We start from the raw sequence: 103294 nt of genomic DNA on the forward strand, positions 1-103294 counted from the left end.
GCCACTGCAATGAGAAGCCCTCTCGCTGCAACTAGAGAAAGCCCGCGCGCAGCAATGAACAGCCAATAAATAAATAAATTAATTAATCTTTTTTAATGGCTTCTGTTGGGAAGTCTGGACACCTCCCACCACTCCGTTAAAATAACGCCTCCTGCAGAAACATTGAAAAGGCGGACTGGCTGTGTGACCTTGGGCAACTCCCTCAACCTCTCTGGGCCTCAGCATCCTCATCTGTACTATGGGAATGATGATGGTACCTTGAGTTGTGACAATGAGTTAATGCAGAGATCAGCAAACTACATCCCAGGGCCTCGATTTTTCTGTTCAGTCATCAAGCTAAGAATGTTTAAAAGATTGAAAGGAATCAAAAGAATAATATTTTGTGACAGGTGAAAATGATGTGAAATTCACATTTTGGTGTTTGTTGATAAAGTTTTATTGGCACCTGGCCACGCCCATTCATTGACATGTTGTCCACAGCAACTTTTGAGCTACAAGGGCAGAGCTGAGTGGATGCAACAGAGACCATCTGGCCCGCAAGGCTGAAAATAGTCGCCCCCTGGCCCTTTGCTGAAAAAGTGTGCAAGCCCTGGGATCCCTTGAACTGCCGTGGGCACAAAATGAGCTTGGCACAGGTGCGTTTGCTGCTATTAAATGTGGGCTACATTTTCCCATGTCAACGTGGAATTGCCAGCATTTTCCCACCTCACAGATGAATCTTGAAAGCCTGCCTTACTCCCCCATTCTGTGCCATCTCCTCCACGATCCCCCGTGGCTGGGCACGTAGGTTATTCCCAGTTGCTACGGCACAGCTGCAGTGGACAGTCTCGTGTCTCAAGCTGGTTCGTTTTTTTTAATTTTTGTTGAGTATTTATTTTTAAAATTTATTTATTTATTGGCTGCATTGGGTGGGGAAGGGGCTACTCTTCATTGTTGCAGGCAGGCTTCTCATGGCAGTGGCTTCTCTTGTTGTGGAGCACGGGCTCTAGGTGCGTGGGCTTCAGTAGTTGCAGCACACAGGCTCAATAGTTGTGACTCACGGGCTTCGTTGCTCTGCGGCATGCGGTATCTTCCTGGAGCAGGGATTGAACCTGTGTCCCCTGTATTGCCAGGCAGATTTTTAACCACGTGCCACCTAGGAAGTCCCAAGCTGGTTTGTTTTTATGCAACAAACATGCTCCATCCTTCACTGGGTGCTAGGTCCTGTCCTAGGCACGTGGCAAATATCAACTTACTTAATCCTCAGTATGACTACTGTGTTCCCTTCCCCCATTTTACAGCTGGGCAAACGGAGGCTCAGCAAGTTGAGGTGACGTGCCCAGGGTCACACTGCCGGGATTTGAACCCAGCCTGGGTGACTCCTGTCTGTACCTTGGGGTGCTCTCCTCCATCCTTGAGGTAGGGACCCAGAAGCCCAGTCCTTGTAGCAGATGGGGCAAACTGGAGACCCCAGTGGAGACATCTGGAGACCGCTTAGGGCCAACGTGGCATTTGATGCCTTGAGCCCTACCTATGGCCTCTGGAAGGCAGGCCCTGGACTCTGAGAGTCGCCAGGAGAATTGGCCATCCCTGCCAAGACAGGGAAGTGACAACCCCTGGGGAGAATCCAGGTGTGGACTTAGGAGCCCCGCCCCAAACCAGTAGCTGCTGTTGGACTGGGTGTGGGGGGGGGGGAGGGGGCAGGGCCAGCAGGGCTCTGCGGAATCCAGCAAGCACTGGATTTATTCCTCACCTTGCCTGCTCCCCCGTCCCCCGCCGCTGCCATCTGTTTGGCACCCTGCCCATCGCTCACCAGGTCTGCAGTGATGCATCTGCTCCTCTGTTTGTTCAGTCGTGGCCACCGGATGTGGGGCAACTGAAATTCCCCATCCCTCCGGAGGGCGTGTCAAATGGTGCAACCACTTTGGAAAATAGTTTGGCAGGTTCTTGAAAAGTTAAACACACACCTACCACCATGGGATCCAGCTTTTACGCCTAGGTCTTTGCCCAAGAGAAATGAAAGCCTTTGGCCATGAAAGGCTTTGACATAAATGCACTTAGCATATGACCTATTCCTCTCTCAGACATTTACCACCACGAGGAATAAAAGCACACGTGCTCAGAGGTTCCTCCAGCTTTATTTGTAATACTCCAGAACTGGAAACAACTCAGATGTCCCTCAGCAGGTGAACAGATAGACACATAGTAACACATCCAGACAACGGAACACTAGTCGGTGATAAAAAGGCATGAGCTGTTGGTACCCACAGCAACGTGGATGAGCCTGAAAATAGTTATGCTGAGTGAAGGAAGCCAGACACAAAAGAATGCTATTGACACTTGGCCACGCCCATTCATTTACTTACTGCCTGTGTGTGCTCTTGTGCTAGAGGCAGAGCTGAGTAGAAAGTGACTGTGGGTAGTTAGTAAGTAACTCTCTGGGCCTCAGTTCCCACATCTCTACAATGGGGCTAAGCATGTCACCTACGCACAGGTGTGGATATCTGTGTGGCTTTCTTCCTGTTCTTGCGGAAATGTAGGATGCATGTTTTTATCATTCAGCGATTTGGGTTTTTTTTTTCCTCTACATAACAAAGCATCTTGGAGATTAGTTCATATCAGTGCTGTGGTTGAGGAACCCTGGTGTGTGTGTGTGTGTGTGTGACTCTTTTAAATATACATTAAATATACACATATTATATAAGGTACAAATATACATTATATAATGTATAATAATTGTGCATGTTTGTAACATATACTACATAATACGTGTTTAGTACACATAAATTATATACGATACATTTTTTTCTTTTTAAAAATCTTTCTTTCTTTCTTTATTGGCTGCGTTGGGTCTTCACTGCTGCGTAAGGGCTTTCTCTAGTTGTGGAGACTGGGAGCTACTCTTCATTGCGGTGCACAGGTTTCTCACTGAGGCGGCTTCTCTTGTTCCAGAGCACAGGCTCTAGGTGCGCAGCTTCAGTAGTTGTGACACAAGGGCTCAATAGTTGTGACTCTTGGGCTCTAGAGTGCAGTCTCAGTAGTTGTGGCCTGCGGGCTTAGTTGCTCTGTGTGTGGCATGTGGGATCTTCCAAGACCAGGGATCGAACCTGTGTCCCCTGCATTGGCAGGCAGATTCTTAACCACTGCGCCACCAGGGATGTCCTATATGATACATTGTTATATGTATATGTAAGCCTTAAGATACACACACATGATTCTTTTTAAAAATGGGATTTTAAACAGGCATTGTCCCTCTGAGACTCTCACTTATTCCACAAATATGTATTGAGCACCTACTGTGTACCAGGCACTGTTCTCAGTGTCAGGGACATAGCTGTGAACCAAACAGACACCCTCCCCTCCCCCAACATGGAGCTGACCGTCTATTCCCAGCACATCCTAACTTTGAGTTCGTGATTTAGCTGTTTATTTGGGCTTTAGATGCTGGCATGAGTTTAATCCCAGTCTGACTCATGACTTGCACTTATCATTGTTCCATTTATTAGTAAATTTATTTTTTTCCATTTATGAGTAAATTTAAATGTTTGCTAGTAGAATAAACACCCCGAATCCTCAAAATAAATACGACCAGGATAAACAGAACTTTCACAATAACTCACACCTCAGAGTGCTCCTCTCCTCAAGGTTAACCACACTCCTGCATCGGGAATGTATCCTTTCTTCTCTTGAAAATAACTGGATCTCAAATATATATATTTCCCCCCAAAATGTCTCATCTTAGTTACTTTAAATTCATAAAGAGGGACTTGTGCTGTGTCAAATATTTGGGAGTTTTTTGTTCCACTGTATGTAATGTGATGTTGCTAAGTCCATCCGTACCGTTTGCCTGTGGCTAAGAACACCACTGTGGCTGCTGATTAATATGCCATTGGGTGAATTTCCCACAATGCATTTCTCTATTCTCTCAGAGATGAGCATGTGGGTTGTTTCTGAGTGTCTGCCTTCTTCACAGTGCAGTAATGATCATCTGTGGCATGTGTCCTAGGGCAAAAAGCCAGGGTTTCTTGTGGATTCATATCTGAGTGAGGAAAGGCTATGTTACGTGGCACATGAATGTTCAGTGTTGTGATTAATTATCAGTCTGTTTTCCAAAGTGATTGCAGTGTGGAAGAGCCCTGTGTACCCATGGCCTCTCCATCATTTGGTACAGTTGGATATTTTAAATTTGGGACAATGATATAGGGATAAAATGGGGCCTTGATGTGGCTGGCATGAGTTGATCCCTAAAGAGGTTCAGCATCTCTGCATGCACTTGTTGGCCAGCCATGTTTCATCGTTCACATACTTTTTGCATATTTTCTTTTGGGGTAGCTGTCTTTTTCGTATTGAAACGTCTTTTTGAAGGACTGTATCATTCCATCAGAAGGCTAACCATTATTTATAGCATGCATTCTCAGCAAAGGCAAGAATCATTTCTTGGGGGGGGGGTGAGAAAAATCTTTTACTCTTTTAATGTACAACACGCAGATAGACATATCGTATATAAGCAAATATTCCGTATATCTGACACATTGAAATTTCATAAGGGTGATCAGGAAAAAATGTCTAAAACAATTATGGGGGGGGGGATAATGAAAGAAAGGCTGAGAAACACTGATTTATAGCAGTTTTCACAAGTCTATGGCAATGAACATCACTCGGGGCATACATACCTTTTCCCAAGTTCAGGATAGACTCCCGGAAGCTGGACCATAGGGTCTAAACTTGTCTTAGGCCCCTGCCATGCCTGCCAAACTGCTTTCCCAGTTCACACACACATTTACCTCCAGGCAATTTACGAAAGTGCCTGTTTTACCACATCCTCGCCAACACTGGGTTTTTATCAATTTAGAAATCTTTACTGATTTTGATGGGTGCCAAAGCATGGTAGTTTCTTATTGTTTGTTACCCTTCCTTTGGTCTCTGTAAGGCCGGACATTCTTTATATGTTTGCTAATCAGTGCGTCTTTTGGGAATGTTCTAGGGTGGAAGAAATGTAAGCCAACACATCTGGAAGAAAGGGGATCTTTTATACACAGTGGCAGTAACTCAGCAGAGTTGTGTCCTACAGTTATACAGAAAGCAGAACTTGTAAGTGATGAACTTGGATATTTCGCAGAGGGGACTTTCCAGTCAAGTGTCAAAGGTGCAGCCCGGTTTCTTCTTGCTGCTTATAGCAAAATGTGAGAGGAAAGAGATGGAGGGAAGAACGGTTATGCAAAAAGGAACCAGGACTTGATGATTTGGGAGATTCTTGCAAAAGAAGCCAAAATCAGGAGATTTGCTGTCAAGAAAGTGTCCTCCAGACCATCATCACTTACTGGGTGGGTGACACTGGGCAAGAGTCTAAAGGGATCTGAGCCTCAGTTTTCTCATCTGTGAAATGGGGATACAAAGGTAATAGCTTTCAACTATGCTCCAATTAAAAAAAAAAAAAAAAGGTAATAGTACCCACCTCCTAGGGCTGCTATGAGGGTAAATGAGTAGCAGCCTGCGTAAAGCACTTAACTCTATGCCCGCAGACCCAGGGGGGTGGCCTTGTGGGGAAGATGATGGGGGGGGGCAGCTTCTGTGCACGCTTTACTGACCCCTGGACCCGAATCCCTGCCTGGCTGACATCAACCCATCTTTCCCCTCCTCTCCTCCCAGGTACCTAATTCCCTGAGGCAGGGGAGGAGCCGCCGGTTCAAGCTGGGGATTAACATAGGCCGATTAGAGAGGAGCTGAGAGCAGGGGGTCTCTATTCTCTTGACCCTTTCCTCTCAGGAGCCAGAGCCGGTGGTGTAGCCACCCTGCTTCCTTTTGGCTTCAGGTGTGCGAGAGCGGAGGCCACCTCCAGAACCTCCCCCCTCCCACCTGCGATGCATCCTGGAAGAGCCGTTAGGATCAGGACCCTTGGGCTCCTGACATGCTAGCTGAGGAGTCCCCCTCTCTGGGCCTGCCTTTTCTCTTCTTAAAAATGGGGAGAGGAATGTGCAGATGAAACGAGAAAAGCTCAGCTTCCCAGAGCGAACGCTCCCTGGATGCCTGAGATATTGGCTACATACTGAGCACCTACTATGTAGGCAGGGCTGTTGTTACCACCGCTTGCCTGAGATTTTCCGGCCCCCGGGGTGCCCAGCAACGCAAAGAATTAACTTCCAGAAGCCCCCAGAGTCAGCCAAGGCTCCAGAGGGGCGGTCCATGGCCTGATTCTGCTCCCGGGGGGTTGCTTGCCCCCACCGGAAACCCTGGTGTCCTCCCTGGGGGAGCTGCGAACCCTTTCCCCAAAGGAGTCCCTGAATCCTGGAGCCCCAGTTGGGGGCAAGTGAGGTCGCAGGCCCGGGGGCGGGGGGGGGGCGGAAACCCAGACAGAAGGACGGCAACAGAATCTCCTCCACCCCATCACGTCGCGGCAAGCCCCCCTCCCTCCGTCCCCCAGTTGCGCCAGACGCAGAGCCTGGGAGGGGGCGGGGAGAAGGGGGCGGTGCCTACTCTGCGGCTGCCGGAGGAGGGGGGACTGCGGGAGAGCGCTCGGTGGGGTGGGGGGTGGGGGGGCGCTGCGGCACGGATTCCCAGCCCGCAGCGGCCCGCGCAGCAGGGGCGGGGGCGCTGACCCTCCACGGCCCGGCCCCTCCCCCGCTGCGGAGGCTTCGCCCTTAATCCCGACCCGGGGAGGGGGCGCCCGCTCTCCCCCCCACCACCTACCGAGCCGCCGCGCGCGCTCCCCGCCCCCCGCCCCGCCTGGAGCCCCTGCGGGACCCCCAGGGAACCCCTGACCCCCAGGTCTGTCACCCTCGGTGTCCGAGTCTCTGTCTGTGTCCCCATCTGTCCCGTCTCCCCGCTGTGCGTGTTTGTGTCTGTGTATCCGGGACACCTGCACTCAGGGGCAAGGGTGGCTGCCGCGATGGCCCGGGGGAGGGGTCCTGGGGGTCGGCGTGCGGCTGGGTCCGAGGTCTGAAGTGTCTTTCTGCGATTGCCCATCTGTGTGCGTGTCTGAGTGACTCACCCCCGCGGGCTGTGAGTCTGTGTATGTGACAGCGTGGAGGCTGTGGGTGTCTGGGTGACACCCGGCAGGCTGCGAGCCTGTGGGTCCCCGTGTGTCTGTCTGGGTGACACCCGCAGGTTGTGTGAGCCTGTGTTCGTGGCATCCTGCAGGAGGTGTGCGCCCGAGAACCGCATCGGCTGTGAGCGTGGGCCCGGGTGTATCTAGGTGACACCCGCAGGCTGTGTGTGTCTGTGACACGCTGCAGGCGCGTCGGTGTGCGTTCTGTGTCGGTGTCGGAGTCGGGGAGGCCCGGGCCGCGAGTGTCCCCAGCCGTCTGCGTCTGTGTGTGTGTGTGTGTACGTGTGTGTGAGCGCGCGCGCGCCGTGAAGGTGGATCCGCTCCCTCCGCAGCGAGCCCGACCCGGGCCCCACGACCCGCCGCCGCGGCCGCTCGCCTGGCCTCCCATCGCGCGGGCCGGGCCGGGGATGGAGCCGCAGCCCGAGCCGCCGTAGCCGGGGCCGGGGCGCGGAGCGGCCTGAGGCGCGGGCGGCGCGCGGGACCGGGGGGAGGGCGGGCCGAGGGGAGGGTCCTGGGCCGGGGGGGCGGGCACGGCGCGCCCCCTCCCTCGCGCGCTCGCTCCCTCCCCCGCGCGCCCTCCCTCGCCGCCTCCTCCCGCCGCCTCCGGCCCCCCCTCGCCGGGGACCGAGCGCGCTCGCTCCGGCGCCGGCCTCGCCTCCTCGCAGCAGCGCCATGGTACGTCGCCGCCCCCACTTTCGTTTTCGCCCGGGGAGTTTTTGGGGTGGTGCGTGGGCTCCGGGCGAAAGTTGCGAGGTCTGGGGGGGGGGCAGGGGGCGGGGGCCGCCCGGGGGAGGGACTCGATGCGGGGACACCCCCCCTCCCGCCCGCCGCCCCGGGACCCCCGCCCGCCGATGCACAACCCCCCGCGGCTGGGGGCGGAGCTGGCGCGCGGGGCGCAACGGGGGACCCCAAGTGGGGGGCCCCTCGCGGGCGCCGCGGAATTGGCGGGGAGGGCGGGGCTCCCAGGAGAGGGTCTCCCCCCGGGCCGGGCCTCCGCCCCCTCCCCGGCCCGGTGGGAGGCGGGAGGGCGCGGCTCGGGGCGCAAGACCCCCGAGCGCGCAGCCCGCGGGGGAGCCGGGGCCAGGGAGGGGGTGCCCGACGGGGCCGTACGGGGCGGGGGTCGCGGCGGCCCCCGCGGGCTGCCCCGGCCCGGGCGAGCGCGGCGCGCCAGCTAGCGGAAAATGGCCGCTGCGGAGAGGGGCGGAGAGCGCGCAGCGGCCGCCGCCGGGCGCCTTGAACTTGGAGCCGGGCGGGCGGCCGCGCTCGGCGTCGCGCTGGGGCAGCCACCCGGCCGGCCCTAGCGCCGCCTGAGCCCCGCCCCCAGGCCGACCCCGGCCCCGCCGCGGCGCACGCCGGGTCCCAGCCGGGAGGGGTCACCGGGTCTAGGCCGGGCGCGCCCCAGGCCTGCGAGCGCCGGTAGCCGCACTTGAGGGTTCCGGGGTCCGGTCCGCCAGGGTCCGTGGCACCCGCACCCGAGGGGTGTGCTTGGGGGCCCCTGTGCGCTCAAGCGGGTCAGCACGGGAATCCGGGGGTGCGTCCGCGGGTCTGGGCGGCTAGGTGGTCCCATCCCTGTCCTTGGGTCCCTGGGTCCGTGGGTCCCCAGGCGTGGGGTCCTCTCCTTTATTTATCTGTATGTCTGCGCATCCACGTGGCTGTGTGTGTTGTGTTGCGTGTTGTTAGAGCGTTGTGCAGTTATCGGACTGTGTGTGTGTGTGTGTGTGTGTGTGTGTGTGTGTGTCTTGGGGTAACTGGGCGACTGTGCCACGGGTCCCCGTGGGGCGGTGTTGTGAAGCTGTGTGGCTGGGTTGTGTGTGCCCGGGGGACGTGATGTCCCTGGATGACCGTGGGGGTGTCCCCGTGTGAGTGTGTAGAGGTTAGGAACTGTGGGGAACTGTGTTGCGTGGCTGCGTCTCCGAGGACAGTTGGGTGTCGCTGTGTGCGTGTGACTGGAGCAGAGTGACTATTCCTGGGGCTGGGTCTACACTCTCTCCCCCGCTCCCCGCCCCCCCCCCCAGTTCCTTTTTTCCTGTAACCCGGGCTGCCGGGTGGGGGACGGGTGCTTCCTCCACTTTGCCAAAGCTCTGTCCCCTCTTCTCACTCCCCACCTCGTCCCCTCCAATTCCCCCTGCCTCGGGGTCCCCCATCCGCGCGGCCCCAGGTGGTCCCAGCTTGAGGTTCGGGCGCGAGGTGGCGCCGGGACGCGATCACTCAGCGGCGACGTCTCCCGCCAGGGGCTGCGCGTGCGCGGGGACCTGGCCCAGAGAGGGGCGGGGCAGCGGGGGGGTTCCCCCCCCACCCCGGAGGAGGTCCCGAGGGTTGGGTGGTTACCGAAGCGCGTGGGTTAGGTCTGGACCAGGGGGGTGGCCAAGGAGACCCCCTCGCTCGGATAGGCAGGGAGCTGCACCCCCAGCCCTGCCTCCCAGCGCTTGCCCGGGACCTCGCCAGACCCAGGGTTAATTGCTCCTCTCCAGGGGAATCCCCGCCGCGCCCCCACCCCCGCCCCCACCCCAGGGCGCTTTATATAATTTTCTAAATATAAAAGCCCCAAGGCCAGGCGGGAGTCTCTGCTTTTCACTTTCAACGTCTCATCCCCTTTTGGGGGGCTGTTTGGGAAGAAGAGTAAAGGGGTTCCACGTTGACAGGCAACACTCAGCGACCCCAGCTCAGGTGAGGCCACCCACCCTCAGGCCCCTACACCCACGGCCCGCGGTCAGACGCAGTGCTTCCCCCAGCCCACGCCCTGGGCACTGCCCTCCATCACACTGGCCTCCATCGCCACCTGTCACCTGGTGCACAGGGGGACACCGTGTAAGCACAGTCAGTGGCACACACCCATGACACACTCTCACAGCGCTCTGTTCAGGCCACACGTGTACAGAATTCTGCCCCCACACAGGTGCACACAAAACCACACAGGGAGGCAGGCAGACGCACTCACAAACAGGCACCTGCGTTTGCGTGGGGCGGAGGAGCCAAGCCTATCCAGCCCTGCCCCCACCTCCACGTCCAAGCCAGGTCCCTCCCTGCGGGATGTGGAGAGCAGACCCCGGCTGTGCGGGCAGTTGGGGGGTGGGGACAGCCATGAAGTGGGGAGCAGGCATGCGGTGTGCTGTGTGGCACCGTGTGTTTTGTGTGTGTGTGTGTGTGTGTGTGTGTGTACATGTGCGCCGCTGTATAAATACAGAGGGGTTCTGCCTGTAGGTACGTGTGCTCGTAAGCGTGTATAGTTGTGTTCCGGTATGACTGTGTTATTGTGGCTGGTTGCACGTATGTTGTGCTCGGGGTTGTGCGTGCCCTCGTGTGGGTCTGTGTGTCTCTGTGTGAGTCTGCACGAGCCTGTGTGTGTCCCCTTGGGTCTGGTATCTGTATCCGTTGTTGGAGTCTGTGTGACGTGAGAATCTGTGTGTCTCTGTGTGGCATGTTTCAGCATGTCTGTGTGTCCTTCTGTCTCTTTGTGGCGTGTTGTGTGTGTGTGTGTGTCTCTGTGTTGTGCACTTGTGCCAGCCCCAGTGTCGTATCCACACTGTTAACTTCTCAAGGCTGAGGACCTTAACATCCCCTTCTGGAGGCTCAATTTCTCATCTGTAAAATGGGAACATACAGGATGCCCCGCAAGGTTGCAGGAGGCGTGGCAACGTCAGCCCTGCATTCACGGTCCTGGTCCCCTCGCTGTGTCCTCTATTCGCTGGGTGTGGCCGCCGTGGAGTGCCCAGGCGGGCTCGGGCTGTTATCATCCCTCCCTGGGCTGCTCTCACTTTTTAAGTTTGCTGTGAATCGCACTCACTTTGTTTTTTAAGTTTGCTTTTTAATAACACAAGCCACTCATGAACATCTAAAGAGGATGCAAATGTCCCCAGAGTAAAAAAGCAAACCCTCTGCATCAACCCCGCCCCGCTGGGACCTCCTACTCCAGAAAAGCCCTATTTTCATTCAGCTTTGTCTGAGCAATTGCACATGTAGCAGACACACATTCTTATAAAGGATACATGTATATTCTTATAAAGAATACATGTATATTCTTAAAAAAAAATCCCAAATGAGATCTTGAGTCTACTTGCTGAGTCTACAGCAGGGGTGGTTAACTGGAGTGGTTCTGTCCCAGGGGACACTGAGTGATGTCTGGGGACACCTGTGGTTGTCACATGGGGGAGGCAGGGATACTGCTTCACCTGCCACAGTCCCCAAGATGGCCCCACTGAGGATGGTCAAAGTGCCGACGGAGGAGGAGCCCTGGGCCGCAGTGTGCTTCCCTACCCTCCACCCCGTGCGCGTGCGCGTTTCTTGAGGAATCTCCAGGTGGGAGTTCCTTGTTCTTCTGTGAAGCTGCGTAGTATTCCTGTGCCCAGGTGGCATTGCTGAACTGGTCCCCACAGACAGACGTGGTGGCTGGCTCCAAATTGTTGGCGTTAGTATTACATGGTGACAGTCAACACCCTCGTGTGTCTGTATCTGGGACAGTCACAGAGGAGCCTAAGAGGGAGTGGTGGGGAGAGTGCATTTTTAAACAAAGGAGCTAAATTGTGCTCCAAGGTGCCAGGAGCTAAATCCCGTGGCCCCCTTCTGGGATGTTACACACACAGGTCCAGTCCAGCAGCTGCTTTGTTTAGAAAATGCTCTGTGCTCTCCCAGCACGGGCTGATTTACCCATAACAACCAAGAGGCGTGGAAACTGTTATCGCCCCATTTCACAGAGCGGGAAGCTGAGGCGTGGGAGTTTTAGCTCCTGCCTGGAGGAGACCGTAGACTCAGGCTGCACCCCTGAACTACGGCTGGCCTGCTGTGGACCTACTGTGTGCACTGCAGGGTCTCTTCCTGCCCCAACTGGATAATATATCACTGCCAGTCGTGAACTTGCACCTGCCGCCACTAATATATTAACACATTCTTCCCAAGAAGTCCCATCTGCCCAACCTTCCAAAAGGCAATATGTGCCTATTGTTGCCATTTTACAGATGTGGAAACTGAGGTTGAGAGAGAGAGTGTGTGTGTGTCTGTACTATCCAAACTGTGCCTTCCAGAGTAACCTGAACTGCCTTGTGAAGGCTGCATGCCCGGGGCGGGTGTGGGGGGCAGAGTGGGGGTTGCTGCCACCTGGGAGGATGTTCTGAAGCTAAATTGAACTTGGAAATGTCTGTGAATTGGGGATTCGGCCCTCTGTGTGTTCATGGCGTTTTTTTTTTTAAATAATAAAACATTGCTTTATGTTACGGTGGCATTTGGATTGCTAGACGCCTGCCTCTCTGTTTCATTCTGGGGTGTAAATACCCCCCGCGGCTGCACAGTTGGGGTTGTAAAAAACCGTTTCTGAAGTGGTGTTTGAAAGACTGTTGCCCGCGTTCGGGGGAGCCGCCTCACCGAGGGCATATGTGTCCTGTGTGAACCCTGCTCCCTTCTGGTCCAGCCCCAAAGCCCCGAGTCAGTAGCATCCGTTCCTGGGGCCTTGGCTTCCCCCCACCTCGTCCCCCTCGCAACACAGGAGAATAACAGGGTTGCTGGTGTCTTCTATGCCCCTGGGCTTGGGGCGGCTGCCCCAAGTTGGAGAGAGATTATCGTTTGTACTCGGGACACATGGAGGGCAAAATGGCCAAGCTTTCTAAGAATGTCTCCATGCGTATTTGACAGAAGGTCTAGGCGCTGCTAAGTGTCATTATTCTTATGCTGACCGACCCCATGGGGTGGGCACTGTTCGTCCACTTCACAGGGGAGGACACCAAGTTCAGAGCATCTTGGTCTCCCACTGGGCGGAGGCCTTTGAGGGAGGCTAGGAGAATGCTCCGAGAGCATCGGGGGAGGGGTGAGGCTAGGTCGTCAGGTTCTCTGGGGGCTCAGACTGGGGGAGGGCAGGTCTGTCCCCATTTATTCCAGAGGGAGAACAACAGAGTTTGCAGACTGTGGGCTCTGGGGCCAGGTAGCTGGGCTCCAAGCCACTCCCAGTGCCTCAGTTTCTGGATCCGTGAAATGGACACACTGTGGGGAGTTAGTAGGAATTACTGGACACTCGGGAAGAGGCTGCAAGTCTTTATCTGGCCAGCCTGAGGTTCTGTCTGGACACCTTCTTCCTGGGGTACTGGGACGACATATGGGGGAGGATGAAGCCGCCCCAACGCCCAGTTCCCCTTGGATGCTGGTGGATGCTGGCTGAGGAGGGGAGAGCAGATTTCTGAAGGTTTCCCTGTTGGTTGGGGCCCTTCTGGCCACGGAAGGTCAGTTGTAGCCAGGCCCCTCTGCCTGGGAACAGCAGCCCCTGTCTGGCTTTCTGGGGTCGGGGGAGCAGGGGGAGAGGATGCCGTGGGACCCGCCATGCACCCCGGGTTGTACATCTTTAAGGGGAAAGAGACGCGCTCGCGCCGGGCTTCTGCACACGTCACTTCTTCATTCTTTCCCTCCTCCCGCCCCCCCCCCCTTGGCTCCTTTCTCCCACTTCCCGGCCAGCTCGGGGCGGGGGGGGGGGGTCTTCAAAATCCACCTCCGGCCCCCATATGCCCCGCAACAGCCCACCCCCTCCCCACCCGACTCGCGCGGGCGGTCCAGGGGGACCCGCTGCGGTCCGGGTGTGCGCGGGCCGGTGGGTCCCCGACCGGTGGCCCGGCCCAGGGCGGCTGGAAATTCGTAATAATAAGTCATGATGGGGGTTCAGGAGGCATGGGGAGGGGGGAGCGGCTTTCCTTCCTCGCTCGCGCTCTTTTTTCCCTCGTTTCTTTGAAAGTTGGATGTTGAGAAGTGGGAGGTGGGAGGGGTGGGAGGGGAGGGAAATTGGGGGAGGGAGGGCGGAGGTTGCCAGAGGGAGGAGAGACAGAGACACCGAGAGAGACAGAGACGGAGGAGGAGTGGGGGGGGGGGGACAGGAAAGGAAGAGAGAGAGACGGGGAGAGGGAGAGAGCGAGGGAGTCGGGCGCAGGAGAGAGAGGGAGAGCGCGGGAGGGAGGAGGGAGGGAGACCGAGGGAGGAGGCGGCGAGGAGCGCGCCGGCCGCGGCCGCGGGGGGGGGGGGGGGGGGGTGTTGGAAAAATGACTCAGTAAGTTCAGCGCGCCCGCTCCGGCCGGCCCTGCGCCTCCCGCCGCGCCCGGGATGTATTCGTCCCCGCTCTGCCTGACCCAGGTACGGCCCCCCGGCCCGCGCCCCCCGCGCCCCGGGCCCGCGCCCCCCGCAGCCGGGCCCCGGAGTTGGGAAGCCCGAGGAGGCGGGACGAAAAAGGCGCGCGTCCCTCCCGCCGCCGGCCAGGGTCCCCCGGGGGGGGGGGGGGGGTGGGGGGGGATGGAGGGGGATGGGCTGGGCCGGGGACCCCACCCCCAACCCGGGACCCTCCCCGGGGGCTCCCGCCCCGGGACCTCTCCCCCTGGCTCGCCCTCCCCCCACGCAGGACGTGCTCCCCCACCCCACCCGGGAAGGTCGGGGGGCGCCCGGGAGAAGGCCAAAGGCGGGGCTCTGCGCGAACCCCCGGCCTGGACCCAGGCCTGCTCCTAGGAGGGGTCGAGGGGGTCCTGGTGGGACCCTGGACGTGCGGGGAGTCTTGGGGGAGGACCCCTCTCGTGCGTTCCCCGGACCACCCCCCCACCTCCAAGGTGGTGCCCCGCCACCCCGGCCCCGGGCCGCCGTTCCCCCCATTATTGGCCCACGTGTGCGCGGAGGGGGAGGGGCGCGCGAAGTTGGAGGCGCCAGCGGTGGGGGGAGGGGGTGCCCCGACGTCCCGGCTCGGTCTCCCTCTCCACCCCCCCCCCGCCCCCCCAACCCCCGTCCCGATATTTTCGCCGCATCGATTGTGGGTTATTGAGCCGCCGCCGCTGGGAGGAGCCGGGAGGCCGGGCGTTCCGGGGTCTGGCCCGGGCACTGCGGCGCTGCGGACGCCCGCGGACGCCCTCGCCAGCCCGGCACCTGCCCCTGCCCCCTCCCGCAGCCGCTCACCCCTGGCCGCGCTCCCGGGCTGCCCGGGGCTCGGCCCTTGTGCAATGACCCAGGGGGCGTGCGGGGAGGGGGGGGCGGCCCCTGCCCCCGCCCCCGGGTCGCCCTCGGGGGACCCCTTCCCTCCCCCAGTTCCGGGGGGAGGGGAGGGACCCTCCCGGATCTGCGGGTTCCACCCGCCAGCTCCACCCCCACCCCACGTCCTTGGGCGTCTTTAGGCCATTGGGGTGCCGGCCTCAGTTTCCCCTGAAGTGACAACGGGGCCGAGGCAGGTTCTGGAGAGGGGCAGCCAGGCCTCCCCGCTGTGAAGTGCGGGTTACTGGGAGGTGGGAGTCCACCGCGGGCTGAGTGCCGGGAGGACCCCTGTATGGGGAACATGTGGACGCTAGTCCCCGCCGGGGGTCGCCCCATTCAGGATCCTGGGGTGCCCCTCGCTCAAGGGCAGGCTCCCTCTCACCGGCCGCCTCCTGTTCCTCCAGTTTCTGGCTCTGCAGGGGGAGTGTAAGGGCCGGTGCTGAGGGGGTCTCAGGGCCTGTCCTACCCATCATCCCCTGGGCGACCTTGGGCACGTCCCCGCCCCTCTCCAGACCTGTCCCCCACTTCAGAGCAATTTGGGGGGTCCTCCGACACAGTCATCGCTGCCGGCCCCCTTCTGCCTCCCATTGCCCTGAAGCTCCCCAAGAGCCACGAGGGTCCTAGTCAGGGTTGCTGGGTGACCTTGGGCCTCCCAGTCTCTGGGCTCAGGGGGTGGCCTGGGTGGCCCTGGGGTGCCCCCTCCCCCTCCGCCCACCCGCTGGCCCTCAGAGCCGCGCAGAGGGGCTGAGCCCAGGGAGGCTATTCCAGGCGAGGAGGTTGGACTGCAGCCTGTTGTCACTGGGCCCTGGAATTCCCCCATCAGGACTCCTGCTCGGGAGACAGGCCTCCGTCCACGTTGGTTGCCCAGAGGGGGTGGCCGTGAGAACGAGACCTGGCTTTCCTCCCCGGGGTGCAGGGCAAGGATCAGCGGCCCGGCGGGCTCTCGGTGGAAACGTGACAATAAAAAATACCTGAGGTTGCAGTGTGCAAGGGACAGGGAGACCAGGAGACAGAGACAGGCGGAGAGAGGACCAGGGAGCTCCCAGGCTTGGGGGGGAGATGAGGTGGCGCAGACGCAAGGGGCTCCCCCTCCTCTGCTTAATCTCCCATGGGTGCCCCCCACCCTGAAGGGAAGCCCGGGACCCCCTCGCAGGCTGCCCTGCAGCCTCAGTGTCATCCCCAAAGCTGCTTTGCAGGCCCAGCCTAGTCTGGGGTCTCCAGCTAGGGGACCCGGAAGGGCCCAGACTGCCCATGCAGGACCCCCACTCCTGCCTGCCTCATCTCGCCCTCCCCATTTCTCTCTGACTGTCTGCGTCTCTCTCCCTCTCACTGTCTCTCTTCCTCCGTCTCTGTCTCTCCCTCTCCATCTCTGGGCCTCCCCCCTTGACTGACTAATTTTACAAACTGAGCCCATCCTAAAATAGCTCCCTTTTAGCTGATCTGACCCGGATAGTTCTCGGAGCCGAGACCTGCTCGGGGGGTGTGAAGGGGCGGGCGGGCTGCTCTGGTGCCAGCCCGCCCTGTAACCTACCCCCCCCCCCCCCCCCCGCCCCGGCCCATGGTCCTGCCCACCGAGGGGGGGGTGGCCCTGGAGGATTCTGGGAGCCCCGTCCCTGTTTCAATGGTGACTCAAGTGCTTTTCACTTTTACTCTGAAGAGGAACTGTGTGGAACAGCCGTTACTTCCATAAATCCTGCCGGCGGGAAGGCCGGCCTCCCCGCGCTTGCCCCGCTCTGGGCCTCCCTCCCTACCTCCCTCCCGCCCGCCTCCACCGCCACGTTAGTTATTCCGGGTTTGGGGCCAAATCCCTTTTGGCTCCAGTGCCCAGGATTCCCCGGGGCCGCAGGCTGGGCCTGGGCCGCGGCCACGGCCACAGGCAGCGCGGGCCGCCAGGGCCCCCTCCCTCATTCATTCATTCTTCCCTTCATTCCTTCACCTGGTCGCCTTGCTGGGTGCCACTCTTTTCACCCCATTTCTCCAGTGGGGAGACTGAGGCTGGGAGAGGGTCCCCGACTTTGTCTTGATTGAGTGTAACAGACCCTCGTGAAGTGCCTCCTGTGGGTCAGGTGTCTGCGTGTGGGGGTGGGGCAGAAGGCCCGAGGGCCCAGCCTGGTGTGGGTTCTGGGAGGCTCTGCTGAGGTTGGGGGTCCCCCAGCACCTCAGGGCTGGGAGAGGGGCCCAGACCAGAGAGGGCTAGGGTCTGCCCGGGGGTGGCACAGCGTGGCAGGAGAGGCTGGGGTTTCGGGGCCACTGCCCACCTGGCTGTTTGGCCAGGCCTGGGCAGGTGGGTGCTCCTTCTGGCCCCCCCATCCATGGCGAGAGGGCGTCTGATCGGCTCTTGTAGGAGGCACAAGCTCGCCCCATGTCTCTGTCCCCCTCTGCCTCTCTCCGTGTCTGTGTCTCTCCCCCTCCCTTCTCTGCGGCGGAGGTGCCTCCGCGTCAGGGTCGGGCACCTTGTAAATCACGACGCTGGGATTCTGGCCGAGTCAGCGTTCTCGCTCCCTCTCTCTCTCTCTCCCCCCCACCCCAGTCTCTCTCTTTTCTCTCTCCCTCTCTCTCTCTCTCTGCCTGAGCCACCTACCTCGCTGTCTCACACCAAATGGATGGGAGACACCGAATGTCCTGGGGCCTCCTGCCTCCACAAAAGCACGTGTTCACAGCGACCCACACACGCTGCCTCCTCACCTGGGCGTGTGGACCTTCGGTGTACCGTGCCCGAAGCCCACGCTCCCACACGTGTGAGCACACAGACGTGCACACACGTGTGCCCTGACCGGGGTCACCACGGCAGAGACCCAGGGTGGCCTCCCATCTCCCTGCAGATCTTGCCCAGGTGGCTGTGTGTCTCTGGGTGGGGGACCCAACCCTTCCTCGGATGCTTCACCCTTAGCACAGGGCCTGGTATACAGTAGGTGCCAAACAAGTACGGCTGTGATGGTGGTTGTTGCCAAACCAATAACTGGATTAAACATCTGATAGGCATTTTCCAACTTGCCCTCCTTTCCTTCTGTCACCATCTGCTCACCGTGGGCCAGGTGACTCCCCAAAACCTTGAGCCCTGATGCTCCCACCCAGGGTTTTTCTCTTGGTCTTTCCTCCCCGCCTGCCCAGCCCTGTCCAGGGTCTCCCTGAGTTTGGCCAGACCCAAATGGGTACCAGCATCCTCTGTCCATCGGGGCGTGTGCATAGGTAACGGGCAAAGGATGAGATTGCTCCTTTGCTGAAATGATGCTGGGGACACAGCAGTGAATGAAACAGATCAAAACTGCGCCCTCGAGGGGCCGCAGCCTAGGCGAGGGGATGGCAGGACTGGGCCCCTGCTTTGGCTCCCTGAGGAGGAGGTAGCATGTGACTCAGGGTTGAGTAGGGGAAGGGAGCCACACGGGATTCAGAGAGAGCAGGTGGGGTGCAGAACAGGCATTGCTGGGAAGTCTCGAGGATGGGGCCAGACCCTGTGCTCAGGGAGCTGGCAAGTGGGGCCCAGGAGTTAGGAAGTTCACGGTCACAGGCACCCAGGTTCAAGTGCCAACTCGGCTTCTTCCTGGCTGCGTGACTTTGGCTTCAGTGCTCAGTGCCTCAGTCTCTCCCTCTGGGCAGTGGGCACAACCATTGTTCCCATTTCATGGAGTTGATAGGTCAGTAAATGCTCAGCCTCGCTCCCCGTCTCTTCCCCCCACACCCTGGCCTTCTGGTTCAGCCCCCGGCATCCACCCAGGACACCAAGGCACAGAGAGGGAAGTTAGAAGATCCAGGGCTCAGACTCACTGGTCACTTTGGTAGGGACTTTCTACTCCCTGGACTTAGTTTACCCAAAGTCTTCCCACGGGTCCCCGAGGCCCTGCATGACCAGCTCCTGTCCCCTTCCTGCCCTCACCACCTCCAATTTCCCTGTTGTTCACTCTGCTCCAGCCTCATCGGCCTCCTCACTGTTCTCCCCAAACATCAGGCATGGTCCTGCCCCAGGACCTTTGCACATGCTGTGTTCTCAGCCTGCAAAGCTCCTACCGTGGAGTGTCATCTTTTAGGTCTTTGTTCAAGTGTCCTCTCCTATGAGAGACCCATGCTTAAAAAACAACCCTCAGGGGACTCCCTGGCCCCCTCCTCAAACTCCTTTAAATTTCCCCAGAACACTTTGTTCAACCTGGCATTTTATTACATGTTTCTTAGCTTGTTTAATATCCATCCCTGCCCACATCAGGATCCGGGTGAGGGCCGAGCCCAAGACACTGCTGTGTCCACAGCATCCTGCATGGAGCTGACACACAGTAGATACTCAGTAAATGTTTGTTGAACAACTGAATGAATCTCTCCCTCACTGGATAAGAGCTGCTCATAAGCTGTGATACCCTGAGCTTAGGGGGAGGAATCAGTCTAGGTTAGAAACACATACTCTGGCAACAAACCGACCTGCTTTCACATATGAGCTCTGCTGTTTGATACTTAACCTGGGCTTAACCTGGAGAAGGGGAAATTGGAACCAGGGCTTTGAAGGATGCATAGGAGTTTGGGATAAGAGCTTAGGAGGTGGATAAGAGATTCTCAGTAACATTTGTTGAATCACTGAGTGAATGAAGGAGAGAATCCTTAATGGAAAACTTTTGGTTCAGGAATTGGAGTTTCACGTCCTGGTTTGCTGCCCTGGACTCTCAGGGTGGGAGGGCTACAGGGAGGCCCAGAGAGGGGCATGACCAAGTGCACAGTTGACCAGTGCATAGTGCCCAGCAAGGGCTTGGACCTAGGTGTCTATCTCCCAGTTGCTGCTGCCCTCTTTGGCCGGAAGTCACAGTGGGGAGAGCAGGAAAGGCTGCCTGAAGGAAAGTACACTGAAGACAGGGTTTTGAGGGATGTGTAGGAGTTCAGGAGGATTCTTAGCATCTAGCTTGCTTTGGCCAAGTGGGGCTGGGTGGGGTTTCTGGAAAAGGCCTGGTCTTGTTGCCTCCCCTTACCTTGGCATTACCAGCGCAATGGATAAGCCCCCCACCAACCCCCAACTGGTGCAGTGTTCCTTTTCGCCCATTGTACAGAATGAGAAACTGAGGCTCAAGGTGGAGCAGTGATTTGTTCCTGGATCAAACAGAAGGTGGAAATGGAGGCCACTGTCACCCAAGCTCATTCCCTCAATAAGTCTGCCTGGCAGCAAGTGCCTCAGCCCTGGTCCTCAGGGTTGGGGGAGAGCGATTGAGCTGGACTCAGAGACCTCTAGTTGTGTGTTCCAGGCTGTGTCTGGGAGAACCCCAAGAAGAGCAGGAAAGACTGCCTGAAGGAAGGAACATTGGAGAGAGGGCTTTGAGGGATGTATAGGAGTTCGGGAGGATTCTTGGCATCTAGCTTACCTTGGTTGTCTCCCTTGCCCTGTCAGCCAGTGAGGGCATTGGGAGGTGCTTGGGGAAGAGGCCTTGGTTGTCACAGGTCTTATGGGACAAAGAGTGACAGGCCTGCCTCTCACCTATTTTGACCTCCCTGAGAGGACGTGGGAGGCTGGGGCAGCAGGTCCATGACCCAGTTACACGCTGTTTGTCTTCCTTCCTCCTGGACCAGCTGGGGTCACCAGTGACATGGGCTCCCACCTCCCCAGCATCTTTCCCCAGAGAGGGCCTGGGGAGGAAGGGATAGGGATACAGCAGGGGCACAGGGGCTTGGAGAGGGGAGGAGCCGGAAAAGGAGAGGAGCTCAGAAAAGGGGGAGGGGGCTCAGAGACAAAGGGGTTCAAGGAGAGGAAGAGTCTGGGCCCAAAATAATTGTAACAACAACAACATCAATAATAATAATAGCATAATGCAGGCTTTTGAGAGCCCGGCGGATAATAAGGTTCGTACGCTAGGAAGAGAGCACCCCGTTCAAGAAGGCCCGCCGGCTGACACCCCGGCTGCCCCGTCCCAGCCACCTCTTATCACCACCCCAGTAAGCTCCAGGCCTCAGGTGGCAGCCACAGCCATTGTCCGGGTCTCCTGCCACCCTGGCATCCCCTCCACGGGGGACAGAGCCCTGGGCCTCCTTGGATTCCCTGCCCCGGCTTCTCCGGCCAGAAGACCGGGGCTCTGATCCCGGCTCTGCTGACCAGCTGTGTGACCCTGGGCAAGCTGTTCCCTACCCCTGGGGCTGGCATGTCGAGGGACATGGTGACACAGGAAAAGCACCTCTGAGGTTGGACAGGACCTGGTGGGGGATGGGCCCCCTCTATCCTCCCTCTGCTCAGCAGGTCCGCCTGGGCGGGGCGAGGCGGGGGTGGGTGGTCAGTGGAAAAGGGCCCTGAGGTCCCGTCCCCGCCACAGCTGTGAACGGTGACTCACATGTCGGGGGACATTGGCGTGGGGGTGCTGGGCTGGCACAAACGGAGCCCTGTCCCGCCCCACCCCCACCCCACGAGGGCAGGAGGCTATTTTCAGAGCCTCAGTAATAGGGGAGATCTGAGGTCGTCCCCCAGCACCCCGTGGCCAGAGGTGGCCCCCAGGGGAGATGGGGCGCAGGGCAGGGAGGGCGTACCAGGCAGGGGATACCTTGTGCATCAAGGCCTGTAGGTGGGACCAAGCCTGACCACGTCCATCTAGAAACCAGGTCGTAGCAGAGCAGCTGTTTCAGTGTCTCCTTTAAAGACCCCGGCCTCACGGGGAGTGGAGCCTTGGTCCTTTTCCCGCCCCTGGAACGTCGCAAGCAACCAAAATAATCTTTACAGCAAAAACAGTGTCAATAATCATAATAATATAATAGCATAATGCAGGCTTTTGAGAGCTGGGCAGATAATGAGATTCACGTGCTAGGAAAAGACGCCCCCCTCCCCATTCCAGAAGCCTAGCACAGCCGCGGGGCAAGAGCCGGGGTGGGGGTGGGGGGGGACCGAAGTTTCTCTTTTCTGTCTTCCTTTCTCCTTGAATTTCACATCCCTTGAGGCTGAGAAACCAGGTCCCTGACGTTCCGCAGACTCAGTTTCCCTTGCTGAAAAGTGGCAAGAATGAGACAGCCCCCTCCCACCCCCATAAAAGGGGGTGGGGGCCTCGCACGGCCCCACGTTATTCTCCGAGGGGCCCCGATGGGGGCTGCCGTTGTTTTCGTGGGGAAGTGGGATGGGTGTGTGTTCCTCTCCCAGCGCTGCCTCTCATGACTGGGTCTCCTCTTGGGGCCTCAGTTTCCTCATCTGTAAAATGGGTGTTGTGGCCACCCAGCAGCACCACTCAGGCAGACGGAGGGGGATGTTGAAGTCACAGCTCTGGCCAGGTCTCTCAGCCTCCCAGGCCTCGGTTTTTTCCATCTGTGGAATGGGGCTGTGCGGGAAAGGCTAGGGTGAACTGGCCCCCCAGGGGTCCCTCTCTCCAGCTCTGAGCCTCCATGGCTGAGTTCCTCTTTCTCTGGTTCATTCTGATCTCTTGCGTCCTTGGGCCTCAGCTTTCCCTGCCCCTGCAATGGATCTGTCTCAACCCACCCTTCCATCAGCCCCTAACATGTAGATGGCCCCAGCCTTGGCCTGTGGACCTCAGCCAGGCCTGTCTGTACATCTCGGCTATAGGAATGACATCTTGTTCTCATTTTTGTTTCACTGCCAAGAGCCAGTAGAGGCAGCCCTTGGACCCCTGGCTGGTGTCGGCTTCCTCTGCGGAGCAGTGCCTCTGACAGACAAGCCCAAGCCACCCTCTGAGCCTGGCTGCTCCTGGAATTCTGAGCATCCAGCGTGTGCCCAGCCCCGCTCTGGACATTCAAGCTCAAACGCTAGTTCGAGGGTTTGCAAACTACAGTCCCAGGGCCTAATGCCCACCCTCTGTGTTTATAAATAAAGTTTTATTGAAACACTGCCGTGCCCATCTCTTACATCTATTCTGTGGCCAGGCTTGCACTACAGTGCAGAGTGGAGCAGTTGCAACAGGGAGGAAAGTACTCACTCTCCGGTTCTTTACAGCACTTTTAAAGTTTGCTGACCCCAGTTCTAGAAGGTAGAAGGCATGTCACCACCATTCCACCTTCCTCAGTTTTCCCCATCTGTACAACGAGTCCCCATCAGCCTCCACCTGGGACTCCCCAGCTTGTCCTGCCTGTACCTTGGGGTTCAAGACAGTCCTCCATGAATGGCTGCCTTGGCCTGTGCCGTCCACGTGGCCCAAGCCTCAGTTTCCCCATCTGGGCAATGGGTTCTCAAACGACCCAGTGAACTTATTCTGGGACCCCTCTGGCCTCCAGTTTTTTCCCCAGCAGGTGGAGGGATCTGCAGCGGCCCCCTGCACACCTCTCCCCCACCTTCCCTCTGGCGGGTGTGCCTGGGGCCCCCTAGGCCTCCGTCTTCCGGGCGGGGCAGTGGGTCCTGACCTTTGATCTCTCCCGCCCCGCAGGATGAGTTCCACCCATTCATCGAGGCGCTGTTGCCTCACGTCCGCGCCTTCGCCTACACCTGGTTCAACCTGCAGGCGCGGAAGCGCAAGTACTTCAAGAAGCACGAGAAGCGGATGTCGAAGGACGAGGAGCGCGCGGTGAAGGACGAGCTGCTGGGCGAGAAGGCCGAGGTCAAGCAGAAGTGGGCGTCGCGGCTGCTGGCCAAGCTGCGCAAGGACATCCGGCCCGAGTGCCGCGAGGACTTCGTGCTGGCCATCACCGGCAAGAAGGCGCCGGGCTGCGTGCTCTCCAACCCCGACCAGAAGGGCAAGATGCGTCGCATCGACTGCCTGCGCCAGGCCGACAAGGTGTGGCGGCTGGACCTGGTCATGGTCATCCTCTTCAAGGGCATCCCGCTGGAGAGCACCGACGGCGAGCGCCTGGTCAAGGCGGCGCAGTGCGGCCACCCGGTGCTCTGCGTGCAGCCGCATCACATCGGCGTGGCGGTCAAGGAGCTCGACCTCTACCTGGCCTACTTCGTGCGCGAGCGAGGTGAGGCGGGGCGCGCGCGTGCACGCGGCTCTGGAGGCGGAGAGGGGATGCGCGGGGCCGGCGTCGAGGCGGGAGGCGGGCCCGCAGGTCCGAGGGAAGAGGCGGGCGCGAGCGGCCCGCGGGGAGCTGGGGAGGTGGGGGGGGGGGGGGGTTGGGAGGCTGACCTATGAGAGGTCCGAGGTGGGAGGCGTGCCCGCGCGGGGCGGTCTACCTGAGGGGGGTAGGTGGGCGCACGGAAGGTACGAGCGAGGGGGAGGGCCTTAAGGTCCGAGGGAGGAGGCAGGTGCAGTGGGTGGGTCTGAGGTCTAAGAGAAAGAGATGTGGTTCAAGGAGAGTCTGGGGTGGGGGGCAGGTGCGTCCTGGAGGTCTGAAGGTAGAGGCAGGCCCTGACCTTGGGGGATCAGGGATCCAAGGAGGCGTGGCAGGTCTCAGGAGATGACACCCTGTCGCAGAAGGTCTGTTGGCAACAGAGGTGAGGCTAGGCCAGTGACGGATGCGAGAGGGACAGTCTTACCCCTCCTGGGAAAGCTGGAGGAGTAGGGGGGGTTGCACGCTGTGATTGATGGTGGACTGACCCGCAGACCTCCCCCAGAGACACGACAGGTCCCATGATTGTGCCGAGTGGGATGCTGGGGCGCTGTGTGACTTTGGCTAGGTCACCAGTCTCTGGTCGTCGGTGCCCCCCACTCTGGCCCTTCTAGCTGGGTGCTTACTGGCTCTATGGTCAGATGGCCCACACGGAGACGGGCAGAGTTTGTGAGGTTGGGGAAATCCACGGCAGCTTCCTAGAGGAGGCGGCTCCACTGAGCTGGGCTCTGCAGAATGGCTGGGCAGTGATGAGTGTGGGGATGTCCCAGGTGGTCAGCAGCCTGGATAGAGATGTGGAGGCTGAGTGTCAGCAGGTCCTGGTGGTCAAGGGCCAGGCCTGGGTGGGGGGAGCGGTGGGGTCTGTTGCCCCACTGTTCCCTGGTTGTGCGCCCAGTGGAGCTGTCACACGGAGGTTATCAGTGTCCTTACCTGGACTGGGCCTGGGGCGACTCGCGGAGATCCTGTGCATGGCAGGTTGGACTCTGGCCTGCCATGTGGCGGGTGGCAGCTGTGACTGTCTTCGTGCACATGTGATGGAATCAGGTGTGCCCAGAGAACCTAATGGGCACACGTCCCATGCCCCGCCATTCCCACCCAGGCCAAGTCTGGTGCACACGTGGGTGTGCACCCGCACACACCTGGGGTTTCCTGAGCATGTCAGGTGGGTGCCCTTGAGTTGCAAACCCAGCCCCAAGCCCCCGTAGACCTCACAGGCGCCCACATGATCACACAACCAGAAATGATGGAGGAAGGCTGGGGGAGGGGTAGTGAGAAGGGGTGGGGACTCCGGGGAGGACCGCCCAGGTTCCGACCTTGCTGTGTGGTGCGCTGGCTGTGTGACTTTGGACACATGCGTGTCCTGTGCCTCAGTTTCCTCCTCTGTACAGTGGGGTAGCAACCATGTCAGGCCCTAGTGATGCTGTGAGGATTCCATGAGGTCTCCTGGTCTCCACGATGTGTAGGAGGGAGAGCCGGAGCAGTTTCCCAGTCTTGACCTTGATTCCTTGACCTTGACCCCATCTGCCCCCTCCCCCACCCCCACCAATAGCACCGAAGGCAGGGAGGCCAGAGGCAGAGGGGTAGACAAGGTGACTGTTTGCTGCTGGCAGGGTTGGGTTGGGGGCAGGGGCGGCTTGGGGGCTGCAGCGCCCATTACCATGCAGGTCCAGGTCTCTCCCACCACATCCATCCTCCGCGCCCGGCCCCACCCCCACCTCCTCCGCGCTGAGCTGATAAAATTTTGAAGCCAGTTTTCTGCCGGCGTCAGCACAATCTCCGGACGCCTCCCCTCCCCCATGGGCCCCCTCCCCCCTCAGCTCAGCAGGCAGGCTGGGCCTCTGGGCCTCCCCAGACACCTTCGCGTCCAACTGCCGTGCCACTGCTGGCCGGTCTGGTCAGCCTCCTCAAGTGAGGGCTGGGGAAGGTCAAGGCTGCACCCTCCCCTGCTTCCAGCCAGCTCCATCATCCCAGGGGACCACTGCTGCTAAAACCAGCCCCAGCTGACCCAGCTTCAGCTGGCTGGGAGTGAGGGTCGGGTGTGAGGGCTGGGCCAGGAACCCAACCCCAGCTTAGCTGCCTGCATGCCAGCTGGGTGACCCAAAACAAGTCACTTAATCTCTCTGTGCCTGCTTTCCTTGTCTTTAAAATGGGACGCCCCAAAACAGCTGTCCAGTAGGAATGCTGGGTTCTCATGGTAAGTGTTCAACAAATAACCCCTATGCGGTCACGAAGACAGGTACCAGGCACAGGGCTAGGGCTTTGTGGGCTGTTATTGTTAATGTTATCATCCTCATCAGGGTTATGATTTCCCACCTCCGTGCCTTTGCCCATGCTGTTCCCTCTGCCTGGAATGCCTTTCCCACCTGGAAAACTCCTACTTATGCTTCAAAACCCCAACTCCCAGCTCCAGTTTCTCTCCGACAGACATTTTTTTCTGAGGACTTAGCAATTCTTTTCCATTCGCACGGCAACCCTGCGAGGCAGGAATCCTGGTACCCATTTTACAGTTGAGGAAACCGAAACCCAAAGAAGGTAACTGCCCTGCCCAAGGTCACACAGCTAGGAAAGGGCAGAGGTTGGGTTTGGGCATGGGCAGCTTCTGTTGCTGACATCCCTGCTAGCCTTCCACACTTGGTGGCGGAAGGGGATGCAGGTAGATCGCAGCGTATGACGTGGGTGCTTGGCCACCTCTGGGCTGGGTCTCTGTTCTAGGCTCCCACCAGCCAGGGCCTTATCCGGGGTTCCCAGGCCGAGGCTACCCCCCCATAACCCCCCTACTGAGCCCCAGCTCCCCGACTTCCACCTCAGGACCCCCGTCCTCACCTGGGCCAGAGTTACATCTCTGTTCTCAGCCAGATAGTCGTCTGACCACAGAGAGAACTGGTTACCTCCCTCCTCACACCTTGGGGGTCCCAGGGCTGCAGGGGGTGCGGGCCGAGGTCAGAGCGCAGTGCCCCCTCAAACCAGCCCGGCTGGGAGGCCATGGGATTGATGGGGAGTCGGGGAAGCAGGCCTCCGTTGGCCTCTCGGGAGGGGGGGTCACAGGCACCTGCCACTCGGCTGAAAGGAGGTACCACCTCGGTGTCAGAAGCGGGGCCTCAGAGCCGGCAGAACGACAGCCAGAGAGACAGAGAGAGAAAAACACGTGGAGAGACACAGAGAGACCCGCAGAGGCATCGCACACTTGGCCCTTCCCTGTTCCCAGACATGGGGACGAGGCCCAGCTGCCCCACCCCCACAGCCTCCGTGTGTCCCCCGGGGAGGGGGGGTCAGGTGGACTGAAGGGGCCACACCCCAAAGGGGAATGAATCCCAGGCCTCCACCCTCAGGTTTATTTTGGAGGACCGAAGGGTGGGGGACAGCCATGAGGAGGTCCCTTTAGCGCTGGGGCTGCCAGGCTGGTCAGAGCCCAGGCACCGCCTGGGGCTGAGTTTGGCTGTGCCAGGATCTATGCGGTGGTGGACGCAGGGGCCTGATTCCAGGGTGGACTCCGTGCGTGCCCTGGGGGTGGCCTAGGGGACAGCTGGGGAGCTGTGAGGAGGGGGTGCCATGAACTCCGCCTTGGGACGTGACATGGGGCCGCCCCCTCAATGTGTGTACTTTTGAGGGGGAGGGATGTGTGCAACTGAGTAGGGGCTGGGGGGAAGCTGACAATTCTCAGGTAAATTAATAAAAACCTAAGGACAGGGCAGGGTGTGGAGAGGGGCGGGGCGGGCACTCCGGCCAGGGAGGGCCCGAAGGAAGTGAGGGAGCCACGGAGGGATTTGAGTGAGAGCATGCCAGGTGGTGGTGGCTGGGGGGCACCGCCCGTGCAAGGGCCCTGGGGCTGGAATGGCCCCATCGCAAGGGCTGCTGGAGGGGGAGGGGAGGCCAGGAGCCGGGGAGTCCAGCCCTCCTCTCCTGCCTCCTATTTGGGAAGGAGCCTGGAGGAAGCAGGGCCCAGAGAGGGAAGCCGCCTGCCCAGCCCCAAAGCCCAGCCAGGCCTCCCCGCCCCCTCTGGCGGCCTGAGAAACCTGAGGCGGGCGGGCACCATGCCAGGGCAGGCGGGGGAGGGGCTGCCAGGCCCGCCCGCTCCGGCAGCTGCCAGCCCGCCCCGAGCCACCAGCCCAGATGGTGCCCATCTGCTGACGGTGCCGTGGGCTGGCCTCCCGTTCCCGCCTTGTTTGGTGCCAGCCTCCCAGAACGGCGCTTTGGGCAGGGGCTGGCTTGGGAAGCTTGCAGCTGCTGGAAGGGCTGCCCAGGGTGCCCAGGGAGGGGACAGAAGGAACTGGGGGGGGGAGGGGTCCCCATCCTCTCCTGGATGGACCTGGGAAACAAGAATAACGACAGAAATGATAGTAACAGCACATATCGCCGGCCCAGTGCTGAGCCCCTCCCACACCTGGTTTCATTCTCTCCACCACCCTGGGAGGGAGGGACTATTCCCTTCTCCCATGTTTCAAGGTAAGGAAACAGGCCCAGAGATGGTCGGGCACGTGCCCAAGGTCACACAGCTCCTAAGAGGTAGGGCGGAGTTAGAACCCACAGATCCTGAGCCCTCAAAACCACTAAAGGAAAAAAATGAAACACTGCTTTTGAGGTTATCAGATGGAACCCACACCCTCCCAGTTGTACAGATCATGAAAAGAGCCAGCCCGGAATACACAGTGAACAAATGAATGGATATCGGTGAGCCTTCCCAAAGTGCCTGCCCTGCCCCAGCCTGGGGGCTGGGGTCTCCATAAAGCACACCCTGGGCTCGGATGGCAGGAGAAAGGGTCTGGAGCGAGGGAGCCTGGGTCAGCCTTAGCTCTGTCCCGGGCTTGCTGTGTGGCTTAGGGCAGAGCCCTGCCCTCTCTGGTCTGGGGTTGGAGGAGAGCTGAGGCCAGGAACATAGGGCCTTGTGGGGACACAGAGAGCGGCAAGCCGGACCCTGACTGAGGATCCCGCCATCTCCTCCAGTCCCCTTTCACCTTCATCGCAGCCCTGGGGACTGTGTGGGGAGACAGAGGGTGTGTGTGGATAGGAGGGCATGTGAGAGCACCCGCTCACTTGTGGAATGGACACAATTGGTGTCCACACTTGCTCCAGGCTGTGTGAGGTGCATTCCCCTCTCTGAGCCTTAGTTTTCCCATCTGGAAAGTGGAGAAAATAAGAACTATGACCACTGCATTGACGATTGGAATGATCCCTGAACAGCATACAGGAGGCGCTTGATAAATGCTCCGTCCCTTCCCGGATCCTCTCCCCAGCCCCAGCGGCAAAGGGGGAAGAACCTCAGTGCAACCAGCAGGGGCGCCTGTGACACAGGGTGTGCCCCCGACTTGGAAGCCACCTCTCCAGGTGTCCGGGTGGTGGAGGGGTGAGGGGCTCCTGGCAGCTTGAACTCCCCCAGGGCTGGGCAGCCAGGTGGACCCGCTGTGTGTCCGTGCAGGGGAGGTGGCTGCCCCCGGGGGTGAGGTCCAGACAGCAGGTGATGATGTGTTTATAGCGGTAGGTGAGAGGCCTCTGGGCTCCTGGTTAGTGGTACCGAGGGCGCTGCCTAACCCAGCAGGTGGGAGCCCGGTGTCCGGAAGAGGTAGGGGCACAGAGTGTAGCCACCGCTCGTGAGCCATGTGACCTTGGGCAGGTGACGTCACTCTGCTCCGGGCCTCCGTTTCCTTCCCTCTGAAATGGGCGTGATACAGATGGCGCCTCCTTCGCCAGGCTGGGTGGGCTTAAGTGCGTTAATGCAGGAAGAGCGCTAGGACAGGGCCGGGCACACAGTAAGTGCTCAAAATGATTGGGCCTTAAAAAGGAAAGAGATTCTGACACCTGCTACACCGTGGATGGACCTTGAGGACGTGATGCCCAGGGAGAGAAGCCAGACACAGAAGGACAGACACTGTCTGACTCCACTCCCGGGAGGTCCCTAGAGGAGTCAGATCCAGAGAGACAGGAAGTAGATGGTGGGGGCCGGGGGCAGGGGGAGGGGGTGGGGAGCCCGTGTTTCAGGGGGACAGAGGTTCCGTTTGGGGAGATGAGAAAGTCCTGGAGACGGACGGTGGGGATCGTTGCACGACAGGGTGAGAGTACTTAGTACCACTGAGCCGTGCACTTAAAAATGGTGAAGATGGTACATTTTATGCTACTGATGCTTCACCACAATTTGAAAAATTATTTTTTGTTGGTAATAATTTGTAGATCAACTAGACTTCAATTTAAAAATGCAAAAGTAATAATAATCATAATGAATGGCGATAGTATGTTGTCTGTTACAACGCGATGGTAAATCATAAAAATAAAATGAGTGGAGGTAAAATAATCAGAGTTACTCTTATCACCGCCTATATTATTGTCACCTTTCCTGTGTTTCTAGCCCCAGCTCTGCCCTCTGGCCAGCTGGGCAACCTTGGGCAAGTTAGCGCCCATCTCTGTGCTTCTGTTTCTTCATCTGCAAAACGAACGTAGGGAGTGTCCAACGATTGGAGTTAAGATAGTATCTATGAGAAAGGAACCTCTTAGCACGGCGAGTGCTCAGAAATATCTGGCCGTTCTTTCGTGACTAGGTCCCCCTCCCCCTCGGACACCCCTGCACGGGCGCCCAGCTTGCACGTCCACACCTGCCAAGGCAGGACCCACGAGGTGCGGAGCCCGCAGAACACAGGCGGCATCTCGATGCACCTGTGGCGGCCACCCCGGCGTGGCGGGGCTGCAGTTGCCACCCTGGCTCTGTGCCCGGCGAGCCAAGGGGAGGCCGAGGGCAGCTAGGGACATCTCCGGTCCCCCCCCCCCCCGCCCCACAGACAGCTGCCAGGCCAGCCCCTCTCCCTCCAGCTGGGTGTGGGCAGGAAGTCACAGATGGTCAGAGTTGGTGAGGGACGAGGGAGGAGGGCACGTGGGAACACTGAGTGTCTTGTCCAGATCAGGAAACTGAGGCCCAGAGAGGGGCAGGGCATTGCCCAGGGCGGCCCAGTAACGGCCCTGCCTCTGGTCTGTTCTGTCCCATCTTCTGTCCCCCGCTGACTTGGATGGGTGTGAGGATGGGGGAAAAGGGCGGACAGCGGCGAGGTAGGGGGGAGGTACTCTGGTACTTCAGGGTAAATGGCTTGCAAGCCGGAAAGGGGTTTCAAGGCTGGGGGCGGGGGAAGGGGCGGAGGTGTGCTGTAGATTGCCAGAGCTGAGGTCTGCTCTGAGATCCTCCAAGGGACAAGTTCAGGAATTCCCAAGGCCTGAGTTCTAGATGCTTCAGAGCTGCTATCTTCACCATCTGACAATTCTAGAATTCTCTTGTGTGGGTTCAGAGAAGGAATATCCAGTGGAAATACAACGTGAGCCACACAGATCATTTTTCTGGTATCCACACTTAAAAGTGTAAACCTACCGGGGAAATTAATTTTAACAGCCTTTTCTCGTTAACCCAGGACATCCAAAATATTGTCATTTTGACACAGAATCAATATGAAACAATTATTGAGATGTTTCACCTTCTTTTTGGTCCTAAGTCTTTGAGATTTATCAGGTGCTCCACCCCACAACCGGCCAATGGCTGCCGTGTCAGCGCTAGAGCATCTGCGTTCTAGAGAATTCCAAGGCAGATCTCAGATCTCCCAAGTTGGGTTCTCGAGCCTGTGAGGACAGATTCTAAAACTCTCACATCAATCATCGATTATCCAATCAAGCATTGGTTTCGTCAGTATCTAGGAAGCCCTTGAGTGTGTTCGTGACCGTAGATGGCAGTTTCCAGAATTCCACATGTTGGGTTTTCACACGGCCGAGGACAGGCTCTGGAATGTTCTCGAGCTGGGTTCTGGAACATCCGGGGCAGGTTCTAGAATTTTCTGAGGCAGGGATCTAAAAATCCAGGAATTTCAGGTCAGAGTCAGGGAAGCCTGTCCTCAGACCCCGGGCGACTGAGCAGAACATTTCAGAAAAGATGCCTGCAGAGGGAGAAGGAGGTCGACTTTTGGGGGTTTTTTGAGGCTTTTTCCAGACTGTCTGAGGCAGGGGCTGCCTGCTTGGGGGCGGCCAGTGGGTGGGGGCCCCGTTGTGGGGAAAGGTGTTTGGGAGCAGTTTGTGGGGGTACATGACTGTGAGAACCTGGGACTAGGGGGCCCAGGAAGAAGAATCAGATTTTGTTTAATCCCAAGTAAATGTCTGTTGTTTATTGGATATGGGGGCATGGAATCCCACATGTATTTCCAGAGGCTCCTGTGGGGCTGTTGTGGGGACAGGGCGCTTAGTAGGTCCTTGGTAGAAGGCAGCAGCCGTAGTTGGTGATTGTGACATCTGGCAGGAGACAGGGGTTGTCTCTCTGTGTTCGGGGTGTTGGGGTGCGTTTATGGGGGAACTACAGGCATATTGAGGGCTTACTGAGTTAAATTCTCAGTAAACGTTAGGAATTATTAGTACCGTTTTGCTGCACCTTAATCCCACAAAGGTAAAGTTTATCATGAACTGCATTTGTCACATGGGAAAATTGAGGCCCAGAGACACTAACACACCAACCTGAGGTCACACAGCTGAAAGGTAGAGTCTGGATTCAAACTCAGGTCTGGCAGATCCGAGGGCCTACAACAGTCGCCTGGGAAGGGACTATATGGGGTGTGTCCAGGACCTCCCCCAGGATCCCTCCTTTGGGCCTAGAGGATTTTGGTGCTGGTGAGTGGACGCCAGGTTCAGCTGGATCAAGGAGCACCTTTGGGAGCCGCAGCCTGGCCAGGGCCCCGGTGGGAAGGGAGTTGGTTGGTTGGCCTCAAGCCCTCGATGGGGGGGAACCAGGAAGCCAAGAGATGCCGCTAAGGCCACGTGTCTCCCTCTTGGTTTCTGTCTCTGGGTCTCTGTTTCAGTCTCTTTGTCTCTCTCAGCCCCTGTCTCTGCCCAGCCCCAGTCTCTCCCAGTCTTGGCCAGTCTCCTCCCCTCACCACCCTAGGCCAGCCAGTGGGCTGCCCGGAGGCGGCAACAGCAGCTGAATGGGCCCCTTGTTCCTGACCACACCCGCCCCTTGGGGTCACCCCAGGACAAGCTCTGGCAGCCTGCTGTCTTAAAGGGCCAGCGCCCAGAGAGAGGGGAAAAGAGGGGGCCTCTTCACTCCCAAGCCCCACCCTCCAGCCTCCCAAGGACTGGTGGTGGGGGGTAGTGCTGCACCCGGACACCCCAGCCCATGTGGTCAGATGGTGGCCCCGGGGCTGTGTGTGCAGGGTGGGGCTTGGGTTTCATCTGGGACAAATTCCTTTTCTCTCGGCCGTCCTTTCCCCATCTGTATCTGCAGCTCCTTGTGCCCATCCGGGGGGCCGTTGGGCAGATGGAAGAGTATCTGGGCCAGGATTTGGTACACAGTCGGCACTGCTCTGTGCCCATGTGCACTTATGTAGCACCTGCTGCCTCGGCATCTCTTGAGCCACGTGGCATTCACCCGCTGTGTGGATGGGGCGGTTCCCCCTTCACCTTCCTCTGGGCCTGTTTATCAAATATAGAACAAGGCAAGGGTTAAGCCAGTTAATAGACTTTAAAAGGTTTTAGAGCAAGGCCCAGTGCCGAGTTTCACGCTGCACTTATTGAGCGCCAGCTGCACGCCAGGCCCTGTTGAGAAAGGTCCTGTGTGCAGCCCTGTCTTATGGAGGAGCTGAGCGGTAAGGCTCTGGCTGAGGCTACGCAGCCCAGGCTTCACGGAGCTCTGCCACCTCCGCCCTCTGCTCGAGGTGGTGAAGCTGTAGACTGCTCGCTTGCCCTCTCTGGGCCTCAGTTTCCCCTTCAGAGCAACGGGAATGTCTAGAAGCCTTTTACTCCTCCCGCCTAGACGATGCTGTGGCTGGGAGTTCGGGACATCCCCCGGACAGGAGCTGGCCCAGAAGCCTCGAACCGGGCTGCACCTGGTGGCTTCTCTGGGTGGCCTCGGCGCTCCTGTGCCCCGGGCCGGCCCCACAGACAGCCCGGGACAGGTTGCCGCCGGATGGACAAGCCTGTTCCCTGCTTCCTTATGTAACCAGGTTATGCAAGGGCAGCTGGCCTGCTTACATAAGGGGAGGCCGGGCCAGCCCCGGCTGGGGAGGGGGAAGCTCTTAAAGGGGCTGGTGTCCCCCGAGTCTCCCCTCCAGGGCCCTGTGCCGACCCCGGGAGGGGAGCCTTATACGCTCTGGCCGATGCTGTCCTCATCAGTGCCGTCCGAGCCGTCGTTATTATTATTGCCATTGATGTTGTTTGCCGTCAGTCTTCTTTCCCAGGAGGCACAGAGCCTCCTCTGCTGCTGACCCTCGGCCAGGCCCGTCTCTCCCTGAGCCTCAGCTTCCCCATCCGGGCCGGGGAGGCAGGCAGTGGGGCATCACGGGGCATAACGGGGGTGCGGGTCCCGCCGCCTGCTCGCTGTGTGACCTCAGGCAAATGGCAACCCTCTCTGGGCCTCCGTGTCCCCATCCGTAAAATATGCTTGCCTCTCGGGATTGCTGAGGGGGGAGTGGGTTCAGATAAGCGGAGGGTGAAGGCGGCATCGAGCGTGCACACACTCAGCCAGTACAACTTCTTGGTAGTCAATAAATATTTATTAAGCGCTTACTGGGTGCCAAGCCCTGTACCGCGAACAGGACAGACAAAAGTCCAGCCCCTGTGGGACTCACAGTCTGGTGGGGGAGATGGACAAAGAACACGTTCGTGATGAGGGCTGCTGGGAAAAATAAAGAAAGGCGAGGAATGGAGTGATGGGCTCTCTGGGGAGGGACTGGCTGAGGACTTGACATCTGCACTGAGACCTGAGGGGTGGAGAGGAACCAGTTGTGCAAAGAACTGGGGGAAGGGCACCGTAGGCAGAGGGCACAGCCTGTGCAAAGGCCCTGGGGCAGGACCATGCCTGGAGTGTTGGAGGAACAGCCAGGTGGCCTTTGGGGCTGGAGCAGAGTGAGGGAGGGGGAGAGAGGGAGGAGGGGAGGGCGGGGAGGGGACGGGGCAGGTAATGCAGGGCCTTGTGAGCTGTGGGGAGGACTCCGGCTTTTACCCCAGGGAGGCGGGAGCCTGGAGGGCTGTGGGCAGAGCCGGGGCGGGGCCTGACTTGGGTGCTCACGGGCGCCCTCTGGCCACTGTGGGGAGGACAGACAGTGGGGAGTGAGGGTGGGACTTGAGAGACCAGGGCTGAGGCCACCACACTGGTTCAGGCTCAGGAGGGTGACCGTGGGGGCCAGCCAAGCAGAGGCAGGTTCCAGGCTGATTCCAGAAGCGTGAGAATTCAGGGGCAGCGGCCAGCCTGGGCGGAGCAGGACAGTGCACGTTGGTCACCTGGATCACGCGGCCCCTTCGGAGGCTGGTGCTGGCCCTCCTGCCCACTGCCCACTGCCTGGACCTGGGCAGGGAAAGGAAGGGCCGGCAAGGGCAGGGCCCCCGGACATGCCCAGGGCCTCTCCTGGAGTCAGGACGTTGTTTGCGGGCAAGCTGGGGTAGGGCTCTGGTTCTGTGCGTGGCCCGCGGGGCTCTGGGCGAGCTGGGTGGGTAACTGCCGGGTGCCCAGCCCCAACCTGGGTGTTCCACCTGCAAGGCTGCGTTGTTCCCGTTTTTATTCCCGATCTTGCCAGCGAGCTTGGGCCGGCATCTGCCCTGCCCTGTGCCTCAGTTTCCTCGTCTGTGAAACGGGAATAATTGTCTGTAACTGCTCAGCAGGTTCTAGGAGCACCGGCACACAGTAGGCGCCAATTCAGTGATCTGCAGCAGTAGTGCAGGAGGTTTGGGAGGAGGGGAGCCCCCTGGCACGCGAGGCGGGCACCATACTCACTGAGATGGGCCACTGGGCCAACTAATGGCCTCCCCCGTCTGAGCCCCTGTTTTGTCCCTGTAAAATGGGACCACAGCCAAAGAACCCCCGTGACACCTGGTCAAAGGCCAGCACAGAAAGGCATCTAGGCTGTTACATGCTGTCCCAGCCCAGTGTAACACCTGGGGAAACGGAGGCCCAGAGAGAACCGGCGGCTTAGCCTGGAGTCACGCAGCCAGTTGAGCAAGGAGATGGCCCTGGAACAGGTGGCCTGGCTCCAAGCCATTCTGAGGGCCTCAGTTTCCGAATCCATGAAGTGGACACACTGCTGGGGTCAGTAGGAATTACTGGACACCCGGGAAGAGGCTTCAAGGGTTTACCTGGCCAGCCTGAGATTCTGCCTGGACACCTTCCTCCTGGGGTACTGGGGTGACATATGGGGGGTCTTTGGTCTCCACCCTCACCTCCCCACCCAGTTCCCCTTAGGTGCTGGCTGAGGAGGAGATTCCTGGAGGCTCCTGGGTTAGCGGAGGCCCTCTGGCCAAGGAGGAATGGTAGGAGCCAAGGCCCTCTGCCCGGAAACTGTAGCCCTGTCTGTCTGGTTGGAGCAAGCCTGTCCTCCTCTGCCCTGTAAAAGGGCTGGAGCTGGACTGTCTGGCCCACCGCAGACAGGCAGGGCTGTCTGTCTGTCTTTGCTGCACACCCACCGTGCACCCGCCCAGCCTCTGCCAGATTCAGACACATTCAGTGAGGCAGCAGGTGGTGCGGCCAAGTCTCTCTGCATGGGTTGAGTCCTGGCTTTGTGCACTTGGCCCAACTGCCTAAACTCTCTGAGGCCTCCTCTGCCCCTCTGTAAATCTGTATGTAGCCGCTAGGATTATAGGTAGCTCCTAGCATATAAGTACTCAATAAATGGAAGTTATGATGATGATTATTATTTTCATACACTGTTCTCTCTTCCTACAAGCCCCTTGTATGCCTGGCAAACTCCTACTCAGTCATCAAGGCCCCAGCTCCAATGTCCCCTGCTCCAGGAAGCCCTCCTGGGCCCCCAGGCCAGGTTTCTGTTATTTTCTTGGGTTCCTCCTGCCCAGAGGTCCTGCCCTCTGATATCCCGGACCTGGAACAGTTAAGTGGGCTTCCCAAAAGAGGATCTTTGCTTATCCTCAAAGGACCAAGGGGGCCTGAGATGGACAATGCTTGGGTGACATTCCACGCCCTGCCCTGGGCCTGTTGTAGAAATCCCTTGTATCACCACTGGTTGGAGTCTACACCCTTAAACCTGGTTTTGCCTTCTCAATATCCCCCAGTTTTCCCAATATTCCTCAGATTCGTTTGCCTGACGAGCATTTATTTTGCACCTGCTGTGTGCCAGGCCCTATCAGGATCATCCCAGTTATTCATGCAACAGGCATGTATTGGGCACCGACTGTGTCTCCGGCACCACTGGAATAATCGCATTCACTTGTCTGCAAGCATCTGTTGACTGCCAGCTGTGTGTAAGCATTGCTTAAGCACCAACTGCATGCCAGGCTCCGGGAAGAGAGGCCACAGGAAGGCCAGGGGAGGAGAAGAGTCTCCCTTTAACCCTCCCTCCAGGCTTGTGCCCTCTAGTTTCCAACCTCCTCCTGAGTTCCAGGCAGTGGGTTAAGAATGCGGGCACTGGAACCAGAGTAGCCAAGTTCCCATCCGCTGGTCCACTCACTGTCAGTGAGACCTGGGGTAAGCCCTTTCCCGTCTCTGACCCCCGCTGTAAAATGGAGCGCCCGCCAAGCTAAGGTGTTTGCAGCTCAAAACCTACCTTCTGCAGAGAAGGAAACTGAGGTACTAAGCAGGCTCCCCAGACCCCCCGCTGGACAACACTGGGAGGGAACCCGTCTTAGCCCAGAGAGGGGCAGGGCTGACCAGAGGGCGCACAGCTCGGGGCGGAAGCCTGCCCTGCTCTGGAGCCCTGCCCTGGGCGCCCGCCTCCCTGGCCGGGCTGCCCGCCTCCGGCCTCCCCCACGACTCCCCCGGGGCTGCCGAGGCGGTGACGCAGCCCAAGAAACTTCAGAAGGAAAGGACGCTGGGAGGGGCCGGGCGCCCCCACCCCGTCCTTGGCCGGGGGGATGCTCCGGGCTTCCGCCGCCTGCCTCCCCCGCGTGGCCGCAGACGGCTTCCGGGGCCGCGGCCCCTCCTGCGGCCACACGTGCGCGCTCGGCCCGTGGGCACATGGGGCCGCCCGGCTCCCCCCCCCCCACGGCAGGGCTGCCAGGGAGGCAGGCCGAGGCCTTGGCTTGGCTGCTGGCGAAGCCAAGAATTTGCTCCCAGTGTAAACAGCGAGTTATTTTAAGGCGGCCCCCCTCTCCGGGTGGCGCTGACACATTTGACATTGGAGGGGACCGGGAGGGGGGAGGGGGCGAGGCTGCGCGGGTGGGTATTTTTAACCTTGTTTTTCACATCCTTGGTGCCACCCGGAGTCTGGCTTGTGCCGAGAGGCGGTGGCGGGGGGCGCGGGCCCGGGGGGGGGGCCAAGAGCGGGCACCCTCCCCACCCCACCCCCACGCCTGGCACGAGGGCTGTTAACCCCGTGGAGGCCGCAGAGGCGGCCCAGCCACCCCCCCGGCCCCTCCCCGGGCCGCCCCCCCCGCCGAGGGGAGCCCGGGCTCCAGGGCCCGCCAGCCCGCTCCTCCCGCGCCTACAAAATGGCCGCCAAGGCCAGAGAAGCATCTGGAAGCCGGGCGGGAGCGCTGAGAAAATGGCCGCCAGAGCGCTGATGTCATCGGTGGCGTGGCCGCCAGCCGCAGCCGGGGTGGGACGAGTCCCGGCCTGCAGGCCTCGGAGTGGGCCCCGCGGCCTACGGGGGCCTCCGCGCCGGCTTCTCGGGCCGGGTGCCCCCCAAACCACCGGGCCCGAGCCCCCCCGGAGCCCGCCGGACGCCCCAAGTTCAGCCCAAGGCCGCGCGTGGGCAGCGCCTGGGGCCTGCGCCGGGGGTTGGTGGACGGCCGCCGCCCTGACCCGCCGGCCCGAGGCGTCCACCCGTGCCCGGCGGGGCCCGCGGCCAGGCCGCGGAGCAGGCGGGGGCGAGAGCTGGGCCGGGTGGGAAGAAAAAAGAAACTTTTCTTTGAAAGTGATTCCCAAGCAGGTTGGCCGGGGCCCAGGCGGCCGGCGGCAGGGCAGAGGGAGATGGAAAGTGTGGTCCAGACTCGAGGAACGCGGCGGGTCAGGAAGGACAAGGCGGGGGAGGCCCGGGCGGGGGCCGGAGTCCGAGAGCGGTCACCCCGGCCGCGGCCTCCTGCCTCTCGGCCCCGACGCGGCGTCCACATTTCCCCTGGGGGCCAGTGAGGGCCGTGAACGTCTAGCATCTTGCTTTTTCCCTTTGATTTGTCCAAACAGCCCCCAGAGGAGTGCCTCCCTTGGGGGTGGGGGGGGTTAGATCCTCTGTACCAGGATGTGAAGGCTCAGAGGGGGAAAGTACTTTTGCTGAGGTCACACAGCGTTGGTGAGACGGACATCCAGTTCTGGCGATTGCTGGCCTTGGGGGCCTGTGGTCTTGAGCCTTCAGGGGCACGACGGCCTGTCTCCAGTGAGAGTCAGGGTTTGTACTGGAATTCCTTGAAGCCCAGGGCAATTTCGGTTCTGGTCCTCCTGCTACACTATGGGGTAGTCCAAGTTCAGTGTAGCCTGAAGCCTTCGTGCTGTGACACAATCCCTGGCTCTCCTCAAGATGACCGGGAGGAAACCTTGACTGTGAACTTCATGGGGCAGAACTTTGTGTCTGTTTTGTTCGTTGCTGTGTCCCAAGAACCTAGGACAGGGCCTGGTACACAGTAGGTGCTCAATACATGTGCTGAGTGAAAGAATCACTGTTTCCCCTTATACTTGGGTTTGCACAGATACTCGTATGGGATGGGGGTGGAGACTTGGGACACAAAGTAGGTTCCAGCATAGCTGGACACACATGGAAATCCCATGTCACACTTCTTAGAAGGGATATGAGCACATGAAACCCGAACTTCCGGAGCGTCAGGCCCACGTCCTGTGGACATATAATCCCCCCTTAAGCAGAGACCTGAATAAAGGTCTTTTGAGCAAAAGAGGGAGCCAGCCAGGCAGGCATTTACAGGAAAGGCATTCCAGACAGAGAACAGCCTGTGCAAAGGCCCTGGGGCAGGATGGTGCCTGGTGTGTTGGAGGAACAGCCAGGAGGCCTGTGTGGCTGGAGCAGAGTGAGCGAGGGGGAGAGAGGGAGGAAGGGAGGGCAGGAAGGGGACGGGGCAGGTCTTGCAGGGCCTTGTGGGCCTCGGGGAGCACTTGCGAATTTCATACGTTTAAAGACCCAGACTCAGTCCAGCGTGATGGGAACAAGGACAAGGGGCCAGGGGAGGGCGTTCCAGAGGAGACGTTAGAACCGAGCTTGGAGAGATGGTTGGCGTTTGCCTGAGAGTGAGAAGGGCAGGGAAGGTTCATGGCGAGAGTGAGGAGGGCGAAGGCCAGGGTCGCGTGTGCGGCGTGGCCTTCCAGGACAGAGAAAGTTGAACCTCAGCCGGCGATCTTGAAAAATGGCCGGTGACACCGGGGAGCTGGGAATTCCAGGGCCTGGCTTTGATTCTCTCTCTAGCTGGCTGGTGCTGGCAGGCGGACGTGGCAGCCCGGCAGAGCTGGCTGCATTTGGAAGCCCGCTAAGGTTGGAAGAGAAGTCCTGCGGGCGAGCTCACCGTGGCAGCGGAGGTGGCCCCAGCAGATACACCGCTGGGCCGCAGTGGGAACCCTAGGCTCTGCCGTATCCCGCCAGGTTTAAAGAACTGCAATTACGGTTTCAGCGAGTCTTGTCTTTTCTACATCCCAAAGGTGAATTAAGTGTGACCCCTCTGTCCACCCCAGGCCATCACCCTGGGCCAGGCTGTCATGCCTACCAGCACACTTGCCCACCCCGCCCCCCTGGACTTCCAGCCTCTGAGAGTCCAGAATTTACTCAGCAGCCAGACATTTTAAATGTGTGTGTCTGTGTGTGTGTTTTATTGTGGTAAAATATATATAATACAAAATTCACCGTCTTCATTTTTAAGTGCACAGTTTGGTGGCATTAAGTACATTCACCCTGTCATGCAACCATCCCCACCCTCCATCTCCAGAACTTTCTCATCTCCCCGAACTGAAACTCCGTCCCCGTGAAACACGGGCTCCCCATCCCCTCCCCCAGCCCCTGGCCCCACCGTCTACTTTCCGCCTCTGTGGATCTGACTCCTCTAGGGACCTCCTGGGAGTGGAGTCAGACAGTATCTGTCCTGTGTCTGGCGTCTCTCACTGAGCATCACGTCCCCAAGGTCCATCCCTGTTGTAACAGGTGTCAGAATCTCCTTGCTTTTAAAGGCAGAATCATATTCCACTACAGAGATGGACCACCATGTGCTGAAGGACGCTTGGGTTGTTTCCACCTTTTGGCTGGTGTGAATCAGGCTGCTGTGAACATGGCGGGGAAGTATGTGTTTGAGCCCTGTTTTCAATTCTTTTGGGCGTAGACACAGGCGTGGGTCACACGGCGATTCTGTGTTTAACTTTCGGAGGGACCGCCAAGCTGTTTTCCGCCAGGGCCGCACCATTTTACAATCCCGCCAGCCGTGCTCGAGGGTTCCAATGTCTCCACATCCTCATGGCCAGAGACGTTTTAAAATGTAACATAGATTCAAGTCATCGCCCTTGAGACTAAAACCTAAGCTTCCCCCACAGCCCATGGGTGGTCTCACATCTCGCTGCTTGGTATACCGCGTCTGGGCCCCGTGCTCTGTCTGTTCCTGAAACATGCCGTGTTTGCTCCTGCCCCAGGGCCTTTGCACTTGCTGTGCCATCTGCCCTCAGCTCTCCCCATGGCTGGCTCCATCCCATCCCTAGGTCCTTAGAGAGATTTTGCCTGACTTTTGCGTCGAAAGTCACCTCCCCCCACCGCCAGCCACTCTCTGTCCTCTCACCCAGTTTTATTGCCTTGGTGGAACTTAGAACCACCGAAATTATCTCGGGCTCCTTCTGTCGGCTCGTTTCCTGTCTGTCTCCCCCGCCTTGGCTCCCTGCCATTTCCCCAGTGCCCGGCAAGAGGTAGGTGGTCGGTAAACATCTGGGACATGAAGGCTGGAGCAGTGCCTGGGTCTCCCAGTTAGGAACCTCAGCCACCAGGATGGAGGGAGTTGTCTGGTGCAAAGGGGGCGGGTGCTCCAGTGCGGGAAGGGCTGGACCGGAGGCCACGGCGGCGCCTTTGTCATGGGCTGGGACAGACCAAATTTGGGCTCGTGGCCACGGACAGGAAAGAACAGTTTGTACACTCCGTCAATGGGCTCCAGTTTACATTTCTATTGTCGGTATGATCATGTGTTTGTTTGAGCGAAAGGCCACAGGAGGTGGTGACGTTCCGGCTGCCTGTGTACACCCCGCGGCCCTGAGAAGTCGAGAGAACTGGTCCTGGGCCAAACCAGGGTGTCGCTGGAAATACGGCTGCTGTCTGGGGCCAGGCTCACTTATACTAGCATGAGAGTGGTTAGCTGTGCTTCACGCGTGGTGCTGGAGAGGCGTGTGTGTGTCGCGGAAAACGACCTTTCAGGAAGGTCCCAGAGTGAGGGGAGAATGGGAGCCACATAGATACAGAGGGAACGGTGTTCTAGACAGACGGAACAGCATGTGCAAGGGCCCTGGGGCAGGACCGTGCCTGGAGTGTTAGAGGAACAGCCAGGAGGCCCATGTGGCTGGAGCAGAGTGAACAAGGGGGAGAGAGGGAGGAGGGGAGGGCAGGGAGGGGACGGGGCAGGCCGTGCAGGGCCTTGTGGGCCACGGGCAGGACTTGAACTTTTACCCCAAGGGAGGTGGGAGCCCTGGAGGGCTGTGGGCAGAGGAGGGACGAAGTTCGATTAACTTCTGAGTTTGGAAAAATGCTGTCACCCAAACAGTATTTATCCCTTTGACTGTGATTGACCCTTCCCCTCCTGGGGCTCCTCTGATTTCAGCCTCACACCCGAGTAAAGTCAGACAGCGATGGAGAAAGCCCTCTTAACAGACAGGGAAAACCCAGGCTCAGAGGGGAGAGAGGCCTGACTAGTCCCAGGTCACAAACCGGGTTGTGCCAGGGCTGGGGCGTCAACCCAGGTTTCAGAGCGTGACTTCAGTTTCTGAAAGATGCCCCTAAATCCGACGAGTTTGGGACCTGCAGCCTCTTCTTCACGACCCCAGCGCGTCTGAAAGACTCTGAAGAGTCCCACAGCCGCCCTGAGAAACCCGCAGCGATGCTCACGCTATTTGGCCACAAACCCCACGTGCAGGTGGAGTCTGCGGACACCCCGCAGGCACAGCCATAGGAAACTGCCCAAGTCCCCTACTCGGCGGCTGAGAGTGTGCCTTTTGGTTCCACAGTCCTGCTCTGGCCTGTCCACGTTTCCCTCGTGCGGTTGGGAATGTATTTTGAGCAACGCCAACTGCCACATCGAACGCCTGATGTGAGCAGGACTGCAGAAAGCCACGTATTCAGGGACGGGCAGTGGGGGATCCGGAGGACGATGACCAGGTCAGGAGAAAACTCGTCCACAGGCGAACGTTTTAAAGCCGGTGATCGACGTGATATAAAATTCACTAAGACATTCAAGGATGTCTCCTCCGCCTCCCTCTTTTTTTTTTTTTAATAAATTTTATTGGAGTGTAGTTGATTTACAATGTTGTGTTACTTTCAGGTGTACACCAGAGTGATTCAGTTCTACGTATACATATATCTATTCTTTTTCAGATTATTTACCTGTATAGGTTATTGCAGAATATGGAGTAGAGTTCCCTGTGCTAATACAGTCGGTCCTTGTTGGTGATCTGTTTTATATATAGGAGTGTGTGTGTGTTCATCCCAAGCTCCTAATTTATCCATCCCCACCACGCTTCCCCTTTGGTAACCATAAGTTTGTTTTCAAAATCTATGAATCTGTTTCTGTTTTGTAAATATAAGTTCATTTATATCATTTTAAAATTAGATTCCACATTTAAGTGATAGCATATGATATTTGTCTCTCTCTGTCTGACTTACTTCCCTTAGTATGACAATCTCTAGGTCCATCCATGTTGCTGCAAATGGCATTGTTTTTGTTCTTTTTTATGGCTGAGTAATATTCCATTGAATGTATGCACCACATCTTGCTTATCCACTCCTCTGTTGATGGACATTTAGGTGGCTTTCCACGTCTTGGCTGTTGTGACTGGTGCTGCTGTGAACATTGGGTGCATGGGTCTTTTTGAATTATGGTTTTCATGGATGGGTTTTTAGGAGAGGAGCAGATAAAACCAGGTCGGCCCATCAGCTTTCCTTGCTGTGTGGCCTTGGGTAACTTACTTACCCTCTCTGGATAACCTGTGGTGGTCAGCCTCAGTCAAGGATTGCTGGGGGGCGTTAGGCAGAGCTGTTAAGTGCATGGCCTGCCGTCTGGCGTTTGGTGAGCTGTCTGTCTGCCTAGCAGTTGCCGTTGTGTTATTCGTCTTCTTTCCATCTTCACTATGTTCACCCCGCATCTCCTCACTCCACAGCTCAGGTCCCACCTCAGTGAGGTAGGGATGCTCTGAAATCCCCCTGGCCTGTGCAGCAGGGTCCGGGGCCCCTGCTGCCATGGGATGCTTTTCGGCCCAAGTGGAATGGGGATGTGCAAACAATGTTTCTGCCCCCAGCTGTCCCCAGCACTGCAGTTAGTGACAGAAGGGGCCTTTGGCAAAAGCAGAGCAGCAGGGGACCCCCGGCTGGGGGCTTTATCTGACCAGTCAGACGACAGAGTCCGAACACGGCGGGGGGGTCACCCCAAACCACTGACAAGAAGGGGGTCCTGGAGTCGGGGGGGAGGTACTGAGCCCCCCCTCCAAGGGCCCGCTGGACCCGTCCTAGTCAAAAGCATAGAACAAATGTGAGGCCTCGGGGTGTCTGGGCATTGACCCCAGGCCCATCGCTGCCACCTGGTGCTGTGTGAGTTTGAATATGTCACCCGCCTCTCTTTGTGCCTCAGTCTCCCCATCTTGTAAATGGGGTTGATAATCACATGTCCCTCCTGGAGGAGTTTCAAAAATTAGATGAGTCAACGTAGGTGAAACTCGCGGCCCAACATAGTCAAAGGAATGACTCACTAACTCTTAACTACTGGAATGGACCATTTCACACAGTGTGGCCTTGACGACTGTCCCGGGAGCTCCAGTTGCAGCCCCTCACCCGCCAGGGGCTGCCACTCGCATCTCTGGGTTGGAGGGCCTCCCTGGCACCTGGCATGGCCTGGAATTATACTCCTGGTTTATTTGCCTCCTTGTCATTGCCTGGCGCTCCACCATTAGGACGTCGGTGCCACGAGGGCAGGGAATCGTGTCCATCTTGGTTGCTGCTGTGTGTTAGGCATGTGGCACCCTGGAGGTGCTCAGCGATCAGTTTGTCTAGTGATCAAAGGAGAGAAGTAAACGGTCGTGCAGTTCAGCTCTAATTTATTGATGAGGAAATGGAGGCTCAGAGATGTCAAGTACTTGCACGAGGACACACAGCAGAAGTTGGCAGGCTTTCAGTAAACTAAATACTTTAGACCTGGTAGGTCACCTACGGTTTCTGTCGCATACTCTTCTTTCTCTTTTGACAACGCTTTAAAATTGTACGAGACCCTTTTTCATTATTGTCTCTTCCTAAAGAGCCCTTTTAGACAGTTTTTTCCCCTAATCAGTGAACCGCATGAAATTTTAATAGCTCAGATATCTTTATATACTGTATCTATGTCTATCTATCTGTGTTTTTTTTTAAGTTAATTTATTTATTTGATTGCACCAGGTCTTAGTTGCGGCAGGCGGGCTCCTCTTAGTTGTGGCATGAGGGCTTCTTAGTTGTGGCACATGGGCTTCTTAGTTGCAGCGGCTGGGCTCCTTGGTTGTGGCATGTGAACTCTTAGTTTTGGCATGCATATGGGATCTAGTTCCCAGACCAGGGCTCGAACGCAGGCCCACCCCGCATTGGGAGTGCAGAGTCTTTACCACTGCGCCACCAGGGAAGTCCCCATCTATATTTTATAAATAAAAAGAGCAAAAAATTTTATTCCCCTCCATCCCCCCAAGAACCAATTTTTGCCCCTACTGAGAATGGATGGGTCTGGACCAGAGTGCCTCCCCCTCAGCACTGCTGGCATTGGGGGCTGGATGCCTCTCTGTGGGGCTACCCCAGACCAGCATCCCTGGCCCCACCCCCTCGATGCCAGGAGCCCCCAAGTCGTGACAACCACAGTTGTCCCCAGACATCGTCTCGAGGGGCAGGATCGCCCCAGTTAAGAACCTCTGCGCTAGGCAGACAGTTGCTTTGAATAGACATCAGCTTTGGGATCTAGACTCTCTGAGCTAGGCCTCAGTTTACCAACCCCATCAATTGGGTAGATTTAATCCGATGGCGCCATGGAGCTCCTAGCACAGTAAAAACTCAGCAAATGAAAGCTACCTGCTTGGGGGTGGGGGCACATTGGGACATTGGACATTAGCTGGCTTTTAGCATTATGCGCTCTAGGTCCATCTGTTCAGACCAAAGCAAGGTCCATTTCAGGGCTGGGTCTCTAAGTAGATGGGAGGAGGAAGAATTATGTGTCCTTTCTTTTGTTTTTCTGATTTTTCATGGAAACATCCAGAGCAGCTCAGCCCGATAGAACTTTGTGTGGTGATGGTGTATTCAGTGCGGTCCAATTCAGTCACCACTAGCCACGTGTGCCTGTCAAGTATTGCAAGGTGGCTGGTACGGCCAAAGTCCTGAAATTTTCATTTCTTTTTGCTTTAGCCAATTTAAATTTCAAGTCGCATGTGGCTAGGGGCTTCCATCATGGATGACTCCAGAAGACGGGGTTTCCAGTAGCCAAATGACAGGCAAGTGGTCAGCAGGTGGGTGAGAAGTAGTTTGAGGTTTTGGAGGTGATTTAAAATAATATGGCACAATAAAAAGGAAGGAGGTTCTGACCCCTGCTACCACGTGGAAGAACCTTGAGGACGCGATGCTCAGTGAGAGAAGCCAGACGCAGGACAGATACTGTCTGATTCCACTCCCAGGAGGTCCCTAGAGGAGTAGATCCAAAGAGACAGGAAGTAGATGGTGGGGCCAGGGGCTGGAGGAGGGGGTGGGGAGCCCGTGTTTCATGGGGAGAGAGTTTCGGTTTGGGAAAATGAGAACGTTCTGGAGATGGACGGTGGGGATGGTCACACAACACTGTGAATGTACTTAATGCCACTAAACTGTACATTTAGAAATAGTTAAATGGTATAGTTTATGTTATGTATATTTCAACACAATCTAAAAATCAAATAAAAAATGTTTAATGAGATGGTATATCATTACATCATATTATTTAGAAACTACACTTATTTAAATTTAAAAAGAACTCCCAGGAGTATAGGAAATAAAAAAGAGGGAGAGCGAGAGCTTCTTCAGCCCAATGAAGGGATCTGCAGAAACCCACAGCTAGCATCATTCTTTTTTTTTTTTTTTTTCTTTATTTTTGGCTGTGTTGGGTCTTTGTTGCTGCGCTCAGGCTTTCTCCAGTTACGGCAAGCAGGGCTACTATTCGTTGCGGTGCACGGGCTTCTCCTCGCAGTGGCTTCTTGTTGCGGAGTGCAGCCTCTAGGCACACGGGCTTCCATAATTGCAGCACATGGGCTCAGGGACCTAGAGCCCACGCGAGGGCTGTAGTAGTTGTGGCTTGTGGGCTCTAGAGCACAGGCTCAGTAGTTGTAGCACATGGGCGTAGTTGCTCCACAACATGTGGAATCTTCCTGGACCAGGGATCGAACCTGTGTCCCCTGCACTGGCAGGTGGATTCTTAACCACTGTGCCACCAGGGAAGTCCCTAATATCATTTTTAGTGGTGAGAAACTGAATGGGTTCCCCCTAAGATCAGAAGCAAGACAAGGACACCTGCTCTCACTACTTCAGTCAGCAGATTTCTGGAAGTCCAAGCCAGTGCAGTAAGGCAAGAAAAAGAAATCAAAGGCATACAGATTAGGAAGGAATAAAATTAGCTGTATTTGCAAGTGATATGATGGTCTACATAGATAATCCCAAGCAACCTGCCCCCCCCCCCAAAAAAAGGCTCTTAGAACTAATATGTGGGACTCCTCGGCAGTCCAGTGGTTAGGACGCTGTGCTTCCACCGCAAGGGGTGCAGGTTCGCTCCCTGGTCGGTAAAGAGACCCCGCATGCCACATGGCCAAAAAAGAAAAAGAAAAAAAAAAAACTAGTATGTGAGTTCAGCAAGGTTGCAGGATAGAAGATTAACACCCCCAAACCAATTGCATTTCTAAATGCCAGCAACGATCGATTAGAAACCAGAATTTCAAACACTCATTGACAATTGCTCCTGAAACCTGCCATGTCTTGAATGTCAGTTTGATGCTGACCCTTTTACACATGTCATTAGCTGACTTGGAGACCCGACCGACCCTGGGAGGTGGGTTTTTTGTATTCCCATTTTACAGATGAGAAAACTGAGGCTCAGACAGGTGATATGGCTGGCCTGAGGTCACAGAGCAATGGATGAGGGCTCTAGATTAGAGCCAGCCGTAGCCTAGGGCCATGGCTTTCAATCCATAGAGAGTAATAGCACCCAAGACGGAAACACCAAGGAGATAGTAATAATAGTTATAAACCCTCCCTCCCGTTGGTGAAGGGCTCACTGCACACCAGCCACTGTTTGGGGCCCCTGATTGCATTCATATCACTGTTTTCCTCCCGAACAGCCTCTGAGGGAGATGCTGTAATTGCGCCCATTTCACAGATGAGGGGAGTGAGGCACAGAGAGAGATGAGGGGTGGCACCTGAGGCCCACAGCCCCTACTGCCCCGTTCCAAAGCGCAAGCACACAGGCGGTGCTCAAGAAACATCCTCCTTCTTGGGTAGCCGCCTGAGTGCCAGCCGGGCACTGCTACCTGCTGAGCCCGTGTGGGCGCTGGTTCTGGAAGAGGGTCTGTGCCCGAGGCCTGGAGCCCAACGGCTGGCTGCCCGGGCTGGGCCCTTCCCAACCGAGTGGCCACCCGTGCCCAGCTGTGCGGCCGTCCAAGCGGGACGGGCCGGCTCCAAGGGGCCGCCGGCTGCCCAGCCCGGGAGCAACCACAGGGCGCGGGGCCGAGCCGGGCACAGCCCTCTCACCGCTGCTCAGCCCTGCCCGGCCCAGTTGGCCACGCGGGGGCTGCTCAGCCGAGCCAAGGAGGGCTGCCTGCGTCCGCTCCTGCCATGGATGTGGAAACTGAGGCAGGCGGGGCTGCTCCTGTGCTGTTTACAGCATCCCCGGTCCCGGCTGCCAGTAGGTGCTCAGCGCGCAGCGTGTGCAAAGGCACAGGCGCGATGCCAGGCAGGCCCCGAGGGCTCAGTGAGTGTTGTGGAAGGCGTCAGCATTATTATCACATCCAGCAACCCTGGGTGCACGGGGGCCCCAGGAGGGGAAGGGACCTCCCCCCACCACCTGGCCTCCTCCAAGGCTCCCAGAGCCGGGAGAGGAACCCCGGCAGCTGAATGCAGAATCCGCGCGGCTCACGCATGCGCCGTGCTGGGTGCCCGCCTGAAGTACCGAATTAAAGTAACAGGAGGGGGGGACCTCCCTGGTAGTCCAATGGTTAGGTCGCTGCGCTTCCGCTGCAGGGGCACAGGTCCCGTCAGCTCCCTGCTCCAGGAGCTAAGATCCCCCACGCGGCACGGCCAATAAATAAGTAAATGAATAAATAAATAAAGTGATACACGACTGTAGAAAAAAATAACAGCAGGGGGTGTGGAGGAGCACTTTTTCATCATTCTCACCGTCCGTTTTCCTTGCCTGCAGAACGGGTACGCTAACAAGACCAGATTTGTGGCCCTCTTCGTGATTTAAGGGAGCCTGTGAAACGAGACCGAGAAGGCACCACATCTGCCGTCATGTTAGGGATTTAAAAATAATAGTAATACTAATAAGGGGAGGTTACCAGGGATCTAGAGCTCCGTGTGCCCTAAGCGCTTCATATGTATCCTCTCCTTGCCAACTCCTGGCAACCCGGTCAGGCCTGTGAGATGCTTTACCACATTTGGAAGAGAGAACTCTGAGGCTCAGGGAGGTTAAGCGACTTGCCTGAGGTCACACAGCGATGATTAGATCTGGGCCTTGGAGTGTGGCAGGTGGGTGGGGACGGATTCTCTTTCTCTGGCATTTGATGCCCATTCTGGCCACCTTTGTCCTTGACCTGCAAGACAAATGGGGAGGGCTAGGGGTCTTGTCCCACGGGGCTTGTCCATGTGCTCTCCCTCCCTCCCCCCACCCCCACCACTTCGGGGTGGAGGGTGTGGGAGCTGCAGAAGGGGGCTGGCTCCACGCGCCCTCCATTTAGGCCTCCAGAGCCAATAACGCTGAGCTCAGCGTCTGTCTGCTTCACCCGGCTGCCAAGGAGCCTGATTATTTTTAGATAAGGTGGAGGGGTGGGGGCCGGGGTGGGAGGGAGCCCCCAAGCCAGGCTGGGGGTGGGGAGGGGAACATCACAGCTGCAGAAATATGCCCCTTGGCCCCCTCTCTGGGGACCCTGAGTGGCAACCCAAGACCGCGGGCCGGGCCCCCAGGACTCCGAATGCAGAGGCAGGGGGCGGGGCCCGAGGGGTCAAGGACTCACCTCTCTGGCCTCAGTGTTCCCATCTGTGAAATGAACATGAGAGTTCCCACGTCCTACGGCAGAGGCAGGATTAAATGTTATCCTCACTTGACAGGTGAGGAAACCGAGGCTCGGAGAGCCCTTCCCCATGCCTGAGCCAGCCTCTACACTCGGGCGTCACCATGTTTCAGGACGCAGGCAGGCTGGCGCCCAGTGACCTCAGACGTCCATGACCCCTGGGGCAGCAGTCAGGGAGGGGGCCACGCCGTGTTCTAGACCACCGTCTCCACGGCGCTGGCCAGCCTAGCACTGGGCTGACATCTCCTCCTCCCCCCCAGGGTGGCGGTCCCTGGGATGTCACTAATTCCCTCTCCCTCTCTTTGCAGACGCGGAGCAGAGCAGCAGTCCCCGGGCAGGGATGGGCTCCGACCAGGAGGACAGCAAGCCCATCACACTGGGTGAGTCTGGAGGCAGCGGGGGTGGAGGGCACGGCCCCGTCCCTATGTTTTATTTAGGAGTTGTTTTAGGAGCACCCCCTCTGGGTTCTGTGTGGTCCTGTGTGAGACCTGAGTCACTCCTCACAGCCGTGCTCTGGAGTAGGTGTTGCTGTTGTGCCATTTTGCAGAGGAGGAGACTGAGGCCTGGAGAGGAATGTGGGCCTTCGCAAGGGCATCATCCAGGGAATCGGGGTTAGAACCCATGACCCTGAGCCCCAGCATCTGAGGTGCTCCCCACCCAGGAGAGGCCCTGGCGGGCCCTACAGTCTCATGGGACATGGAGCGGATGAGTAGGACAAGTCAGTTCTATGTTGGGGGGGTGGGAAGTGGGAGAATCTGCCTGTGGCAGGGCTGGGCGCAGAGCCCTAAAGGACGGAAAGGAATTGGAAGCTGCAGAGGCCCTGTTTCTACTCTGGTCCCCTGGCTCCTGCCCCCCACAGTCTGTCCTCCCTGAAGTGGTCAGAGGGCGCCCGTGAGCACCTGAGTCAGGCTCCGCCCCTCCTCTGCCCACAGCCCTCCAGGGCTCCCACCCTCACTTCCTCTAGGGTTAAAAGCCCAAGTCCCCTCCCTGCCCTCACTTCTTCCCCCGCTCCCTCTGGCTTACTCTGCTCCAGCCACATTGGCCTCTCACTGTTCCTCCAACACACCAAGCACCATCCTGTCCCAGGGCCTTTGTACATGCTGTGCCTTCTGTCTGGACAGCTAACTGCTCTCTCTCTCCAGATCACCCAGGTCTCAGCTCAAATGCTTCCCTCTCAGCGAGGTCTTCCCCAAACCCCTCAGCTCAAGCAGCCTCAGCCACTCTCAGTCTCAGCCCTCTGTTTTATTTCCTTTAGAGGAAGTTAGTGATTGCGTATGTATTTGCTTAGTTGCTTGGTAATCGCATGCGTGTTTGCTTATCTCACCTAGTGGAACATCACCTCCTCAGGGGCAGAGGTGTTTGTTTTGATCACTACTGTGTCCTCAGTACCTAGAACAGGACCTGGTACGCACTAGGTGCTCAAAAAACATTTGTAGAAAGCAAACAAGGAGAGAAGGAGGGGTGAAGCAGAGGGAAAAACAGAAACTAGAGGGAGAGTACATCAGGGGCGAGGAAGGAAGGGAGATGAAAAGGGAGAAAGGAAGAAACAGCCAGTGGGTGAGGGCATCCCCGTTGGACGGGCCATCACAGCCAGGCACAGGGAGGCTGGATGATTCCAGGAGGTTCACAGGCCCCCAGGGCACACCTCACTGGCCATCTGTGAACCGAGCCCTCCTTGGCCTCCTGTGATCCCCAGGCGCCTCCCTCCAAGCCAGATGTTCAAGGCAGACGGCGGGGGCCATGCGCTTGGCTTGGTCCCGTGGGGAGCTCCAGCGTCTGGTGGAGGAAATCACTTCCTCCCCGCCCGCCAGGGAGTCCCCTGGAGATGGAGCTGGGCGAGCACTGCACAAACAGGAAACCCCGGTGGGGGTGGGGCGGAGGGGTGTGCTGACAGCAGCTGGCCAGCTGGGTCAGCAGGAAATGGCCATGGCCACTTCCCCTGGACACTGGGAGCCACCGCCCTGTCCTCCTCGGGATGTTGTGGTCCTGAGCCTCCCATCGTGGGCCTGGGCAGGTAGTAACTGCTCAATAAATGGTGGCCACACAGCTCATAGGCAGGGGGCTAGGGTGGTGGACAGCTGGGGAGCTGGGCACTGCTGGGAGCTCCCTGTGCACCGTGCTGCCCTCTGGGGGCCTGGACAAGAACTGCTCCCACCACCCCACAAAGCCAAGAGCTGCCAGTCAGTGGGTCCCGCCTCCACTTTCTCTCCAGCTCCTTCAACTCCAGCCCTGTTGGCCTGCAATTTGCCAAGTGTGTCCCAACCCCGGGGCCTTTGCACAAGCCATTCCCACTGCCAGGAACATCGTGGCCCACAGGGAGGTGGCCAAATGCCAAGTTTAAGATCATCCTAACTGGGGCAGCTGATCCTCACAAGGCAGTTTCCCTGTGCCAGGGGCTATCTGGGCACTTCCCAAATTTTAACTCACGTGTTCCCCTTACCTACCTCCACCTTGAGATCCTGGTTGAATGTCACCCTCCCGGGGACGCCTTCTCTGAGCCCTTTGTGTAAAATAGGTCCCCTCGCCAGCAGGCTCCCCCAACCTTGCCTGCCTTACCACTGCCTGACACGTCTCACATTTAACTTACTGATCTTTAAAAACTTTTTTTAATTGTGATACAACACACATAAAGTGTAGAATTTTAACCCTATTAAAATGTACCATTCAGTGGCATTAAGTTCATTCACAGAGCTGCACGCCTATCACCTCTGTCTAGTTGCAGAACATTCTCATCACCCCAAATAGCAACCCCATCTCCGTCAGTCACTCCCCCTCCTCGGATGACCACGAACCCACTCTCTGTGTTTGTGGAGCTGCCTGTTCTGGACATTTCCCATCAATGGAGTCATACCCTGTGTGTCCTTCTGTGTCTGCTTCTCTCCCTGAGCCTCGTGTCCTCAGGGTCCCTCCACGTGGTAGCGCGTGTCAGGGCTTCTCTCCTTTTCGTGGCTGAGTGATGCTCCCGGGTATGGAGGGACCACATTTTGTGTATCCATCATCCCTGATGGACATTTGGGTTGTCTCCAATTTCAGCTACTGTAAATCATGCTGCTGTGAATATTCATGTACAGGTGTTTTTGACTTCCTGCTCTTGTGGGGCGTCTGTCACCCACCCTGGGCTGTGAGTCCAGGAGGGCAGCTGCTCCAATTGTCTTGTTCCCCACTGTGTCCCCAGTACCCAGCTTGGGGGGCAGATACTGAAGGTGCCTGGTAACGGGTCCTGCCTGTGAGGGTCTCTGGGCAGGACCGGCCTGCTCCCAGCAGTCTCAGGTTGGCCAGGGCTCCTGCCATCTTGGGGAGGTGCCTCAGTTTCCAGATCCATGAAATGGGTCTAAACCACGGCCGCCCAGAGTGGAGGGTCCCTTTTCCTTTGACATCAGGCAGGAGTGGGTCCATGCACACTGGGAATTTTAACTGCTGCTTGTGGACCCTCCCTTCAGCCCGTGGTTCTGAGCCCCTGCCATGTGCCAGGCTCTGGTCCAGACACTGGGGACACCACAGGGCTCCCAGCCTGGAGGCAGAAGGCTAAGAGACTGTATGGGTTGAGGCAAAGGAAGCAAGCTGGTCCCTCCTAGATAGTAGGATTCATAGCTCACAACTTCTGAGATCAGGGAGCATTGAAGTTCAGGAAGTAAAGGGACTTGTCCAAGGTCACACGCCGAGCTGACAGCCAAGCTGAGGTGTGAACCCAGGTCTGGCCTCCACTCGCATGTGCAGCCTGCCACAGCATGGGGGCTGCAGAGGAAGGCTGGGAGGCTGTGTGAAGGTCCAGACTGGAGAAGGGGAGGCTGGCTGAGGCTGCAGTGAGAAGGACTGAGCAGAGACTCAGGAAAGGAGATCTGCTTCAGCTGCATCAGGGCAGAGGACTCCCCGTCGGCTTGGAGGGGCTGAGCTGGCCATCTTCCCGCCGCAGGGCTGCGGCGGTGGGGGAGGGAGTAGACAGGGTGACCGCCCAGGCTGGGTCCAGCCCCTGGAGTCTGGGCAGCCCGGAGGTGTCAAGGGCGGGGAACAGACCCAGCTCAGCTGGCTGCCTGCTGACCCTCATCCTTCCTCTCTTTTCCAGACACCACCGACTTCCAGGAGAGCTTCGTCACCTCCGGTGTGTTCAGTGTCACTGAGCTCATCCAAGTGTCCCGGAGTAAGTGTCCCTGCCCACCCTGTGCTGGGACCCGCAGCGGGGAGGGGCCCACACGGGGGAGGGCTGTCAGAAAGGAGAAGTGGCCTCGGGATGGGCGCTCCAAGAGGGAAAGGGACTCGGGGAGGGAGGAGGAAGGAGCCCATCACCCTGCCCCACTCCGCCACATCCTCTCCAGCCACCCTTGTCCCCATGCCAAGGTTCCTAGGAAGGGAGGTATCCAGGCCCTTCCCAGAGTCCAAGGTCAGGGTGATATGCTCTTCCCAGGAAAGACTCCAGATGCTGGGGTGGAAAGGCTAAAGAACCTTCCACCCCAGCATCCCTGCTTCCTGAGGCCTCCCTCACCCCACCCCAAGAGACCCCAGAGGGCCCCCCACCTGCTTTGCTTCCTGTCCTCTTGCCTTACCTATGGACCTGCTGGGGACCCACCCCCATCCCCACACACCCCCCATTTGAATCCCACCCCAGGGAACTCTGGGCACTATCCTGCCTTAACCCTAACCATCATCCTCCCTGTGCAGATCAGCAGAGCCTGCCTCTGGGAGTTCTGGGAAGCTTGGCCTCCAGCTCTGGCTATGCCTCTGCCTCACAGTGTGACCTTGGCCTCTCTCAATGGCCTTGTTCTTCTGATCCATAGTATACAGCCAGTTTCAGCCAAATTAGGAATCAGGCCACTTTGGGAAGGGGTTCCCTTTTGACTTCCAGCCGGAAGACGGCTCTCCCCACCCCTCCAGGGCAAACTGCAGCTTGTTCCCTCCTTCACCTTCCTCTCTGTCGCCCTCCACAGCACCTGTGGTGACTGGAACAGGACCCAACTTCTCCCTGGGGGAGCTGCAGGGACACTTGGCATATGACCTAAATCCAGCCAGTACCGGCATGAGAAGAACGCTACCCAGCACATCCTCCAGCGGGTATGTCCCCGGCCCCCCACCCACCTCCGTCTGGTCCCAGAGGGTTCATTCCTCTCCCTGTTTTCACGTTCCACCTGGGAAACTCTTACTTATCCTTCAAAACCCAGCCCCCAAGTGGCTCTTTCCCCAGCTTGACACCCCAGGCTGGGCTCCCACAGCCTACAGGCCTAGCCCTTCAGACTCCATGAGAACACACACCGGTTCTTGCTGAGATACGCTGTGTGATGGTGAGCGGGTCACATTCTGTTTGCCTCGGTTTCCTTATCTGTAAAGTGGGCTTATAATCCTACCAGGTTGTACTGAGGCAATCAGCCAGGCCTTCAGGGCTTTAATCTGCACTCTGCTAGCTTGCCAGCTTGGACCTCGGCTGAGTCCCTCCCTGCCTCTGGCCCCAGGTGTCCCATCCAAGTGATGGGCAGGTTCAAGCAGGTGTTATCTGAGAACCAGCTGCAAGTCCGCGGCTCGCGTGACGTCTCGCGATAGCACCCTCCTCGCCCCGCCCCCTAAGAGCCGGAAATAGCAAAGCCCACCGGGCCCCCGCGTCTCCGTGGTAACCGGCCCACTGGCTTCCTCCCTCGCCCCTCAGGAGCAAGCGGCACAAATCGGGCTCGATGGAGGAAGACGTGGACACGAGCCCCGGCGGCGATTACTACACCTCGCCCAGCTCTCCTACGAGTAGCAGCCGCAACTGGACGGAGGACATGGAAGGAGGTGGGGTTGGCGGCGGGGGCTGACCGACCTTCCGGTCGGGGTTACCGAGGCGGGGACTACGTATTCCGGCAGGCGCTGCGCGGGCGCCAGGGAGCGGGGTGTTGGCCTGGAGCCGCGGGGCCTCCTGGGAGTTGTAGTCGCGCGGGCTGCGCGCGGCTGGAAGTAAAGTCCGGGTTCTCGTTCCCGGAGCTCTTTGGTTCCGCTCTGGCCGGGGAGGGCGGAGATCATCCCTTGCCGCACTTTCCTGCTCTCTGCTTGGTAGCGGCCCATCGCTCTGGGGTTCCTGCTACACAGAATTGACTCAGTAGCGATTCTCATCAACAGGGTGCTTCTTCCTGGGGTCTGCCGTAGACCCTCAACTAGAGGTTCCCTTTCCACTGGGGTCCTCCCTGGGGTTTGTTTTTGTTTTTTGCGTGATTCCCATCTGCACGGGATCTTGCTCCCTGTGGTTGCAGTTCCTAGGAGCCCCGCCTCTTTCCTCATAGCATCTTTTTCCCCCGTACATTTCCTTGTGCTCCTCTGTCCTCATAGGGTCCTCTCCAGAGTGTCTCTTTGATGGGGTTCCTGTTTTGCAGGGTCAGCAGTTCCGGAGAGGCTTTTTTCTGTTGAGCGGTGGCCCCTCCGGATCCTTTGTTTACTTACCGTCTCCTTAAGGGCATTCTCCAAAGATTTCCCTTCTTCGGAGTTTCCATCTCCACCACGGTTCTCATCTAAAGAATCCTTCTCTGGGACCTCCCTGGCGGTCCAGTGGTTAAGACACCGCGCTTCCACTGCAGGGGGCCCGGGTTCGATCCCTGATGGGGGAACTAAGATCCCACAAGCTCCACCACGCCGCCAAAACAAAGAATCCCTTTCAGCTTAAGATTCTGCTCTCCAGCGAGCCAGCGCTAGATTTAAAGGAAATGGTTTGCCTGTGGGGAGGACCTCCCTGGCGTTCCTCAGATTCTCAGCGGGGTCAGTGCCCCCAAGTTTTAGAAGCATGGCGCTACGGGATCAAGGGTTCATCCTACCGTATAGCCTAGTGGTTATGAACGTGGACACTCGAGTCCCCTGGCCGGTACAGCTTCCTGGTGACCCCACCCCTATGGGCCTTGGTTTCTTCGTCTGTAAAATGGGAGTGTTAATACCTGCAGTACCCACCCCATAGGGTTGCTGTGGGGATTAAGTGAATTAATGCATTTGATGTCCCTAAAACAGGTCTGGCACATAATAAGTACCCAATATATCTTAGGATTTGTTTCTATCTCTCTTCCTCCTCCTCCTCTTTCCTTCTTCCCTATCCCTGTAGAGTCTGATTTCTTATAAAAAAAAAAATCTGTCTATACAAAGTGCCATACCTACAGGATTCTTGAGAAGCAATATAACATTACAATTAAGAGGGCAGGTTCACTATAATGGAAAAGAATATGATATATATATATAGAGAGAGAGAGAACTGACTCATTTTGCTGCACACCTGAATCATTGTAAATCAACTATTCTGAAAGAAACAAAGAAAAAGAAAGTAAGGGCAGGTTCAGGCATCAGAGAGACCAGGGTTCAAATCCCAGCTCTGCCTTTGACCCACTGTGTGGGCTGTGTAACCTTGGGCAGGTGACTTAACTTCTCTGAGCCTTGGTTGCCTCATCTCCAAAGTGGGAGAGATGAAAACGGTCATTCTTTTGGAGAGTTGGAAGGAAGATGTGGTAGAATGTGAATAAAGCGACCGTCTGGCACATGATAAGTGACCAGGAAACAGGAGTGTTTCTTGGTGTTCATGTCTTTATAAAATTCCCATCTCTTGGAATCGGTCTCTAACACAGCTGGTTGTGACATCTGAGGTCCCAGGGGTCCCCCCTCTTCCTCATTGTGGGCTCCCGGGACAGGTACCTAATGCTGGGAGGACCTCTCTATTTATTAGGCTCTAATTTATGGGCCAAAGTGTCTCTGTGGGTTCCCTGTCTCTCTCAAGTTTGCCTCTATAAAGACCTGTATTTAATAAGCTTTAAGTCTGATTGTGGATAACAGAAAACCCAAAAGGAAGTGCATTTCTCTTGCAAGTAAATGTCCAGCCATCAGCAGCCCTGGGCAAGTGTGATGTGAGGGACTTAGTCTCCTGCCTTATGCACCACTGAATGTGGTTTTCATTCCTACCTCATGGTTCAAGATAACTGCTGGAGCTCCAGCCATCATGTCTGCTTTCCAGCCAGCAGGAAAGAAGGGTCAAGTCTGGGCATGTCCACTCCCTTTGAGAATAATTTTTAGGAGATGCACTTACCTCTTCTGCTTATCACCGGGCCTCTGAGTTAGTCCTAAGGCCATACTCTGCTGCGAAGGCTGCTAGTAAATGTAGTCTTATTTGGGGCAGTTATGTGCCCATCTCAAATTCAAGGGTTCTATTACTAAGGAAGAAGGGTAAAGCAGATATTAGGAGACAGTTCACTTCTGCCCTGTTGTTTACTGATTGGGAACTCAAAAGCACCTCTCATTAACTTTGTGATTGAAAAGGTTGTGTACATATAAAGTGTACACTATATAGAGCTGAAAGACAGCCTGTGCTGATGTAGCCACAGCAGCCTTGAGAGGAAAAATTATAGCCTTAATTGGAAAAAAGAGAAAGGCTGGAAATAAAGAACCCAGCTTTCAATTCAGGACACTTAAAAAAAAAAAAAAAAAAACCCACCCAAAATTTAAGAGGAAGGAAATGCTAGAGAAAGTCACTGGGGCTTGGTCCAACCTTCCTGCCCTGAGCATGAAGTGGCCATGATGGGGGAGGTCAAGGAGGAAGCCCGTAACAGCTTCTGGTGTGTGATGAGGAAATCACAGAGCTGGAAAGGAATGCCAGAGGGGGGTCAGTCCTCCTATGGCTCCCATTGGTTGCCTCAGGTGATGGTAGACTCACTCCCTCCTATGGGAGTCTCAGTACAAACTGCCTGTCCCTGCGATCTGGGTGCTCACGCCTCTGTGGGGAGATGGATTCTATCATTTCCTCCCCCTCCTCGTCTCCCTCCCTCTTCTTCCCCTTCCTGCCCCTCCTCCTGTTTCTCCTCCTCCCGGCTTCCTCCAGCTTCCTGTCTAGACAGCCCCCAATTAGCTGTTCATTAAGGGGGTTAAGCTGATTAGAGCACTCTCTCGCTTCCTCTGCTGTGGCCACCTCAGGCAGCGCTCAGCTAACCACCCCCCCTCTCCCCGCCAGCCTCCACACTCTGGTGCCAGGGAGGGACAGAGGCCTGAGGGGATCATGCCAGCCCCACCCAGGCAAGACCCCTGCAGCCTCATCGCTCAGGCCCCATACACCAGCTTCCAGGCCTTTGCCCTCTCTGTGCCCGGGCCAGGAGGGCAAGAGCACCCTTTCTCCTCCTGGCCACCTCCTCCCGAGGCCCTCCCTGATTACCCACCCAAGTGAGGCAGAAGGGGGGGTCCCAGAGTGCTTTGCTCTTGAGGCTTCTGTGGCTCCCCACCAGGAGACATGGGCCTCCCACAGGCAGTTATTATATGAAGTGAAATGGGTAACTCTCATCTCGCTCCTCTGTTACCCAGGGGGGCTTACCCCATCTCTTTTTGTTTTTGTTTTATTAATTTATTAATTAATTTATTTTTATTGGCTCTGTTGGGTCTTCGTTGCTGCACATGGGCTTTCTCTAGTTGTGGCGAGAGGGGGCTACTCTTCATTGTGGTGCACAGGCTCCTCATTTTGGTGGCTTCTCTTGTTGCGGAGCACGGGCTCTAGGCACGTGGGCTTCAGTAGTTGTGGTGCACAGGCTTAGTTGCTCCGTGGCATGTGGTATCTTCCTGGGGCAGGGATTGAACCTCTGTCCCCTGCACTGGCAGGCAGATTCTTAACCACTGCGCCACCTAGGAGGTCTCTTACCCGATCTCTTTTTGAACTGGAGGGCGGAAGGGGTGGGAGAGCGTGGCCTGTTGAGTTGCAGAATTGCATTTGAATCCCAGCCCCAAGACCTCAGAGAGTCAGTTCTGCCCGCCCCTGGGTGGTGGTGTCTGGGACATCTCTGGTCATCATGACTTGGGGAGGTGGGCTCCTGGCATCGCGTGGGTGGGACGAGGGGTGCTGCACTTCGCCCCACAGCGCCCAGGACGGGCCCACCAAGGATGACGGCCTGGTGTCAGCAGTGCTGGGCAAGGCGTGGCGAGGCTCCTGCACAGCAAAGCGGCCACTGAGTGGTGGCCGATCCCAGCAGAACTGCGCTCCATCCACGGCCCCGTCCACTCTGCACGCTCTCGGCCCACGCTGGGTCTGGGCCCTGGAGCCCCCGCGGTGGCTGCAGTGGGCCCCCCCACCCCCGGAACTGGCATTGCAAGGGGGGTGGATGGGCTAGTTTGTCAGACTAGCAGCCAGGCGGGTGCTCAGGTGGGGGATGTAGAGGCCCCCGTTAGATGAAGCGTATGTGCTTAAACGGGGGACAGACAGGCACGTGTGACAAGCAAGTGGACAGACGCTCGGGGGCGGGGCACCTACGGGCACGTGTGTCCGCTAAGGTTTGTTATCTTCGACGGGGGCACATAGCGATGCTGAGGGGACCTGTAGGTACGTCTGTGGAGCAGGAAGATGGCCGCTCAGATCCGGGGAGGTCAAGGGCACGCCTGTTAAATGGAGAGACGCCTGCTTTGATGGGGACACGCGGGCCCTGTGTTAACCGCGGAGGTGGCTCACGTGGGGCGTGTTTGTCGAAGGAATGGGGACCATTCAGATGCAGGAACGCAGGCGCGTGCAGGGGTACTAGGGCGACACCACTCTCAGGCAGTGTCGGGTGGGCCCCCTGCCCTCCCCCTGCCCTCCCCTCCCCCTCCTCTCCCCCCTGCCCTCCCCCTCCTCTCCCCCCTGCCCTCCCCCTCCTCTCCCCCCTGCCCTCCCCCTCCCCCTCCTCTCCCCCTCCTCTCCCCCCGCCCTCCCCCTCCCCCTCCCCCTGCTCTCCCCCTGCCCCGCCCCCTCCGCCCCTGCCCCGCCCCGCCCCGCCCCGGCTCCCGCAGACCCGGCCTCCGAGGCTGTAGGAGGGCCTGCGGAGGTGCGGCTGGGGGCGGGGTCCGCGCCCAGGGCTATTTCCATCGAGGACAGGCTGTTCTAGGAAATCCTCCTAAGTGAGCGTCTGACAGCCCTAACCTCATTCCTGCCGCAGCACCGCGCCAGCCGGGAGCCCGCCACCCTCCTAGACACACCCACACGCACGCACACAGACACCCAGTCTGCAGGGCCCACCTCCTCCGCGCCGGCCGCCCTGCGTCCCGCCAGCTCCTCCGGTCCCTGGGAAAGCCCGGGCCTGCTCCCAAGGCCCCGCCTGGCCTCCAGGTCCCTCTGCGCTGCCCGCCGCATCCCAGGACACGATCCCCCCCGCACCCCCAACACACACACACACACACACACACACACACACACACACACACACACACACACACACACACACACACACACACACACACACACACACACACACACACACACACACACACACACACACACACACACACACACACACACACACACACACACACACACACACACACACACACACACACAGCCAATGCACGCCCGGAGCCGTCCGGGGCAGGGGCGTTTGTAACAGCAAACGCAGTTGGTGGCCCGGGTGCCCGCCCGTCAGGGGCTGGTTCCCGGATCGAGGACAGAAGCACCCCCACATGGGGACGCCACGGTGGGGGGGGTGTGGGATGCAGTAGCCTCCCGGATGGGCCGCTGCTAGGAACGCAGGCAGACGCCCAAACACAGAACCGCCGGCCCAAGACCCCAGAAACTGTGGTGGTGGGCCTTGGAGGAGAGTCGGGGTCCTAACTGGGGAAATGCTGCCCCAGGGGACCCTGGGCCATGTCTGGGGACATCTGTGGTTGTCATGACTGGGGGTGCTCCTGGCATCGAGGGGGTGGGGCCCAGGACGGCCCCACAGAGAGTGACCCAGCCCCGATGTCTGCAGCCTGAGAGGCCCCGTCGTGCTGGGTGGGAGGTAGTATGACCCTAGAGGGTGTCGTACTGGGTGAAGTGAGTCAGACAGAGAAAGCCAAGTACCGTATGGTATCGCTCATATATGGAATCTTAAAAAAAAAAATGGTACAAATGAACTTATTTAGAAAATAAAAATAGAGTCACAAACTTAGAAGACAAACTTATGGTTCCCAGCGGGGAAAGGAGAGGGGGCCAGATACATTGGGAGATTGGGATTAACATGTACATACTACTGTGTACCGAATAGAGAACGAATAAGGACCTGCCGTAGAGCTCCTACAACGAACCCTGCTCAGTACTGTGGTGACCTGTGTGGAAAAGAACCTAAGAGAGAGGGAATACACGTGCATGTATAACTGATTCACTTAGCTGTGCTCCTGAAGCTAACAGCATTGTAAATCAACTATACGCCAGTAAAAACTATGTAAGGAATTTTTTAAACAATTATTTAAAAAAAAAAAAACACCTCTCACCGTATGTGAATCCACTGTGGATCTCACCGGGTGTGTTTCACCCTAAAATGAATTTTATTTTTATTTACTTATTTTAAATTTATTTATTTATTTATTTATTGGCTGTGTTGGGTCTTCCTTGTGGTGCACGGGTTCCTCATTGCGGTGGCTTCTCTTGTTGCAGAGCACGGACTCTAGGCACACGTGGGCTTCAGTAGTTGCAGCACGTGGGCTCAATAGTTGTGGCTCGTGGGCTCTAGAGCACAGGCTCAATAGTTGTGGCGCACGGGCTTAGTTGCTCCGCGGCATGTGGGGTCTTGCTGGAGCAGGGATTGAACCCGTGTCCCCTGTGTTGGCAGGCGGATTCTTAACCACTGAGCCACCTAGCAAGCCCTGAAATGAATTTTAAAATAATTTCTGAGTATGTCTGTTTCCAGGCCCCTCATCCCCCAGAGCCCAATTCCAGAGAAGGGGCCAGGCCGAGAACTCTGCCTTTTTTCAGGCACGTCGCCATCCTTTGCTGTCACTAGAAAAAGCCTCTGCAGAGTCTGTTTGTGTCCATTTTACACCACTTATTCATTGAGGCCAAGCTGGAGACCGTGTAGGTTCCCCAGGGCCACGGGGGTAGGTAGTGAGACCCCCGTCTGCAGAGGAATGGCAGCAAGTAACTCCAGCCTGTGGGTGTGTGCCGGGTCCTGGTCTAATGGCTTTACCTATTGTATCTCATTTAATACTCATGATCACTCCCTCCACCACGTAAGGGTCAGGGGTGGGGGCACAAGCACGGAGCCACTCGGGCTTTGGACCACACCCTCCCCTCTTCCCACCCTGCCGCTTTCTCCAGGGCTCTGGCTTCCCCAGGGGACAGGGCAGCCCTGAGCGGATCCATGTCTGGAAGGAGAGAGGTGGGGGCCAGGCTGTGTCATCCAGGGGCCCCTGTGGCATCAGGCTCCTCCTCCTGTGGGCCATGTGACCCTGGATGGCCCCCTTCCCAGCTCTGAGCCTCGGTTTGCCTCTCCTTACAATGGGCTCCCGGCCCCTCGCTCACGGGTCGCTGGGAGAAGGAGGGGCAGGGGCACTGTGGGGAGGTCCAGGGGTCCTGGGGGTGGCGCGACTCTGCCTGCCGGCCCTTGACCCTCTGGCCCTCCCTGCAGGCATCTCATCCCCGGTGAAGAAAACAGAGATGGACAAGTCCCCTTTCAACAGTCCGTCTCCCCAGGACTCGCCTCGCCTCTCCAGCTTCACCCAGCACCACCGGCCCGTCATCGCCGTGCACAGTGGTGAGCATTCTGGGCCCCGGGGCGGGGAGAGGTGGCTGGGCCCTCTGACCAGGCCCCTTGTGGCCAGGGAAGTCCTGCCGGTCATCTGACCACGAGTCCTATTGCTGTAGCCTCCCAACCAGGCAAGAAAGCCTGCGGTGCCGTGGAGAGAGTGCCCAGTCCTGATTCTTTGGGGGGCCTCCGTTTCCCCTTCTGTACATGGAGGTGCAGCCCGGGGCTCACCCCTCAACCTGCTCCCCATATGTCATACTCGAGTGACCCACAGACAGACCCTGGGGTTGGATGGCCGCAGGAGGCGGCAGACGCCGAGAAGGACACAAGCAGGCCACGCAGGGATACGGGCACTCGCGGCCACACAGACAGGAAGCATCACACTCCCAGCAGAGGAGACGGGCTCCAGCAACCGCAGGCACGAGCGGAGCTCATCACCTGTCCATGAGGGCTCATAAACATCCCCCTCCCAGGGCTGCCCGTAGGACCGAATGAGTTAAATCAGGATGAGTTAAATAAGAGCTTGAATGCCACCTGTAGCCCCTTGGCTGTGATGATAGGTCGATAGTAACGATTTGGTTCCACGCTGGGGCAGACACACACACACACCCCTGCCACAGCACGGCAGCCCCTCCCCCACCACCACCATTCTTGTAAATAAAGTTTTATTGTCACAGGGCCACACCCATCCGCTTACACGCCTGTGGCGGCTTTCAGGCCATAAGGGCAGAGTTGAGTAGCCGCGTCAGTGACCCTATGGCCTGAAAAGCCGAAAACATTGACTCTCTGGCCAGAGAGAGAGGAAGGGGGAGTGACCGCTAGTGGACACGGGGCTTCTTTTGGGGGGAATGAAATGGTTCTGGAACTACAAAGTAAATATACTGCACGTCACTGAATTGTTTAGAAAAAGGAAAAATAAATAAATAAAAGCTGATACCACACTGGAATACTCAGCCATGAAAAGGGGGGAAGCCCTGACACGCGCCACCACGTGGACGGACCCTGCGGACACGAGGCTCAGGGAGAGACGCAGACACAGGAGGACACACAGGGGGTGACTCCACTGACGGGAAACGTCCAGAACAGACAGATCCACAGACACGGAGAGTGGGTTCCTGGTTGTCAGGGGGTGGGGGGGGGTCTCCTTTGGCGAGGTGAGAATGTTCTAAGAGAGATTATAGGGATGGTTGCCCAGATCCGTGAATGCGCTAAAGAAAAAAAAAAAAAAAACGGTGAATTGTAGACTTTAGAAGGGTGGATTTTATAGTGTGTAAATGATATCTCAATTGCAAAAGAAATATTGACCTGCCGGCCATATATGGAAAGAGCTGGCTGAGCCCCGGGTCAGGTTGCGGGCTGTGGGGCCAGTCGGCCTGGGCTCGAAGCCCGGGTCTGCCACCTCCTTGCTGTGGGGCTGTGGGTGTTCCCTCTGTGAGCCACCGGTCAACACTCTGTTTTAAAAAAAAGGTGATGGGAGTTCCCTGGCAGTGCAGTGGTTAGGACTCCACGCTTTCACTGCCGAGGGCTCGGGTTCAGTCCCTGGTCAGGGGACTAAGATCCCGCCAGCCAAAAATAAATGTTTTAAAATAAAAGTAAATAAAAACTTTAAAAGGGATGACACCAGAACCCCATGGGGTCACAGTGGAGTCAGTGCACCTGGACATGCACGTATTATTAGAGGTGCCATGATGCGGGAGTGACCCACACGCACAAACGCGGTCACTCGGGGACAGGGCGGCCTGGCGGGAGCCCCCGGTGACCACTGCCTGCTCCCCTCTCCGCAGGGATCGCCCGGAGCCCTCACCCGTCCTCGGCCCTGCACTTCCCCACCACCTCCATCCTGCCCCAGACGGCCTCCACCTACTTCCCGCACACGGCCATCCGCTACCCGCCACACCTCAACCCCCAGGACCCCCTCAAAGATCTCGTCTCGCTGGCCTGCGACCCGGCCAGTCAGCAACCTGGACCGGTGAGTTGGGCAGGGGGTGGCGTGACCTCCCCGGGGCCCTGGCGCGAGTGTCAGGCAGCCCCCCTCCTCCGGGGCAGCTTCTGTGTCGCCGGCGGCCGGGTCCGCAGCCTCCGGAGCTGGACCGGGTGGGAACGCGGGCTTTTGCGGATGTCCGAGTGGACAGCACGTATTCTAGGAAGCCCCGAAATCAGATGCGGTGACGGCGGAGCTCGGGCCGGCTTTGGCCAGGCTTCCACCAAAGCCTTTCGGTGTTCGGAGCCTTTTCGGTGCGGATGTGGGCATCGCGGGCGAGGTGACGGATGAACGAATGTATACTTGCGGCGAAGGCGGGGAGATGGGCCGGGGCCGCCCGTGAGGTCCAGCGATGCTGCCTAGGAGGCGTGGAAGGAGAGCAGGGGGGCACACAGTGGCCTGAGGAGGCAGGGAAGGGACCTCAGGATGCCGGAGGCCTGCGGGGTCAGGCAAGCACTGGCACCCACCAAACTCGTCCCGGCCACGCCCACCAGGCCGGTCCACGGCCCCGGGCTGGACGGCAGCCCGCGGCGGAGGGGGCGTCCGCCGCCTTAACCACCTGTCTCTCTGTTCCCCCCAGTTAAATGGAAGTGGCCAGCTCAAAATGTCCAGTCCCTGCCTTTCTGCTCAGATGCTGGCACCCCCGCCCCCCGGGCTGCCGCGGCTGGCGCTCCCCCCCGCCACCAAACCCACCTCCGAGGGAGGAAGCTCGTCGCCGACCTCGCCCTGTAAGCACCCGGGAAGGTGTCCCCGAGGGGCCCCTCCCCTCCCTGGCCCCCCGCTGCTGGGGTCAGGGGCTCAGGCCCGGCCCGGTGGGTACCGGCGAGTTTGGTGGGTCCTCAGATGAAGGCCTGGTCCACGCAGGGCCGAGGCATCCTGAGGGGACGGCCAGGGGCGCGTCTGGGGTCCGCCCCCGCGGGCCGAGTGGCCTGGGGCCCCCGTGTACCCCCTCTGGGCCTCCGAACCCTCCTCCGTGCGACAAGCAGCTGACAGTAGGTGAAGACCTCAAACGGGAGGCCGGAGGGGGCCAGACCCGGCCCCCAGATGCCTTTTGTCTGCGGAAAATGAGAACCTGCTGCGGTGGTGGTGGTGGTTTTAAAATCAGGGCATCGCACATAGAAACTCCAGAGTCCCAGATTCTCGGGGGCAGCTGGCCACAGGGGGGCCGTGTTCCTGCTGGTGACCCGGGCTGGGCCACACCTGCAGACAGGACAGACCCCACCTGCCCACCTGACCCCAGGAGGCCCTGGGTTGGCGGCCTCACCTTCTAGAACTTTCTGCTCTCTGGACGTGGGTCCAGGTGGTAGCCTGGTGGGAGGCCCTGGCTTGCTCTCCTAACCTTCTAGAGCTTTCCACTTTCTGGATGTGGCTCCAGATTACAGCTTGCCAGCCCCCAGTGCACCCATCTCCCCCGTCCAGGTTTGCTCCAGGCTGGGAAGAAGCTCGGAATCCCGTCCTGGGGTCTACCCCATCAGCGGTGGCTCTGCCCCCAGCCTCTCCCTAAACCCCCTTCCTTTGTGGGTGTCTCTCTCTCCCTCGCTCCCCAGATGAGATTCCTCACCCCACCTGGGCAGGAGGAGCCAGCACTTCCACCTGGGCCCCATCGCCCTCCCCCCCCCCCCCCCCACCGCATGGAGCACCCCTGCCCCTGGCATTTCTTCCCCTGCATCCCCCGCCTGCGAAGACCCGGGGCAGCCTCACATGCAGACGGGCTTTCTCCAAACACCAAGATGCGGCGGTGGGGCACTGGGTTCTAATTCTGTCCCTGCAGCTCGCTCGCTGTGTGACCTTGGGCAAACGTCCTCCCCTCTCTGAGCCTCAGTTTTTCTCAGCCGCAAAATGGGACCGTCACCAGAGGGCAGTGGGGAGCGAGTCGGTGCAGTAGATCAGGGAGGACATTTAGCAGGAGGCCGGGTGCAGAGGACAGAGTCGGCATGCAGTGCTGGTCATCACCTACTCTCCCTACTTTCTCATCTGTGAAATGGGCACAATGATCACATCTGCCGCGTGGAGGCCGCTGAGGGTTAAAATGGGATGGTGCCCGGTGCCTGGCATACGGTAGACACTTCACAGGCGAGGAAGAAACGTGGGTTTCTTCTCCTTTCCCCTGCACCGCCTTCTGAACTGCAGGTCCAGCCTGCTTCCCGCATCCCAGCAAGCCTCAGCGCCTCCCACTTAGCTGTGCTCCGGCGGAGACCACGTGGGGACCCTCCCGCCACCCCCGTCCCCTCCCCGGCCTGGGTTGCACATCGTTCACTTGCCGGCAAACCGTCGTCAGTGAGATTAAAATATAATCAGATATATATGTATGTGCACGCACACGCAGCCTTCCCCGTGCTCTCTCCAGGAGGGAAATTAATAAATAAAACGCCCTCAATAATTCACGGCGCCCCACGCGGCGGGATGCAGGCGGCGGGAGCAGGATGGACCAGGCAGCGGAGCGCTCTGAATAATTTACAGGCGGCTTCTGGATCATGAATCTTTCCTCCTGCGCCTTCCCTCTCGGCAGCCGCCCGCCCGCGTGACCCTGGGGCCCGGACCATGCGGGGGAGGGCGGCACGCTCAGAGGCGCCGACGCGAAGGCCCGGCTGTGTGACCCTGGGCCGCGGCCACCCTCTCTGGTGCTCCCGCGCCCCCACCCTGCGCGCTAACGGGCTTTCGGTCTCTCTCCTCCCCGCAGCCTACTCTACGCCCGGCACGTCCCCTGCAAACCGTTCCTTTGTGGGATTAGGACCAAGGGATCGAACGGGCATTTATCAGGCACAGGTAGGGGCCAAGAGGCCGGCTGGCGGGGGGGTGGGAGGGGCAGGGCAGAGGGGCCGGCCTGGGCACGCTGGGTCCCGTGCCGCCCCCCCCAGCCGCACCCCTGGCACGGCGGCCGTTGAGTGTGGAAGGGGGGCCCAGCCTCCCCGGTCCTCCCAGGGCCTCGAGCCCATACCCGGGGATGTGGTACGGCCCCAAATCCTGCCAGGGGCCGCTCCTGGCAGGGCTGCTGTGGGGCTGGGGTTATCACCACCCTGGCCCCATTTGTACCGACGGGAAGACTGAGGCTCACAGAGGCGAGGGGTTTGCCCGGGATCACACACTGCGTCAGCCCACGCTTTCAACCCCCCAGCCTTCATCCCCTCCCACGCTGGGCGGAGGGAGGGACCACAGGAGAGGGAGGCGCGGGGCGGGGTGGCAGGGGACCCCAGGACCCCAGGGGCAGGTGGGGAAACGGAGGCAGCCCTTGCAGGGGCGGGGCCTCCCCGTAGAGCCTGCGAGGTGGGAGGGGGCGCCGGAGGCAGGATTGGCACCCTGCAGCCTAGAGTGCACCAGGGCCGGGGGCGCGAGGCTGGCGGAGGACGCGACAGGGAGGCTCAGAGAGGAGGAGCGCGTTGCTGCGGCTGCACAGCAGTGCGGGGCAGAGTCTCCGTGGGTCTGGAACTGAGGCTCGTGGCTCCCAGCGTCCCTCGGGGTGGGAGGTGACCTCGGCCCCTGCGCACGCGTCGCCAACACCCGCCTCCGGGCTGGGGTCCGCATCTGTGTTGCGTGCAGGCGGGAATGTGTCGGCAGGCGGTGTTCAAGGGTGGTGGCTGGACCCCAGAGCCATGCTCCCTGATGCGTGTTGGGGAGGGGGGAGTCGCGGGATATAAAACAGCCAGAGAGCAGCACCTCCAAGGCCCAGATGCACAGAGAAACCTCCTCAGGGCGCCCCAGCATCTCCAAATCCCCAGAACCATAGCGCGTGGGGATGTGTGGGGTCCCCAGGGGTCACATTCGAATCTTCAAGCCACTGTGAGAGGGTCCCCTGCCGCAGAGTCCATGGGGAGGGGCCGTGGAGGAGCTGGAGAGGTCGTCGCATCCCCATCCTGCACACTGACCAAGCCCAAGGAGCCTCCCGCCACAGCCTGGCCCCTGTCCGGGGCGTGCCAGGTTGCTACTGGCAGCTCAGGGGGCCCTCCCTCCCTGCCCAGACTTCCGCTGCAGGTGCTGGGATCAGGAGACCAGGGCCCGTGCCCAGCTCTGCTTCACCCACTCTGAACCTCAGTCTCTTCTTCTGGCCTTGGGCACCTCCTGGGGAGTCTCTGAAGGGTCTGCAGCATCAGGGCAGCGGTGTTCTCCAGAAAGGGCGCTGAGAGGCCAAGACCGCCTGGCACACCCAAATTATTAAGGGTCCTGCTTTACAGAGCCCCGGCCAGGATCCAGAGGGATCACTTGGTCAGGGTCTCGCACCGAGCTGGCGTGGCCCCAGGACCCCCCCCTCCCCCCCGCTTTGGGTTCTGTCCCGGCCTGGACACCCCTGCCCCCACAGTGCTCAGGGAGCCAGGCGTTTCCTCTCCCGCCCCCACCCGACAGCCCTCCCCACGGGAGGCTGGGAATGTCCTAATTGCTTCAGAAACCAAAGCTAATAAAAGTGACAGGGAGGGGGCCCTGCCCTCTCAACCCTTCCCCAGCCTCCCCCACCCCTGCCTCCCCTCCCCCGTTGTCGGCCTCTGCATGGGGGAGGGGGCGTCACCCCACGTGGATGGCCTGGAAGGGGAGGGACACCAAGGCAGGCAGGGGGGTGGGGGTGGGAATGGGTGGTGGGGGGGGACCTTCGGTTCTCTGGGCCCCACTGGGGACCCAGAGAGGGTGGCACGGGGACTGTGGAGGAACCTTGGGTGGGGGGAGGCATCAGGGCCCTGCCTGGGTGGGGAGGGGTTGGAGCCTGGGGTCCGGCACAGCAGTGCTGCCAAGGGCTAGAAATGATGGGGAGCCAGCCTGAACCTGGAAGACCTCACATGTGGGCTTTGGCTTGGGGGCCCAGGGGCGCCGTGGAGGGGACTAGAGGGAGGGAGGGGCACAGCCAGGGCTGGGAGTTGGAAGGAATTTTGTGGGGCTGGTGGGGGGGGGGGGTCGGGCACGGAAGGTGAAAGATGGATGAGAGAGCCCCGAGGGTTATGGGGAAGGCGAAGCCCCCTATCTGGGTCTGGGGAGGACCCCACCAGCACCGCGCGGGCAGGACCCCTGGTCCCCGGACTAAATGAGGGCGCCCAAGTGCCCCAGTGGGTTCAGGCGCCCCCCCCCCCCCCCGGCAGACCCCACAGGGAGGAGGGACGCAGGGAGGAAGGAGCCGTGAGACCCGCTCCCCCCTCTCGGAGCCCCTGTGTGAAGGGCTCGGAGCCGAGAGGCCTCTCCTTTCTGGCCCAGTCAGCACGTCTCCTGGCGGGTTGGCGCTCCTCTGCCAGCCCCCCCGCCCCCCAGCCTGCAGCGGCTTCTCTCCCTCCCCACACGCCCTTCCATCTTCTGCCCTCCCCCCCCCAGTCAGCGCCCCTCCCCCGATCAATATCCTCTCCCGCCATCCGCGCCCCTCCCCTGATCAATGTCCATCGACCCCTTCCCTGATCAATTGCGCACCTTCTTTATTCTCCCCGCCCACCATCTCTCCCCATCGGTTCCCCCCAGTCCTGAGCCGTCCATCACTTCAGCCCCCAGAGCAGGGCCCTGTGGGCTCTGACACCCCCTCCCCCTCCCAGGTGAAGGGGTCCACCCAGCCGAGCATTTTACACCAGGAGCTCTTTGCCCATCGTGCCCATTCAGCAGATTAGCAAACTGAGGGCCAGAGGGGTTAAGCCACATGCTCAAAGCCATGCTGGTGGCTCCAGCCGGGCCAGGGGGGTGCCAGAGCCCAGACCTCACCGCTGGCACTGCGTGGCCTCAGTCTCCCCCTCAGTGGATGGGGGAGGATGTTGAGTTGAGGAGGCAGAGAGCCTAGAAGGGGAGGAGGCAGAGAGGAAGGGCCTAGGGGAGGCCGGCCACCACCGGGGAGGGTCACGCCCAGAATCTGTCTGGTTGCCAACGGAAACCAGACATGAGGTAATGGCCAAGATGAACTTGAACTTGGCTGGAGGTGGGGGGCTGGGCGCCACGGCGCCAGTTCAATGGGATGGCCCAGAGGCTGCAGGGCAGCCTGGTTGGAGGGGGTGCGATTGATTTACAGCAGGGGTAGGGGGGCAGCACTGCTGCGACCTGGGCAGGGGTCGGGGGGGGGGTTACCTACCCCCAGGCCCACCCCACACAGCCGAATCGGATGCATTTCCAGGGGAAGGGTCTGCACAGAGGCTTCCCTGTGGAGTCCCAGGCCAGAGCTGTCCATGCAGACCTGGCCGCCTGACCCGGAGCCTCAGTCTCCCCCTCTGTAAAGCAGAAGTCGTGACCCCCTCAAAGGCCAGGCTGAGGGGTCAGCCCCAGGCAGGGGGACAAGCCAGGACTCGGGCCTCTCAGGCCTGAGGTCGGATTCCAGCTTCTCGCCTCCCATGCTGGCGGACTTGAGCAAATTACTTTACCTCTCTGAGCCCGTTTTCTTCACTGCGAAACGGGGTCAGGGGACAGTCGTCCCTCTTTCATGGGCGTTCTGGGGGAACCATTAAGTGGGAAAATGTTTGTTAAAACAAAAAAAGGAAACAACCCCCGTGGCAGTGCCTGCACGTGGGGGCGCTCTGTAAAAATTCACCTGGCGCCCTCCCCCATTTTATACTCAATGAGGTGCCGAGGTGGGGTTGCCAGGTTCAGCAAACAGCGCCACGGGACCACGGGATGCGCAGATAGATTTCAATTCCAGATAAAGACCTTTAAAAATATATATATATATTAGCATACGTATATCCCCAAAGTTGCATGGGTTATACTTATATTAACAGGTTTGTCCATCGTTTATCCAGGATTCAGATTTCACTCTGCATCCTGAGTTTTAACTGGCAGCGCCGCTTAGGGGCAAAGTCACTTGCCTAGGGTCACCCAGCAGGTGATGCCAGGGGTAGGGGAGGCAGAGGTCCCAGGTCCCAGGGGGCGGGGGGGCTTTGGTGGGTATGGGCAGTGGCTGGCAGAACCTGACCCCGATCTCTCTCTCTCTCTCTCTCTGTGTCCCCCTCGGGCCGCCCAGTCCTGGTATCTGGGATAAGAAAGAGTTCTTCCCACGCCCTGTTCCTCCATCCCGGGAACCCCGGGGGGCCGCGCCGCCGGCCCCCGGCCCACGTTTTCGGTGGAAAGCTAGCGCAAGCGAGACCACCCCGCCAACTCCCAGCCCGGCCGAGAGACAAAACACACAGACGCGTAACACACAGGAGGAAAACAAGAAAAAAAAAAAAAGGAGAAAAAAAAAAAAAAAGACAAACGGGAAAAAAAAACAACAAAAAACCACACATTACAAATAAACCCACCCAACCAAGACGATAAGAGGTAAAGATGGCAACGCTTCGGGCTCTCGGGACACCACGGCCGGACGGACCGGACCGGAGGGCCAGGCCCCGCCACCCCTGGGAGCCGGCGCTCGGGGCCCATCCTAAGTTATTCATCTCCTCTCACCGCTGCTCTGGGAGGGCTGGCCGCCCCCGCCTCCGCCCTGGACCAGGTGAGCGCAGCCTGGTGCCCGTGCCCGGCCGACGGGGCGGGACACCCAGGGAGGCCACCTCTCCCCGCGCCCCCAGCGCCACCGCCACCGCCACCGCCGGGACAGTGTTTGCCAAGCGGGGAGGCCGCCCCCGGGGGGGCCGGCGAGGACCCCAGCAGCGGGCATCAGAGGCCACCGCGGAGGCCAGGGTGGGCCAGGGAGCGATGGGGGCAGAAGAGGGTCGCAGGGAGACCCCAGGCGTCGCCGGGGGACGAGGACGCGCGCCCGATACTCTCGCAGGAGTGTCCCGCGATCGTGGACCTCTCCACCCGACCCGGAGCGCGCCGGGGACTTGGTCTTGCGTGAAGCTCACCCACCCCAGCGCCGGCCCTGTTTGGGAGCCGTCTCTATGCAAATGACCCCCAGCCCCCCCCCCCAGGCGTAGGAGGCCACCCCAGCGCGCCCCAGCCCCAGCCCCGGCGGCTCCACACCCCCCTGGGGGAGGGCCCCGCGTTGCACACACTGTAAGAAATGCACTTTCCGGGGAAGGGGCCGGGGGCGGTGGCGTGGGGGGCCCGGGGCTGCTCTGGACTCTCCATCCGCCCCCGCCCTGAACGGGGAGGGCCCCCCCCCCATGTGGCCTGTGGAGGTGGGGGGGGTGAGAGCAAGTGGTTTAAGTGCCTGATTCCCGCCGCCCGCCCCTCCCCTTTGTCCAGCGGGGACGCGCGTGGCCGTGGGCATCCTCCGGCCCCTCCCCCCGCAGCCCGGCCCCTCCCGCCGCAGACCGCTCATTGCTGTGCCCCCCCCCCAGAGCTAGAGAGATGGGACCCCCCCCCCCCCGCAGTGGGCCCGAGGGGCAGAGCTGGGCATCCATCCCCCAGCGTCCTGCCGTGTCGGGGCCCAGGGGCGGGGTTTGGGGAAGCTGGTGGGCCCCACCCCGCGCCCCCTCTGCCAGTGCCTTACATCGAGGAGCGACACCCCCTCCCTGGTGCCTCCCGGCCCAAAGGGGGACCACAGTTTGCACTTTCATCCCCCTCCACCCCCCCGCCGAAGTGGGGCACAGCCGGGAGGTGCATCGCAGCTGGGCCGCCAGAAGGAGAGAAGGCCAGGCCGGGTGGGGTCCACGCGCGCCTGGACAGGATGGGGGGGCGGTCTGGCTGGGGGCGGGGAGGGTCAGCGCCTCAGGGCTCCCTGCGGCCGTGGGGGGGGGGCCTCCCACCTGCTAAACATTTTCCGTTGAGCCGCTCCGAGAACACTAAGCCTGGGGCCACCGAGGGCCCCCTCACCCCAGCTACCCGGCCCCCTCCATGCCTCCACCCCGGGATGGCCATTTGGGTGGGGGGCCTGGGAGGGGGTGTGTGGTGTTTTAGGGTCACCAGGCCCAAACGCAGGGACCCCTCCCGGCCCATCCCAGAGCCCCAACTGGCCTCCTGCTCTGCCTGGCGCTGGGGAGTCCTGACCCCCGCCCCCGGGCCCGGGTCAAAGCCATGGCCCTGGGCAGGGCCTCCGCCTCACCTGCTCCCAGCCTGGCCCTCCCCTCCCTCTCCCGGTGAAACCCCGGTGCCCCCGGGGCCTGGCCAGCCTCCCCCCACCCTCCCAGACACCAGACTTTCCTCCCAAACCAGCCCAAGGGGCTTGGCAGACCCACTTGATCATAAAGAGAAAGGACCCCCCCCCCACCACCAAGACCCTTTCCCACCAGCCCCCACTCTCGCTGTCCGGAGGGGTTCAAGAACTCTTGGTCCGTCCGTCTGTCCCCAGGGCCCCTCCACCGGGTGGCCGCTGGGGACCAGAGCGTGGGCCGCTCTCCGGGAGGGCAGGAGGGGTGGGTCGTGCAGTTGGGGTATCCGGAAGCTTCTCAGCCGGGAACCTTAGGGTGCGGGTAGGCGGGGGAGAGGAGGGGGCACCTGGCAGCCCCCAGCTACCTAACTTTGCATGGTGCTTAGTTGAGGATTCCTGTGACCTGGCTCGTAACGTCAGCTCGCGGCGGCTGAAACTGCATGGCAAATAATACTGGCTCTATCTCCCTCCCCCAGCCCTCCCCAGCCCTCCCCACGCCCACCCCCTCCTCTTTAAAAGAAAAAAAAAAAAAAAAAAGATACAAAAAAAAAAAACTTAAAAAAATTCCATGTTTCCTAATTTGCACGAAATTTTCTACCACATGATGTGCCTTGCCTTCCGAAAATAAGTATTACCTTTAAACAATATCAGCGCACAGATAGCTGCATGCACTGCTCGTGTAGTTCAAAAAAAAAAAAAGACAAGACAATGACATGAAATAAACAGTAAAAATTGAAAAGGGATGTATTTCTATTTGTAAAAAAAAAAAAAAAAATTTAAGATTTAAAAAAAAAAAGAAAAATCACACGCTTAAAAATCACATTGCTGAGGACAGCAGTCCTCGGAACAATCGCCTCCTGGTTTGCCCCACCCCAGCCCACCCTCGGCTCTGCCCCCACGTCCCCTGCTGCATCGGGGGTGCCCCCTGGTGCTGTGCAAACCCCCCCCCCCGGCCCCACCCTCGGGCTCCAGAGGGGTCATTTCCGAATCCCCTGCCCACCGCGGCGGACAGACCTCAGGGGTGTGCGCTGGCCCCGGGCAAGGGCCTCTCCCCTCACTGGGCCACAGGCCAGCCCCCCAGACGCCACGCATGCACCCACCATCCGTGCGGCCCCCCCCATGGGGCAGCCACCCTGCCGACAGCCAGACCCCCCACCCCGTCCCACCTCTCCCGCAGGCTGGCGTCCCCCTGGCTCAGGGTCAGATCACGGTCCCACCCCCACCCCCCGTCCCCCTGTGCAGCCCCCTCCTTTTTGCCAAAGGACCCACCCCCCCAGACTGGCCTTGGGTGGCAGGAAGGACCCTCCTGTCCGCCCACCCCGTTCTACGACGTCTTCCAGCTGTGACTGTGGAGGTGGTCTGGTGTGAAACAAACAAAAAGACGAAAACCAAACCCGATATATGCAATATTTGTCTGTCTGTACCTGTAGGTCTAGCCCATTGGAGGCCCGGCCAGGGGCGCCAGGGGGCTGCGGCGGCCGGGGGCACCGCATCACAGGCCCTGTCCCAGGGGGCTGGCCATGCTGTTGTCTTTTCCTTAGTTTTCTCTTCTTTTCCTTCCTTCCTTCCTTATTTTCTTTCTTTCTTTTTTTTTTTTTTTTTTTTCTTCCAGTTTCCTTTGCCTTTAACTCAACCAAAGCTGAGACAGTAGCAGTTAGTGGAGTGTCCAGGCAGAAGGACCAAAGGGCCGGTTTCTCCAGCCCCCTTTGGCCCTCCCTATCCCCTCCCCCCCCGGGCCCCTCAAACATCTCCTGTGGGGATCCACCAGGCAGACGTCCCCGGCCGCCACCTTGGACTTTAGACTTGTCTCCAGAGCCGGGTGGGGCCTTGCAGACAGGCCCTGGCTCTCGCCCACAACCGATCGGCCCTGCCATGTTTTCTTCCATAAAGACACCCCAGGGGCCAGAGGGAGAGTCCAGACCGTGGCCTCCGCTGGGCCTTGACACTGCCCTTGAGAACTGCCCTTTGGCCTGAGAGCCCAAGGCCATACTTGTCAGTTTCTGGGAGGGGTGATTTCGCCCACCGCCCGGGGAAGTGGGAGCGGCCAGTGGCGCAGGGAGTGGGTGGTACCTCCCTGCAGGACCCCTCCCCCAAGGGCTTCACTGGGAGCACCGTTAGCGTCCCCCACGGCCTGCACGCCACGCCACCCCGGGCCCCAGAGCCGTGCCCTCCCTCGCCCGCAGCTGTGTGTCAAAATAAGGCAGAAACACTAGGAACCAGACACCTCACCTGCTTCTGCCGTTTGGGTCGGTGCCCTGGGAGGGGGGCAGGGGTTGGGTGTTTTGGGGTTGGTTTTTTTTTTGACATGTACGACACTGACACCTCATACCCCATCCCTTCCCAAGCCCGCTGTCACCCACTCACCCATTGTCCATCCCATGCAAAGCCCCCCAGCCTGACCTCGGGGTCCAGCCCCCGCTGTGGAAAAGACTAGTGAGACCTTCCCAATAGATGCAAATTTCCCCATCCCTCTGTTTGAATGAGGGAGGGCACCAGACCCCAACCGGGGTGGACAGGGAGGTGTGGAGATGCAGGCTGACCCAGTCCTATGTGACTGGGGGTGGGGGCGGGCAGGGACGGCGATCCGGGGTCCTCCGTGCCCAGGTCTGGAACCCAGGCTCTGGCTGAGTTCTGAGCCCAGATTCCCACCCTGCGCTAGACAATCAGACTGGAAAGGAACCCCAAAGGAGGCGGGGGGCGCTGCAGCTCCCTACGCAGGCTTTTCAGTCTCAGCATCCCCCTCCCTGCTCCGGAACTTTCTCTCTGCCCCCAGAGACAGCAGTGTTTCAGGAGCAAGCAGATCTGGCTGGACAGCGGCCAGTGAGGCTGGATCCCGGGGCCGGGAGCAACCGTCCAGCCCTCTGGAAGAGACAGCACACAGGACCCCCCCATTCCCCGCCCCGACCCCGGCTTCTCTGACGGTACTTCGACCTCCAGTGTAGGGCTATACTATACATTATATATATATGTATAATTTTGGAATTTTTTCTCATAATACAGATTATACAGTGGCTACTTTTTATTTTGGCCTGGATTCTCTCTCTGAGACCCTGGTTTTTAATTTTTTGTGTGTGTTTGGGCGGGGGGGAGGTTCCAGAGACCCATCCCCAAGTCCAGCCTCCTCTCCATCCTTCCATCTTTCCGTTTCTGCCGCTTTGGACACTTCCTGAGCGTCTCATCTCCAGACTGACACCGCCTCCCCCCGCCATCCATCTGCCCCTAAGTATTTCAGAGTGCGTGGGGTCCGAGCTGGCCCCGGAGGCCCACCCCCCCACCCCCCTCCCCGGGGCAAGGCAGGGAGACGGACCCAGAGCAATCCCAGCAGGACTTGTTGCCAGCGATACCAAAACAGACTTTTCCCAAGCAGTGCCTCACATGTCTGCTGGTGTGGCTTTGGGGTTCTCCTCCCCCACTCCCTGGGGGTCCCCCAGGCCTCAGGAAAGAGGAGGCGGGGTCCAACAGGAATACAGGGCTCCAGGAGAGGAAGGAAGTCCCTATAACCCCCAAGCTCCCACCCCCCCACAGCCCTTCCTTCACGCCACCTGGCTAGAAGGGGACCCACTGGAAAAGGGACAGAGCTACCCAGCCCCCCTCCAGTGGCGAGCCCCCAAAGCCCATTCCCCAAAATGCATAGACACCCCATCCTCCCATCTTGGGTCCCAGCCGGGCCCCCTGAAACCAAAGCCCCCCCAGATCCAGGGGTCCTGGCCCCTACCCCCAACTTGTCATCCTCCCACCCCCCCTAGGGCCACACATGGGGGCGGGACAAGCAGAGCGTCTGCCGGACAGAGCACGTGTGGTGGGGGGCGACCGAGAGAAGGGAGAGAAACCCGTTTTCCTCTCTGAATTTTCTTTCTGTCTTTTTTTTTTCTTTCTAACATTTTTGGTGGTGTTGCTGTTCATTTCCTTTTCCCTCTGAGATGTTTTTTGAGGGTTTTCCCCCCATTTTGTATTTTACCAATATTACCAGGATAGTTTACTCTGTTTCTCGCTTTCTGCTTGCCACACACCAGGTAAAACACACACACACACACACACACACACACCCATGCTCATGAACTCATGTGGGGAGAAGGTTCGGGCCGGGCCCACTGCCCACCTCCTCCACCCCCCTCCTCCTCCTCCTCCTCCCAAAGGCGGGGACGAGATGGGGGACAAGGGGACACCTGGACAGACCCAGGCCCATCTCCCTCACCCTTCGCCCTCACATCATACTCCAATCATAACCTTGTATATTACGCTGTCATTTCGGTTTCCGCGGACGCGCCTACCTAAGTACCATTTACAGAAAGTGACTCTGGCTGTTATTATTTTGTTTGTTTGTTTCCCTATGCAAAAAAAATGAAAAAATGAAAAAAAATGAAAAAAGGGGGGGTTCCATAAAAGATTCAATAAAAGGCAAAAAAAAAAAAAAAGAAAAAAAAAAGAAAAAAAATGTATAAAAATTAAACAAGCTATGCTTCAACTCTTCCTAGCTGTCTTGGGTCCTCCTTTCTGTGTTCTGTTTGGGCTGTTCTGCGTTCTGTTCCAAAGTGAAGGGAAAAGGCTGGAGGGGCAGGTGGCCTCAGGAAACCAGTCCCAGAATTCTCCCAGACTCTGATCAATAAATTCCACAGACATCTTCGGAGCAGCTGCTCCGCACCAGGCACAGGGAATTCCACCTCCTACCTGACTCCAAGGACTTAGCCTGGCATACAGTTGGTGCTCCATTATTGCACAGGATGCCTTCCCTCTTTTTTTTTTTTCCACCTAGCAAACTCCCATTCATTCAGCAAAGATTTCCTGAGTATCTGGGTACCAAGTACTGGGGACACAGTGGCGAACAAAACGCCCCCAGTGATCTGTCTTCGTGGCACTTACAGTTCCAAGTTGGGAAAACAAACAATAAAAATTAGTAAATGTCAGAGGAGGTTAAGTGCCAGGGAGACAAGTAAAGCAGAGTAAAGGATAGGAGATTCCACCTCCCATGAGGAAGTAACATTTAAGCAGAGATTTGAATAGAGGGAGGGAAACAGACCCCTAAAAATCTGGCAGAAGAGTTTTCCAGGCAGAGGGCACAGCCTGTGCAAAGGCCCTGGGGCAGGACTGTGCCCGGCTGTTGGAGGAACAGTGAGGAGGCTCGTGTGGCTGGAGCAGAGTGGGGGGGGTTAGGGTTGGGGAGAGAGAAGGAGGAGGGGAGGGCAGGTCTGCAGGACCTTGTGGGCCATGGGGAGGACTTGGGCTTTTACCCCACCAAGGAGGTGGGAGCCCGGGAGGGCTGTGCGCGCAAGAGGGACGGGACTTAAGTTGGTGCCAATACCTTCCCCTCCAGGAAGCCCTCCCCATCTGCCTGGGCAGAGCCCCAGCTAGCTCTTCCAGCACCCCAATCTCTCCCACCCCACCCGTAACCACTCAAAGCTGGCAGCATCCATGTCCAGCTCCCTCCCCGAAGCCACAGGGGCTCCTCAAAGCCTGGGGTCAGGGAAGCATCAAGGATGTGAGGGGCAGCGCGTCCCCTTCTTAGGCGGGGTGGGTCTCCAGTCCTGCCCCCCCATTCCAAGTCCCCCAGAGACCCCAAGATGTGCAGTCTCAGCTCTCCGCTGCACAGGCTCCTTCCATCCTACCCACGAGCCTCCCCGGGGGGGGCGTTTATACCCCCTTTCACTGACGGGGAAACTGAGGCACGAAGAGAGGGCAAAACGCACGGAGAGGGACCCCGGTGCCGAGCGCCGACGCTGACGCGCAGGAGCGCAGCCCCACGCCGCCGCCCAGTAACAGGCGCAGAAGACACACTGGTTGAGGGGCGGGAGGGGGGGTGGGCGCGATCCGAGGCCCCTCCAGGATGGACCCGTCCCGTGCCCCACCCCCAACCAGGGTGGGCTTCCTCTGCGCTCAGCGGCGAGGTTCTGGCAGCCCCTCGTGGGCGCACCTGGGACCTGGGCCCCGAAACCAGGCCCCGGGTGGAGGGGTGCGCGGACTGTCATCCCCACGGTCCGGCTCTCCCGGCGGGAGGAAAGGGGGGCTCTAGCAGGAGCTTCTTGGGTAAGGGGCTCATCTTGGTGGAGGGAGGGGGGGTTTCGGCTGGGATGGAGAGTCCAGCCGGGGGCTGGAGGTGCACCCCGGGGTCGGAGGGCAGCCGGGGTGGGGGCTCAGTCTGGCCTTTAATCTCAAGGAAAGCCTAGTGTTTTTCATCCCTTGGTCCCTGGGGTGAAGCAATTGTTGGCTTTGCAGGGCTGTCCCGGCACTGGCTCCCCACCAAATGCCATAAAAGGGGCAGACCTGCAGCAACCAGAAAACTCACCCCCGCCGCCACCCCCCCAAAAAGCCCCGCCCCCCCGCGGAAGGGGCGGAGCCCCGACAGACCCCACCTTCTCCTGCCCCCCCCCCCCCAACAGCGCCACCCGGCGGAAGCCCCAGACCACGCACAGAGGAGACGGCGGGGCAGAAAACTCCCGCCCTCCCCGAGCTGCCGTCGGAAAACACAGCCTCTTAACCTTCAGGAGCCCCCGAGTGTGAGGAGGGAGGCTCCTTTGCCCCGCCCCATCTTCACCATTTCAGCATAAAAAAGAGCTGACACTTATTAGGCGCCTTCGGGGTGCTGGGTTCCACGCTCAGGAGTGCTGTAGGCAGTATTTCGTTCAGTCGTCGCAACAACTTGTGAAGAATCTATTATCCTCCTCTTTTACAAGACAGGACACTTAAGCACAGAGAGGTTAAGTGACTTGCCCCGGCGTTACACAGCGAAGAACTGGGGACTCCAAGTGCTTCTCCTTCTCCATGACACCTCCCCACAAAGGAGTGCAGGACAGGAAGCGGGGGTGACGACGCGTCCCCCACCCCCCATTCCCTCCCTTGCACCCTCCTCCCAGCCCCTGGGAGTCCCAGCTTCCAGGACAGTGCCCTGAAACTCAGCCCATGGTGGGAGGAGCCCTCATCTCCCAGAAGACCGCCCTGCTCTGAGCCGGTTCAAAGTTCAGGAGCAGCAAACCCAGGCCAGGAGAGGGGCTGGGAGCCAAGTGCTTCCTACGGAGTCACTGAAGCAGGGCCTGGAAAGCTCTTGGAAGAGCTTGCACCTGAGCAAGAGGAGGGCCTGGCTTCTCTGATAGAATCCAAAGGGCAATAGAAACTGGAGGTGGGAGAAGGAGTCAGGCTCTGTGTCAGATGCCTGCGATGCAGACTGGGTAGAGATACGAGATAATGGGGGGTTTCGGGCAGGCGGGCGGCGCCTTGTCCGGGGTGCCCTCCAAGCTGGAGAAGAATCATCACACGGAGGCCAAGCTTGGGAAGGGGTATGGGATGACCAGGTAACACACAGAGAGCCCTCCAAGAGGGACCTGGGGCAGGTCCTGAGTCCTCTGCACTCAAGGGTGCTTTACACTGAATCCCAGATGCAGTCATCTCACTGGCCCCAGGACCAGTGACATGGGTTTGAGAAAAGCATTGAGGCATCCCTGGGGGCTGCCTGGAGGAGGTGACTGGGAAGCCTTCACGTGGAAGAGCTCGCCATTGCTTCGTGATTCGGAGGCCCCTCTTTCTCCTCCAATTCCAGCCCCCAGTCGTCCTCTCCCTCCTTCTCCTCCTTTCTCACAGTCTTTTCTTCCTTCTCTTTATCGCTGTGAAGATAAGAAGGGCCCAGATAACCCAAGTTAATAAGGACTGACAGTGTTCCGGGCCTCTCACAATTCTCACGTAACCTCTGAGTCCTGCAGGCACCCTTAGTCCCATGGTACGGAAGGGGACCACGAAGCTCAGGCAGCTTAGGGCACCGGCCCCATTTGAACACGAAAGAAATGCAGGAGCCCGTGCTCGAGCTGCACGAGCCCAAGCCATGCTCTTAACCTCTGGTCTCGCTGGCTTTCTGGGTTTCAAAACCATGGGTGAGTGGGTGGGCAGAGAGATGGGGGGATCGACCGACAGATGGGTGGATGGGTTCATGAGTGGATGGACGGACAGACGAATGGATGGACGTGTGGATGGGTGGTGGGAAGGTGGGTGGATGGATGGACGGACAGATAGAGGGATGAATGATGGAGGGAGGGGAGGAGAGAGAAAAGGAGGGAGACAGGGAGAGAGATGATGGATGGATGGATGATGGACGGTTGGAGGGAGGGAGCGATAGACGGGTGGATGGATAGCTAGATGGAGGGATAAATGGATGGGGTTGGCATCGGGGTGACAGACTTTACAGAACCCCCTCAAAAAAAGACTTTATAGACACCAATTGAAACACATATTAGGGATGGGGCTCTCTGTGAGGAAACCACCCTCGTTTTGCAGGTAGGTAGCCAGAAGAGAAGCCAGTGAGGTTATGTGAGGCCCCCATGCATTCTGAATCAAAGAATTACCCCCTGGTCCTGCCCGGCCTCCTTGGAGGATGCTCGGAGAGGGGAAGGGCTTAGAGAGGGGAGGGGCTCAGCATGGGGAGGAGCTTAGAGGGGTGGGACTCAGATGGGAGGGGCTTAGAGGGGCGGGACTCAGGGGAGGGACTCAGAGAGAGAAGGGGCTCGGAGGGGAGAGGCTTGGCACGGGGAGGGTCTTAGAGGGGCTGAACTCAAGAAGGGGAGGGGCTCAGAGGGGAGAGATTTAGAGATTTCAGGAGGGAGGGGCTCAGAAGGATGAGGACCCACCTGTCCCGGGACTCGCTGCACCAGATGGCATAGACCAAGGTGAGGACGAAGAGGAGGAAGAGGAAGGCCAGCGCAGCCCCCAGCCCCACCAGCCACGGCTTCCGCTGGGCCACTGCGGGCGGGAGCAAGGCGGGGTCAGTGGCCTGGCCGCCAGGTTGGGGCTCTCTTCCCCATCCCACTCCCACTGCCTCCCAAGGCCTTACAAGTTTGGGCCTGAACCAGCTGAGGGACCAGAGCTGTGAGAAGGGAGATGTGGCCGGCGGTCGTCCAGAATCTATCCATCCTGCTCTGTCTGTCCTCGCCCGTGTCCAGCAGGTTCTGGGGTTGCAGCCCCAGCCAAAGGAGGAAGTGGCCTGCCCAGGGCACCCCAGGGCAGGGTGTGGCCGGTGCCGCAGGAAGTCGGAGGTGGGGCCCCCTCACTGGGTGCCGGGCACCATGGGGAGGGGCTCAGGGTCCCAAGCATCCCAACCCCGGTCTCCCTGAGACCCATCCTGACCCTGTCACCCCCCACGGCCAGGGCCATGGGAGGGGAGGCTCAGGAAACGTGGGGAGCTCATTTCCTGAGCACCTACTATGTGCAATGGCTCTTGAGCCCTGGCACCTCCTTCAAGGCTCACACTCTGGTGGTCAGAACTCTTGTCCTCACGTTGCAGAAGAGGAGCCAACTCGAGGCTCAGAGAGGTCAGGCCACTTCCCGTTGGCCACACAGCATCCCAGAAGAACACAGTTCTCCCAGCTAGGAACACCCCCTACCCCAACCCTCTCCCTTCCGGGGACATGAACCTCCAAATGTGACCTTAGCCAGAGCCTGCAAACGCCCCACCCTTTGGGCAGCCTGGGCTTCCATCCCGGCTCTGCTAGCAACAGCCAGGGAGACCTGGGCCAGTGGCGTCCCTCTTTCTAAGTCTCAGTATTTTCAGCTGGGAAATGAGACTAATTGCAAACTGCCAGAGACAGACCGTAAGGATGCTAGGCGTTCAGGGCGCGCCTCTGTTAGGGAGATGCGTACATTTTTTTAATTTTATGGTTTTTCTGCCCCCTGGTGGACGATCCGGGGATATTCTCAGATGGAAACTCCCCGCCTACCGGGCTGGATCCTGCCAACCCCGGCTACCGGCTCCACAAGGGAGCCCTAAATGCCAGCCTTTGTCAAGGTTCTCGTTAGGAAACGGTTAACATCCAGGGCAAGGTCCAGAGCCCAGAAAGAGTGGGGAAGCAGGAAGGAGAGCGTCCTTGTCCCCTTCCAAGATCGTGCACGCAGGGGCCCTCCAAGACCCAGTTCCCAGAAACGGAGTCACCCGACCCAAAAACCTGGCGTGGGGGGAGCAAGGCTTTCCTAGGAGACGGCCCTCGGGGCTCAAAGTTCAGGGCTCAGGACAGCAGAATCAAGACTGCAGGGCATCTGGGCACCGTGGAGTTTGGTCTCCCACACCTGCCCCGGCCTTGCTCCAACCCCAAACGCTGTCTCCTCCGGGGAAACTGAGTCCCACGGGATGACAGGAGCCCTTCTGAAGGGCTCTTCTCCGAGAGGCAGCCCCTGCCCGATACTGGTCCTGAGGCTGAGTGGGAGGGAGGAGGTTCTGGCCGAGGGGAAAGAAATCAGGCCCTGGGTAGAAGTAGGTGGAGCCATGCAGCCGCGGGGGTTGGGGTTTTCTCAGTAACCAGGAATGCTCTTCAAATGCGAGAAGCATCACCAGGCAGAACAAATCATAACACATCTAGACCACGTAAGGCACAAAGAACCCTCCTTGAGGGGGGAGGGGGTCCCAAGCCTCTTCATTCAGGGCGCTGTACCCTCAACCCCAGATGGAGTCACTGCAAAGGCTTTGGATTCAGGTCATTGCTTCTAGGGTGTGGAGGGGGCATCTCTGGGGGGCTGCCTGGAGGAGGTGGCTGAGGAATCTTCACATGGCCGTCTTCTTGACATTGTCCTGGTACCTGGGCTCCTGTTTCTCCTCCAGCCCCAAGTTGCTCTCTCCTTCCTTCTCGGCCTTTTTCTCCTTCTTGGCCTTTTTCTCCCCTTTCTTCCCCTTCTTGTCTTCTTTACTGTAGGGATACAAAGGCCCCAGGCCACAATAAGAAACAGAGTCACTCGCCTTATGGTGAGTGCTTTACAAAAAGAATCTTTGTTGAATCTTCAAATCAGCCCTAAAAAGGCAGCCTTGTCATTTCCATTTCACAAAGGCAGAAATTATGGCTTAATTATCCCATGGAAGGATGGGTGGATGGGAGGAAGGAAGGATGGATGGATGGATGGATGGATGGATGGATGGATAGATGGATGGATGGGAGGGTGGATGGATGGATGGATGGGTGGATGGGTGGATGGGTGGATGGATGGATGGATGGATGGGAGTGTAGCTGGATGGATCGGTGGATGGGAGTGTAGCTGGATGGATGGGTGGATGGGTGGATTGATGGGTGGATGGGAGTGTAGCTGGATGGATCAGTGGAGAGATCAGGGAACTTACGTTTAGGAGAAATGGGTGAAAGGATGGGTGGGTGAGTGAGTGAGTAGGTGGATGTATTAGTAAGAAAATGAATGGATGGCTGAATAGGTGATGAGTAGATACGCAGTTAGGTGAATGGATAGTTGCATGGAGGAGTGAATAAGTTCATGGGAAGATGAGTGGATGAACTGGAGGAAGAAGAGAATGATGGACTGAGGGATGGGGGTGTAAGTGGGTGGATGAACGGCAGTGCAGGTGGGTGGATGGATCGGCAGGCTAATGGGTATGAATGATGGATGGTTGGAGGGTGAGACTGGGTAGGCAGATGGATGGATACATGTATAGGTGGATGGACAGGTGGGTGAGTGGTTGGATGTGTGGGTGGGTGGGTGGATGGATGGGAGGGTGGATGGATGGGAGGGTGGATGGATGGGAGAGTGGATGGATGGGTGGGTGGATGGATGGATGGGTGGGTGGGTGGGTGGATGGGAGGGTGGGTGGATGGATGGGTGGGTGGGTGGGTGGGTGGATGGGTGGATGGATGGGTGAATAGATGGGTGGATAGGTGGATGGATCGGTGGGTGGGTGGACGGATGAAGGAAGGAACAAGGCAAGGAGGAAACTACAAATTAGGAGCACCTGTGGGATCTGGAGCCTCCAGCACATCCTGGGACTAGGAATCACATTTTACTGGGGCTGAGCTGGGTCTTAGACAAAGCACAGCCTAGCCCACGCCTGTCCCTCACACATCTTGGGCTCAGCTGAGAATCTCCCAGCCAGGATAGTGTCCTCCAAACTCCTGAGCTCCTACTCCTGTCCCCACGCCTTTGCCCAAGTTGGGATCTTGCCCTGGGAGAGCCCCCAGCCCAGTCCTCATCCCTGAGCCAGGATCACGGGAGATGCTGAGCCCAGAAGAGACACCCACATCAAACCATGCACTTGCACACAGTCCCTACACAATCCCATACCACAGTCTTGTTCGACAGGTATTTATTAATACTGTGTGCCAGGGTCTGGCTGGACCCTGGGGACACAGTCAGGACCAAAGCTAAGTTCTGTTCACTTACTGGAAGCTCCTATCTAGTGTCGAGAAACTGGTAAATGACTAAGGTAATTTCAGCTGGTGATACACACAAAGAAAGATGCAAGGCTGTGGTGGGGGGGTCAGGAAGGCTGGTGGTCAGGGTGGGCTTCTGTGAGGTGGAAACATCTGAGCAGGAACTGAAGGAGAGAAGGAGACAGCCAGAAGATACGGGGAAAGGTAGAACGAACAGGAGGTGCAAAGGCCCTGGGGCAGGAACGTGCTTGAGGTGTTCAAGGACAGAAAGAGGTCATCTGTGCACACCCACCCATCCCCCCAAGGAGGGACCTCATGCAGACCCCCTGCCCACCCCCGCAGACACCTACACACGCTCACACGGCAGTACCTCAGTTCCACTTCCTCGTACAGGCTGGGATTTGGGTTGGGATGAGTTCTGAGTGCAGACTTCTCTTCATCCTCAGCTCTGCCGAAGAGATGGAGACGGAGGAGTGGGGGTGGGTAGAGGGTGGCGGGTGGGGACAGCCTCAGTGTCAGTTTCCCCCAGGCTGGGGGGACCCCAGGAAGCAAGAGGGGGTGCTGCCTGGCTGCCTAGGGCTGTGGGTGCAGGGGGAGCAGGGAAATGGGGAGACAAGGAAAGGCGCCAGAGGGGGTCATGAAGTGGGAGGGGGTGCCCAGCACTCTTGGGAGTGGGGAGGGGATGGAGGGTGGGGAGAGAGGCTCCCACCTGGCTTTGGAGCACCAGATGCGGTGGGCCAGCAGGAGGACAAAGACGATGAACAGGAACCCCACGACCGCAGCCAGGCCCACCAGCCAGGGTTTCAGGTGACGCTCTGAGACTGTCGGGAGGTAGGGGGATCGGGGACTCAGAACTGTGGAGGGTGGGGGCCCCCCAAAGCACAGGGAGAGAAGGGTGCAGGAAATGCTCAGACAGAGGAGTCTGGAAAGGGGCTGGGTTTCACAGGTGGTTTTGGTTTTGCTTTTTGGCCACTGCCCGGCTTGTGGGATCTTAGTTCCGCCATCAGGGATTGAACCCGGGTCCCAGGCTTTGAAAGCGTCAAGTCCTAACCACTGGACCACCGGGGAATTCCTTGAGAGGTGGGTTTTAGAGAAGGGGAAGGGGCTTTGAGAAGAGAGGCGCTCAGGGATGAGGTGGGAGGCTCAGAGGGAGTGGGGGGGGAGTTGGGGAGGAGGTCTCCATCTGGGGCCTGACCGCATTCCTCTTCTGCCTGCTCCCTCCTCACAGAGGCTTCGGTTTCTCATCAAATGCAGAGAAATGGGGAGATGAAAGCCTGTGTCCAAGTCCATCCCCACGAGGCATCCTCCCACCCCCGCCCCAGAGGTAGGAGCCCTACCCTGCTGGGCCTCAGCCGGCGACAGGAACAGGGCGCCGAGCAGGAGAAAGGTCTCCAGGGTCCCCATGGCCTGGAGGAGCCGGCACGCAGCGTGCTGGAGGGTGCAGTCCGCTCAGAGTCAGGGGAGGCCCTGCCTCGCCCCTGATAAGGGAGCAGGTGGACCTGGGGGCGGGGCAGGCCCAGACTCGAGCGCCCTTCCCTTTGCCCTAGCTGGTTGCCATCCCACCCCCTCTCTCCCCGCCTTCCAGGAGGGCAGACTCTGGACCTGGTGTAACAATTAACTCGGGCGTCCGGCCCCTCTGCCCTGCACCCGCCCAGGATCGCCAGCCTCAGGGTCCCCCAAGCTCCCCGCCACAGGGGCCGGGCCGAGACAGCCCTGAGCTTGCTTCCTGGCTCAGTGCTTTTACACATCATTACATTTCTTTCTCTGCACACACCATGAAATTTTGCCGCCTGCATTTTGCAGAGAAGCCAGGGAGGCCAGGAGCACCAGGCTGGGCAGAAATAGCCAGAACTGGGATGTGAACACGGGTCTCTCCCATCACCAGCTTATACTGAGCCCTGGGGACCCACAGCCAGCTCTGGGGCGAGCACAGGGCAGAAGGGGATGAGCCATGGTCCACCTCCAAACGCAGTTGCTGCCGTCCGGCCAGAGGACGGGGCTCCTGGGGCAGCCGATGACTCAGACGCCAGGCTCTCTGGCGTGTCAACCTTGATCCTCAGGTTGATTAGATAGGGGGCCCTGCCCGGGCGAAGGGGGACCCCACCCCAGCTGCCACGGGACAGCCACGGCCCAGGCGCATGGCAGAAAGGCCGGGGTGGGGAGGCCTGGACTTTCTCTGGGCCTGAGACGTCCCCCGGGCTCCTGGGGACTGGGGGGACACCAGCATCCCTGCCCATGCACGTGGGAGGTGCCTGTGCAATCCCTTCCTGAGGTCTGACCACGGCTGTGGTGCACGAGGACCACTCAGTAGAGCCCAGGAGAAGCCCAGCTGGACCAGCCAGGCAGGCACATGCGAAGCTCCTACTGTGTGCCCCGGCCCGTGCAAAGCTCAGGAGGGAAGAAAGCTCCCGTCCTCCCGGAGCTCTAGGGCCAGTTAAGAAGTCAGGACCCCCGGAGATAGACCAATCAGAGCCCGGAATGAGGTGGGAGGTGGGGGGGGGGGGGATGAGAAGATTCGGAGGTGGAGGAACCCCGGTTGGAGCAAGCTTCTGTTTTCCGAGGCAGGTTGCTGGGACGGCCTCTTTCCACAAAAAAGTTCTCTCTGCTCCGACCGAGTCATTTCTGGGCTGCGTGCCTCTGTTTCCCCATCTGATAAATGGCTGTGATAAATCCTACCTCGGGGGATATAACGAGATAATATTAACACAAGGAAAGGGGGTGTTTAGCCCACAACAGCAGGCACATTCGAAGCTCTAGCTGAGGGTTGGCCACTACTATCGTTATTATTATTATTTTTAATCTTAGTGTTTTTTGGTTTACAGGTTGCCCAGGGCTTGGCGGAGGCCAGGCGGGCTTAGGCTCTGGGACTATGGAGGAAGCAGAAATAAGTCAGTGTCCAACCACTGGAGCCCTCCAGCCACGAAAGAGAATGTTCTCTGTCCAGACAGCGCAGATCAGGGGTGAAAGGGCTCCAAACGGGCACAAGTCTGGTTGACAAAACCGCCAAAGGGACTGGAACCAGCTTCTGGGCGGGAGGGCAGGGCCCGGCTCAGCCCAGCTTCCAGAAGGAGCTTTGGACCGGTGGGTCTTTGAAGGGGATGGAGGGGCGGTGGGGGGCCCGGGCGGGGGCTTCTGCGGGGGCCCCCTCGCCGCCCCCGCCGGCATCCTCGTTCCCCTGCCAGGCCAGCGCCAGCTGCAGGTCCAGCTCTTCCAGATCCTCGCCCTCGAGGCCCTCGGGCAGCTCCCGGGGCGCATCCTCCTGGTCCGGCTTCGGGCCGAAAGCCCAGTCTGCGGCAGGAGGCTGGTGAGGAGCGCCCCTGGGCCCGGCCACCCTCCCCCCGCGCCTCCCTGGCTCGGAGAGGCCCTGGGATCCACACACCCCCCCTCCCGGAGTGGCCCAGCCCTGGCCCAGCCAGGTTCGTGGTGGGTAGCGGCTCACCTGCCAGGTCGTGAGCGAGGTCCTTGATGAGATGCCCGACGATGGCATAGGCCACGGCCACCACCAGGAGCGCAGCCAGCAGCAGGTACAGCACATACCTGGGCAGGCGGATGCTGTCCAGCGGCGGCGGGCGGTACTCCTCGTAGAGTGGCGAGGCCGGGCTCCAGCCCTCCATCCCCTCCTCGACCGCCAGCCCTGGCATGGCCGACACCTGGCGCAGGAGAAGCCCGGAGGTGACCCACGGGGCGGAAGTATTAAGCAGCTTTGGGTAAGAGGATTGGGGCTCGCCCACGGCCGCCATCTGCCTGCATGGATCACATCGCAAATCACTTCCGCCCACCGGCCCCCTCCCTCGCTCAGCTCCAGCCACGCCAGATGCTACCCTGCGCGTCCATCCCCACCTCGGGGCCTTTGCACAGGCTGCTCCCGCTTCTGGGAAAACCCTTGCTATCGTGCAGCTGATGTTCCAGATGGAGTGACAGACTCTGAGAAATGCGTAACCCCAGAGGAAATGATGTGTTAGAAAGCGAAGAGTGGTTTGAGGGTGCGGTAGGGGAAGACCATGGTCTAAGGGGTGGGACAGCTAGGAGGGAAGGTAGTTTACAAGAGAGCAGCCAAGGCCATGTTCAGAGGACATTTCAGCAGAGACCAAGAGGAGAAAGGTACCAGCCATGGCAGTACCAGGGGGAAGAGCTTTATTTGGTGCAAAGGCTCTGGGGCAGGACCGTGCTGGGCTTGTGAGATGGGATCTGACTCGGGTGCTCACAGGCGCCCTCCAGTGGCTTCTCTGGGGAGGACAGACCATGGGGGTGAGGGTCCGACCTGACTCGGGTGCTCATAGGCGCCCTCCGGTGGCTGCTGCGGGGAAAACAGACTGTGGCTGAGGGTGTGAGCCAGGGATTGGGTGGAAGGATTGCTCTGGTCCAGTTGGGCAATAACGATGCTGGACCAGGTGGAGGCAGAGGCTTGGGGGTGGGGGGCGGGGCAGAGCTGGGGTAGATTTTAAACTGATCAAACCCTGGTGTTTGCAGGCTGCGCACCTGGAAAGACGGAGTTTCCATTTCCTTGTGGGAGGAGACACTTTGGGCGATAACATGAGGAATTCTAAGGTTTCTAAGGAATTTCTAAGGAAATTTCGAGGAATTTCTAAGGAAAACTAAGCATCTAAGGATGCTAAGTTTGGGATGCCTCATCAGTATCTAAGTGGAGATGTCCAGACTGGACTCCGAGGCAGGAGCTCAGAGGAGGCCCCAGGCTGGAGTCAGGACTGTGGACGTCATTGAGACACAGACGAGGTTCGAGCCCCAAGAGTGGATGAGGCCACCTGGGTGGGGCATGGGTGCGGCCGGAGGACCCAGACCTGGGCTAATGAGGGAGAGGAAGGGGAGATGGAGGCGGGTCCCCTGAGAATTTCCCAGGAGCAGGGGCTCTGGCCGGATCAGAGACTGCTGAGACGGGGAGAGGGCAGAGTGAGATGTGACCCCCAGATCTGGATACTGGGAGGTCACCTGTGGGCAAAGGCGGTTCTGGGGATGGGAGGGGCAGTCCTAGTTGGCAAAGGTTTGAGAGCGAAGGGAGAGAAATAGGAACTGGTGAGGGTCTGAGCTTACAGGGGCAAGAGCTGGAAGGCACGGGGTCAGGAATGGCTGGGGGGGGGGGTGTTTTTCCGTTTTTAAGAAATTACAGCCTGTCTATGCTGATGGGTAAAGAGGGAAAACTGGAGAAGGGAGAAAGGCTGAAGTGATGGCCAAGTGGGCCAGAGGGCTGGGGGTCCAGGGGACAAATGGGGGAGGAGGCCAGCAGCCAGCGCCAAAGATGACGCTAAGTAACAAGAGATCTCAGTGGTCTTGGTCCCTGGCAGGGAGCTCCCAGAACCGTGTGATTTCCTGAGTGATGGGGGCGCGGGGAGCCTCGTGTGTCGTTTGTTAGCCCCTTTCCACCACACCCGCGTGTATGCTAATGAGGGCAGGGGCGGGGCAGCTTTGGGATGGGAGCTGGTGGCCAGGCTAATGGACCCTGGGACTACAGGGATGGAAAGTCTGGCCCCAGCCCCCAGGGAGAGGAGAGGGGCTGGGAACTGAGCTAACTGCCAATGGGCAATGAGCTACCAAATCATGCCCACGTGACGTAACCTCCATAAAAACCCTACAGGAAGGGGCTTGGAGAGCTTCCGGGCGGGTGAAAGCATCCACACAAAACTCCACAGGGACGGAAGCTTCTGTGCTTGGGACCCTCTGGACCTCGTGCCTCTTCATGTGACTGTTCATCTGCCTTCTTTACGATAAACAGGTAAGTAAAGTGCTTTCCTGAGTTCTGTGAGCCATGCTTGCAAATCACCACATACGAAGAGGGGGTGGTGGGAACCCCAATTTATAACCAGTTGGTCAAAAGTATGGGAGGTCCACACTTGTGCCTGGCGTTTGAAGTGGGGGCAGCCCTGCAGGACTGAGCCCTGAAACTGGAGGGTCTGCGTTGACTCAGGGTAGAACGTGTCAGAACTGAATTGAATTGTAGGACGCCCAGCTGATATCCACAGAGAAATGGAGAATTACTTAGTGTGGAAAAAGCGTCACATGTGAAACTAGGTTCTCTTTTAACACCTATTATACAGAGCAGGAACTGGTCTGCTTCAGACTGCATGAGGAGGAAGTAGGGGAGGTGGGATGGGAATGCACAGCCCGGGCTCTTAGTCATACCACTAAACCCCTTCCCCTATGCCCCCAATAGGGGTGGGTGAGGATGAGGTTTGGAGAGGGCCAGGCTGAAGGGCTGTTTCCCCTCAATCCCCTTGGAGGGGGCTGGCTGGGCAGATTTTACCCCTGGGAACTGATGTAAAACAGGGACACAGGCTTGTGTTGGGGCAGCGCAGATCCCAGAGCTGAGCTCTCCCAATGCCCCAGCCCCCCTCACGCGGGAGATGTTCCTTTAGAGTAGCCCATGCTCACCCCAGAGGCCCCGCAGCACACACACTCTGAGAGTCACTGCTTGGCAAAAATAATTTAATAGTCCATTTGAGCAGTGTCCTGGGACCTGCTTGTCCCTCCCCAAGCCCTGGGCTCCAGCCCAGGTCACCCCATCCAGGGACCACCTCCCCAGCCCAAGGACAGCTCTCTGACACCCCCCAGGCCCGAAGGGACCGGGTTTCGCACAGCACTTTTTCCTGCACCCCCTCATTCCTAGAGAAGCTGGGCCACAGCACCCCAACCCCTCAAAGCGCAGCCCCGTCCCTGCACCCCCTAGATCCCCCTCCCACGTCCACACTGCAGCCCTGCGCTCAGCGGGAGGCAGACGAGACCTCAGCCTGGCCCCCGGCGGGCCTGCAATCGCCTCGGGGGTCAAGATACAAAAGCAGCCGGGTTCACTCCAACACGGTTTATGCGCCGCGGAGGAGACAGCGCGTGCGCCCTAGGAGCGCAGCTGCTCCAGCCCGTCCGCGTACTGGAAGGCCGACCCCGTCTCGTACTCGTACATGTCCAGGGCCACCTCGCAGCTCTCGCGCACCACGCGCTCGGGGTCGGCCGCGTGGGCCCGCAGGGCGGCCAGGCAGGCGGGCCGGGCGATGGCCCCCAGGGCCTCGGCGCACTCGTGCCGCACCATGGGGTTCTCGGCGGGCCGCGCCAGGGCCGCCGCCAGCTGGGGCACGGCTGCCTCGTGCTGCAGCTGGCCCAGCACGTAGCCGATCTCGTGGCGGAAGAGGGCGCTGCCGCAGCGCAGGCCTGCGGGGGAGAGGGGGAAGGCGCTGAGGGCGCCATCGGGACGGGAGGGGGCCTGGGGCGGGGCGGCCGGGGGACAGAAAGGGCCGAGAGGGGTGGAAAGAGGGTCCCCATCCCCGTCCCAGCCCTGGTGCTCAGAGGGAGGACCCGGAGCCACGGGTCAGGAGAAGCAGGGAGGGTCCAGCTCGGCCCTGGGAACTCCGCCCTCCCTCCCTCCCCACTCCCCACGCGGGACTGGACGTGGCCTCCCCCTGGACCTCTGAACTCTGCGCGGTCCTCACACCACCCAGTGCCATTCGCAGGAATGTTGTGCGTTTGCGCTTCTGGGGATGCTTCCATAAAACCCCACACACGACAGGCTCATTAGTGATGCTGAGGGTCCCAGGCCTTTCGCCCTCCGCAGCCACACAGGCCACGCTTCTCCTGATGGGGACCCGCGGCGGGGCCGGGAGTGAGCTGCCTACGATCTCGGATGCCTCTTTTGAGGCAGAGCTGGAGTTTGAGGGCCCCAGGCCCTCGCAGCAGCATCCAGGACAAACCCACCACCCGCCCCCTCTGTGCTCCCGCCCGGCATCCCCTGGGTCGCGGGTCACAGTGACGGCTGGGCATCTCCTCTGCCAACAGGAAGCTCCGAGAGGGCAGAGGGGGCCTGAGTGCTCTGTGGACCAGAAGCAGACCACCTCGGGCATGGGGGGGGGGGGTTTCCCCAAGTCCCCTCCTCTTTTCAGGTGGGGGAACCACAGCCCCCTGGGCCTGCGCAGGGCTCCCTGCAGAGCTGGGATGAAAATGACACAAGTAAAGATAACAGGGCCTCTGGGGACGTCTCCGGTGGTCCAGTGGTTAAGACTCCGCACTTCCCATGCAGGGGGCGCGGGTTCGATCCCTGGCAGGGAACTACGATCCCGCATGCCACGCGGCGTGGCCGAAAGAGTAAAAATTAACAAAAAATCCCAACTCTGCTGCTCAGACGGCTGTGCGATCTTGGGCAAGTCTCTCTGCCTCTCTGGGCCTGGGTTTCCTCCACAGAGAAGCGGGGGTAAGACGTGTACCCACCCCAGGATGCACGCGCCGTGGGCTACTCTGCTCCTCCGTACCCAGATGTGGCCTGTGCCCCTCCCCAAGGGGCCCCTCCTCACCCTCGGCCAGCGCCAGGGCAGCCTCCTCGCCGCCCGCGTCGCGCAGGGCGAACATGGCTCGGTATCGCTCGAAGAGCGGCCGGGCCTCGTCCAGCAGCGCCTCCCGCAGCCGCCCCACGTCCCGCTCCTCGGCGGGCGGGGCCGGGTCCACGGAGAGGTAGGGCCCCCGCGCCCCCGGCTCCCCGCCGCGCTGCCGCAGCCACTCCAGCCGCTGCACGGCCAGCTGGCACGTCTCAGCCACCTGCAGGGACGGGGCACACAGGCGGCCGCTGGGGATGGGGGGGTGGACGTGCCGGGCCCTCCCCCAGCCCCCGGGGCTCCCGGTTCAGCAGGGGCGGAGCCGACAGACACAGGACCAACTGATCCTTCCAGACTGCAGACAAACCAGAGGGGCTGCTGGGATTGGGGGCAGAGGGCCAGGAGGGGCTCGCTTGGAGGTGACAGCAGAACCACGACTCTTTAGGCACAGAGTAGCTTAACAGATAATAGATAATAGTTAATAGATAAATAACTGTGGCCCCTCCACACACGGGATCATCCCTCAGCCACGAAAAGGAGAGAAGCCCCGACACGCTACCACGTGGAGGGACGCTGAGGACACGAGGCTCAGGGAGAGGAGCAGACACAGGAGGACACACAGGGTGTGACTCCACGGACGGGAAACGTCCGGAACAGGCAGCTCCACAGACACAGAGAGTGGGTTCCTGGTTGTCAGGGGCTGGGGAGGGGCCGGGGAGTGACTGCTGATGGAGGCGGGGTTTCCTTTTGGGGCATGGAATGTTCTGGAATTAGACAGTGGTGATGGTTGTACAACTCTGTGGATGTACTAAAAGCCACACAAGTGTACACTTTCAAAGGGTGGATATTATGGTATGTGACAGATCTCAATAAAGCTGTTATTTAAAGAAAAAAGAAGGAAGGAGGGAGGCAGCACGGAGAGCCTGGATGAAGCTAGGTGGACCCAGGCGGCAGAGGTGGAGAAGTGGGTGGGTTGGGAGATCACCCACGGGTGGAGAGACCGCCTGTTAGAGGCAGGGAGAGAGGGGAGAAGGGGACAGGGCCGGCTGAGCAGGGTGGGCATTACGTGTGAATCAAGAGTTCAGTTTTGCCCAGTGGGGCAGGGGTCCTCTCTCGGCAACCCTGGGCCAGGCGGTTACCCTGGCGACACAACACAGAGTCTGAGGTTGGTTCCTGGACCCGGGAGAGGGAGGGGGTGGGGCGGTGTTACCTCGATGACAGGGTCGGTGGAGTACTGCTTCAGGATCTCCAGCACCTCCGGGTTCCCGATGGCCCCCAGGGCCTCCCCTGAGAAGAACAGGGCAGAGAGCTCATGCCGGTTGGCTGGGAAACACCCCGGAGGCCTCCCAGCATGGCTGGTGCTAACCAGCTCCCCCCTCTCCTTCGTGCTCCCTCCCCACCACTCTGCCTGTATCCTGCGGGGCCGCCCCAGCCACTGAGGTTTGGAGCTAGAGCTGGTCCAGCCCCGAAGCTGCGCCCATTAGAGTCCCTTCCCCAGAAATCCGAGGTCTCTAGACCCGGGCTCCAAACCCACCCCCGGCCACACCTACAGAGCTCGTGGCCTAGAGGGGAGACTGAGACATACATGTTGTTACGACCTGGGGACACAAGTGGCCTGGAGCCAAGAATATTCGGCTGAGTCGAGCCCCTCAGGGAGAGTCCTTAAAGCCTGGAGGAAGGGACGTCCTAGGTGGTGCAGTGGTTAAGAATCCACCTGCTGATGCGGGGGACACGGGTTCGAGCCCTGGTACAGGAAGATCCCACATGCTGCAGAGCAACTAAGGCCTTGCACCACAACTATTGAGCCCATGTGCCGCAACTACTGAAGCCCTTGTACCTAGAGCCTGTGCTCCGCAACAAGAGAAGCCACGGCAATGAGGAGCCCACGCACCACAATGAAGAGTAGCCCCCGCTCGCTGCAACTAGAGAAAGCCCGTGTGTAGCAACAAAGACCCAACACAACAAAGAAAGGAAGGAAGGAAGGAAATTAAAAAAACAAAACAAAACCTGGAGGAGATCTTTAGGCTGCAGTGTGGGCAAGGAGGGTGAGCAGACTGGCACCATCCTGCCTCAGGGCCTTTGTACAGGCTATGTCCGCTCCCTGGAGTGTCTTTCCCTAGACATCTACCTAGGTAACTCCCTTACTTCCCTCTGGATCTCTGTCCACCAATTAAAAGGGGCAACACTGGATTTCCCTGGTGGTCCAGTGGTTAAGAGTCTGCGCTTCAAATGCAGGGGGCAGAGGTTCAGTCCCTGGCTGGGGACCTAGGATCCCACATGCCCCATGGCGAAGCCAAACACAAAAAAGGCAACACCTCCGCACCCGTGGCATCCGCATCCCGTCCCCTGCTTTATTTTTCTCCTTAGCACTTACGTAAGTGTTTCCACCATAACACGACTGGGTGTTCTACAAAATCACACACTCAAAATAGCAGCCTTTATGGGACAGGTGAGGATTGGGGTCGAACATTCTTTGTAAGGTGAGTTCCAACAGGACCAGTGATTGGGATCCTGAGAGGTCCTGGGGGCAGCCTGGCCTAGCAGGAGGTTATCTCGGGGAATATTAAAAAGGCCTGGAAGCAATCAAATGGAAACACAGCTCCCCCTCCCCTGGCTATCGGTCAATGAGCTCACTGGATATACAAACACGGCCTCAGCAGCAGACCCGCCGGGGATATTCCTCTCCCATTTTGCCATCTGAGTCCCTTGTGAGAACAGGGCCTGGCGCACAGCAGGAGCTCCATAAACACGCGGCCAGTGACTGGAGTGAATGAGCGACCTCAGGGGTGGACCATCCGTGGCCACCGTACGTCTTTGTATGAGCGAAGAGCGGTTCTCCCGTTTTTAAATGTCTTTTTAAAAATCAAAAGGATCACATATCATGACGCGTGAGAGCGATGTGAGATTCAAATCTCGGGGCCAGGACTTCCCTGGAGGTCCAGTGTTAAAGACTCCGCCTTCCAATGCAGGGGACGCGGGTTCGACCCCTGGTCGGGGTACTAAGATCCCACATGCTGCGGGGCAGGTAAGCCTGTATGCCACAACTACTGAGCACGGGCGCCACAACTAGAGAACCTGCATGCCGCAACTAAAACCCTACACAGCCAAAATAAAACCAAAACCCAAAACAAAACAAACCAAAAACACAAATCTCGGGGCCCACAAAGTTGGACAGGCCGGGGGCCACGCCCATCCATTGACTGGGGTCTAGGATGGCTCTTACAGGGCAGTGGCAGCGTTGAGACCGGGACGGAGACGGTCGGAAGCAGCCTGGGGTAGCCCACGCCCGCCGCTCACCTGCCTCGTGGCGCACCATGGGCTCCTGGCGGGTGTCGCGCAGCACGTCCAGCAGCACGGGGATGGCCCGCGGGTCCTGCATCTGGCCCAGGCAGTAGGCCAGCTCGTGCTTCAGCAGGGCTGAGTCATCACCGAAGGCCCGGCTGATCCAGGCGATGGCAGCTGGGCCCCCGAGGCCGCGCAGCGTGAACAGCGCCCGGAAGCGCGCCTGCAGGGGCTTCCCGGGGTCCACCAGCGTCTGCCCCACCGCCTCCACCTCCTGCTCCGTCACCATGGCCGCTGGGCTCCGGCTAAATGCGGGGACTGGTGGGCTCCAGAACCTGCGGCGGAAAACCGAGAGGCCAAGTGAGAGGCGCCCTTCCCCGCTCGCTGACTTGTTCATTTCAGAGTTAGGACCTTGGCGGTGGGGCTGGTTTCCTCACCACTGACCAGCCTGGGCATCTGGGCTGAAAGCCCGGCTCCGGCCCTGCCTACTTGCTGTGTGGCCTTCCCTAAGGTACCTTCCCTCTCTGAGCCTCTGGCCTATACACAAAGTCCCCTACATACCAACGCGTCCCGTTCCCAGAGCGCGTTCGCAAGTCCAACAAAGTTCGCCTAGGTACCCAACTAACACAATCGGCTACGTAGTACTCTACTGTAACAGGTTTATACGACTTTCCACACAAATAATACATAAGAAACAGACACAAACAACAAAGAAAACTGAGAAGTTTCTCCGTCTCCGCCAGCACTTTTCCAGGCGTCTTTGATGTAACTGTCGACATCATTGGCACAGCTGACGTTACATGTTCTTGTTCTTTAGAATCGTGCTGATGGCTGAACGATTCACGTTACTAGAACGAGTGACGTCTACCATCTTTCCGCCCCGCTCCACTCTCTCAGTTATTTTCACTTCGTGGCTCTCGCCTGGCGGTTCTTGGCAGGACCAGCTACCTCCCCGCTGCTTTAACGCTTGCTTCTGGACATCCTGGGCTTGAAATAAACACTGTTCTACTGTACCCTGTACAGTCCTGTGCAGTAAAGGGCACAAAAGCACAACCACTTGTAGAGGATGCACGCACGTGACAATGTGCACCAGACATGTGAACTAACACGTGATCGGATGTGCGAACACATGTTCGCATCTTTGAAAGTTCTGTATGTAGGGGACTTCCTGTCCATGGGCTATGATCTCTGCTGGTCTGCTCTCCACACAGCAGCCAGAGGGACTTGGGTGGCTGGTGCCCAAGATGGCCCTCCATGACCCCCACCCCCTGGTAAGCGTGCCCTGTGCGGCCCCCTCCCATACCGAGTAGGGCTGACCTGGGTGAATAACAGGATATGGGAGAAATGGCAGTGTGCCTTATGAGGGTCAGAAGAGACACGGTGGCCTCCTCCTTGCTGGCTCTAGCAGAAGCCCGCAGCCGTACTGTGTGGAGGTTCAACCAGCCTCAGGTAGGGGCCCACACAGTGGGGAACTGAGACCTCCTGCCAGCAGCCAGGTGAGAGCAGCTCCTCCAGCCTTCAGATGATACAGCCCCGGCCAGTGTCTGCACTGCAACCTCACGAGAGATCAGAGCCACAACCACCGGCTAAACCAGGCCCAGATCCCTGGCCCACAGAAACTGTGGGAGGTAGTGTATACTACTGTGTACAGCTACTAAGTATGGGGTGATTTGTTACAAAGCACAGGTAACTGATACAAGAATCCTTTCAGTATATAAACTGGACACTGTGACTCCCTCACAAAATCCTCCTATGGGCCTCATGACTTCAAACTCCTCTACCGCCCCAAAGGAACCTGCACAACCTGCTCCCATCACCCCCCTACCCTCCTCCCTCTCTCCCCCTCACTCATTCTGCTCCAACAAACAGGCCTCCACACCGTTCCTCCAACACAGCAGGCACGGTCCTGCCCCGGGGCCTTTGCACAGGATAGTCTCGCCCTCAGGAACACTCTCCCCCAAATGCCCCCATGCTCGCTCTCTTATTGCCTTGGGTCGCAAATGCCACCTCCTCCGGGAAGCCTTCCCTGATCCTGGTCTTGTTCTGCCATATCTTCCCTGGAAGCACTTACCAACAAGAGCTATCATGTTTGAGGTTTCAGTTTAGCTGCTTATGGTCAGTCTAACCCCTCACTAGAATACGAGAACTCAGAAGGCGGGGACTGAGTGTCTCTTAGTCACCACCGTACTCCCAGTACACAATTCCTCAGTAAGAACAATGACCACAACAGGAACAGCAGCTGACATTTACACAGGATGTGCTACGTGCCCTTTACACTCATGAACTCATTCCGTCCTCGCCATAACCCTTTGAGACAAGCACCGTGACTGTCGCCCTCTTGCAGGAGAGGCCACACAAGCCCAGAGAGGTGATCACTTGCCTAGGAACCGCGTGAGGCGTTATAAACCCAGGCGGCTGGGCTCCAGAGTCAAGCTCTAAACCACAGACGCTGTGTTGAATAGATGAATTGAGATGAAAGGACACGGGGGACTTCCCTGATGGCACAGTGGTTAAGACTCCGTGCTCCCAATGCAGGGGGCCCTGGGTTCAATCCCTAGTCAGAGAACTAGACCCTGAACGTATGCCACAACTAAGGAGCCCATGTACTGCAATTAAGACCCAGCACAACCAAATAAATAAATATTAAAAATAAAAAAGAGATGAAAGGACACAGCTGAGGCGGGGAGAAGGGTCCCACCTCTCCAACCTCCAGACTAATGAGGACGCTTCGTGAACCTGACAAGCAGCCTGTGGCTCCCAGAGGAGTCGGCAGGGCCGACCGGGTATGGTGAGGAAGGTGAAGCTGTCTGAGCACAGGTGACCATCAAAGGAGGTGACATTCAAAAGAGGGGTCATCAGAAACCCCAGAGGCCAGGGGAGAGCGAGCTGGCAAGGGTTAGGGACCATCGAGACCCGACTCTCTGTTCTACACAGGTGAGCTGTGACCTGTCTGGGGTCACACTGCAAGTCAAGTGCAGACAGGACCCAGGTCTCCTGAATCGCGGTCTGTGCAGGGCCTCCCTCAAGACACAAAGGAGAGACACCCACTATTTTGTTGGCTGTTGTGTCCCCAAGACCCAGCACAGCGACTGTCGCCATGGCAGCAGACAATAAATATTGTGGAACGAATTGACCATGCACTGCCTGCCAGGCACGGTACTGAGCGCTTTATACACAGTATAAATCTGTATCGTCTGTAAAATGGGTGTAAGGGGCACACGGACATCACACAGCTGCCGTGAACGGAATTACACTCAAAGAGCACTTAGTACCACCGCTGGTACTTAGTAGGCACTTGATAAACCACAACTGGTATTAAACATTTCCACAGAGAGCCCAACACCCCTCTCTGTGCTCAGGAGGTCAAGGAGGGGGTACAGCTAGCCACCTGGATGCCAGCTACTCATACCTTAGGCCCATTTTTCAGTGGGAACCGAGACAAAGGTATGGACGCGGGGATGAGGGGATCAGCCCCCAAGCAAGGCAGAATCTGGGAATCCGCTCACCCCTGCGAAGGTGTGTCTTAGAGACAGACACGAAGAACTACTCCCACCTCAGAGAGGGGTCGCCCCGACCCCTCGGGGCAGCTCGCGGGATCTCCCGGCGACTGCCGGCTCCCCGAAGCTCCCTGGATGAGACTCCCAGGAGCTGGATGTTCCTAGGTCTGTTTATGTGGATCCCCCAGTACTGGATCCCTCACAGGCTGGTTCTCCCAGAACCCCGAGAAAGGGGTCGCCCAACACGGGACCCCCGCCCCACGCGCTGACTTTTCAGCGAAGAGCACCCGGGAGACAGAGTCTCCAGATCTCGGGGCGGGGGGAAGAGCTCGCCGGGACCTGTCAGAAGGAGGCCCTTCGACACCCCCCTCCCCAGCCAAAGAATCCCAGAGCCGGGACCCCTAACGAGGCGTCCTCTCCGTTCCCCACAGCCGCCAAAACCTCGCAGCGAGCTCCCCGATCAGAGGACCTACCGGCCCGGCCCGCTCCCGCCGCTGCCACCCCCGCCTCACCAACCGCGACGCTCCTAGAGCGCTCTGGGGGCCGCCATCTTGCCGCCCACGTGACCGAGCCGGACGGCACCAACGCAGCCCCGGGGGGGGGAACCCACGCAAAGGCTCCACAGCGCGAGGAGGCCCGGGAGCGCGAGTTAGCACCGGTGCCATAGCTCACGCTCACCCGTCAGGCGGAGTCTAAGGGCATTTCTCAGGGAAAGGGAAGGGGCACTTCCATCTTTTCCCCGAAAGAGATTTTCTCCGGCCTCCCCACCCGGTACGACGAATGGAAATGGTTTGTGCCGCTTCAGCCCGGAGGTGGGGCCGGCTAGCGACAGAGCATGCGTGGTGTTCCCGGGGCGTGGTCAATTTTCAGGGCGTGGCCAAGGACTCGCGTGGAGAGACGCGAGATGGGGAGGGATGGAAAAAAAGAACTTGGCCCCGTCGTTCATTCTTTTATGTATTTACTCATTTAACGAATAGTTTACGGGCGCAGAGCACAAGACGGCCTGCAGCCCTTGCCCTCGTCAACCTCGCAGTCTGGTTGTCTGAAGGAGAGAGACAGTAATAGGATAAGTAAAAAACCGCAAGCTAAAGAGGAAAAATAGTCAAGGCGGTGCGTGTATGGGGTGTACAGTTTTAGGAAGGACTTGGCTTTACTCTGACAAAATGAGAAGCCACTGGAGTATCTTAATCAGGGAAATGACATGCCCTGACTGTTAACAGGATCCGGCTGGTGAATAGAAAACAGGCGGGGCGGCGCCGGCGGAGGGAAGTATTCAGATACTGGGTTAATTCTGAAGGTGGAGCAAACGGGATTTGTGGCTGGATTGGATATGGAATTTGGAAGGAAGAGTTCTGTTAAGGATAAAGACGAGGTTTTTCACACGTAGGAAGGATGGAGCGACCATGAGCCATTAGCCTCCCCATCTAGCCATCCAGAGTCCTGTTAACTCTACCTCTAAAATAGAAGCGGAATTCAGTCACTT

General features: G+C 58.7%; 5 protein-coding genes and 1 long non-coding RNA gene across 16 annotated transcripts; 2 read left to right on the top strand and 4 right to left on the bottom strand.

Moving 5' to 3' along the window:
* The first annotated feature begins 7508 nt into the window (after positions 1-7508).
* NFIC (nuclear factor I C) lies at positions 7509-73732 on the top strand. Of its 6 annotated transcripts, XM_057710344.1 has the most exons (11): positions 13984-14122; positions 23314-23845; positions 50600-50671; positions 54355-54429; positions 55214-55337; positions 55924-56048; positions 63605-63730; positions 65506-65690; positions 66283-66430; positions 68383-68468; positions 72607-72795. In XM_057710344.1, the coding sequence occupies exons 1-11, from the start codon at positions 14093-14095 to the stop codon at positions 72622-72624; spliced, it is 1521 nt and encodes a 506-aa protein (XP_057566327.1). In that variant the 5' UTR covers positions 13984-14092; the 3' UTR covers positions 72625-72795. The 6 variants fall into 6 exon arrangements, with proteins under 6 accessions (XP_057566326.1, XP_057566330.1, XP_057566327.1 ...); XM_057710343.1 differs by lacking the exons at positions 13984-14122; positions 68383-68468 and adding an exon at positions 7509-7699 and having other exon boundaries at positions 72607-73732; XM_057710342.1 differs by lacking the exon at positions 68383-68468 and having other exon boundaries at positions 72607-73732.
* LOC130837419 (uncharacterized) lies at positions 49753-51489 on the bottom strand. The gene is made up of 3 exons (XR_009049285.1): positions 51315-51489; positions 50235-50287; positions 49753-49814 (listed from the first exon to the last, which is right to left on the bottom strand). It is a non-coding gene; the product is annotated as an uncharacterized LOC130837419 (long non-coding RNA).
* On the top strand, positions 72909-75415 carry LOC130837202 (basic proline-rich protein-like). Its single transcript, XM_057710018.1, is given in 3 exon segments — positions 72909-73368; positions 73732-73880; positions 73882-75415. Coding segments are annotated over 3 exon segments (1656 nt in total). The 3' UTR covers positions 74929-75415.
* Positions 75416-81907: 6492 nt separating this feature from the next.
* Positions 81908-83501, bottom strand: LOC130836129 (small integral membrane protein 24-like). The gene is made up of 3 exons (XM_057708113.1): positions 83423-83501; positions 83220-83331; positions 81908-82205 (listed from the first exon to the last, which is right to left on the bottom strand). The coding sequence occupies exons 1-3, from the start codon at positions 83499-83501 to the stop codon at positions 82079-82081; spliced, it is 318 nt and encodes a 105-aa protein (XP_057564096.1). The 3' UTR covers positions 81908-82078.
* A 1332-nt stretch (positions 83502-84833) lies between these two features.
* On the bottom strand, positions 84834-89145 carry LOC130837324 (small integral membrane protein 24-like). The gene is made up of 4 exons (XM_057710163.1): positions 88064-89145; positions 87436-87547; positions 87097-87174; positions 84834-85265 (listed from the first exon to the last, which is right to left on the bottom strand). The coding sequence occupies exons 1-4, from the start codon at positions 88128-88130 to the stop codon at positions 85124-85126; spliced, it is 399 nt and encodes a 132-aa protein (XP_057566146.1). The 5' UTR covers positions 88131-89145; the 3' UTR covers positions 84834-85123.
* Positions 89146-89316: 171 nt separating this feature from the next.
* Positions 89317-102572, bottom strand: DOHH (deoxyhypusine hydroxylase). 6 transcript variants are annotated; one of them, XM_057710158.1, is made up of 6 exons: positions 102490-102572; positions 98330-98649; positions 96243-96319; positions 95015-95255; positions 90166-90376; positions 89322-90014 (listed from the first exon to the last, which is right to left on the bottom strand). In XM_057710158.1, exons 2-6 carry the CDS (start codon positions 98601-98603, stop codon positions 89681-89683), a joined length of 1137 nt encoding a protein of 378 aa, XP_057566141.1. In that variant the 5' UTR covers positions 98604-98649; positions 102490-102572; the 3' UTR covers positions 89322-89680. The 6 variants fall into 6 exon arrangements, with proteins under 6 accessions (XP_057566145.1, XP_057566141.1, XP_057566142.1 ...); XM_057710159.1 differs by lacking the exon at positions 102490-102572 and adding an exon at positions 102324-102358; XM_057710156.1 differs by lacking the exon at positions 102490-102572 and adding an exon at positions 101868-102117.
* Positions 102573-103294: the final 722 nt, after the last annotated feature.

This window comes from Hippopotamus amphibius, chromosome 15 (genome assembly GCF_030028045.1).
Source record: "Hippopotamus amphibius kiboko isolate mHipAmp2 chromosome 15, mHipAmp2.hap2, whole genome shotgun sequence".
Classification (NCBI taxonomy): Eukaryota; Metazoa; Chordata; class Mammalia; order Artiodactyla; family Hippopotamidae; genus Hippopotamus; species Hippopotamus amphibius.

Bases quoted from the DNA above. Each gene is read 5' to 3' on its own strand.
- NFIC (XM_057710342.1), top strand. From the start codon at position 14,093: ATGTATTCGTCCCCGCTCTGCCTGACCCAG. The intron at 50,672-54,354 runs GTGAGTCTGGAG...TCTCTTTTCCAG, and splicing joins CAGCAAGCCCATCACACTGG to ACACCACCGACTTCCAGGAG. The intron at 65,691-66,282 runs GTGAGTTGGGCA...TGTTCCCCCCAG, and splicing joins CCAGTCAGCAACCTGGACCG to TTAAATGGAAGTGGCCAGCT.
- LOC130836129 (XM_057708113.1), bottom strand. From the start codon at position 83,501: ATGGATAGATTCTGGACGACCGCCGGCCACATCTCCCTTCTCACAGCT. The intron at 83,332-83,422 runs GTAAGGCCTTGG...TCCCGCCCGCAG, and splicing joins GCTGGTTCAGGCCCAAACTT to TGGCCCAGCGGAAGCCGTGG. The intron at 82,206-83,219 runs GTGGGTCCTCAT...TTATCTTCACAG, and splicing joins TGCAGCGAGTCCCGGGACAG to CGATAAAGAGAAGGAAGAAA.
- LOC130837324 (XM_057710163.1), bottom strand. From the start codon at position 88,130: ATGGGGACCCTGGAGACCTTTCTCCTGCTCGGCGCCCTGTTCCTGTCG. The intron at 87,175-87,435 runs GTGGGAGCCTCT...TCTCTTCGGCAG, and splicing joins ATCTGGTGCTCCAAAGCCAG to AGCTGAGGATGAAGAGAAGT. The intron at 85,266-87,096 runs GTACTGCCGTGT...GTATCCCTACAG, and splicing joins TACGAGGAAGTGGAACTGAG to TAAAGAAGACAAGAAGGGGA.
- DOHH (XM_057710158.1), bottom strand. From the start codon at position 98,603: ATGGTGACGGAGCAGGAGGTGGAGGCGGTGGGGCAGACGCTGGTGGAC. The intron at 96,320-98,329 runs GTGAGCGGCGGG...TGTTCTTCTCAG, and splicing joins CATGGTGCGCCACGAGGCAG to GGGAGGCCCTGGGGGCCATC. The intron at 95,256-96,242 runs GTAACACCGCCC...CCGTCCCTGCAG, and splicing joins CCACCGACCCTGTCATCGAG to GTGGCTGAGACGTGCCAGCT.